This window comes from Chlamydotis macqueenii, chromosome 1 (genome assembly GCF_036417535.1).
Source record: "Chlamydotis macqueenii isolate bChlMac1 chromosome 1, bChlMac1.mat, whole genome shotgun sequence".
In the NCBI taxonomy this organism is placed as follows: Eukaryota; Metazoa; Chordata; class Aves; order Otidiformes; family Otididae; genus Chlamydotis; species Chlamydotis macqueenii.
The window spans coordinates 64,757,233-64,901,411 of record NC_141556.1 but is presented as its reverse complement, the minus strand read 5'-3'; the positions used below and the strand labels follow the sequence as shown (position 1 = coordinate 64,901,411).

Below are 144,179 nucleotides of genomic sequence, written 5' to 3'. Positions count from 1 at the left end.
CATTTCTGTACCCAAAACTGCTCCTGGTTCCAGCCTTGCAGGAGCAAATAAGAAAAGCATCCTCACAGCCCCTTGTGCTGCAAAGCTGGCGTGATGCAGCTGAGGGGGCAGAAAGACTGCTGCTGCTGCTGCTATTTGCTTTCCCTCTCTCCCCTTACAATAACTCCTATAGATCTTCATTTTTTGACAAACCAAGTTGCTTCTTGCGAGAAGCCAAATTCTTAGGAAGGAAAAAGATAACAAGAAAACAAACTCTGGTCCTCTGGGTGGGGGATATTTGCTGACAGGTAGTGGGTTTGGCATCTATTAGTCTTTGATATTTCTAAAGATCTCCTCCTAGATGGCTCTGTACTCTCAGCTGACAACAGTGCAAGTGGTAGAAATTGAGACGCTAAAAAGAAGCAAGCTTTTTTGGCAAGCTTTTTTCACCCCTGGGTCTACAGATGTTTTATATAACATGTCTAGAGACACTTGCTAGGGACGTGATTTCTATACAGTATCGCTTTTATTGTTCCCGTATATTATGAAAAGCTCTGGACTTCTAAGAAATCTTAGGGTTTTTTTTTTTAATTTATAGAAAATGTTTCTCTGAAGGAAGCTGATAGATGGTCTTTAATTTGCTGTGGCTTCTTTTTTAGTTTCTCTCCCTGTCTTTCCTCTTTTATCACTGCCTTCAAGAAAAGCTTTCCTCCTTCCTCATTTTAAGAAGTATCTGTTGCTATTACCTTTGTTTCAGCTACAGGTGTACAGTTTCTCTTGCTTTTTAGGCACTGTAAATGCTGCTGTTCAAAGTCTTTAATCCCACAAAAAAAAAAATACTGACTTTCCTTATATGCACATCCCTCCACTGAAGTCCAGACTACTGTGTGGAGGGAGAAGTTCTGTAAATCCTCTCTGCGTGGGTTTTAAATTGGAAGTAAAAAAAAAACCTCATGGGAAACAAAGCCAAATCAATTCTCTTCTTCCTCAGTTTTGTCATCTCCATATTAGAAACAATGGTGGATAATGACAAAGGGTGAATGTTCTTGTAGTGGAATATCACGCAGCAACATGCATGGATTAAATTTATGCTCTGTGCAATGGTAAGGCAGCCATCTCTTCCCTTGAAACCCCTTTTATTCCTGTGCTCACTAGCAGAGTATTCACTGATAAACCAAGCCTGAGTGTAATTATAGAGGCTGAGTTGGACCTGAATCATTCATAACAGCCAATGCAATTATTTCTCCTATATTATTACTTCCCTCCCTTTGCTATGGCCTCTTTTACTACATTGTGGAACTAGTGGGTCACACAAGCGTATCAGTTCTCCCAGGCCTCGTATTTCAGGACACTGGGTAGATTTGTTATACGTGCTTCTGGTATTAATCAAATAAAGGGAAACAAATTCTAGTGTCTTTTTCACCCTCCAAAGCTCTCCATAACCTGACAAGTGCAATTAGGTAGCTACTCTTTTTCATCTTTTTATAGTAAGTTTCATTTTTTTTTTTTTTTCTTTACCATATTTGCCAAGAATCTTTGCGATGCCCCAGAGTGCTCTGACTCTCTGGGAGAAGCGGCTGTGGGTGATACACGGATCAGTACGACCACAGTCCGTGTTACAGTGGCCTTTGGAAGGAAGGATTTTGCTGGGTGTTTAACATTCAGACTGTCTCACCTGACAGCACTGAAGAAAGCACAGGGGGACAAGCTTGGCGTGTCTGAACTTGCAAAGGCACAGACAGATCACAGCTGGATTGCTTGTCTGCTCCCCTCAGCTCGTGTAGGCTGGGAAGGGGATTTCTACACCCACTAGAGGCTCTGTCTCTACACCTCTACCCCAAAGATAGCCCTTCTCTGAAGCACATTACGGTAGTAGTGGCAGTAATAATAATAGAAACACTGGTGAGAGTGTCATGGTTGCCAATAGACAGACTTTCTTATATCCTACCCCTTGATTCTGGTGCCACTTTGCAGAGGTGGTTGATAAGTTAGAGACTCACAGTTTGTAAATACCTTTAGATTGTGTGTTTTAACATGCCCAACACCATATCTTAACTGTGTAAAAAAAAAAAAAACATTATGTGTAATACTATCCAGATAAGGTTATAATGTAAATATATCTACAATGAATGTCCAATTACTCTTCAAGCTCTATGTTCAAGGAAGAACCTGATCTCTTCTTGAGACTTTTTTTAACTTAAGGATATGGAAAACCTGTTATTCATTTACATAAAAAAAAAAACAACTGCAATCTTTTCTTCAAAAGAAAATACTACTGTAAGGAAAAAGGGAATGCATTACATGTACGTGATATCCAAAATCATATGGTAAGACTGGGAACTGAGGATCTTACGAGTCAGGTCCTGGTCAAATTCTTGATGCTGTACGTTTGATCTCATATAAATAAGATAAGCACAAGTTTATGGTTAGCTGTGTAAAGCTGACCCACTTAATTATATATACATTATAGATATATATTTATATATGCTGTATAGGTATATACATACTATACACAACATTCACACAGGGAAAGCAAAGTTTGATAAAGTCGTATTAACTGGGAAATTGAATGTAATGTTGTGCTCCATTTGGAAGAAAAACATGTGTGTTATTTGGCAACATTCAAATATGTTATGTAGGATGAAGGAAGAAGGTGCTTCACCAAAGCAACTCATGAAGGACTGAGATGATGAGATTTTGAAATATCTTGAAGACACAACTAAAATTACATGCAATATATGTGTATGTACTGCTGAGATGTATTCCTAGTTAAAGCATTGCATTAAACAGCAAATTATAACAATAATAAAAATGTTTTTGTATGTGGTATCTCTGTTTATTTTCTCTTTTTATGGAGTGAACTACCCTGTGAAATGTGAAACTGGGATAATAACTGGAGAATAATAGTTTCCCTACAGTAGCCACGGCACTATGGGACTGTCTGTAGCAATTAAGAGAAAAATTCTGACTTTCTTTTCCCTAGCCTTCTTAGCAACTGTGAAGTTCAAGAGAGATCTGGAGTGCCACTTTACTCATCTTTGTCTGGTCCGTGTCTCTGTTCCTCCCCCAGTTCACCTCCTCCAGTGACTCTGCTTCCTTCAGAAGATTTAGCTTTTAACTGCAAGGTCCCTTCAGCAATCTGACAAGGGCCTGCAATAAGACATTCCTCCATACATTTCTTTCATCTAAGTCTTAAAATGGAATAGGTAAGACTATACTCTAGCCATCCTGCTATATCAAAGCAAAATAAATTTCTAGTTAATTATGGGGGGAAATGGCACCACTAACAACCAAATGGATTTTGAGCTCCCTTTGCCTTATGAATGCAAACCTAGCTGCTTGGCATACCTAGAAAGCATCTGGGAGTAGGAACAAAGAACACAGGTTGCATATGTTCAGATCCTCAGTGTCTCAGGATACTATCTCACCCCGACTTCAGGAGCAGACACGGCTCTGATGCAGCAGAGGAAGCCAGTAGAAGTGACTGGGGACCATCCCTGCCCAGGTAAATCTGGCTTTTGGTGCACAGTCTGTCTAGCAGCCTGACAAGTGATTGAGGAGTGGGTCTCTTGGGCATAGTGGGTGCATCAGGTCTGTCAGGATCAGGATACTTGTGCCCAGCTGCTCCAGAACGGAAAGAAGTAATTTTAATAAGGTGCTCTGTATTGACTTCTTTCTAAATTTTTCCTTCATTAATATTTGAGGATTTTCACTGATTCCACCTTTTTAGGACTTTACACCTATCTTCGTCCTCTCTGTCTAAGAGTTCCCACCACTGCCATTTGCTCTATTGTTTCTTCAGTCCAAGCTCACCTTCAGGCATTTCACTACCCTGCTGGCTATAAGCTTTCCACAATGAAAGCCAGAAAAGTCACTTTTTCATCTGCCTTTTTCTCAAAACAATCAGATAAATTTATATGTTTAAATAGATTCCTTTGCTTGCCCTGTATTTAAGTTCCTTGCACTCTGGAAAGCATATACTTTACTGACAGGCTGTAAGGTGGGAAAATACTGTTACATTTCTTTTACAGATAGATCCTGACAGTCAAAAGACACTTGTAAAGATCACAATAGAGACACAAATAAGTACCTGGACTCTGTTTTCCTGAGCCACAGTCTAATTATTTCTGATTCATCTCTTCCCTTCAAAGAAAACATTACCAGTTTCAGACCCTGCCATGCTAACCATCACATCATAGACCATATGCATAACTACAATTGTCGATATCCCACTACAGCCCAAATAGTGCTCTCATATGCACACTATAATTGCCAACATATGGCTTCAGGGGGGCCTCAAGATGCCAGTGGAAGAGGTTTTTGCAAATGTAAGGTTTGACTTCCAAGTAGGTGGAGTTGCCAGTCCTATTTGAAACACAGCACAGCAGGCCAAGACTTAATCCTCTGCTCTGTATGCTTTGGAAAGCAGAGTCAAAAAAAACCCCCTTTTTCCAGCATGAACATTTTTTTATTTGTACATGTATTTAAGTTCACTTAACATTATAGAAAACCTATAACTAAGGGTACCTGTAAATTCAGAGCACTGAAGCTAAACTTTGCTTGTCTTCCTAGAGGAGGTTTAGGCACATTTCACTGACCACAGACATTTTGAAAACTTTGTTGCCAGAGTTGATCGCACGCAGGTAAAAAGGCACATGGCTGGTGCCAAACTACTCATCTCTCTGCCTAAACCAGTTGCTTGGATTCATAGTTTCACCACTGGATTATGAACAAGGTTACTATTTTTCTTTAAAAGAGTGGAATCACATTCAAGCACAATAAAAATTGCCACCTCAAGCTCCACATACAGCCAGTAGTATTTACAGTTAATGTAATATCTAATAATATTAATCCTCTCCTCTCTAGAGAGACATCTTTAGACAATGTTCCCCAGATGAGAAGTGTCTTTATTAAGTGCTTCCCTCTGAGGGCTTTTATTAGCAGAAAAAAATTGTAAAGTGTAACTACCTGCTTCTCCCTGAGTTCTGGAAACACCCTAAGAAAATCAATACAGAGGAATGCTGCTATTTTGTAAAGCCATTAGCTCTGTTTCTGGCTTTTTCCCAACCATTGTATGCACCGTCTAGACACAGGAACCTACTTGGCAGCACTATGAAATTGACTTTGCCCCCTTCTTCTCAACAGAGCTTGCCAACTTCATTTCTACCAACACACAGAACCAGGGAGAATAATAAAACCAGCAAGAATGAAATAAAAGGAAAGGAGAGACAAAAAAATACCCCTTTTCTTCTGCCTTCAATTATTCCTGTCTTTCCTTCCCTCCCTTGCTCCTTCCTCCCTCCTCATGTCCCTTTCATCCTCTCCTGTCTCTGAAGTGTCTCAGATAGCTCTCCAGGTTTCACTCTCCCATTAACAGCTTGCTAAAGGTGCTGAACAAATCACTACGAAAGCAAAGCCTTTGGCTTAAAAATGTGAAGCAATGTAGGAGGGAAGGAGGCAAGGAGGAATGCCTCAAAAAGCTCTTGAGTTAATTCATTTAAGTTCAGAGACCAAAGGCTTTCCTTGACTCCCACCCTAATCACTACTATGATTTTGCCTGCAGTTGAAAAATGTTCAGGAGCAGAGCTGAGCAGGGGTGATTGGATCCATATGGCACAGGAGAAACATTCCCAAATGGAAGCGTTACTGGTGAAAGCTGCACCAAATCATTTTCTGGGAGTATAGGCACAATGGATCTGTGGCATTGTAAAATTCTTCCTGCTAAAGATCCAGCCTAAAAAAAGAATAGGGAGCAAGGTCAAAGCAGTTAAATCCCTCCAGCAGAGAAGATACAGCTCAGCTCCCCTTACAGATGGGAAGACTAACAAGTCCCGGTAGCTCAAAGGAGCAAGAGCTTCCCTCTGTAAAATTCACACTCTTTGGCACAAATTAAGATATTCCTGGGTCATCTGGCCAGGCTATCATTTTGGGTAACAAGGGCTAAGCTACTGCCAACGATTGCATGTGTTACAACAGGAGGGTTAGACTTTAACTTACCTGCCAGGAGCAACAGATAAGGATGAGGGCAGAATTCAGTGTATACAGTATACAACTATTACAATAGAGGATCTTCTATAGAAAATATAAATTAGACAGTTCAAATACGGACATCAAATCCCAGCTTTTTTTATGCTGTCTTCCTAAAATGAGAACTAAAGAAATCAAAAGTTTTCAATGGTTTTAATTGGTATATTTTCCATTGCATGTATGGAAAAAAAAAAAACCATAATTTTAAACAAGGGAGGGGAAATATCTTCTGTTTGGTGACAGACAATTACAAAATAATGGAGTTGGTTTGGAACTTTCCAGTGAAACTTTTTTCCACTATTAAATGCTGTTTTGTTAACTTCTTTTATCTTTTTCTTTTTCTTGTTTTTTTGGTGGTTTTTTTTTTTTTGGTGGTAAGTGGTCAATTTCAATGGATTGCCTGATTTTGAAATGTTCTAGGAAAAAATCGAACTTGTCTTAAGAGACTATCGTAACACTTTTTTTAAAAAGTTCATTTTTTGGTTCAAATGCCTTTCATTCAAAAAGCTTAAATACCAAAAAATTCAATATGAAAAATGAAAAGACTTTTTAAAAACTGTATGTTTATCCAGTCTTACCTGGGTGGAAGGAAAGAGGGCATAAAACCCTTTAGAGACTGACTGTCCATCAAGATTTTGGAGAGGAACAAGAAAAGTTATCTCTCATTCGACTGCCCATTACCAGTTTCATTTGTGCAATTGGCACAAGAGCACTGATCTGCAATCACGGGGTGTACAACAGTGCCTGTACACAGCAGTCTGGGAGCCATTTGCTAGTGAAAATACCTCGCAGACACGTGCATGCAACAGATCTGCCTCCACGTTCTCCAAACCTTGTTTTCCCACCTTGCTAGCTTGTCTGAGGGGATGTTTTGGGTGGCCAATCAGAGGGTGTCAGGGAGGGCTACGTGTCAGGCCAGTGCTCTAGAATCGATCCTATTTAGGCAGCCCCTTGAGAAACCGCATATAACAGAGCTACAAATAGATTTTGGTGGTAAAGCCAGCTGAGTGCTGCTACTCAGAACATTATAAATTTGCAGGGAGAGACTGTATGACCTATGCACAGCCTTGTGCAGAGGATATCAAAGAGATGCACCACACTAAAACAAGCATAAGTAGATTTGCATAGCACTTTACAGAGGATGGAAATGACCATGGTTTTTTTTGTTCTGAGCATGCTTGTGTCATACTCTAAAGCAGACAATCAGCATGATTAGGTTTTTCTGAACGTTTAAATAAGTGCTTCTCTGATACTTTGGATCCTGCAAATGGGAGCTGTTCATAACAGGGAGGAATATATATTTTAAAAGATAAATAGTAAAATATGTGTTAATCCCTGGGCAGACACAGTTCAGAGTGGAAAGGGTTGAGAAATGAAAGTCAATGGTGTTTGCAAAGAACTATGAAGCCCTAGCAAGAAATGAAGATGAGGCATGTCACGCTTCATCTGTCAAAAGTAGAACACCCTCCTAGGGGCAATACAGAAACATAATTTTCTCTAGAACAAGATCCTTATTGAAATGGGTTGAAGGCCTCTTTGGATACAGTTGTTTCTGCCTCTTCTGACAGGGAGAGCCAGGGGGACTAGCTCAGAAGACCTTCTTTTGAACAGCTTCAGGTAAATGAGATTCTTCACAGCCCAGGTGCACACAGCCCCAGGGTTTCAGTCCTCGTTAGATTTTATAGATGCAGCTGTAACAATAATTATAGTAACTGGAATTGTGCTGGGAAAAAAATTACTGCTTAATGATTAATTAGCTGGTTGTGCTCACAGTCAGAGTCACAATCAGTTGTAGTCCTGACATGGGTTGTGCAAGAGATCAGGTAAAAGGTAGAGACGGGAGTAAAGGAGAGAAATCCATTATGCAAAGTTGCAAACTGCATGGAGGAAGAAAACAAAATTAATTGGTTCTTATGCCTTCGCTCTGCATCCAGGAGCATCTTTAGTCTACATCCCTCTGGGAGAACATTTGGTTCTTACAACAGCTACTGCTGATGCTGTGATGTCCAGTTCTGCATGTCCTTGAATGCAGCAAAGCTACCTTTGAGTCTAGTTGTCAAAGGGCACAGGAGAACAGTCTTCTTTCCCTGCTCTGATTGCAGTGGTCATGGCTGGCATGTAGCTGCCCTCCTCATCCTGCACAAAGGCTCTTCATGTGAACTGAACAAAGAAATATGCTCTTATCCTTGGTGTTCTGGCTTGGTGCAACGCAATCTGGAAAGGGCAGGGCAGCATTGCTCTGCTAACACTGTCTGACTTCCCCATCATGTTAGCTCCTCTCCATCGCTCCCTATTAGCATGCATCTTACCGAATGTGCTAGGAAAGTCACTTTGCAATAACATTAACACATATGAATACTAACCTGAAATGAGAGGAGCCTTACAAAGGAAACTGCTAATCTGATTGCAAAGGCCTGACATGACAAAGTCCCAAAGGGCAAGAAAGAGACAGGCAGTAGTTTCCATGCACTTTTTCCATTTCCATCCTCCTCTCCCTCTCCTACTTTGCATTTTGTGCAGAAGGAACAAAAAAATAACAGATTGGGATTCAGTTCCATACTGTTGCAAATATTATGATAAAAGTTAAAAACTTGATTATGAAATAAAGCGAGCCAGGCCTGATCAAAACTAAATTGTAGAATATAGGAGTGTTAAGAATCAATTGTAGTCATGGGAATCTTAGAGCTGTTACAACATCTCGTTTGTTAGAAGTCAACCTAGCATGTTTGGGGTAATAAGAAGAGTGGCAGAACAATGGTGAGCCCCAAACACCATCTGTAGAAAATAGGCCCTGAGCCATCACTTTGGAGCCAGAGAAAATAAAGGACAATGCAACCTTGTTCTTAAGACCATGTATGGAGATTTTAAGGAGGGGTTTGACCAGCGAATTTGAGGAGGGGGCGCTCTAACGACCCCCAAGACCACCAGAAGGCCCTCGACTCAAAAGACTGAGCATGCGCAAGTGGGCGGGGGAATATTATAATGACTTCTAGGAAAGTTAATGTTTATGTATAATATTTCTCTGAAATCTAGTGAATATGTAAAACAGGTGTGTATTTAACCTGCACTGTTGGATCGAACAGGTGCACACACTAGGTGGAGCGATCCCCCGTGCACCCAACGCTGCTATAAAGGAGTGCCTGCTTCTTAACTTCTCATTGCTGTTAAGGAGTTTTATTCCGGATTTCGGTAACAATACAAGTAACTGCTCTTCCTGTTTTGCTGGACACTAGGTTGTGACTGTGATGGATAAGCAATGAATATACTGAATTTTAAAAGTCCACCCTTTGTTGTTCATTTGCCAGGAGAAGATCTGAGGTTCTGGTTTAAAGTAATTTCAGTTGCACAGCCTATCTCCTGCTGTATTACTTTTTGCCTGTTGTTTAAAGTTACTTCCTCCAAGGGGCTTATTTTCCATTAGGTTATGGGCCTAATCATGAAACAGTAATTCCTCAGGGGCCCAGATAGAGCTGATTATCTTCTAATGAGATAAAGTACCTCTCATCTCTAGGTCACTGCCTTGAAATCATCTCTAGCTCCTCAGTGGCTAAAAGTGATCACAGTCTGTTGATGACAAGATATGTTAATGGTGGTGGCTACTGCTGCCCTAAAGCAAAGCACTTAAAGGAAGAACCTGGATGAAAATGTAGAACTTGGGTAGGGAGTGCCATAATTTTTATCTTTAATTTCTGCTCTTTTTCATCAGGTCAGCAGCTCATCAGAAACAAATTCAAAACTAACCTTCGACTCAGAGCAAATATGAGCCCAGTAACAATTTATGAATACATCTCACCCGTGTATTTGTCAGGAAACTATATTAGAGTGAAACTGATTTTTTTGGCAGTATCATACCTGTAGTGACATAAGCATCAGAAAAGTAATTCAAAACCAGAAATGAAAAAATCAGTAAAAATGAAAATTTCATTTAATACAATTCCATCATTAATTCATTAATTCATTGTTTTTTGTATATATTTCTATATGATGTTATAAAAAATCTGTGTAAGCCATTGTTCTGGTTTTGTCAGTGAGGGGGGGCCTAAGGTGGTAGCTTCTGTAGGAAACTGCTAGAAGTCGCTCCCCTTTGTTTAGTGGACTCAGCCAGGCCTAGTGTGGACCCACTGCTGGCCAAGGCTGAGCCAATTGGTAGCAGAATGTCCCGAGATAACGCCTCTGCGATAACGTCTTTAAGTAGGAGAAAACAGAAAAAAAAAAGGGAGAAGATGTGAAGCAGCTGAGCAGGGGGCAGAGAGGGGGAGGCACGAGCCTCGTGGGCCTTGCAGGCCTCACCCTCTGGCCTCCCGCCGGGCAGCCGACTGGGCCCAACTTGGCCCGGCCTGGCTGCAAGAAGTGGAGAGGAGATGAGAAGTGAATAAGATGTAAAAAGGATCCTGAGAGGTGTCTGCCAGCCTGTTGTGAGGAACAGCTGCAGACGCCAAGGTCAGTGAAGAAGGAGGGGGAGGAGTAATGCGGCTCCTGGCCAAGATTCCTCTGCAACTCGTGGTGAAGACCATGGTGGAGCGGGTTGTCCCCCTGCAGCCCATGGAGGTCCACGGAGGGGCAGAGATCCACCTGCAGCCCGTGGAGGACCCCACGCCGGAGCAGGTGGATGCCTGAAGGAGGCTGTGGCCCGTGGAGGGCCCGCTGGGACAGCTGTTATAGAGGGACTGCACCCCGTGGAAGAGATAACCCACACTGGAGCAGTTTCAGGAAGGACTGTGGCCCGTGGGAGGGACCCCACACTGGAGCAGAGGAGGAATGCGAGGAGTTCTTCCCCCAACGATGATACAGCGGCGTAAAACAACGCGTGATGAACTGACCGCGACCCCCATTCCCTTTTCCCACCCCCGTGCCGCTCGGGAGGGGAAGGTAGTAGAGATAATGTTAAGCCTGGGAAGAGGGAGGGGTGGGGAGAGGTTATCTTGTTCCCTGTCTCATTTTCCTGCTAATTTTAGAAATAAATGAATAGTTTTCCCCAAGTTGAGTCTGTTTTGCCCGTAATGGTAACTTTAAGGATTTCTCCCCGTCCTTATCTCAAACCTTGAGCTGTTTTTCTTATATCGTCTCCCCCTATTCTCTCAGAGGGTGGGGGGAGCGAGAGAGAGACTGCATAGTCTGGTCCCGATCGGGGCTGAACTACGACCGCCATGCACCATATAACATATAATTTTGAAAATAGATTTTTTTTTCAGGATTTCTCTCTTCTTAGGAAGTTGTAGGACTTGTTCCACGTCTAAACAAAATAAAACAAAATAATTTCATAGTTTCCCATGAATTGGAAAGCTATTTTTCCATGTCTCAAATATTTACTTGTCTTCTTGTATGCATATACACAGACATATGTACAAGTGAAAATATTTTTCAGTCTCATTGAAAAAGCCTGAAGGCCAGGGTGTTGACATGCTGGACGTTATACAAAAGCAGGCACAGAAGCTGAAGTATAAATAACTACCATCTCCTCAGTACAAATATTTATTTCAAGATTTATATTATGATTTCTATTGAAAGTAATTGTGCAGTGAGTATGGTCTAAGCAGGCCAAAAAGTAAATTTGCTATTTTAAAGCTTAGGAAAACACTGAAAAGGAGTACTTTTTTTTCTCAGTCTAGAGCACAGGTGTTTGCTGTCCCATTTATGTTCTGTTTCTCAACTGGGAGGAGGTGGCTTAGCACTGACACACAGCCTATCCTTTATGCCTGGTGCAAATGTGCCTCTCCAGACACCTGGGAGCGATGGACCTTTGTAAGAGTTTATGCTAGCTAAGCGAGGGCCCTTGTAAGGCAAGAAGGGAGCTCTTCTCTCCCTGCACAGCCTGGGTGCCAAATCCCCACACCCTTCTCTTTCAGGAGCACAGCTCTATGTATTGATCAGCACAATACAGCTGTCCACCCACATGGTTATTAATGGATAATAAACAGCTCAAGCCCCCACAAACAGCATTTTTCTTACCAAGCACCAGCCGGAATCAATTAAATAACAAGAAGGGCTCTAAGAAGTGCCATCAAATTGCAAAAGTTATTACACTCTCAGGATATTTCACTGAAAACTCCCACACAAAGCAATCAGATGTCAACTGCTGCTGTGTCTTAATCAGGCACGGGCACTCTCTGATGCAGAGTGGCAGTCCTACGCGGAACCATGGGCTCCTCAGGTCCTTCCTTGTTTAGCAACCTGGATTGACTACTGTGTGGTCTTCAAGAGCAAGGGAGAAAACTAGAACAGCCTGAAAGGGGCATGGAGAACAAAGCATGGAAAAAAGATTATCTATAGCTGGCTTCCAGTAAGAAGTGAACCGTGTTTGCTGGTGAAAAAGCCCCAAAACGTTGTGCACTTTCCAAGGGAGGTATAAGGAAACGTGCAGTACCTTGTTCTCACTGCTTCATATAACAGCTTACTGTTGTGTATGTGAAAAAGGCAAGGGTACTGAAACATAGAGCAAATTCACCTGATTTTAAGGCCGATGCGAAAAAGAGCTAGACTGATGTAACTTTTATGTTCAGGAAAAAGTAAGACAAGGTTTCTTTTCCTGGTTGTTTTTCTTAGTAATAAACAAATTATTTTAAGTTGTCCCAGCTATTTTCTGTAGTGTAAAGCAACTTCCATCCTGGCTTTATCACATTTCTCATACTGAGACTGTAATGGGCGAAGCAGAAATGAAAGGTAATTGACTTCAGGTCACTAGTCCACAGCAAGGGGAAAAAGTGAGCAAGCATCTTCAGCAGAAGTCAGCAATACTGAACAGGTCTCATTTCCTGTGTGCCCAAACTTCTGACATAAGAAACAAATAGTCCAAAAGTTTCAGCAAGAATCGTAATACAGGAAGACAACAAAACATACCCAACATACCCATACTTTTTGCTGTGAGGAGAGAGAAACAGCCATACAAAATGACAGAGAAAAATATTCTACTTAAAGGAGCTAAGAAGAGCTTACACAGTAGCTGAGCAAGGACATTGAGTAGGGAACTACTGGGCACTGGCTCCCTGTCTAGTAATAGGACCACAGGTAGTGGACTAAGTAGGGGACTGGTAAAATATCCCTAGTGCCTAAATACTTGCAGCCTCTGCCAGCTGAGTGCTGACCAGGGGGGTTCTCAGTTCAGCCCCGAGCTCTGCTGGGATTCAAAATCTCATCAACAGATATTTGTCTGCCTGTCTGGCCTGAGGCAATACACATCCTCGGAGCAAACCTGCCAGCTGGGCCCCACTGCCCACACTGCCAACAGGACAGTGCGGCCCACCTTTAGCAGTGCTCCCCCATGGCCGTGGCACTTGGGCAGAGCACGCCAGCCTGGGCTCCCGTGCCCCTGAAGTGATGAAGGACGGTGTCTCCCAGCCACACTCCCCATTGGCAGTGAGATCGGGATGTCAGCAGTGTCTCCTTTATATATCCCGGCTGAACTTTTCCTGCTTTTCAAGAAGTATTTACATTAGTCTGGAGCAAAAGGATGACTCCTTATCCCCTGGATACCTGGTGTTAGGATACTCAGCTGGGGCAGCAGATACCTGTGGATACCTCAATATTAGCTGGGGCAACTGCCAGCACTGACTTCTCCCTATTTTTGTCCCTGCTCCAGCCGCAAGATTCGGTGGTCACTCTGTTTAGCCCAATAAGCGGAAGAGTTTTAGCGGGATCGGTTGCTCTTACAGATTCAAATAGAAGATGGATGCTTGAATCTTCTTAGACATAACAAACAGGGATGTGAACCAAGGTTTTCTAGAGCTACGCAAGCATTCCCGGGCCACTAAGTATTGCTTCAAGTATGAGAAACAGGCAGCAAGCTGGGGCAAAGTTGCATCTAGGAATACAAAGTAGAAGAAAGTGTTCAATTTTATTAAGCCCTCTTTTTTCCTCTACTGCCTCCAGTCAACCAAAAAAAAAGCAGCTCCTTCCCAGCAAGCCAGCTTTCAGGCCTCCCTCTCCAGGGCACTCGGCTCCTTACAAAGGGAGCTTTTCAGGGCCCTGTCATTGAAGCAAAGCATACCAAAAGATCTGGCATTGCAGTGCCCAGCTCCTTACGTGGCTCTGAGTTTATTAATGAGGCAGATAGATGTTTTGAAGGTTGGCGTCTGATCCTATCCCATAAGGTCCGTTCCTTATCGGACATATATATCGGACATATATATCCATGACGTATATTGGGAGCAATTAAAACACAACAGAATAACTACAGCAGTAGCCTAGAAAAAAAAAGTTACACTTTCTTTCAATGGTCCAAGAAGGCAGTATATTCGTCATGACATATTCATCATTACAAATGTGTCTACAGCTGAAGATGATTGTTGCCTGCTGCTTAATCAGAGGGAAATGCATTGCAATGATAAATCATTCCCATGGAGGAGTTTCACAGGCAGCTTTCCTAGCTGGAGGCTCCACGCTGCCACCCAGGATGCTCTGCCACCTCTCCAATGCTTCAGGCTCTTCAAATCTTCTCTCTAGCCCTAGAAGAGGGATGTTTCGTATGCAGCTCTGTAACCTGATTTGCTAGCTGACCACAAACACAAAGTAGGCTAATAAGAATTGCACAAGGAAACAGGCCTAGTAGCTGAGATAATGAATCAGCTCAGGTTTCATTGCTCAGCACTATTTTTTGAATTAAAATCAAGCTCTTGATCTCTACCCAATCCTCCCCAGCCCTGCCACCCTTCCTCTTTCCTCTCCTCCCATCCCTCAGCTTGTGCAACTTAGTGGCAACCCTTCAGCTTATGCTGAGGGGCACAGGCTTCTGGAGTCACAGAGATGCCAAGTGGTGATGCTCTCACTGTGCAAGAGGCTGCATTTGAACATGAACTCACTTCCTTGTAGGCAGCAATCTTCCCTGAGAAGATTTCTCTTCAGGAGTTTCAGGAGTTTCAGGAGTGATGAGACCCCTGTTTATCTGAAATGTGATGCCAGAACAAATGGAGGTGGATTCTGAACCCTTTTTCTCTTATGAAGTCATAGCATGCAAATTTTTGAAAATAACAAGATTAGGTGATTACTACAGTCTTCCAGCTGAGATGTTTTTTAGATGGCACTATTTATTTTAGAAATAAAACAACAGTTCAGGCAGAGACTCAGATAATCCAAAGCATATACTGAACCGTCTTTGAAACTTAATCCATTTGCAAGCTTCTCATTTTACACTAAATGAGGGAATGTTCAAAAGAAATGTATTTTTAACAGTCCATTAGATTCACCACACAGCAAGAAAGCGTTAGAGATGCCACTCCAGAAAACCATCTCTGTGTTCTTAGGTACATCACCTCTTCCTATTCCTGGGAGCTTTCCTCATCTATGGCATGCTTAGTAGAAAATGAAGAAGAGGATGTTTTTAAAAAACAAATCATCATACATTTATAGTTAAAATCTTCCTACAACTCTTCTCTTTCATCTCTGGGAAAGCTGCATGAGTACATCTCTGCATATCCTTTGGAACTGTCCTATAAAATCTCAGTAAAAAGACAGTGAAATTGGGCAGAATAATCTATTTCCTGTGCAGAAATCATCACTGATATTGGTGAGATTCAGCATTAGTGTTCTCTTGTAGCCAGCTATAACTTTATTCAGCAGAGAGGTGGTTTGATATTCATTTTCCCCTGTTAGCTATTTATCTGCCTCTATCATGGCAATTTGCTACTCTTTATTAAGCGCAATTAGTGAATATCCATATAAACAAGAATCTAAAAATTTTTATGTATCATCTCTCTAGAACTGAGGTTGTTACATGGCAAATCTTCAAGGAAGAAAGCTGGCATGTAAAGCCAGGGCCTGCATGCCCTTCAGTATAGGAAAAAGTGCCAGAGAGTGAGTTCAGATTCTTTTATCAAAATCCTCTAATTTGAGCTCAGATGACAAGGTACAGACTCTTTAAGTGCTGGAATGAAACATACATATTTGTGTCAAGCAAAGCTATTTGTCTAAACTTCCTAAAAAAAAAATTATCTGATGTTTGTTATTTAGCTGTGAAAGAAGGAAGCCAAAGTTTTAGAATGAATAATTGAAATATTTTCATGAAAATGTCAAAAGAAAGCAATGTTTTTGAAAAATCATCTAAATTACATTTCAGTAAGTGCAAAATTTAAGGAAAGGAATGGAAAAAAAAAAGCTTTGTTTCCTTTAAATAGATTTTGACAAGATGTCTAGTGAGAAATCATTTTGTTTGACCTAGTGTTTTTTATTATTATCATTCACAGCAACTTATGAGCCAGAAAAAGTAATTGCAAAACTTTATCTAGAAAAGGCCAATATGATCTCCTAGTCCGACCTTCTGCGTAAAACAGATCATGAGATACCATCAAGTCATTCCAAAAGCAAGTTCAGAAATTCCTGTTGAATTATAACTTATTTCATAGAAAAACTTTTAGCTGCGTCTTGAGACAGTTTTAAAATAACCCTGCTTTAATGACAGCAGCTGCTGGCAGATATAACCCATTTCTCTAAAAGGTGCTTCAGTGATTGATTATCCTTATCTTAAACATTTGCCATTGATTTCTGTTCTGAATTTGAGTAGCTTCAGCACCCAGCCATGAGAGCCTTTTTGCAGGTTTCTTCTGCCTTCAGAAGGTTAAAATGTTGTCTCCGAGTAAATCTGCTCCTCTTATAGGCACTTATCTACTGCGAACAGGCACCATTTACCTTTAAAGATAAACTAAAAAGACTGAATGTCATGAGTTCTTGTAGTAAAGAAGATTTCTAGGCCTCTAGTATTTCTTGTAGTTCTTTTCTAGACATTTCATTTTGCCAATATGCTTTTTAAAATATGAAATAGAGATTATTGTGAATACTGTTTTATTCGAGATACCTTTTCTCAATAAAAGCCAAAGCTTTCCATGGAAACATATTGATTTACACCAGATTTCTGAACTGCTTCAGAATTACATGAATAATGATAATATTTTCCAAGGTAGTGGCTGACACGTGTTCAAGTCATCCCAGTTCAAAGCAGGGATCTTGAATTTTTGACTCCTGTAATTCAAGGGATTGACCTAGTCACTAAGACGGCAGTGCTCTACATTGATTGTCTCCAGTTGGAGTTATTGCGTTTTTTGTAACTCACTGAAGTTCAGTGGACTCAAACTGAGAAAACAGTAGCTCATAACATGCTGTGAAAGCCCTCTCCTGGCACCACTTCTGGCATGAAAATCTCAGGTTCAAATCCCTGATCCAAACCCAGAAAAGCAGACTCCTGCAAAGCTTGAGCCATGGCCCAGTAGGAAGCACCACCCTCCTGGGTGACCTCCTGAGGGGTTGTCCAAAAGAGCAAACATGGCCAGGCCTTGCTGCAGCACTCACAGTGAATGCGAGCTCTGCAGTGGCAGGGAAAGGAGACAGCTGCAAAAGTCAAGGAGGCTAAAATATACGAGGCTCAAATGTACAAGGTGCCAAGATGAACCCACGCTCCAAGGCACCCCTTGGGTGGGAAACTCAGTCCATCCACTTGAATTTAAGTCCACAATGTCCCAGAGGAGCAATACCACTACTTATCACAGGCTAGCTTGACTTCCTTTGTGCTCTCTAGCTTTCACACAACAAAAGTCAAGCAATTTTGCTTTGCACGGCTAAAAACAATGACTATGCCTTGAAACATCCTGCAAAACAGAATTCTTGCTTTCCAGATAATCTTGGTTTAAATACAAAACTTGTATATAGTCTCAATACATGTGGTGGTAACAGCATCTCTGCTTCTGATTGATCTTTATTTACACAATCAAGGACTGCATAGACTCTTGCCTTGCTACTACATCATCCTTAGAGCTCACATTGCAATGGTTATCCACTGTGATCCTTCAGCCCTTTATCTCAATCACGCTTTTTAAAAGACAGACTTCATCTTATATAAATATGGCCTACAATTTTCATTCCTAGATTAATAACCTTGCATTTAGCTGTATTAAAAAAAAAATGATGTTATTTAGCTGAGCCCTCTGTGCTATCATCAACATACAACTTTGGAAAGTTTCCATACATCTTGTCCTTCCAGCTGGAGACAAGATTTCCACAGCAGATGTGACTGAGCAAAGGGAAAAGGATCAGGACAAAAAGAATGAAAACAGGAAAGCTAGGGAGATTTTCCCTCACTTGCATATAGAAAGGCAACTCTGAAAACTGTGATGAAAAGGTTTCTAGTCCTTAATCACCTACCAGCTATCTCTCCCATCCAGGAAAACCAGGCCTCTGAGAAGTGTGGAGCCATCCCACACCTTCTAGAGTCCCCTCTGACCCTGCAACTTGGCATTAATGATGTTCCCCTGTCCTGCTGCTTCAGTCCCTCATACAGGCAGTCAGTTCTGAAAGCTAGCCATGGTCTTCTCCCACTCTCCATGACAAGAAATAAAAAGCAGTCCAGACGGGAGATTTTGTATGTCTGTGTGGGGGTCTGTCTGTGTTTTCCCAAAATATAGATATAATTACTGGGCCTCAGGCAAAGAGAAAGAGACAAAGAAAGAATGTGTGCCTAAAGGCACACAGCTTCACAACTCAACTAGGTCCTGCACAACTCCTCCAGGTAAAGGTGCTGTTCAACTCTGAATGAGTGAATGCCCAAGAAACAGGTGAGCCAGACTTTTATGTTTCTGAAGCACAGGGTAGCATTTAATGTTTGGTATGGGTTTTTTTTTCATGACAATCCAACTTGTGCTGTGTATTTTAGTACTTGTTCCACCCACAGAGCAACTTCCCCAGAAGAATGGTAGGGACTAGTGAAGCGGTTGTCTCTGTCCCAGGCAAACCGGTTGTGCAGAGGAGTCCTTTCTGTTTGACTTATGCTTTATGAAACTCCCTCTACGGAAAGCTTAGCTTTTCAAAGATGTGCACGAGCACTCTTGCAGGACTATGCCTTATATGTGCGAGTTTGCCTGTGGAGTTTGTCTTTTCAGTATACTCACATATAATAGATTATTTGCAAGTCATCAGCTTGAATGGACTCCTCTCATCAGAGTCTGATTGTCCTATTAATCACAGGATGAACCCCAGCTTTTTTTCCAATACAGCTAACTCCACCGTCTTGAGAGAGCTATCCCTGAAGACTTTAGTGTGCTGTGGAGGCTTCTGAATTACCTCTCCATTTCAGAAGACACTAGCTTTCTATCTTTTTTTTGATTTGTACACACCCAAAAAGTTTTTCTGGGAAATGCAGACTCCTGCAAAGCTCATTTTTGCCAACTAGCAATAAGCTTTCTTTTTTGCTCTACCTTTCATTCATCTCCCTAAAGCCAATAGACTTCCAGGGCCCACAGAGCACAGCCTGAAGGAACAGGGTATATCCCTGCTTAGTGTGAGTAAACAGGACAACGTGCTCACTATATACAAGTGTTGTGACTCCAGGTTAATCCAGGCTCTCCCAGTCTCTTCGGGTAAAACAATTCCACTTCTAACTGAAATGATGTCCCTAGAAATAATGTCCCTAGTTAGTTATATAGTCCAAATGTCAAAGTGACAATCATTTGGAAAACTTTTTAAAATCATACAGTTAAAAACTTCCTATCCAAAACTGCCCAACACTCTCACCCTTTAACGATAATGAAAGGCCAATCTGTTGGATTTTAAAGTTTCTGAATACAAGCCAATTCCCAGGGAAAACACACAGCTTTTATGAAAGTAATGTTCAAGGGAGAGAGCTAACATATCCATAAAATTGTATTTCAACAGGAAAATTATCATTAATGTAATTCCGTGTTGTAAAAGGTATAATATGTTCTTGATCTCACAAACCACTGCTTGTGCAAAAAGAAAACACAGAGACTGTACCTTCCCTGAGACGGTGGTCAAAGGGAGGGGATTTAATACAATGCCTGTAAAAGACACTTGGACAGCACGTGTGAAACAGGAGTAGTTCTCTATCATCCATTTCCCCAACCTGTCTCTGGGTTTCCAAGCCCAGCAGTGAGGTGGCACAGGATGCGGCTGCTGTCGCAGAGCTACCCAGGCACAACAGCATTTCTCACTAGAAAAACAATCAGTGTCATTGCAGATTAACATAAACCCCTTTTCTTTTCCAGAGTGGGGAATTTCTTGATGACCATAAGCTGCAACCTCATTAAAATATCACAAGGAAAAACATATTTCTGACATTTCCAGTGTTTTTGTTTTTTTTTTTTTAATTCACTCATCCTCACCAGGAGCAGTTATTAAGAGTCTGGGAGGACAACTCCTGTTAACCAGAAGGAGCCTTCAAGGGCAAACAGCTCTGATCCAGGCTCTTGAGGAAGGGGGAGAGACAATCCCCAAACGATGTAAATCTTCAAAGGGTGGCACAAAGACTATTCTGGGTGAAAGCAAAGTGTGTGTCCCCCTGAAGTTTAAGATCCTTTTTTTTTTCCCTCAATTTTTGTCTTCTAAATTCAGTAACAATATAAACCGATTTTTTTTTATTATTATTATTATTTTTTACTGAGGTACTGCTTTCAGACTCCATTGGGCAACATTTTACGAACAAACTCCAAAACTGGTATTGATAATGCTGCAGAAAATGAACACTGTATGAATTAGGGTGAATATAAAATATAAGTAAAATACTGGCAACCCTATGAAAGGTGAGATGGCAGCAGCACAGTGGAAACAGTCATGTAGAGCTGCTAGCTTACCAGTTTGCAGTTGTTGTGATGTCTATGGAGAACTGCACTGAAGAAGCATTTGATTCATCTCCAGCTGAAGTGAACCAAAGAACTCCTGTTTACTTCAGACAGCTTGTTTCAAGCTTTTGCAGAAAACAAGTGGTGGTTCAGGGAGAAATGTGATGGGGTTTTACTAGGAAGACGAGTATAGGTCTCCCTCCATTTAAAGCAACTCTTGGCTGCTGTTTCTAAGCATTGTATAAATTATTGGGCAGACAGAGATAAGGAGGGGGTTGGAATCCAGCCTGGCGGTAGTTCATTTCCTCCAGCAATGCTGTTCTGAATATGTGGGACTTGGTTAATATCAAACAGGAATTGCATTTTGAGAAAATACCTGAAGCTTTACTACTTGTTTTCCTTCTGCATGGGAATAAAGGTCAGACCTCTTTGAGATATTTGGTAAAATCAGAGAGATTGTGCTTGAAGATCAGCGCGGGATGGAGAGCGCCCAAGTTCAGGACCCTGCTGCTCTGGAATTTGCTTTGTCCCAAACACAAGCAAACCACAGCAAGCTGTAATGTCAGTCTCCATGGGGTTATCCACTTGGCAATGCTGCATATTCCGTGCACAAGCAACAAATAAGTTTTGAGTAAAAGAGAACATGAACCAGACAGGTTCTGTCTCTCTCACATGTTGACATTAGCTGAGAATCAAGAGAGTTCAAGTAACCCACCCCAAGCAACTGTAATGGATAAAAAGAATTTTTGTTTGAAACTGCAATGCAATGACTGAATAAGTATACAGTATTTCATACATATCCTGCCACATAGAGATATAAAGGGTATGCAGCCAACAATTACACTGAAAAGTGCATATGATATGAAGGACTACACAAAGCAAATGTAAAGATTATTTCTAAAGTGATTAACTTACTAAGGCAGACATTTTACCCAAGTTACTTAAATTGATGAGCTAAAGCCATAGTTATTTTTAAAGTATCAATAGGTGAGAATCTTTACGCAAGCACAAGCTTAATGGAAGAAGAGGACCTTCTCCGTTATTGTCTCGCTTTTTGTTTAATTATTTGGATAGTTATCTCAGTATATACCTTATAAAAGGTGGTTGAATATTATAATACTGCTTTACCTTAATTTAAGCAAGTTATAAGTTTATCAGCTGCTTTGTGATCAGACCAAGATTTCCTGACCTATGTGTCTAAAGTTTCCCAGTTATCTAACTTCCTAATATACTAACTTAAGTTAAATTGGCATCAGCTGCCTCTATTGTATTCATTTATGCAAAATTACTATTTCTATCTTATTCCATCCCTAATAATTTGTGTGCTATTTTCTACACTGTTTTATGCAAAATCTTACACTTTGACCTACCAAAAGACTTAGGATTGAATGATAGGTCTACTAATGCACGTGTGCACTTTGACCAGAGGTCCATTCAGTCTGATGTGCCGTCTTGGTAAATCTGCATGATCATACTAAAAAAAAAAAAGTTATCTCTGTTAAGGAAAGAATATCTTGAATAACATTTATTCCTAGAAATTTGCAAATGATTAAAATAACATTCTCTATTCTGCTCTAATGAGGCTTTGAATTTTAAAGCAAAATAAAAACACAGAAAGAAATAGCACAGACTTTTAAAAACAAATTACTGATTTAATGAATGCTTCTAATCCGGCAGCTAGGACGTTTCACGTTGAATTAGTTAGCATAAAGTTAGCACATGTCCCCTCTAGGATCCCTTGGGGCTTTTATTGTCCTAAGTACACAATCAAAGAACAAAACCAGGTGGCTCTAAAGTCATCTAAAAATCATTTCAGGGACAACCCGTGATTTTACTCTTCATGCACAGTGCATCACTGCATTAATTGTGAATGGAAATTTATGCATATTTGAATGCCAAATAGCTGACAGGCTTTGGCTGGCTTTTCTTTGGTCCCTTCCATTAAGCAATCATGAAAATTTTAGAAGCTCAGGTTTGCATAAGAAGTCAGCTCCTCATTGATTAATGAACTGATAGTGAATCACCAAGGCAGATATGTTACTCCTCTGAAGAGAACATACCCTTACATCATCATGGGCTAGATGTCCTGCTAATTCAGTGCAAGGGCAGAGAAGAGTCCAACACCCAGTTTCTTCCAGCACACAGAACAAGGACTCATTTTCCTCAAAAAAAGGTGTTGCTCACCTCTTTTTTACACTCAATTTGCATTTAAGCCTATATGAGGTAGATGTAACTACTGCTCTGTATAAACAGGGTCCTTTTTGCATCCCCTTTTGAACTGCCGTAAACAAATGATGCATTAAGTCCAAAGATACAGATATTACTGGCATAGAAGCATGGGACTCTCAATCCCAGGGTTAAAGGTTGTGCCTCATACTGGGAGCCAAAAAGAACTGTTGTGGTTTAACCTCAGTAGGCAGCTCAGCCCCACACAGCTGCTCATGCACACCCACAGTGGGACAGGGGAGAGAATCGGAAGGGTAAAAGTGAGAAAACTCATGGGTTCAACAGATAAGAACAGTTTAATAGGTAAAGTTGTATGTGCAAGCAGAGCAAAACAAGGAATTAATCCAGTACTTCCCATCAGGAGGCAGGTGTTTAGCCATTTCCAGGAAAGCAGGGCTCCATCATGCGTAAGTTATTTGGGAAGACAAACGCCATAACTCTGAACATCATCCCTTCCTCCTTCTTCCCTCAACTTTTTATTGCCGAGCACAACGCCATAGAGTATGGGATATCCCTTTGGTCCATTGGGGTCACCTGCCCCAGCTGTGTCCCCTCCCTACTTCTTGTGCACCCCCAGCCTGCTCACTGGCAGGGCAGTGTGAGAAGCAGAAAAGGCCTTAATGCTGTCCCTATGTTCTCAACACTGTTTTCATCACAAATCCAAAATATAGCACCATACAAGCTATTATGAAGAAAATTAACCATATCTTTTCAAGGCTACTATCTTTATTGGAACACAGAGGAGTAGAAACTTGCATTTAAAAGTTTAATTTCACGCTCTGGATCACAGGCATGATGCCTGATGCTGCCTCACCTTGCATTTTCTCTCTACACTTAGAGAGAGGGAGATTGAGAAATTGAGATTATAGACATGAACTATTTTCCATTGAAAACGCATGCATATCCTAAGAAAGCATTGTGAGCAGATGGCTTTCTGAAGCCAAGCACCATGCAGATGTTAGCTGCTCGAACTACCCTCCACAGTGCCTTCATCCCAGCCCTCCCCATTTTCAGCTGCCCCAATACAAGCCAGAGACCACCGGAGGGGCTGGGCTGGCTGCTTACACTTTGACTCATCTACTCTGTCAGCACTGAGGCTGATGTAATCGGTAATTCCTTTGCAGATTTTAATGAGGAAGATTGAAACCACCACCACCATCTCCTCCCTACCTTGCTTATTTCCTTTACTGATGATATCAGGAAGAAAATGAATATTGTTCTTTACATGCAGAGAGTCACTAATTAAATGCATTCACCTCCCTTTCTGTATGCCCACAGTCTTCTAGCGCTTTTACAAGGTGTCGCACAAAACAAATATTAGCCTTAGGCAACAGAGGAGAGCCAAATAAAATTTAGATAAATAAATGCACTTATACTCATGGGTCTCAAAGAAATGGCCATAGCTTATTATAGGATCCAGCAAAATCTAATGAAGCTTCAAGAGGACTTTAGAAAACAATCACCATGCTGTTACTCTGTGGATAATCTCAAAAGTATGGCCCTAAGAGACAAGGCACTTGAAAAGAAAAAAAGAAGACCTCTTTAAATTAAGTGCACCAAATGTCACAAAGGTAGTAGGCATATTTTATTTGCACCAAATGCAAGAAGGATGGGAAACAGATTTTTCCTGATAAACAACCGTGGTCCTCAAGCAAGAGAGACAATTACAGCTACACTTGTCTTGGGGATGGCACGCGTCACAGGGGAAAAGAAAGAGAGTTGTAAGTCCCAGCTCATTTCCACCTCTCTTCTACATTCCTGGAGATCATAAATTATTTGAACCGACTGGGAAAGGTCTTGCTAAGCCCTTCCTCACTTTCCCTCTCTCTTTAGGGAACTGCCAAGTCCATATAATGCAACAACCCCCTTTTTAATCCTCTGTCAAGGTTAATAAGTTGCCCCCAATACTGACATGATAAATGTATGAGGCTAACACTTGCCTAATTGTTCTTCCCTGTGTGGATATTAGGTTCTGAAGGTGAGAAAGTAATAAGCTTCTGTACATTTATGGTTACAGTGGAACAGAAAAGCTTTTGCTTCATCTTACAGGCACTTGAGGGTATGTGCCAATATATATTGTGTATGTATGCGAATATACGGACACAGGCTGATGCCTCTGTAAGTGTGTGAGTGTGCATCTCTTGTTGTGGCTTACCTTTCCAGCAAAATATCTGCTGGTATCTGATAGTTTATATATGTTTATTTGTTGTGCACTAAAACTTTCAATCATACACAGTCCTTCAAAGGCTCCCATGGCCCTGTCTGGGTTGGTTTTTTTTTTGCCAGTAAACAGTTGCTGCCCATAGGAATGCTGCAAGGGAAAGGGAGAGCTTGTTTCCAGTGTCAGTTTATCTGCAATAAAACCGCTTTCACTGCCTCACCAGAGAAATAAATCTGGAACTTGTAACTACTCTACAGGTTATTCTGAAATAGGTCAGTGACACATTGACAAATGAACTGTATTCATTCTTGCCTACTGCTAGAGCTGCAGGGAACTTCAACTTCCTCGAGAGATGTAGGAAATAATAAGGTGGAATTATTTTAATATTATCAGGTAAAAACATACAATGTGCCCAAAATTCATCCTCACTTTCACAGTATTCTTGCTTCATCTCTGAATTATGCCAATTCCCCATCAATTTAGAGAAGAATTTTCTCAATGCAGAAACTAGATATCAGCAGGTACCACCCTGTCAGGATATGAGGATGACATTTGAGAAGCATCTTTGACTCCTACGATCTTTCACAATCCAGTGTTGCAGTACAGCTGTTTCAGGAAGTAGATTTCCAAAGGCAGAGAGAGACAGAAGTCTTTTAAGATGTTGTGACACATCCTTCAGTAACTCCACTAAGTGCACTTTCAGTGTAATTATATGCCACGGCACCTTGTAAAAGATCACAATCAGTTAGTACAACAATTGTGCCAAGACTAATTAACAGAATTTATGAAATCAGAAATTAGAAGTCAAGGCAGACATTAATTTAAACTAGAAGAAATCTTTAAAAAAGCTAGACTAATATAGATGATGGATAGCTAGTTTTTGCTCTCTTTCTCTCTTATACTCTCTTGCTCTTTCTTTCTCTATCTGTGCCTTGGTTAAAGTCTAGTTCAAATCACTGAAAAAGGTGTTTGTTCAACAGAATCCTCAAAATAAGCTCTTAAAATTTTGGTAATTAAAATTCTTCACCTTTTAAGGGGGAAGGAAAAAGTTGTAGGTGGGTGAGAAATAATTAATATATGTGGCCACTAATTTACTGATGCAGCACATCAGAGTTGGAAATATTCACAGTCAATTTTTGCTTTTCTCCACAATATTGAAAATTTGAAAAAGAAAACCCCACAAACAAAACACAAAACCATCAATAATTTCTAGCAAAAGGAAATTTTCCAGCTCCCTGAGAAAGGCAGTCTGGGGAGGTAAAAATAATGTCATGGGAATATATGTCCTGTTTTCTTTTCACTGAAGGAGACATTACATAAAACAGCATCATCATTGGTTTAGTCATAGCATTTTTCACTTCAAGAATTCAGAACATTGCCAGTATTTATTTTTCCACTGGGCTCATCCTCAAGCTCTTTCTGAATATGCATAAATAAATTCCTGCCATATATATTCAGTTTTAAAAGCAACAGTTTAATTGTCCTGGTCATAAGAGCCTATAAATTAACATTAACAAAGAAGTTATGTTTTCATTCCTCAAACAAAAATACTCCAAGCATTCAGGAGAACTGGACCAGGCAAAACTTTGGGGACAGAACGATTTCATGAAACCATCTGAGCTCTCACTCATGAAAAGCCAAAATTTAGACCGTCCTGGACGCATTGTGCAGCAGCTCAAAAGCAAGAAACTTCTCTGCAGTCTGCACAGGCAGTCATATATCAGCAAAGGGGCTGTTTGCCTCTTTGCTCACAGCCAGAGCAGGGAAAAGCTGGATGCAGGGTAACGGCTCTTCTCAAACTGCGGCAGGTGAGGGAGCAGGACCCACACTATGGATTTTACACCGTTTCAGTTTGTTGCTGGTGTCAGCAAGATAATTTGAAGCTACTTATCCATGCACTTTCCTTCCTAGATGTTGCTCAGCTTGCAGCCTAGTCCTTGCTTCCCTCAACAGTTGCTTTGTCTGGGAAACAGAGAATCGAAACACTTTGTCAACATTGAAACAGAGGGAAAAATATTCCCTCACCCTTTAAATAAGAGGTGTGTGCTGCTGCTGTCTGTACCTGTCATTTTCTCAGATAGGAGCTGCCAAGGCTTCCAGCACGGTGATCATCAAGAGGCACCTATCACCCAATGTACCTAACAGGCTGGGATAGCCCTTGCCTACAGCTTTCTGGTGCTCTCATCCGCTCTTCTGGCTTGCAGCTAAACAGCTGTGTGAGGAAGTGAAGACAAACATCGTCACACTTTTTCCCCACAAATTGGTAATTATGATTTCTTTTAGTGGCCAGTTACTGAGAAAAAAAAAAAAAAAGAATTGAAATAAAGCCAGTAATTAATGAAAATTTGTTGAACGTAAGTGACTGATTCTGCAGTAAGCAGTGTGTCACAGATATATCCATAAACAATCCCAGAGTACCACTGTGACAGTCTAGTCTGGCCAACAGCACAACACAGGTCATGCGACTTTCAGGAGCCAATTATTTCTATTTGGACAAGTGTGTCCTCTATGGAAGAATGACCATTTTAAATGTCACAGTTTTTGAGAAAGGAGAATCCATCACAATTCAGCAGAAACTCTTCCAAGCTTAACTACATCCATAGTTTAAAATATGCTTAACATTTTAAGGAATTGTCTCTCAGAAATGTAATTTTAAATGTTCAGGTTACTAAATGGCTTCAAGTTCAGAAAAAAAAAAAACCCAAATAAGCTTTCTGCAGGACTGAACATATTGCTTGCCTAAAACACTTCGTATTAATTATTTTGGGTTTTAAGTGTTTGAAAAATATAACTCTCAATCTGACACATCTGCCTGACCTTCAGTCTATCTGAGGTGTGTTGCAGGGGCATATAGAGCCTTTGCTTTTCCTTTAGTCTTTGCACCACTTGGAACTGATAACCACATATGTATGCTGACTAACACTCTCCTGAAGGAACTTTGAGTGATGGGAATGTTTAACTCACTGGACAGGCTTCCTGTAAAAGCTTATTCTTCTTGCAATAAGGCACCTACGCTTGTTTGACCCTGCATTTGATGTCAAGATAATATGTTGTTGTGGATGTCACAAGCTCAGCATAATTTTCCTTCACTAGAAGCTCAAATGCAGTCAAAGGAGGAGATGGGTTCAGAGAAGCCGAGATTCAATTTAATTGCAAGTATCTATAAAATTAATGAGAGATAAATTGGTTTATGACTTATGAGCAAAAAAAGAGCTAGGATTTCCTACTGTCTGGCACTGTCTCATTATCCTGCTTTGTTTTTAGTAATAAATGAATAGTTTTCCCCAAGTCGAGTCTGTTTTGCCCGTAATGGTAACTTTAAGGATTTCTCCTTATCTCAAACCTCAAGCCTTTTCCTTATATCATCTCCCCCTATTCTCTCGGAGAGTGGGGGAGAGTGAGAGAGAGACTGCGTAGTCTGGTCCTGATCAGGGCTGAACTACAGCACTTATGCATGTGATAAGTTAATGTAACAACACAACAACAGCCCTATCCATCTGTTTTAGAAGGAACCAGCATATTTATGTATCTTATGTTCACATGTTCTGTAACAAGTATACTAAATTTAATCAATGGCAATACTTCTGTTGAATTTTCTATTCACTGAAAAATGTGAATCAACAACTACTACATCTTTTATGCATTTCAGGTAAAATTCAAAGAGAAAAAAAGACAATTATTATTTTCATATTTTACTTTCAAAACTAAGGAGAAAATAACACATTTTTTCCCTCACAAGTTGTTTTTCTTCCAGTTTAAGGCTTATGCCTTCAAAAGTCCCCTTAATGGGAAAATTTGGCATGTTTATTCACCAACTACAAAAAATCAATTTTGTTTTCAACATGAAAAAATGTGGAAAATAAAGGTTTTGTAAATATTTTACATACAAAAGAAATAGCTTCAGCGTGGCAATGTTAAATAGCTTTAGATTTTGCAAGACAATTTCACTAAATAGACTTATCTTTCCCAACAGTGTCTAATACTAAAAAAAAATTACCTATGCCAGTGATCCAAAACCCAGGGTATTGACATCATGTAACTTCAAAGAGATAACAGAAACTCACTGGTTGATACTGAGTTATGGTTTAGCAGAGAATCCTGTGAGAAAGTGTATCCAACTCAAGTGTGACTGAGTGCTGAAATTTTTGCCTGGGGAGGGCAGGTGGTCAGTGTCACACAGAATCCAGAGCAATTAACTTCCTTTAAGCAAAATGGCAATTGGTGCTTTTCTAAAACTTTGCCCATGTCAGCACAAGGCATGGAGTCAAGATGCAGCCACTGTGCTCTTCTTTAAAGAAGAGGAAAAACTGTTATCTCCAATGTAAAGTACTAGTAATTGTTTGGAAATCCTTCAGAAAAGAGATAGAAAATTTTTGCAAGTAGAGCGAATTCAGTGTAAATCAAAATGATGCTTTTCCTCTACCACCTCCCAGTATCATTGACTTGTTATTAAAAACAATGAAATCATCCATCACAGATGCTATATTGCTTTAAACTCTCAGAGCTAAAATGCTACACTATGTACTTACATCAATTTTATAGCACAGCACAGGGCATTTCTCCACATGCCCACTCGTCAGACAGGAAGCTTCCAGGTGTATTTGCCCACTGTCATCCTTTATGTCACATGAGTATAAAATGTTAGCAAAAGATAGAATGGTGACTACAAGTTGCTACAAATAACGTTAGATCAGACCAAAACATAGGCAGTAGATGGCTTCACCAGGGATCATGTTAAAGGCATGATTCTAAGAGAAAACACAGCATACTCTCAAGATAGTTTCCAAATGGACCTAGCAACATCTTAAGACGTTAACTGTGCTGTAGCCCAGTGTTGCCCAAATCATGCCTCATTCTCTGAACTGTCTTTTCATACTCCTCTGTAGTCTTTGGGCAAACTGTTGAAGCTCCTTGTACAGTTGAATATCATCAGATTACTCTTACATAAAGGAATCCTCCAAAGGTTAAAATAGCCATAGCAAAATCAAGACTGGACTGAAGTTTTATTTTACCTCCTAAGAGACTGCTTCTTTCATTATTTTTTTTCTCAGTAAATATAACTGGCTCTTTTTCTTCCCTAAATGAGGCATTTGCTTTGCATCATGTCTCTTGCTACTGTGAAAGTTGGTATCTGTCCTTCTTTCCTGCCTGCCTTCATTAATTTCTTCAAACCATAGGCCACCCTCAGTGTTGATTAATTCTAGAGGATTTCAGGACAATACAGAACAAGGATACAACTTAGGAGGCATGAAAAGTTTATCACTATACCCTATGTGCCATAAGATGCTAAAAGGGCACAAAATACCTAAGACTGTGATAGTTTACATGGCACACAAGACAATTCATAATAAATTGTAGTCTGTTTCTAAGTATGAACTCATTTGCCTCAGCTGGTTGTGAGTTTAAAAACAATTAGAAGTAAAAAATAAACTGATATTCCATACAGTCAAAACAGAAAATGAGTAGGGAAAAAAAATAGGACCACATTGCTTACAATTCCAGCAACTTTCTGAATTCCCTTGAGGTTATTTTTTTTCTAATGGACATCAATTCACTTTTTTTTTTCCTTTTGGAAATGAAATTAGCTCTCTTTGACTGAAGTTTCTTGTCTTCCCTCCTTACTTTTCCCTAGTCTTGCAACATCATGGAAATGCATTGCTACTAGACAGACATGCAATAACTGTGCTGAAGAGCATGTGCTGAGAGGCAGATGTGATATTTCACTGTATTGGGAGTGCTGTGCCGGAGCCAGGTATGCAGGAGTCAGCACTGCTGACCTATGAGGTGAATGGGCAGAACTGGGACACACAGACAGTACTTTTGGCAGCATGGAAATGCTGCTGGAAGATCTCTGACTCTCTGGCAAAAAAAAAGTAGATGAGCCTATGGTCCTGCACCTCCAGCTCTGTTTTTCCCATGTCGTATTCTTTTCATTGTAAAGGATTTATCCCTCATTCTAAATAGACTAAATCAAATCCTGAAAGAGAAAAATGATCTTAAAGAAAGAGAATCTTGCTCTGTTCCATAAAAGCAAGACTTAGTAAACCCAACAAGACTCACAAAACTAAATCAAACCACTACAAAAAAAAAATTCTGTAAGATTTTAAATAATATTTACATTGATTTAGCCAAAGTCTACATTAGTAGGTATAAATTGTCAAAAGCAGCTTCATAAATTTTCTGTTGACCTGGTTTTGGCAAGTTTGCCAATCAGTTCTGATGCATTTGCACTTTGGAGGTATAAGCATAAAACATCTGTAATCTATAGGTGAAAGTAACAGGCACCTTTGCTGCACTGATGCTCTAATCAGCCCATGCAAGCCAGGTAGAAGAGCACACAGTTATTATTTGACCAGTGTTAGAGAGCAAAGAACTTCCTAGAATATTCTAGTATGCCAGAGGGTTTTTCAGGGTCGCCACACATCTAGGAATGAAATGCCCAATGACAAATCAAATTACTCAGAGTATGATTTATCAATTCACTTGAATAACAAGATATTTTTATTAAAGCATGGCTGTAATAAAATGGAAACTTTAACAAACATGAAACAACAAAGCAATCTATTGCAATCCTGCTTTGTAAAACATATGCTTCTTCAGAATCTCAGTTAGCTTTCACCTCAGTTTCTCCCATTCTCCTGTCCTAAACTAGAAATATCTCCATCTGTTGAAATGCAGTCTCTCTTGTTTTTGTGGTCTTTGCTGCCTCCTTCTCTCTTGCTCTCAGAAGAAGAGGAGAGCACAGAGCTCCACCTTCATTAGTACCAACTTCACAGTACTCTTGCTACAGTCATTCTTCCTTTTCCTTCTGTAATGATAACAACAAGGCTTACATCAAAAAAAAAGTAACAATGGGAAAGACGACTCAAATCCACAACTTTACTCATAATTTCTGGGTGATAACTCTCCCAGGCATGATCATTTCCTAACATACCATTCTTATATTTTTCCCAAGCTTCAATTAATTGGATTTTCTTATTCTGGTGCACATGTAAAAATAGATCGTGACATCTAAGTAACTCCATCACTGACACTGCTTCCTTTCAGAGTAAGGAACGTATTAGTGTAAGTAGGAGTACTACAGGTGTAATTTATTGCTGGTAAAAGTTGAAAAATATGGATATTTGGATAAGAATTTTTTTGAATTAAGGTGGAGTGACAGAAAGATCACACTGGAAAGACCGGGGAGAGCTTTTTGTGCAAGCAAATTTTGGCTTAAGAAGGATGTACCATTAGAGTACTTCTCCAAATAGCAGAGACACACAAGGAGGGTGAGCTCACAGATTTCCCCTCTGGAGTATCACCTTCCTAATTGTTGTCTTCAGAGATGGCACTCCTCAGGCAAAAGTTCATCTGAAATATTTCCTTGAACCTTCCAATTTGACCCTGCAAAGTCATGTTCAGGTGGGGATTATTTTCCTGTTCTGGCTGGATAAAACACATTCATCAGACCAGCAATTCAGATTTCATAGAATCATAGAATCATAGAATCATAGAATAGTTAGAGTTGGAAGGGACCTTCAACGGTCATCTAGTCCAACCCCCCTGCAAGAAGCAGGGACATCCCTGACTAGATCAGGTTGCTCAGAGCCCCATCCAGCCTGGCCTTGAACGATTCCAGGGATGGGGCATCCACCACCTCTCTGGGCAACCTGTTCCAGTGTTCTACAACTCGCATTGTAAAATTTTTTTCCTAATATCTAATCTGAATCTACCTCCCTCTATTTTAAAACCATTACCCCTCATCCTGTCACAACAGGCCCTACTGAACAGCCTCTCCCCATCTTTTCTGTAGGCCCCCTTGAGGTACTGGAAGGCTGCTATCAGGTCTCCCCAGAGCCTCCTCTTCTCCAGGCTGAACAGCCCCAACTCTCTCAGCCTGTGCTCATAGGAGAGGTGCTCCAGCCCTCTGATCATCTTCATGGTGCTCCTCTGGATCCTCTCCAACTGGTCCATGTCCTTCTTATGTTGGGGGCTCCAGAGTTGGATGCAGTACTCCAGGTGGGGTCTCACGAGAGCAAAGTAGAGGGGCAGAATCACCTCCCTTGACCTTCTGGCCACGCTTCTTTTGATGCAGCTCCTTTTGATTTCAGAGATTTCAGGTCACCGTGAATAAGAAGAACATACAACAAACCTCCTTAAAGTCTTAGAATCTCCTTCTGAAATGCTGATAACTCAGGGATCAAGGAACACATCAGGATATGGCCTCATGGTTTCAAAACAATAGGATTTCCTGTTTGGAACCCCCTGTTTGTCCACACAGTACCTCAATGGATTCCTGCATGTATTTATTCTGCCCCAGCAGTGATGCCAGCCTTTCTGTGTTTGCCAAACCTCTAATGTCAACGATGACTTCCATTATCTATGGAAAGGTTGCTATCACTAATCCTACTAATAACAGCAACTTGCCAGGCATCAGTGGCTTAATGGACTCGCAAAATGCATACAGCTAGTGATTTCCTTCATTCGCTGTCAAAGCTGAGGTCAAAAATAATCTCAAGAGACCCCAAACTTGGCCTTTTCAAAATTTTATGCTTGTCAAATTTTAGTGCAGAAGATGAATTATCAATGCAAGCACTGGGAGAGCAACAGTTTGATGTGCACAATGCCTCAGACTGATGTAGATATATGGACAGTTGTGTGTCAGCAGAATCAGAAACAGGATAATCTGTCAGTGGTGCTCACAATGGACGTGTCTAGCTCCCGTCCAAAATGGACCCATTACCATTAGCATTTTCCTGAATTTATTCTTCACTTTCTATGTGCAAGAGTAATGAGGCAAACAGCAAAGTAATGCCATCCGTATTGCCTCCCACTCCTCTACAATTAGCTTTCCTTTTAAAAGCCTGCTACAGGCTATATTCACTGTAGGAAAGAATTGTGAATTGTGCAGGAAACCTATTTCCCCTCAGGGAAGGAGTGGGCCATAATTTTATTCCTTAACATTATAAATTATTCTTTTCTTTGCTTTAAAGGTTAGAAAATGCAGCGAAGATTAATAACATCACTGTTATTAATTATGACCCACCAAAATACAAGTTTCCACAATAAGGAGGGAGTATTCTCAGTGGGAGGCTATTCTGCTGGTGAAGAGAAATTACTTAGGAAATAGCCATGCCTGAGTCGACTGACAGAAAGCAATTAGAGCTTCTCTCCAGTACTTAGAAAACAGGCAATAGTATAATTAACTCATTGTACTTTTTAAAATAAACCAGTCAGACAATGCACAGAAAACATAACCATGATACCTTGTGTCAAGCTGGAATTGCAAATCCTGCAGAACAAAATTATATTGAAGAAATATAGCAAGACTGAGGGCAGTAAGAAGACCCTGACATCAGGATCAAGTGAGACAGCTAGATTGGCAGACCACTTGTAAATAATGATGCAAGTCTACTTAACATAGCATATGAAAATATTTCATTTATGAACCTACCCTCAGGTGTTACATATTCTTTTTACCCTGTGCATGTACATGCCTGAGGGAAGAAACAAAGATAATTTATGAACAGGGTGCACACACAGTCCATGTGATACAAGCAACACACTTGCAGTTGGAATATAATTTCCAAAAAGAGTTAGATGCTGGATCTAAAAAGAAGCTTAGGTCCTAGAGCACTGAGCATCGTAGATACCTACAGGGAGAAGCTGTCAGGTGCTGAGGATCTTTGTACAGTTTACAGACAGTCTGGAACACACAAGACATATTTTGAGTTTACATTCATAGAGCTAGCCAAATAGGGAATGCAAATGAAGGGATTATGTCATCAGGTTTTGTTGGCAGGCCAGTGGCATCTGCCCTGGAAAGTCAGAAGGTGAGTAAAGGCTTGAATCTGGAAAAGGTGATGGTAAAACCAGAATCTCTTTCCTTACAACCACTTTCTTCCCATGCTCAACCAGAAAGAAGTGGTTTACAGCCACTGTAGTATCATCTCAGTGTATCCTTTGTGGTTTGTGGTATTTAATTATGTTTCTAGGGTTTTTTTAATAATAAAACAATGAAATTAAATTTTATAGTTCTACCAGGTGATCTGTGCTTCTTGTATTTCAGGTTTCCTGCAAAATTTTGGGGTCAAAAGAAAAATGCATTTTTTGTCACCAGTTGAAATAAGTGACATTAAATACTATCTGGAACTTGACACCAGTGATTTTCAATTAACATTATATAGGAAACTGTTTAATATCAATTGTTATTAATGGTCACATCAGCATTAAATTAATACTAAATAGCATAGATGAACTTTTCCATTAAGCAAGCCAATATTAAGTGTATTCAATCTTTTACAGTATGCACTCTTCAATCGCAGGTTTCTTCAGCTGAGAGATGCTTCTTGATAAATGACCATTTACCTCATTTGTGCCCCTTTAGCTACCAGCTCCATCTGATCTCCATTATAAATATTCTCTGGATAAGACATTATTTTAAACTTTTCTGTACATTAATTCTATGGCTCCTGCCAACTAATTGTCCTTTTCTTTGAACCTTTTCTTTGAGCTTCAACTCACACATACCACTAACTATGTTTTGCTGTTCCACTGTTTCCATAGTGTTTGATGCTTCTCCAATTTAAATGAGGACCAACAGCTGATATCAATAAAACAGTACTGCAAAGGGAAGAAAAAAAAATGCAGAAAAGCCTTGATATTTGTAAAAAGACAACTGGTCCTGTAACATGCTCCTCACTTATAGGAGCTGGCAGGTTCTAAGATTCAGGAATAATTTTTTAAAAATGAGCACCGTGTGAATCAAAAATTGGTCATATTAGGATATTAGTTCACTGGAAAACTTTTCTACTAATTGAGTGATAAATACATGTTGAGTTTCATAGGGAGGAAGGGTACATACCATGAGTTTTACTCAAATAGAAAAACGTAAGAAAACTGTATATGTTGGACCAGATCTGAAACCTACATAGAGTCATAGAATCATAGAACAGTTTGGGTTGGAAGGCACCTTCAAAGGTCATCTAGTCCAACCCATTGCAAGGAGCAGGGACATCTTCAACCAGATCAGGTTGCTCAGAGCCCCATCCAACCTGGTCTTGAATGGTTCCAGGGATGGGGCATCTACCATCTCTCTGGGCAACCTGTTCTGATAGTCTTGATGAGAGACTAACAGACTCCTCTGTACCTCTGAGATTCTGAGGCTCCTCTGAAACCTTATTTGTTGATTATGTTAGGATACAACTTCAAATCTGAATTATTCATAATCAAAGAACCCTTGATTTTTTTAGTCACCAGATGAGTCTTAAGCCATAGAGTGGACAAGATCTCTTGGATGTCTGAGTCCCATCTCCTGTTCTTGCAGATATTCTGTTCTTAAAGTCCTTGAAAAAAATTATCCAACTAATTCAAAGTTAGCATGGGAGTCTCTCAAAAGAGGCAGCTATGTCTGGCATCTTGAGCTTGGAATTGATGTATCTTTTCAGAAGGGAATCAAAGACATAGGTAGTGTATTAATGAAATAACAGCATAAATATATTTTAAAGGAGCTTTTCATTTTTCTTATCTAAAGATGGGCAGTTCAATAGCCTAAAATGTATTTTTCAGTGAGTTTGTGAAAGCCTCAGCCTGCACATTCTCGTATAGATGAGCTGTTTTAGTCGGAATAAGAAGCGATTCTTGCAGTCTGGAAACATTTATTCTTACTGAATTGTCTTCAGAGAGAAAACAAAATATCATTATACAGGAATTTTGTGCAAAACAGCTTGTCCTGTGCTTGTGAAGCGGCAGCATGTTAGAAAACTAGTGCTAGTTTGATAGGTTTCCATGGAAACTGGTAGACTTGAATGCATGGGTGCACAAGCAAGCTTGCCAGGTGCCTGTTATTGGTTTGGAGGAAGGAAAAATTACATTTCCATAACAGCTATAGATTAGCTGAGCAAGTCTCTTTCCAAAGTGATGTACTTGCTAAAATAGATAAGCTCCAACCAGACTAAAATTTGTTTGCACTTTCTACAGCAAGCTGCGTAATTTGAGCTCCCCTTGAAAATGTCAGGATTGCAGTTTTGACCCATTGACTCTTTCACTCAAGATACTATAGTCTTCTGCTGCAAGGTAATCTTCTGGAAAAAAAAATCTTAACAAGGCAGGTAGGATGAAGAAATCCAAACTGAAATGGAAGAGTTATTCCCTCAAAGAGAACCACACAAGCATTCTGGACACCAGAGAGATATGTAACAGAATGAACCATAAATAGGGCTTATTTGATAATCCTTTACATTCCCTACACTTGTCGATTGGGCTATTTTTAAAAATCCAAACATAACCAGGCCCCCAGCTAGTGTAAATTGCCATTGCTTTGATGAAATCAGTCTAATACTGAAAGCTCCTCTAAACTGGAGATTTAACACAATATTCTTCAATGGGCAGATATAAATTAAGAAGGAGGCTGAATTGTACCTAGTACCTCATGTATGCTTTCTCAGTGTGAGTTTGTCATCTTCTTCACCAACTCTTTGAGTACAACTGACATTTGAATAAGCAAATACCAGAATGTCATTGTCACATCAAGCCAGAAATGGAGTGAACAGTTCAGGAGGCAATGACAAGGAGGTTTATACCTCTGACAAACTGTATCGGAATATCATTAGGGTAACTGCTCCTGATTGCAGACTGATTTACTTTGGGATCCAACAGATAAAAAGTCTTTTCAGATGCCACTTTAAAAATGTTAGGGGTATGTGAACAAAATCTCACAGAAGTCAGTTCACCAGTTTCAGCTGACAAGGAATTTTGTTTTATATGCTGGGGAATATTCAGGGAGGTGAAAAATGGGCTGTGTAGAACACATGCATAGGAGAAATTATAGAGATCTTGAAGCACCTGGCCTAAGTCCAAAGAACACAGTGAAAGGGTAGAAACTCAGATGTTTAGTTGTTTTGTCCAGGAATCTCTTGCGCAGTTGGAAGTGAAAAGTTTGTCAATATGTAAGAATCTTCTAATACTAAGAGTTTCTGGGAAAATCAGCTTTTAAACAGACTGCCTACAGGTATTGTTCCCTGCAAAACAGCAAACTGGTGAACCTTCTGTGTCCACATCTGTGTAGGAGGTAATTGCATCCCAGGAGCTTGCGTCTCTGAAGGGAGTCTTCCTCCAGGGCATTTACAAGAGACATCAAAGAAGAGAACATTGTAACTTACCCAGACCAAAGAAACCTTGTAAGTACTTAGACTTTTTCCTATACAAGTTAGAACAGTCTAGTAAGTCACCAAATATGATAGGTCCACTAAGGAGTCACTGAACAAAAGCTGAGGACTTTCACGCGTGGACCTTCTGAGCTCTGTCATTGCCCAGAAGGGCTGCTCCTGCACAACTGTTAGCCCAGATGGTGAGCTCAGATTTTGGGTCACTATAATTATTAATTAAATTCTCACCTGCAACAAGTCCAACAATACAGAAACAATTCTTTAATGGATCTTTTGGTATATGTTTAAAATGGCTTTGTACCCTCCCTCAGCTTCAGTGAAGACTATTCACTATTATTCATTCCACTCAAATTCAGAAGTCTAGAGGACTACTGTATGTACTGACCTGTGATCTGGATGTCTGAACTTCTGACATAGTCCCTGGAGATCTAGGGCTTATTTATATCTCTGTGTACAGGCCCATAGTGCTGCCTCAGTTATCCTGTGGTGTTCTTCCCAACTTTCACTTCTGTGCAGAAAAGCACAGGATTCCCTTGTGTCCTATGTCATATTTGCCAGTGCAAAGATGATACTTCATGTACCTTAAAGGAATTTCTGTTGGTTAGATATTTACAAAAAAGACGGCTACATAAAACACTGATTCTCCTCTGATTAGAATGGGTACTTATGCACCCAACTTGCATGGAGAGATCTCTTTCTGATTCCTAATGTAAATGTCTGCAATCTGGAGCTGAATATCCTCACTTCCAGCCAGTCTTTGTAAACCAGTGATACTTGCGAATGGGTCTTTATGCTTAGCCACACACCAAATGGCATCTCTAGCATCAGGTATTCATGTCAATAATAAGTGATTGTTTAAAAAAAACTGAATTTCACATAGCAGTCTCCTAATAACATATGATTCATATTAATTCAATGATGCCCTTTTAAATAGACCAGTAGCTCCACAGAGTTTAACAGGAATACTCAATGGAAGCCTAGGCCCAAACATTTTTTTAAAATACTTACTTGCTGTTTCACAAATTATTCCTTTTGAAAACACATTTTGTGCCTCTCTTAGATAAGTGGGTTACTGCATGTACTTTAAATGTTGACCTAAGCTTTTCTGACAGGGCCAGACATGAGTCCTTCTGAGGGGCAGATACCAAAACACACAACTGTTGTAGATGTTATTTCTTTTCATACTACTTCTGTCACAGATGGGCCACTTGTGTTGTAGCAGTAGAGGAGGCGGGAATAAGCATTATCACTGCACAGAGGGCAGCTGGCAGAGGTACAAAACAGTCTCCAAGCCCCATATATTGTCCAGTGGGCTGAAAACAGGACAATGCAACAGCTTTAGAAAAGGGACAAATGAGTGTTTTGTACACACGTCCATTATAACATGTGGTACTTTTCCATTCTTTCATTTGACAAAATCATAGCTTCAGGATAAAATGATGAGACAAAAAGAACCTTGTACAAATGTATTTAGTATAATGGCTGAATGAGCTGACTCTGGAGAATCTTGCACGTTCGAGCAATTTTTTCTTTCTGGTTTTTCTTGACACTAATTCTGTCTCTGGCTTCCTATAATACATAATTGATATGGAAATTAAAACATGAGTGAAGATCAAACAAAAAGTCACAGTACTTGAACTTTGTTATTCTTCCTTTCCTGGACGAAGTAATTCATATTACAGTAACACAAACTCAGTTACACTAAGCAAATATCAATGTCTGAAGCCAAAGACACAATACTGGACAACAAGATGCTGGCTGAAGGATTTGCAGGAGATTTTGGGGGTAATAAAACATATAACTTTACCTATTTCTAAAGCCAAAGTTCAAATCAGGAAGACTTTTAACCTCAAAGTACTATATTTTTGAAAGGAGACAAAAGACAAGCTGTTAGCAGGACCCCATAACTTCCCTTTATGTTACATGTATGTAATGTTAATTACAGTTCTTATCTCTCTACTGCTAAGAAGCCTTTATTAAATGGGAGATTAACTAACTTACCTGCTCTTAGCTGCAAAGGACATCTTGCAACTCTTTCAAGCCTATCAGAAAGCATTGGTCCCATAATGGGGCTTGAATATAGAAAAAGGCTTGTTCTACACTAGATATAACCACTGTCTCCATGGAATAAGAGTATCTGACAAGTACACCAAAAAAAAAAATCATGAAAACAAGAAGAGAAACACAAAGCAATTCTCAAAAATACTTGGAACTTCCCAGTGAGCATTTGAATTTTAAGAGGTTTAAACTCACATAGCCATACAGTCTTACAGATACGCATATTATCCAAATGCTGCAATCAAATGAGAATCTCTCAACACATAATGCCCTCCCCTTGAGCTTTGTACAGGGTTACTAAAAAAAAAAAGACCCTTAGCAAAGGTTTCCACAGGCCTGGAAAACACTTTGAGTTCAGGATCTACTGTTTTCACTCATACTGATATGAGATACTGTGAGAAAGTATCTTTTGCTGTGTGACAGCGAATGAATCAGTTCTATGAATAATGAGTCAGCCAGAATGATAACATTCTTGTCTTTAGTGCAACAAGGCAAGAATCTGATGAAGCACTCAAGTGTCATGGACTTCTTGCAAATTCTACTTCACTTTTAAAAATGCCCCTCAGCTGTTTTGGGTGGATTTTGCAAGGGACAGGAAACACTCTTGCTGAAATAGTTATTGCTTCTGCAGATGTTGAGGGGGTTTGCTTCTGGGAAGGACTGCACTCATGAGGACAGAGGAGCAGCTTGTGTTTTCATGGAAGTTTCACTTGGATGATAGATATGCTATTTTGTAAACTGGTAACCTGAATATGGGACACAGATGTGCACAATGTAAAATGTACATTCAGTTTGTCTGACTTAATTCTTCAGAGTTAGCTACAGCTGAGGTACCTCAGGAACAGAACAACCACCAGAAGCCAGCTAAGGACTTGTGAATAGTTTGATTCATCAAAGAACTATGCATATACTTTCAGACTTTAACCAAAGGACAAATAGATGCAAAGGCTTAAAACAAAGTCCATACTTAAACGTCAGCGTGTACTACAGGTCTTCCAAAACCGGAGCACAAGCTGGTAAGAAAAGTTGCATTATGTTAAACTTATCCGAGAGTCATGCACTCAGAATAGTTTCCCCATTGCACGTGAAGATACAGTTTACTTCAGTTAGCCTTTGTAACTATAGGCTGTTCAACTGAATTTTCACTGCAACAGGATTCTTACAGTTTGACTTACTGCATCCCTCAAATTCATACAATCATTGAAGTGCTGGCTGGAAGGGATCTCTGGGTGCTTCTGGTCCTGCCTCCAATAAGAAGCAGGGCTGTTGCCAACACTGGATCAGATCAGCTATTGCTTTGCGTAGCTGAGTCCTGAGAACTTCCAAGGACAGAGGGTCCCTGACTTCTCTGGGTAACCTGTTCCAGTGCTGCACCACCCTCCCAGTGAAGAAGTTTTTCCTGATATCTAACCTGAACCTCCAAAGCTGCAACATCTGACTGTGGCTCCCTGTTATACCATCTGCCACTGTTGAGAATAGTTTGTCTCAGGCTTCTCTGTAGCTCCCGATCAAGTAGCTGCATGCTGTTTTGACCAATAATCTCTTCATAAGGCAAGGCTAGCCCAGCTCCCTGACCTCTCCTTGTAGGTCTGTGCTCCCATCCTATTAGTACTCTACTCGACCCTCTCTAGTCTCTCACCTTCCCTCTTGGGCTGCAAAGTCCTCAAACTTAAAACTATTTGACTACAGCTTCACCAGTGTCAAATTATCACCTCTCTCCGGACTTCTGACCACACTGGCCCTGACATTGCCCGCTATGCAGTTTGTGTTGATTGGAATGAGGGTGCACTGCTAACTCACAGCTTGACACCCACTGTAACTCCCAGGCCCTTTCCAGTCGGTCTGTTCCCAGTCTGTGCTGATGCCTGCTGATATTCCTCCCTAGGCGCAGAGCTTTGCATTCCTATTCCTGCACTTTATGAAGTTCCTGTTGGCCCCATACTCAAGTTTCTTTGGATCATAACTCTGCTGTTCAGCCTGTTAAGCATTCCCCCAATTTAGCATCATCTGCAAATTTGCTAAGGGTATGTTCTGTCCCCAAAGTTGAGTAATTAATGTTAATACAAGCTACAGGAATTAGTAGTGATTAGCTGTTATTCTGTGGTGCTCCCAAAGCTCGTGTGAGAAAAATGAAACATCCCAGTCAGGATTTCTAGTTGTCAAGAAACAACCAAGTATGGAATGCCAGAGTCCGCAAAGCAGAAACATCTGCTGAACAGTTCTTGCTTGTTGCAGCACTGCGTACTTAGGATGAGCGCAAAATGAAGAGAGAAAAAGACATGCTCAAAAAGAATTAATGAGACCAGAACAGATAAACTTGCTAATAAAAAGTGGATGAGAACTGGCAGGGTGGAGAGTATTTGCCATTTTTATTTTGTGTATAGCATTTGTACTTTAGCTGAGTTCTTCACTGTGAGTTTATCCTCCCCAATGAACAACATACTTTTGAGGTACCTCAGGAGTAGGAACTGAAAACAAAACTTTGCAGTCTCTACTGTTTTAGCCATAGGTGCCTCCATACTTGCAAGGAATATTTTTTCTCTACTAGGAGAATATTTCCCCAGGTGAGTGAGAACTGATGATACCATATGGGAGAAAGTGTATTTTCCTAAAAGCCAGGCTCAATCTGCACATAGAAGAAAAGGAAAGTTAACCATTAAGCATTGCCTAATGTCTTAGAGCAGCTTTCCTGATTCACTCTTCTTTTTTTCTTCAGAAAAGTTATCAAACAGGCTATTTCCACTTAGCACAAGGCATTGCATTTTCTTAGGTTAGAAGAGATCTCTGTTTTCCTTGACCTTTCACATATCATCTTTCCTCAGGATAATAAAGTTTTGGCATTCAGTTCCACATCATATCTTTGTTGCAGATTAGTCATGGCAAGGGAAAGGAATATTTGAGACCCACAGGAGGGCAGGGAACATTTGAGACCCTTAGAAGGGCAATTTCTTTTGATGGAATTGAGAATTTATATGTTTCCAAAAACATATTTATGCAATTTTTTCTCCTGAAAGAGGGAAGAAAAACCTATGAAACAGGTCCCTCGAGACTGATCCTGACTCCATTTTAGACACAGAAAGCCTATTCTGTGCCAGAGTAACTCCATCAGAAGATACATTTACACGGTTTTACCACCAAGAGGCTCCCATGCATCCCTTAACAAATCCTGAGACTTGAAAATCAGTGTGCTTCACACTACATGTTAGCCCTTCTCTCTGAAGGGCATCTGAGGAAGGACTGTCTGTTCCTCTGGTGACACCACACTGCACCTTTTCCAACGTTTGACTGTTTGCATAGGACCATCAACATCCATTCTGCATTTGCATGCGCAAAGCAGAGGCATAGTCAGCCCTCCTTGCACTAATAAACAGTTAATCCACAAAAGTGGAACAGCTACAGCCAGTTTTCTTGAGACTGTTTCTCTATTTAAATGATCTGATGGATGCAGAAAAACAGTTCAGTCTCTGCTCTCAATCAAGCTGATTTAGGCTCACACATAGTAGTGTTATAAATCACCTGCCAATGATTTGCGGGAAAGAGCACTTTTTTTCCTTAGAACTGTCTTTGGTTGATTACTGGAGACAAACCTGAGACACATTTTGTGAAGTATCTCCGCTCAGACTGTATTATAAGGCCCAGTGAGCACCTGGAGAGACAAGAAGCATGAAACGATCAAGACTGCTTTTAATTTGAAGCTTAATGTAGACGGAGGCATGACTGTAGCTTAGGCTTTTATGTGAAAATTCAGCCTTCAATACAAAGCATTGACTAGCCTAAAGCCTTACACATCCTCCATCAGACACAGAACTGCAAAAGCATTTTACCACGAAGAGCAACCCCAGCAAGAAGTAGCTCTCCTCAAGATGCCATTTTGCCCTGAAATGCTGAGTCAAGGAGAATCTGAGAAACTCTCCTTTGGAATACAGGCAGGAATACACTGCCTTTTGCTTTCCCCACATACTGTATCTGCCCTCATTTTCCTTTGTCTCCTCCCTCAACCTGGTGCTTTACTGTTCAATCCTTCCATGTAGTGAAGAACATTTACTCAGGTGGGAATCACACGTGCGAGGGAGAACTCATTACCAAGAGCAGCTGTTGCAAAGGGTTGGCCTATGTTTTGGATCCAGGCTCAGCTGGGAGAACAGGGCACCTTGTGGACTCTGACTCAAGTGCGTGGGGAAGTCACCTACCTCCTCTAGGCCTATCCCTCACTAGCTGCTGTCATAGCAGGTTTCTTTCCTTTGACTTGGCTTTTATCATCAATTTGTACAAATTATTCCTGGAGTAAGTCTATACAATACACTAACTCACAAGTTCATTTCCTTGCAGGTGTGTGCTCAGCAGAGGTCGGTCTATAAAAGCTGCCATCAGCTATTGTCAAATCAGAAATGAGAAATGTTATTACCGAGAATCGTGATTCTTTTTTCCACTAGCTATGAATCAGTGCTCTACTGCTTGTTTATTGAGTTACAGAATATTGGCAAAATGATGCCATTATGCCCAAGGAACATTCTTTCAAATTTTTTATAGTGACACTGCACGCACTGTAATTGTGTAACTGCGCTTCCTCTGGACTGAAACAACCTGCACTGTGGGACTTCTCACAATGTAAGAGCTAAAGTGATAGTGTCCCAATCGAAGACAATGGCCAGGCAGAAGCAAGCAAGAAGACATAAACTGCCTAGAGCTATTTGATCTAGTATGCTTGTCCTTGGTGTTCCCATCCTCACAGTACTGTATGTCTGGCCCCAAATGCTTCCTCAAAGCACCAGCTGCTCTCCCTGCCCCTGCAGGTGCTCCTGGCAGGTTCCTTTTAGCCACTGTTCCCACCGAGCCCTGGCCCTTTCCCTGAAAAGCAGCAGCCCCAGTCAGCCAGGCTCAGCTGCCCCCATCTCCCAGGCAGGTACCGGGAGCAGGGAGACGCTTTTCTGCAGCTCAGCATGAGGCAGCAGTTAGGGTAATCTTCCCCAAACATAGGCGTACATTTCCCCAGACCTATGAGGTTAACACAGAAGGTTATGATTATGATTTTGAATAAAGATTAATGAGGACAGCATGAAATGCAAGACTAGCGCCGAAGAATATACTACAGACATAATATATTCAATCCCTTGAAAGACAAACTGGTGTCTAGACCAGAAGAGAGACTGCCTTTCTCTCACCTAATTGCAACTGTCTACAACACAGACATCTGGAGGTGAGCTAGGTACGTCAGGTTCACTCTGCAGCCGATGGAGAAAGCACAGGCACCTCCAGAGTAGCAGTCCTCTGAACATTTCAGTGCCTCCTTTGGACGAGGTGCCAGGTACTCAGAGCCTCTCACTGCTCCTCACAATCTGCAGAGGGCTCCCAGGATGAAGGTGCTGCAGATAACTACACAACAAGTTGTTCTTTCACCTCAGAGCTCTGTTGTTCAAAGCGGAATGGTTCAAATGGAAAGAAAGGAAAGGCTTTCTGAAGAGCCTGAAGCTGGGACCTTTCTGTCATATTCAGCTTGCAGGAGCTGAATGGCTGCCAGGAGAAATGTCCCTTGCTCTGGGAAGCTTATGGAAGAAGTGTTTTGCTCACAAGTCCTGTCCCTGCCACCAGCAGCTTCAGAAGCTCTGAGCTCCTGGCAAACGAAAACCAGAACTCAGGACCTGGAGACAAGCATACTGAATGTAAAAGAAAGGGAAGGTGGTGCCCAACTGGGAAGCCAAACCTGGAGGAGAAGAAACTGCAGCTGATGAAGAATTGTAATCAATGTCCCTGATGGCTGCTCATCCAGCGACATAAAGATTGGGTACTTGTTTGTCAGAAAACTGCAAACGATCTCTGGACCAAGATGGTTCCTGAGTGAATCCCTGCCTCCTGAAAGACAGTGAGTCTGATATAACTTAGGAGAAAGAGGAGCTCATACAGCAGCTTCTGATTGAGAAACAGGACTTGACAACTACTGAAGACAAACTTGGCTCCTATCTGCCATCTGGAAAGGTAACAACTGAGAAAAAAGACAAAGGAGAGAGATGTTTTTTTCAGCTGTAAACTCAATTGCTGTTCCAGATGGTGGCAGAAGAAAGTCACAATATAATCACAGAGTATTTGCATGCCTGTGTATTCTGATGATTAAATGCTACTTACAACGTACTTTCTTCTGGAAAAAATGAAAAGTGTCATGATCAAAGAGGCAAATAAGCTGAAACTTTGCTGTTACAAAAGCAGATTGCTTTCTGCAGATCTCACTTTTCATCTTATCTCTGCTCCCCACCCTGCTCATGTAACCCATTAAATATTATCTTTCTTCCTAAATATGCCAACAGTTACAATTGCACCTAGCAGGGAACTAGAGACCTGCACAAGAAAGAAACAAATCAAGAATGCCTTTCCAAATCTCCTCACTAAGAATTGTCTAAATTATATGAAAGGATAAAATAAGAAGAAGGCACTGTCCTGGCCTGGTGCCGTCACTATGAAGTAAATGCCAGAATGACACCACTAGTGTAAAGAGGTCCAGATCTGCTGCTGAACACTGATCTACCAAACTTTCAAACTACCAGGGTTTTGCATATTGCACATAGCGGAAGGGAGAAGCTTCCTTCACTTCACTAACTCTGCAGTGCGAGTTTTTAGACTCAAAACAATATTTTTGTCTTAGGAACAGAGCAGTCCCTTCCACTGCCTGTTTACCAGGCAGATCCCGGCAGACGATGCAGAGGAGCAGGCCAACTGGAGCTGTGGTATTAATAGCTGTGAAGAAAAGAACATTATCATGTCTAATACAGTTATGGACAGATGGCCTGCTTGTAGCACAGTAATCCTTCAATCCAGTTTCAGTCTGTAAAATAAGTTCTCTGCCTCGAAATAAAACATACAAAACAATGACGCAGGACCCTCTGCTTCCTTTCCAGGGGTAAGTCTCATTACAGAAATACGTTTCCACTTTTCCTGGCTGTTTAAATCAGCAGCTTTTCTTACGTTGAAACAGATTTGTCATCATATTTTTCTATTCCTACATTCATTGCTTTCCTGTTGAATGCAACTCCCCCTGCTTTGTTTTAGTTGCCTGCCCTCCTTCAGTCACAAGGTGCCTGTGAGAGCCCCTGCAGAATGCAGTAGCTTGCAGCAAAGCCCTTACAGGAACAATTCCCCTGTTCCCTCCCACCACCATTACCCCAGCGTCTGTGAAATCTCAGCAGTTATGACTTGTCAGGCTGCACTAGAGCTTTGCATAGCTCAGTTTGAAAGAAGCCAGACAAGGTGAAAAGGAGTGGAATTTTTTCCAGCTCCTCTTTTTTTTTTTGACAGGTTGATGGTTTTATATGGGAAAAGATGAGAACATGATGATTTAAAAAAATAAAGAAGTAACAATTAGAAAGAATGAATGAGAGGGAGGTTAATCACGTGGTAGCTGAGAGGCAGTGAATCACTGCTGGCATGTGTCATGACAGCATCTTTGGACTGTGCTAAAATGCCCTGTGCATTCCGCCCCACCCACCCCTCCACCCACCCCCACCCACCCCACCCCGCCCCGTCTCGCCCCAAGTTGCTTGGTTATATGCTGGTCATACTGGCCATTCTGAGGAAGGGATGAGGACAGCTCGAATATTTTCAGACTGCCTTTAAATCTGCCAGCAAGTGCATGCATCCACTAGAGTTTTAAATATGACCTTGGAAGGGCAAAGTGCGAGGCACACTGTGGCAGGGTGCCCTCTCAGACTGTCACAGCTCCAAGTTCCTCTATGCACTTAAACCTAGCAGGCCTGACCCCAAATTCCCTGTCTTCCCTGCTCCATCTCTACGATGATTAATAATAGCAGAAGCTTCTGTGCTGTCTTCTCTCTTCCTACTCCTACAGACTTGTATTTGGATTGTTGCTAATAGCTGTGGCTGCTATTTCTCCATCATCTTGGAAATCTTTGCAGTATCCAAAACTCACATTGTCCTTTCTATTCCTACTACCAAATTCCTTTGTTACTTTTTTTGTTGGCTGATGCTGCACTGTGATTCAATCATCTGTTGTTTAGTACACATCCACATTGGTGTGGACTATAACATATCACAGATGACCTCTAAACCACCTATCCCAGGCACTGGCAGCAGTCTAGCTATTATAAACTGAGACACACGGTAAACTAATCCATGCAGTAGAGTAGCTGAAGAACTGCGTATTCTATGGCCAGTCCATGAGATACCATGGTTAAATTGCCTCAGATATCCATATGATATTTGTAAAGTTCAAAGTGAATATAAACATGCTTTGGTGAGGAGCACCACACACACACACATTCTCAGTCCTTTTAATGCACCTTACTTTGAAATAAAACAAAAATTTAGTATTATATTAGAGCTGAAGAGCTGAAAGTGTTAAATCAGCAACAGAAGATACTCATCCCTCAGCAAGTTGTGTTCGTCTATTAAGTAAAATATAGATTTCGTGTCATGAAAAATATATGGGACTAAACTCTGTGCTGAAGTGACTCTCATTTTCCTCTTCGCACCATTTCCTGCCATGTCTTGAATTTGTGTCTGACTTCACACTGGTGTGGGAATTGTAATTTCAATCATTACATTTTGTGTAAATTTTCTGTAAACTTCCGCTCATTTAAATCCTCATCCGTGAAGTTGCACACAACTTCACTACGAAAAGGTCGTCAAGTTGAAAACTCAGTCCTTGCATGCTGCCACTCACAGCAGCCAAAGAGCAGAATGACAGCAGCTTGAATAAAAAGCAATAGCAAAACAGTACTGATCAGCCTGGCCTTGTCAAACTGCCATGCTCAGCCAGGCTGCTGTTAACAGGGCTCAGAAAGGGCTCGCTGGAGCTGTGACTAGAAGGCAGTTCTGCCTCCTGATAAAGCGAGCAGACATTCTGCATTTCCTTGTAATCTGCGATGCTGGATTTCCCATCTTTCACGATTCAATCAGTTTTCTGTTGTACAGAATAGGGGGTGGAGAAGAGGGGGGAAGAGCCTGGATAAAAACCTCTTTTCATTCTTCCCTTCTTTGGACAGCCTGGTTTGGTTTATTTTATCTTGATTGTAGGAAAGAATAAAATAGCCTGCCTTAGAACTTGTGTAAACATTATTAGCAGAAAAGGCTTTGTTTACTCTTCCCTTCATGATCGAAAGCTACAAGCTATTAACGTCAGCTGTCATTTTTGAAAAAGCAGAGTATCAACTAATCTCTTGACTGTGCATTTAGATACAGCTGTACCTAACAGTTGTCACTGTTCAAAAAGCCAGGCACCAACATCAGCCTGGCAAAAGTGTATAAGAGTAACGCTAAGCAGTAAATAAATACTGTTATGGTAACATCACCCACGCCGCCCTCTTTCTTCCCTTCTCTCCATCTGTGGAATTCCTAGCATTGCTGTCAATTGTTTTATTACTTTTCAAGTATTTTCAAAATTGACTTCTTAATGACACACAGTTTTATAATAGAAAAGTCCTGCAGTACTTGCTGACCCAAATATGCTGAGCTCCTGCAAGCCTACTTGGCTCTCTTGACTCATGAAGCGATGCCAGCATAAACCACCACAAAACTGTCCCATGTGGCAGCTTTCCACAGCTCTGCTGTCCTTCTCGCCCTTAACACGGCTCAGCAAGCCAGCTCGGACAGCGTCGGAGCTGCACGCTATGCTGGTCCTGCACAGGGAGCTCCTCTCCAAACCAAGTTCCTTCACGTGCCTGGGGCACTTTGCGGCCTTCAGAGCCTGTCTGCTGTGATGGGAGCCACCACCCTTTCTGCTCTGTTTGTCCCAGTTGGACCCAGGCTCATTTCTGTTCTCTCCCTGGTAGCACTGAGTATCCTTTCCTCTCTAACAGATTCCCGATTTCTCTCCCTGCTGGGACCTCTGAGCTTCACTTTTACTTGTCACTATGTGCTCTTTTCCAGCAAGTGGGACACAGATCTGCTTGATGGCACTCATAATTGTTTGGTTATGAATGCAGCAAGTTCTGTTTCCCCATATAAAAAAATACATGAACAAAGCTGGAAACAAAGATACAGCATTAGAAATATTCCAGAATAATTCCACTGATAGAGCATTTCTGGAGCATCACTTTGATCCCAGAGTATTTACTGTTTGACCAAAGCGGATTTTTCTGGAGTCGGTTTGTGCAGATGTAAATCTCTCCTCTATTCTGGAATAATTATTGCACAAATGGTTTTTTTGGTCAATAGCTATTCTTTCAATCACCCCATGCTACCATGAGACAGAAGAAAGAGAAGAAATTCACAGCATGAGAGAACTGTGGTCAAACCATTCCTAAGGGAAGCTGGATTAATGAAGAGGGCCTGCTCAAGTTTATTTTTCTTTTGCTACCCTTCAGAGAAAACTTCCAAATCAGGAAGTGTTTGCTGGATGGCTTTCATGGCCTTGCTGCCAGGCTAGTAACTGACTCTACCACCTCATTAGCTAATCCACTCCGAAATTAAATATGGACTGGATTCAACGGGCACATACGCAGGAAGGGGTAAAGTAGACGAGTGTAATGGAAGTGTAATTGGTTTTAATGTGATGTAATGTCAGTAAATGCTCTGCATTAATTAGTGTTCCAAGGCAATCTGTCTGGTCTCCTACCTAACTGCCCATAGAGGATGTTAGTTTATGGAGAAATATATCCAGAGAAAGCTTTTTGATTATTCCCCTGGTATAAATGTCAGAACCAAATGACATTAGGTTGGGAAACTGGACGCCGAATAAAACAAAATGCCTAGAATGGTAGTGTGCTTTTTTTTACTTAGATCATAAGGTAGATTTGCCCTCACTTACCCAAGATTTTATAAGCACAATACAATGACTTGCAGTCCTGTTTTTCCCTCAGCACTATCTCAATCCTCACTTGATTTTCCAGTAAAGATGGCAAGGGATAAGACCAAGCCAGATGCAAAAATGGGGTGGCAGAGACCACATTATCTGATGGCAACAGGGAATTCCTGGAGGTGGCCAAGCAGTGAGAGCTTGGCCAAAAGTGCTGCTGAATCAGGGAGGACCAGAAGGAACAAAAGCAAGCATGGAGGTGTCCCAGCCAGAGATTGCCCTGAGCTGTGACCCTGAAAAGCATGGCATCATGTGCCAGAGCCCCTTTGGAAAATAAAAATAGAGGTCTTGTGCCTGCACAACAGGCACAGCTTGGCTGGCACCCAAACATCATCTCTAGCCCATCTAGAAAATTATGTGTTTCTAGTCTATTCCTTGTGGGGAGGAGATTATGATTTTGCTGGGAGAGTCTGTCAGCTCTTGGCCTCCCTGCTGGAAGCCTGGGAAATCAGAGTAGGCTGACTTGGTGTCAGTGTGTTTGCAGAAGGAGGCCATCTCAAACGGCAGAGATGGCTAAATGCTGAAAATGTGTTTTCACGGCTATGATAATGAGAGGGAATAAATTAATGGAGTGCACTCCATCTTGAAAATTACATGACAATATAAAGAATGGTAGTAATGAAAAAAAAATCAGTAATGATGTATTCAAGGTAGAAATAGGTGGACACCAAATCATTTCACTGTAAGCTAACAATGTGTCTTTTGATCATATTCACTTGCATGATAGGCTAGCTGTATTTTGTTAGCAATGACTGAGAAGATAAATGCTTCAAGTTATTATTAGTCCCACTGAACCAACTGGATTTTTCCACTTTCTCGGAAAGCTCATGTTCTCTTCAGCAATACATGGACACAGTAGTAAAATTTCATTGTTTGTTTACGGGGTCACAGTACATGCCAAGCCCCTGTCAGCAATGGCTGCTTTGCATTCAGAGTATATGCCGTTGCCATATAAAACCAGCACAAGTTCAAACTGTAATTACACTACAGGAAAAAAAAAATAGATAAGCACACTCCCTAGGCAGAAACACAACTTTCTAGTTTATATTTCAGAGGAGGCAAATAATTAACTCTACAGAGGTGTTCACCTGTTACTGAAGCTCCCCAGCTTACTAGAACTCAAATAAAGTGTTTCATAACTGATGAAAATGAGGGCATGATGGTTCAATTCTTCTGATTGTCAGGCTCCCATGTAGCTCAGTGGAAATTTAGCCAAAAGCAAAAAGTCAGGGAGCCTCAGATAAAACCAAAAACTCTCAGTAAATCAAGTGTAAAATATCTTCCACTAATACAAATTCACATTATAAATGGGTTCACTCTGAATGCACAGATGCCCTTTTTCTGTTTGCTTTCTGGAAAGAATCCAGCAGTGTGGTTTGCTGGCAAAAATGTCAGAATAAATAGCTCATTTATGTCAATTTTTGAATCTGAAAATGTTGTAATTCCTGCCAGTGAGGCAATTCTAACAGTTTCACAGTCTCACTTCTTAGGGATAGAAACAGAGCCTATACCATATATGCTTTACTGTGTGTGCCCAGCTCAAAAACAACTAACGCAGCACAAGATTTCACATAGCAAATCCCAACTGGAAGATGCTTGCAATTAATTTCCAGTAGTGCATCCTTCCTTTATAGAATGGCATGTAGGACCTGTTCAGCAAAAACAGACTGAAGACTGGAACTAGAAGAAAAAATTGAGTGAGAATTATTTGCTCATTTGGATGTGGGATAAATATGACAGCTTAAAAACACTAACATAGGGCTGATACATGACATCTCAGGCTTTACCCGAGCTTGTGGCAAGGCTCCCCATCATGCCCAGAGGAGAGGAGGACAGAAGACAGGTGAGAGGGTGGGAGAAGCCCTCACCTTCGTGCTCTGCAGCAGCAGGACATGGTGCCAGGGTCCCTGGGCTTGTCTTTGGGCACTGGTCCCTCCGGGCTGTCTGTTCTCTTTGCTCTCCTTGAGCTCTGTTTCACTGTGCTCGCTGACACCAGTTGCTCTTGCAGGGAAACAGAAGGAAATCTTGTTTAACAAAAGTTGCAGTGAGGGACTCAATGGCTTACAGTGAGCTCTGTGTGCTGCCTCCACATGGCCAAAATATTTTGTGGTCTCTTTCCTTGCTCTTTTTTTTCTGGTTATTGTCCTTCAACACCTTTGGTTTATCTGTTATTTTTTGCCCTTTTTTCCTGGTGGGGAAGTAGTTTTAGAGGTCAAGCATCAGCCCAGCCGTAAGAGCTGTCAATACAGACAGTGACCAGTGGCACCAGGGGAAAGAAGGGCAAGTAAGACAATCTCTCAGCTCCTAATTCATGTCTACTGCCCACACAACAGCTGCCTCTTGGAGACTTCCCAAATTACAGGTGGTGACTTTGCATTTAACAGTCTTGAATGTTTTTTTTTTTCCTATAAATTTATCCAATCACAATTTGCCTATTTAAATTTTTAGATATCATAATAGCCCACCAGAAACAGTTCCACAACTTAAGCACACAGTAAGTTTTCAAAAGAGAACCCACAAAATGCACATATAGCGTATGTAAAAATATTTTTAGATATACGCTGTATATTGAAATCTGTATATGTATACATGTCAATGATATATACATCTTTATATGTTTATACATATACATACATAACCAAGTTCATCTTAGATAATTTCAGTATGTCTCACACAGTGCAAGTCTTAGCATGAAGGCTTCAGAGAGACCTTATTGCAGCCTTCCAGTACCTAAAAGGGGCTTATAGGAAAGATGGGGGAAAGCTCTTCAGCAGGGCCTGTTGTGAAAGGACAAGGGGTAATGGTTTTACACTAGAAGGAGGTAGATTCAGACTAGATATAAGGAAGAAATTTTTTACAATGAGGGTGAGGGAACACTGGAACAGGTTGCCCAGAGAGGTGGTAGATGACCTGGAAACATTCAAGGCCAGGTTGGATGGGGCTCTGAGCAACCTGATCTAGTCAAAGATGTCCCTGCTCCTTGCAGGGAGGTTGGACTAGATGGCCTTTAAAGGTCCCTTCCAATCCAAACCATTCATGATTCTATGATTCTGTGTTGGGCAACTTGTAGGACAGAAGACCCAGCTACCCTATGACTTTCTTACTACTCAGACATTAACCTCTGTCCTGGATAAATCCACTTCTTGCTGTTCCCCATGTCACCTAGACTTCTGTCTCCTGCTTCTATGTATACAAAAGCAGTGCTAATGACTCATGTTACACTCCATGTTTTAGGTTTTTTTCCCTAAGTGTACAAGGCAGCTTTGCTGGCTGGAGCTACTGGGGTAAGTTTCCAGCTGGTCTCCTGGTCTAGGTGGCAGTTACATGTACTCAGTATTTTGGAAACTAATAGCAGCATTCTACATTCTGTACATTATGAAAAAAAATGTGGCCTGCATAAACATTACATAAAGCAGTTGTCTCCAGTGCATTCTCCACCTGTGCCAGATAGCAAATGGACTCTGCAGGACATCATTAACAAAAACAGTTGATAAAGAAATAAAGTAGGCTGAAAACATCAGCTGTATTTCTCATCACCATGTCACTTTGTTTCTTTATAGCTCACTCTTGGAGAGAAATGGAAAAAAAAGCTGTGCCAAATGGTGTGTGTAAACACAATGCCTCTTGCAGAGCATCCTGCCTCTGGGATGCTGCAGTTGGGTAAACGAACATCCAGGATTAGGTCAAACCCAGGCACTCCCCAAAGGGTCAAGAGTTGTTATGGGGGAAGCTGTGTGAAGCAGGGCTCAGGGTTCTTCCAGACCAGCTTTTTGGAAATGCAACTAGTATTAGCTCTTCATCCCAAGCATAAACACAGGCTGAGCAAGAATGGATTAAGAGCAGCCCTGAGGAGAAGGACTTGGGAGTGCTGCTGGACAACAAGCTCAACATGAGCCGTCAACTTGCACTTGCAGCCCAGAAAGCCAACCACATCCTACATCAAAAGAAGCATGGCCAGCTGGTCAAGGGAGGTGATTCTGCCCCTCTGTTCCACTCTCACGAGACCCCACCTGGAGTACTGTGTCCAGCTCTGGAGTCCTCAGCATAAGAAGGACATGGACCTGTTGGAGTGAGTCCAGAGGAGCATCACGAAGATGATCAGAGGGCTGGAGCACCTCTCCTATGAGGACAGGCAGAGAGAATTGAGGCTGTTCAGCCTGGAGATAGAAGGCTCTGGAGAGGCCTCACAGCAGCCTTCCAGTACCTAAAGGGGGCCTACAAGAAAGAAGGGGAGAAACTTGTGATAGGACAAGGTGTAACGGTTTTAAACTAAAAGAGGGTAGATTTAGACTAGATAAAAGGAAAAAAATTTTTACGAGGGTGGTGGAACAGGTTGCCCAGGGACATGGTAGATGCCCCATCCCTGGAAACATTCAAGACCAGGCTGGATGGGACTCTGAGCAACCTGATCTGGTTGAAGATGTCCCTGCTCTTTGCAGGGGGGTTGGACTAGATGACCTTTAAAGGTCCCTTCCAACCCAAACGATTCTATGATTCTATGATTCATTCAGGGGTTATGTTTTTCAGTTGCATGGAAAAAAGTCCAAATTTTCTTCTAAAATTTTTCAACATGCAAGCAGGTAAAAAGGAATATAGAAGATTTTGATTTAAAGAAGTCACACAAAGAAAGCCAGTGAGTAGAGAAAAGCCTTTCATCCCATGACTGTTGAATATGTTTCATGAACAGTCTCTTCTGACAAGGTGAAGACTAGAAAGCAAGTAGCTTGAAGAGGCATAATGTGCTATAACAGAGAGCAAAGTATCTGAGCAGAGACATCTCACCAAAGAATGTCGAGTTAAACTCTCTAAGCTCTTCGTATGCTATGAGCTTGGCATGCTTAAGTCTTGTTGGATACTTACACGGATAAATGATGCTAGGGAACCAGAGTTTATTTCAGCTTTTCATTCCAAACCAAAAGACACCTGCAATCTGTTCACCTCCCCATTAAAATTTTGTGATGCAGAGCTGTTAACTGTTTTGAGTAGAAGTCTGGCTAATTTTATGAGTGCTGTTTTGCAAGTCTACCTGGCAGCCTATGAAAACAAATTTCTTAGGAAAAGATGCTTTCTCTGGCAGGAGGCCAGGGTGTGCACTACAAACACTAGATCCATGTAGGAAGAAAACATATCCTGTCATCTCTACAAGTTGCCAGGCAAAACCTCCTCAAAACCACAGACCAAACTTGAAAGTTTAATTTTCTTTTGGCTCATTTTCTTTGTGCGCTTCACCGTGAATCTGTCACCTTTCTCATCCAGTGTGTATTAAAAATTTCTCATTTTGTCCTTTCCTCACATAATTCAAGCTGACTTTCTAGTGTAGATAGTGGTTACCGTTTTTGTCGATGGGGTGGAATGACTGCAAATGACCAACCACATCTACAAATTCTCCAACTCTGTTACCACAATGTGCCTGAGGTTCAATGTCTTTTTTGCAAATAGAAAGCTGTGACTTCTAGGAATGTCAGTTTAATACTTCCAAAATTACATGCTGGTTGGCAATATAAAAATTCAGATGCTTACACACACAATTGTTTCTTTTACCATGGATATGGATAAAGTGTCTCTTCAGGTCTATAGACACCTCTGTCTTCTGCTGTACACATTTCTGGTGGGAATTTCTATGTGTTTTCTTTTTCCTATCCCTTTTTCCATCTCCCGTCTTCCTGAAAATCTGGATTGTCTAGTCCTGTCAAGAGACCTGCAGGACTTGTTGATTTCACAGGTCAGAGAACAGGCCAGTTTTGCACAGCCGAGAAGAAGGAGGCTCAAATTCAGATATCTGACAGGAATGTAAGCGAAAGCCAAAATGGATTACATTTTTCTTGCACTGTGTGCAAAAATATTAGCACCAAGACAAGTGTGGCAGGAATACAAGAGATTGCAGTAATGTTATATAGGGTATAAAGTATAGGAAGCTTGCTAACAGCCTTGATTTGTTGTTGTTACTTTGCAGATTAAGTCCCTCGCTGGGGGAGGGTTACCTTATAGAGGTACCTTTATTTAGTGTGCTAGTCATCAGGCATGTGACCTCTCAGGAAAGTAGCTCTGAAAGCCAGTGACCATGTTACTATGGTGCTCCAGGTGCATTCTCTACAGTTCAGATTGTGATGACAAAATTGCTTGAATAAATCTGTGTATATAATTTGGTTTCCACTTTCCTGCTCACATGTGCACAAAGTAATCACTATGCCTACCACTTCTGCTACTGTCTTTAAGGATGCAGCCTGTTCCTTTTCTTTTCCTCAGTTCTCTCCCATCACAGTTTGGAGGCCTCAGCTATGCTTACTAACAAATTTCTCCCATCACTGACTGAAACAGATCGACTTACATATGCTGAAAATCGATTGGTTTTTCCAAAACACGTTGCTGTGATGGAAGATATGTTTGCTTTATGATTTCTCATTTCCTTTTGGCTTAACCTCTCCATCTCACCTCTCATGTTTTATATTTCAATGAGGCATTTGCTTGCAGAATCTCCATTTCACAGTTTCTGGAAGGTGTCATCTGATTTCACTCAGAAAATCTCTCCACAGGTGAAGGTGGTGTATTAGAAAAGCAAAAGCTGCACCAGCAGATATTATAGGAGTGCATGAGAATTAGTGATAGCAGGACTAGTAATTCACACCGGAGAACAGAAACATTCCAAAGTGAGATGCCTTTAAAGGCATGAGGGGAAAAAAATGAAGGATATGCTATCAGAAGATCTGCGAAATGCACAGACCTCCTCACTTCTCCCAACAGATCACATGCTTTAGATACTACTGGTTTAGGTGGCCTGCTCTTGTCCCAGTCAGCCCTGATTGCCACATCCAATACCGCATCATGCTCAATCAACTGACTAGAGAGCTTTAAACTTGTCTGTTGGAAAGGTGTTCAGCTTCTTAACTACCACATCTCAGAATTTCAAGCACTTTTTGCACTAGTTGGCAATGATCCTGGCAGACAAACTGCCCGATTCTCTCTAGCTCAGTTCACAAATATCTGCAAATAAAAAGGTTGGAGAAGTTCATGATGGAAATGGGCAGTTTGGTATCTTCAGTTGCACCTGATCTATAAAAAACACGTCTGTTCTGATTTCCAGGTTTTGGCTTAGATCGTCAAAGGTATTTTAGATAATTCAGAAAAAAATAAATACAGTGACTATAACCCTCACATCATCAGCAGAAGAAGTTAGATCTAGGAAACAGTAAACCCAGAAGTTTTAAGTTCGTGGCTACTCAGGACTCTATATTAAGGGTCCAGTTCACCTGGAGTAGTTCCTTCTTAAGGTCCCAGACTGCATATTTCCTCTTGGTTTGCTCTGTGTCTCCAGAAGAGTCCAGCCAGCAGGCAACACCATTCTTGGGGACACAGGGAGAGTTAAGGCTCTTTGGACATAGTCCTGGGTGATTTAACACACCTGGGCCTGGGTCCCTTAATTCAGTACATGCTTTAGCTCCAATAGCTGTATGCTCAGTCCTGGGAAGCAGTACTTTTCACCATCCAGCCTACTGTATCCGCTACAGAAAAGAAGATTGGGGGTTTTTTTTATTAGCCTATATTGCTAAAACCATACTCAAAAACTTAAATTTAAAAGCAAGTTCAGGTTTTCTTTTCAAAGATTACATGGTTGGGCTTCAAGGTGAAACCAGCACCGTGTCAGGAACTACATTGCAAATTCAGCACCCCAACCCATCAGCTCTAACTCATGTGCTTAATTCTGTTTCTCTGAGGCTCCCTGACAGGGGCTGGCCCCCAGGATCAACAGCACAGCCTGCCAGCCACAGCCTCAGGCCTCCTTTCTTTGACGTTCACACCTCCCACCTGGCACTGAAAGCACAGATCTAAATATGTGATTTTTTTTTTTTTTTTTGTCCTGGCAGAGGCTCCTGCGTGCCAGGTATTTGGCTTAGAGCTCTTGTCACTGCAGCTGCTGATACGGATGCAGGGGTAAGAGCATCAGGCTGGCAAGAGCTCGCCTGTGCCAAAGAGAAAGCAAGTGAGGAACTGGGATGTGAATAAGAGGGTCCTATGGGTACTATGATAATTTTTTTTAAGTTTCTGTAGCTCTTTTCAAGTGAAGAATTTGGAGAGATTTTTTTGGCCAGATCAGCTTTTCACAGAGAAAAGTAGTTAAGATACCAGTTTTAGGTCTCTCAGGAGATGCTGAACGCCTTGTGGGATGAAGCCCTAAATCTGTCAATGGGCAGTGCTAGATAAGGAGTGGTCCTGCAGAGCTATTCCCAAAACATCCCCATTCTCGCTCTGTGGCCCCTTCCTGCGCTCGCTTGTTTCCAGGAATTACTGGCCTGCTGTTGAGAAATGCGGCTTCGCTCTGGTTCCCAGCGCGGCCATGAAAGAAGCCAGGGCATCCGCATCCACATGGGCATTCATCCGGGGAGAGGAGCTTCCCCTCGCACCTGCTGCGTGGCACAAAGGATCTGGAGCCTAGCGGGGGGCACAGCCCCTCGCCCGGCCTCCCTCCCTCCTTCCCTCAGCTGAGACAAACAAGCGAACAAAAGTGAGGAGTTTCCCCTCTGCCTCAATACCGGTGTCAGGGCCAAGGAGGAGGCAGCAAGCTCTTCTCTTTCACCCCTCTCCTGCTCTCCCGTCCTGCTCGGGACCATGTTATTTGGGCAAGCCTCCCTCCCCTCTGACAAGAAAGATTTGCGCTGGGACTTCAGATCCAATCACTCGCTGCCACAACCCATGGCCTTAGCTCACTTGCCTTTTACTTTTTTTGGCCTCTGTCACCGCAGCTGTTAAGACCCCTTACTTTTAAAATACCTAAATACCTTTGAAGTGCTGGCCTTCAGTGTTGCAGCTTGGTATCTTAATGGGAGGGCAAACTACGAGGCAAAACTCAGGTCAACCTAATACACTTCATTTCCCTAAGCTCCTTCCACAGCTAGCGAGGAGAGAGGCCCTTCGTGACACCTTTCAGATTTGCTAAATTAGCCCTCTACTCTGAATCGCCTTCTGAATAGACTTGTCATGCTCCATTGACTACAGAGGGATCCTAAGGACAACCTCTGAGATTAACCTTCCACCTCACACACGGGGATGTGTGTACTTAGTATTGACAAACTGAATAAAAGTTTTTTAATCAAAGTTGTTAACTAAGAGTTTATTACTAAACTACAGTCACAATAATGGCTGTTAAATTGTAGTTGTCTTTGCTACTAATGGCAACAGCAAATAAAGTATATTTCCGAGTTTAGAGTGTTTTTCATCTCCCTTGACAAAATCCATCTAGTGCACAGACCCGTAGCATAAACGCTGCAAAGCAGGAAGGTGGCTGCCTTTTCTATTCTTTTTTTCTTCCTCTAAGAATTTGTCGTTCTGCCTTTATCATGCCACTTTATTGTGACCCTTACCTTAAGGTAAGCACTTATGCTTTTTAGTACACCCTGCACTGAAAGAAAATTTACTGGTCTTTTTCTTCCCATGCTAGTAGATAGAGCAGTGGCTTATTTAGGGAACTTTCCTGATAAGACAGCAAGTAGCAGTGATGATACACAGGCCCAGTTCAAATCCAACTACTTACAAAATGGTCTTTATCACAGGGAGCGTATGTTTTGTTTTTGTGACACTCAGTTGTGCAGGCGGTTTGATGGACCCCTGTCACCAAAGGAAGACAACAGCAAAGAGAACAAACGTTGTACTTCACTCCCAGCTAAGGATAAATGGAGAACTGGTCATGCTACTCTTTGCATTGGGAAGTGTCCTGCTGAATCAGTAGGACCATGTGCAGCACATAAAGCACAGCATTCGTGTAAGTTGTTACAGGACTGAGATATTATATATTTTAGGATCTTTATACATTACATTATGAGTTTCAAGACATTTCTTCAGGCTGAAAATGGGCCACTTCACATTCAGAATATATCCAAAATCAGGTCCTGAAATCAACAAATATATTTTTTAGTATATCTTGGTAGAAGACAAGAGAAGAAATCTCTGGCTTTTCTTGCCGCCAATTCCATCAAGTGCCTAGGTAATCCTATTTTTGGGACCGGACTCCTCAGCACCTCAGTCTGGGCCCTTTTCTATATCTTCCTCTGACACATGTATCTAGTTTTTTATGTTGATCTTTACATTAGGGATCCTATTCCCACCTTCCAAAATCACCTCTCCTCCTCAACATTTCTTCACAAAACTCCAAGGCCCACAGAAGTTTGGAGACTATTTACAGAAGGTTTTCCATGCAATTGCAGACATCTCAGACACAAGTAATCACTTACTCCCCAGGTTCTGGGTCAGCAGAAAATGGCCTAAGCCCAAAAAAAGAGTGGAAGAAAGGAAGAAAGTAAGCAAGCAAGGAAGAAAGAAAAAGAGAGGGAGAAAGTCGAATAGGGATAATATTGCCCTCTGTTACATCTCTTTGGCCACTACCACCACCATAAATGCTTTGAGAAGAAAGTGGAAGTCAGTCGATTCTTTCAGCTGGAGATTCACTTTGTATCAAGCACATCCCTGGACAGCCACATCATCATGACTGAGGCCCACTGTGCACCCTGGAGCAACACCAACTGCACTTGACCTAGGCTGAGTATCTAGGCCCCATGACCATCTGTACTGCTATATAATGAAAAATAGAAATACAAAAATTAATGCAATAAAAAAGCTACAGTTTTTCAGACAAAGGAAGAAAGAATATAATTATTTGGGTGCAGAACTCTTATTACGAGCACTAAGTTTTTGAAGTTGTATAGCAGGGTAGAAAAAAAACCTAAGAGCCTGTATTTCAAAATGCAATAGCATGCAAGTTAATTATCATTGTTATGAAAAACTATTTTCCTTTCCTCCAACCCCAGCATACTACATTTTTCTATTACCCTGCCTCCAGTACCTCCAGTAACAAACACTTAGCAACTGCTAAATAGCTATAAAATAACTGGAAAATGTATCATTTTATATATATATATATAAAATTTATTATTATTATGGTTTGGTTTTGGTTTTTTTTTTTAAAGGACTCTTTCTTGTGTTCTGGTCTTGAAAGGCTTTATCTACCAATCAGGACAAAAAATTGTTACTGACCTTTTCAGATCCAAGCTCTCATCTTTTGCTCCTGAAGTAGAAATGGAGGGAAGTAGCAAATTAAAAGGACTACAGTGTAAACGAGAAAGCAGAGACTGAATAAATACAAATAAAAAATATTCTTTACTAATGGAGACAAAAAAGACATTCTGTATGTGTGTGTGTGTGCACACGCGTGACTGCTTCATCTCGAACATGAAGAGTTGATTGTGCAAATTCTCTGTGTGTGTGGATTTGTTACTATCATACATTTCAGTATTAATTACAATTCTACCCTGTGTAAGGCCAGAGGGATGATGAAGTACAAACAGGTTTTTAATTGCAGCTGTATAAGTGCACAGGTTGCACTTGGGTCTTACAGTTGTCAAAGTGGCCTCCACACTGCTAGTGGTTACTTTTGTGCGGACATCTTGTCCCACTCACCCATGACTGGCGCTCCTCCTTGCATCCATAGACCCACTTAATGAAACTCCACTCCCAGAAGTCTGGAGTGGTAGCAGAACTTGGGTCTCTTCTGCATGACGTCCTCTCCATTCATACACTCCATATATAAGAGAAAGGGGGCTATGTAAAGGCAGAGATGGCCTTCTCATACCCTATTCCATGAAAACAACCCACCAGAAAAGAGCTGATCTAAAAGCTCTTTGCCAGGCTTGTTTATAGCTTAGTCAGCATTTGGGGACAGATGTGAGAAGGACGGGAGAAATCAGCAACCTGTGTTCCCTGCATGATGGAGCTCTGGGAAGCTAAACATAACTAGCAACAATCCCCAAGCAGCTCAGGCTTACTGACAAGATCAAATATCTCCCATGGAAGACCAAGGGCATCTTAAAACTCTCTCATTTCTCAGTAACCTAAAAATGTACTAACTGCTAAGTGGCATAGTAAAAAGGAATTATTTTTTTTCTTTTGTAATTAAACAACAGCCAGTACTTGGTCTCCTTTCCAATGATAGGATTTAGGTTGCTGAGTTCATTAGTGGTCTAAAGAAGGCCCTGTCGGTTTTCATGCCTTATAATACTTCACTTTTTTCCAAACAATTTCAGAAGCCTGTACAAATCCCCTAGTCTTGTAAACAGTGTGAAGCATCTCCCTCTTTCGGCAGTGAGTGATGGAATGGCTTGTACGGAGTAATTAATTATCCTAACATTTTAACTAATAGTTGGACAAAGAAGCAAAATCAGGAAAAGTATTGCAAAAGAAAAAAGTCAATGAAAGAACCAAAAGAAAGGAGAAGAAATTAACATACAATGAGTATTACCTGAATTTCTCCATAATTCTGTTTAGTCCATTAATGTAATTTAACTTCTTTGCTCTACTCTTGAGGCTTAATCATCTCTCACCGAACACACACACTTATTAAAGTCTCTGTTAAAGTAAAACAGCTGAACGTGACAGGACTGGGAATAAGGCTTTCCCACTGCTTAGCTGATACAGTAATTTTTAAAAAAAATAATCAAACTCTTCATCTATAACACATTATTGTGTCAATATTATAGAGGTTGAAATAACTGTATACTGAAACAAGCTGCTTTACAGAAATGGTAAGTGTCAGGAATTTGGGCCAGACAGACTTCAGTATGCACAAACCTGTTTCTGCTGTTTTCTGCTAGAATCATTTTCTGGCAGATTTCTTTCTACAGAAGAAAACTTTTTCTGAATTTACAAAGAAATGTTTTTCTGTGACAAGCAACACCTATAGCTGATGGGAAATTAGCATAATAAAGAAAAAGCATTAAGAATACTTTGAGTTAATTTAAGAAACTTAAGAAGCCCCCTACAGTTTCCACAACCAAATGAGAACACCACACTTCTGTGTATTAGTTTATTTAATTCTTTATCGCCACTAAGAGCAAGTAAATTATGTTGATACAATTGGTAAACATATACATTTGCTAGAGCCTCCCACAATCCCACAGAGCTAAGGGAAACATTAAGGGATGTTACAGGATTAATGCTTTCATTCTACAATATGGATATATGGCTTTCATACAAGTTTAAAAAAATCAAAATGGTAACACACTGCTAGCTTACAAAATCAATATACAAACTGAAAAATAAAAGGAAAAGGAACAGGAAAAAGAGAGTAACCCATGAAAAGATACCATATAGCACTGGTTTAATAGATATATACAGAATTAGAAATCCACTGAACACAATATTCAGGCTTTATTTTGTTATTTCAACTTTCATTCCTTCTTTCTGTTTAACACCCAAACTGCAAGTACTAAGATTATTTCTGTTTTGCTTTGTTTTTTCCATATTTTTTTCCCATTTTCCTTACTTTTTATTGGCAGAGAAAAAGCCTTTTTCTGCCTGGGTTTCTATGTTCACACCTAACTGAAGCAGTTCGTTCACTTTGAAGCTTTGAACCAAGGCCTTCCATGTACTTGGTGTGACAGAAGAGAACATCACTCTGATACTAAGTTCCATTGGCCGTTTCACTGGCATGTGTTTTGCATCTTCCTTGGACACAGCTATCCTTAAACTGATATGCTGGTGAGTGGGAAGACACCTAGCTCTTCATCCTATATCCTACTTTTGTATTCTCGTGTAAGTAACAACACAGGACAAAAAGCTCTTTCACTTCTACTTTAGCTTGAAAACATGGCAGCACTAGTTGTGAGACATGTTTTGACTTGTGGATGCACTTTTTACTAGAGCTTTGCTTCCCTATATATGGATATATATATGCAGTATGTATGCAAGTATATTTAGAAAGCTGCTGTGTCTGATGTTGACATCCTCAGGAGGTGGTTTCTAGCTCCAAGCTGCAGCAGTATTGGCCTGCCTCTGCTTCAGGTCCCCTCAGCAACTACAACACACTCTGGATTATCAGAGCCATTTCCTTCAGCTGTAAAAATCTCGATGAACTACATAATTATAATACAGGAAGTGTAATGAATGACCTAATGAGAAAAGTTAAATGATGTCTTGTTGCCAGGTAGATTAGGGTGAGGGAATTCAAACAGTGTAATTAATTGAATGAAATTGTCTATGGGTAAGACAGTCCTACAGAGACTATCCGTTTTCCTAGCTTTACATCACAGAATTCAGGGCTAAAGTTTTTGTACAGTCTTTAACTTTGAATGACCTTCTGAAATGGGAATACTTGGAAGCCTCTGTTTTATCTCAACAGCAAATCCACACATTGGACACATGCTTTCAGTTTTGTTGTGGGATATGTTTGTTATTGTGGTTGTTTTTAAGAAAGGAATAAGAAATGTAGGTACCGCTTTTTCATAGGCAGCCCACTGAAAGCTGAGATATTTAAAGGCTGGGAGATACCTACTGATTTTTTAGCCATCTGGGACCCCGAGACACTACACATTTAGATGGTACCTGCAGAAAGGGCAAAAGGATCGCACAGCCCCACCAATGAGATAATGATAGTTGACTATAGTTGAATTCCCATGTTTTTCTGGAAATATCTAATTTCTTCTCAGGTCAGAGTGATGAGGCCCCAAGGTAGAGTGCCATTTTTTAAGAGCAGTAGAAAGGGAACATTAGGAAAATGATTAGACTTCAGCATTGTTTAGTTTTGGTCCAAAAGCACACAGTTTTCTGCTGCTGTGAACAAGACTACCTAGACCTTTTCCAAATACAAACACTTACGGGGTGGAAGAGGCTCTGTCCATGCTCTGCTTTGCTCAAGCAAGTCTTCCACTATCCCGGAAGTTCTATGTGCCGTGTCTCTTCCCTTTAATTTGACGGTCAAAGAGGACACATGGGGAAAGGACGCAGCTTCTTGCCACTGTTTATCTAGCTAAGGTGTTCTTCTGTTTGAGGGCAGACAAACTTTCATCATTGTCTTTTATTTTTGATCAAATGTGCTACATTTCCATCCCTGAGGAAGCCTCGCTCAGGTTGAGCTATAACAAAGGTTTCACCAGCAAGCCACCCTCCCAATAAATCCAGGTAATCTCTTTGCTCATTCTCATATTTCCTTGTTCATTGTCATCTTCTGATTAACATGTTGCTACTGTATCTTTTAGTCTTAGAAGGACATAATGAGAGGTATCTGATGGAAGGGGCTTGCTGGGTCTGTTTTGCAACAATACAGCAAGAAATGGAGACTATAGCCTCAAGCACAAGGAAGGATCAACAATATCCACAGAAGTTTGACAGAGAGGTAGAGTACCTTAGCAGAATTGACAGAAAACCTACAAATACTATCAAAATGAGGGATGAGTGAGGGAAGGCAGACAACGGATATAATCTGTCCCCACAAAGGAGAGAACACAGTCAGAAGTCAACTGAAAATGCTGTCTTAGAGTTTTAAAGGACTGAATATGAGATACTTACCCCCAGTGATGTACTGCTTCCCTTTCCTGTAAGAATTTGGGAGACGTGAAAGACTACTGTGTCATGTTAAAATAGTGTACCTTACCAATATTTTGCTTTAGAATAGTGGCAGGTTTACACTGTTGTTGCAGTTCCTAGACTAAGGGAAAGTCAGGTTGGCTTTTGTCCCATCCTCATCATTGACATTAGACTAAGGAAACTCAGATAAAGTTTATGTTAAGGGATTTCATTAAACAAATGGGAATGCTACCCAATGTTTATCTTCAGACATTCCCTGCTAGCAGTATGGTTAGTTTCAGGGGTTTTATAGGCCTGTTTCCATAAACAGTCTCGATATGTATTCACTTCCCCTTAGTAATGCTCCGTTGTTTTACTTGAATTGTCCATTGCTACATGCCAAGTGGTGAATGATACACACCAAAGTTAAAGAAATACGTTGTTTTCCCATATCAACATCATCATAACTTGCACAAGAAAAGACAGATATACCTTTTGACATTGTCTCCTATTGGACACATTCTTTTGAGGTTGGAGTGGGACTTTACATCTCTGTAACCTTCTACATTTGATTAGTTTTCATTAAGGCACAAATCAAGTGAAATACATAACAAATGTGTCAGCCAGTAATCCTGCCTTTCCTACTCAAGGAGCATGCAAAAGAAGTTTATTTAAAATGCCCCTAACTTCATATCTATCTCTTCTTGACAAAGTCTCCAACAATGTCTGTTGATATGTTTGATAATTATTATTCTTTCATTTCTTCTATTTTTTCTCCTTTGAAAAACAGTACAGTCCAGAATGTCATTATGGAATTAGAAGATGAGAATCAGTAAGTTACAACTTATTATCTACCTGCACATACAACACGTTTTCCCTTCCGGGATCCTTGACCTATAGTTTTGCTCCACTTAATAGTCTGTTAAATACACCAGGCTGACAAAAAATGATTCTCTTTCAATATGGGCACTTCTGTCAGGAGACATGTCAAAGTCAGAAGAAGCCCCTGTCCTCAAACGTTGTTTTGAATCAAGATATAGACAGGCCAAATTGCTTAGAAGCGGGACTCAGACTACTTAGAAGAAGGGAAAGGACTTATACCCAGATTCCCCTAAGTTTAAACTCACTAGAATCCAGAGCCTGGATGCAGATTGATTCATCCTTAGCTGATGTTCAGCAACTTACCTCTTTCTATTCTAAGAGATCTGAGTGCTCAGAAAAAGGCTGTAATTCAGGGGATTTCCATCATCTCCCCATGCCATATTATAGCTGTAGCAAATGAAGATAGAAATCACTTCTCGAGAGGAACATTCATGAAACAAGCTTCAGTCAGTTAAACTAGCTAAGCAACACATCTATGCTAAGTCATTTTCCATTGTAACAGGATAGCACCAAGAGGGTAAAACATATTTCATCTGAAGTAGCCACCCCCACAGCACTGTCAGACAACCTTGCCCTCCCAAAGGAAGGAGGGTAGAGAATTAGAAAGTAAATAAGGAGAAATTTCAGAATGACTCAAGTGGAAACTGAGCAAGATAAGGTAGAAAGAGGTTTTGGTCAGATACTTGCCTCTTGCTTTCTGGATAATGTCACTAGTGAAGCTGCTTCTGTTAGGTACCAGGTACCTCCTTTCAGAGCTGACCTGACTGACCTATTCTGTTCAGTCTTCCTCTGTGTTCTGCCATGAATTACTTTTATCTTCTCCTTCATAGCTAGAATTTCCACAGAATGTTTTCTGATGGCTTCTTGGAAATTTTCATCATTGTTCAGAAACTATGACAGATAGAACTCCAATTACTGCCAACAATAAGATGGCAACATAGATGCAGACATATGTGACTCAGTAGTACAGAGGAATCGTTCTTCTATTTCACACCCTTTGCTATCAGGACTGCTGCACTTTCTTCTGGTCCTAACATGGTATTTGCTTGTTTGTTTGTTTTCTGTAAACTCTCTCCATGGAGGCCCTACACCACCATAGGAACCTGACTGGCCTCCTTCAAAATCTATTAGGAATGTTCCTTTAACAAGCCAGCTGGGCAGTTAATCATAAGGGCCAGAAGGTGTCAAGAGGAAACACAGGGGAATTTATGATCTTGTTACTCACAGAGGTGGAAATCAGAAGTCACATCTAAGGTTTGCTAAAAATAGTCAAACTGTTTGTTTCGGCATCATTCCCAACTCCACCAGCTCCCTATGAAACATGGACTAGATTAACCAGTATAAGACAATGGTGCAACAGTGTTTGCACTCAAAGCTGAACCACTTTAAGTGAACTGATGCAGCATTTAGACAGACAAACCTTTGGTGAGTGAAAAAGCTTCTTTCTCCCTTTCCTTTCAATCAGACCTACCAATCCATTAGTTTAAATCTGAGGCACAAGCACAGGTAGACCTGATTAGACCATGAACAAACCAAATAGCACCCAGAGCCACCCAAATAAGAGCCTTTATGATTTTGGATTTGGTCATTGCACATCCACCATATGTTGGGGACATTTTTAATGATACCACTGGCTCAAGTATGTCTAACAGCGTAGCCAAAATAACAAGGACATCAACACAGACTGCAAAATACCCCCAAGGAGTCTAGGAAATAATCGTGTGGCTAGTCTACCTTGAGCTATGTGCAGCCTTGGCTAGCTGGCTTCAGAAGGGTTTGGGAATGTCTACAGAAGGTCTTGCCTCACTGTGAGTTCAGATCAGGCATACCCTCCATGTGAGGAAAGAGGGCAAGCCCTGCAATTGTTATAAATTTTTTGCATAGAAAAGGGGAGTGATGTTAGCCTGGAAAAAGACTCTCTGCTTGTCTACAGGTTAATCCCAAGAGAGCAACGTGATTTACTTAGATGAACATACCCTGCTGCGGCTTTGCTGAAGTCAGTGGGTACCTGCGGCAGTACAAGGGAGACCAGTCCTCCTGACCAGCAGGCAAGCCTGCAGCCTACATAAAGGGCAAAGTTTATTTCTTGCTTTCGAATTTTAAGATTTAGAATTTAAAAGCAATGATTTTGAAATTAATTCAGGCACGGAAATCCCTTATGTTTCCTCTAAAAAGTCTGGTCTGATGGTTGTTTAGTTTGTTAAACAAGCCTTTACCTGGGGACAGACTAGCCCTTTGTCAGATCTTTTTTCTACTTTGTGACTTTTCTCAGGAATTACTATCATTTAAAATAGGTAAAACTGAGCAAACTGAAAATCAGCTGATTATAATTTTGCTTCCCCCTCCCCACCCCCCCCCCGTAGATCACTTTAAAAAAAAATTTAAAATCGCAGAACCACTTTTATTTTGACTGACCTTTTTCAAGGTCTTTTTGCTTATATAAAAATGGAAGAAAGCAGAAGCTACTGGTTTTATATTTCCCTTTTCCTTTACTAACAGATAAACAAAAATTAATTTTATTCCTATTGGTTTCAAGTCACACAAATTGTCCCTTTTTTTTGGTAAAAATATGAACTATCTCAGGCAGTTTCCAAACAGATTTCTTCTGTTACTTCCCACCAGACATATTATTTTTCAACCAGTTGTAACTAAAACCAACAGGAAGATTCCCCTGATACAAAAGGGAGCTTGGCCAGACAGAATCACAAGAATTTCAACTAGATTTTTGTCAAAATTATATTCTCCCTTCTGGCAAAATAAACAAAGAAAAGAAAGCATTTTTCAGCTTTTATAGATAAAACAGAGGATATTAGCATCCATCAGTGCTGATATGCTAAAAAATTGAAAGTTTTGCTATTATTCCACTTGGAAAAATCATTGCTAGAAAATCATTAAAAATTAGGACTCTTCAATTGTTGAAAGATTCCAGAATTTTTACTGCCAACATCCAAAATATGGCCAAGGATAGGAGTGCTACTGGTTTTTACCTGGAGATGGTGGCATTTTGGAATGAACATTCACCACACATCCAAAAAAATTCTATGCCTGTAAATATTCAACAAAATGCCCCCATCCTTTCTTTAAACAAATAATTTCATACAGGTATCCAGATGTAATAAGAACTTAAGAAACAAGTCCGGGTTTTTTCACATATAAGGTCCCAATCTTAAATATAATTGCAACCAGTAAGAGTCCTATGTTCACACAGGGCACCACTGTCTTCAGCGGAGCTCCACACAGGTTCAGGTTCTGCTTGCATGGAGTAATTACCAGATTGAGGCCTATGGCAAGACTTAAGAAAAAAAAATATTTTTAAAACCTCTACATTGTTCAATATACAATAGACATAATTTTCTAAATGAGTTTGGAGTCCTTTATTACAGGCCTCTAAAAATTGTTGTTAGGGTTATACATTGAAAATACTAAAGTAATAAAAAAAGGAATTTTTTTTCTGTGTTTGTTTGTTTCCTTCTATGGTACCATTAAGCTATAAATAATTTTAGGATAAAATGCCTAGGTATAAATGAAACTGTTAACTGATCGTGTTTCCTGATGTCCCTTTCTCAGATTGCCGAAGTTGGCTCCATTAATCCAGCATCTTCTCTTGTTTCTTGCCTTCCTTTTTCTTCTTCTTGGATTCTGTCAAGATAAGAATAACCACAAAAAATTAACATCAAGCAGTCACTGCAATAAATTTCATCCAGTACCGGTGAAAGTTCTTCTTGTTTTCTCTATGCACGTAAGAACTAATTTTGTTTCCTCCTTCTGAACAAGGAAAGGGAAAACAGAAGGACAAGAAGAAAAAAAAAAAAAAGGAGGGGTCAAGGCGCTAGAGAAGATGAAAAGGGGGCTGCATGCCCGGTTCAGAACCCTTCCTATCTGAGCGGCTGACCCTGTTTGGCATGCAAAGCTTTGTCTCAGGAACTTGCCTCAAAAATAAGAAAACAGCAGGCAGCTCCTGGAGAAATCGGGTCATGGCTCAGCGGAGAGCTGGACGAAAGCTTTGCACACACTACCCACACACATACCCTCCCTTACTTCCTTTCTGTTTCATTGTTAGTCTTTGGTTTTCTCTGAATATGAGAGCAACTCCAGAGTGTGGTGAGAAAGCTCACTTGTTTCTTTAGCTTCTCCACTGCCAACCCTTCCCCCTTTGTTCGGGACAAACACCTACGTACACTAGAGAGGCAACTGAAGTTTGGCCTGGAGTCATTAGAGCACGGTCTGTCCAGCCAGCTGGTACCGATAGGGTAGGGAAGGGGCTAGGGAACATCTGCTGCTCTGACTGATTTGGGGTAAATAAGGGAACAATGTGAAGGTACAAGTGAAAGTTTATATTTTATACTACCATCTCTGTTCACTTCCACTGTGCTATAGGGTACTGTGGCGTTCTGCAAGTAGATAAAATTCACAGAAGAGCCTAAAAAATGAGTATGAATTAAGGGGATTAGGTACTCTTGTATCACATGTCACCTTGTAATGGGGAAAATAACAGCTTTCACTGGGAATGTGAATAAATCCTTGTGGATACCACCAAAAAACACAGCACAACAGATACTACAGAGAGATGGAAATTGAGTTTCTGTGAAGCATCTTTCCCGGAACCAAAACAGTAAGCAAGTAGACCCATGTTTACCTTAACCCAGATTTCACTTTCCTCCTTTGAATCCTGCCTTTGTTTCTTCCTTCTCAAAAAACATCCCCCTCCCAAAAAAGAAAACCAAACAAAAAAATGCTTACCATCTGGGTAAGACAGACAGTCAAGCAATCATCAGCTCTGCTAAAACCAGCTCACTTGCATTAAAGCCAAGGGAGCTACACTGACATCTTTCAGCTATGGACAGGGACAGAGTTGCTCCAGCAGAAGGCAGACTTAGATTGTTGTTTTTCCTGTTTGTTAGTGTTTCAAAACATTTTATCTTCATCTTTTTCAACACAACAAAAATTGTTTCCAATAACCCTTTAGTCAAAGCAAAATAAAACACCTATTTCATGTTTAGTCACATAATCTGCTCTAAAATCTCTTTCCCGTAAAAATTTTAATTAACATTTAAAGGGATAATAATTTAAAACAAGAAGTAATTTAATTTAGTCTGAAAATGTGAACATGATTTTTTTTTTAAATTATTATTTTACTTTCATTTCTCCACCCTTGTATGCATGTCTGTGTTTATGTGCACACATGTGTGTATGCATGCCTGTGGCCCAGAGCCACTCACAGAATCTGGCACTATTTTCCAAATTGTCATTCTGAAATGTCATTTTTTCATTAAGTTAATAGCAAATTTGCTTTCAGTTAAAGCTTTTTTTTCCCCTATAAATTTGCTGTCTCCCCTCCTGTCCTCTTACTCACATCCCCCTCTTCCTCTAATTTCCCCTCTGTATCACTGACCCTCCTGGATTCCATATGGATTGCGATCCCTCTCACACTCTCTCTTCCCTGCCAATATTGCTTTCTCTGAAAGAAACAGCGACATTTTAACAATCAGACCAGCACTGGCATCTGTAAAATCTATTTAGACCCAGCACAAGCAGAAAGGTGCACTGCAGACTTCAACTAAATTTACTAGAAGTGAAAGAGTCGTATGAATATGGGCAGACCACTAACAAGACTCTACTGAAGAGTATGTGCAGCTCGCGATAGGGCTGAGGTCACCAGCAGGAGAAGGCTTTTTTTCTGGAGTCGTGTGATCATAGCAGGTCCCCATCCTCACTTTACTTGAGATACTAGACATTCCACTGTTTATTCGTTTGCACTTGTCCCCTGTGGGTGTACACCTGCTCCTGTTAGCAAAAGCTCCATCCTCTCTTGTGATAATCTGCGTATCACCCAAACTGCCAAACCCCTCTACCTACAAAGACAGGCCATCCTGCTTCGTGCCTCAGCAGGGTAAAACCTTCACGTGTGGGACGTAAGTCCTCTCACATTAAAGGTACTCACACCACCACAGCTTAATCTTTCAGACAGGCAAGCTGTATTGATGCAAAGCACATTTGCTCCATGAAATGACAGGCACTCCCAGAGTTGTGGCAATATAAAAAAAAAATAAAATAAAAAAAAAAAAAAGGAAAATTGCTCAAATGTTCCCCACTCCTTAGGCTCTTTTACAAATCCTACTACAGACACCAATACCCAGGTACTGACTCATGAAAATGTTGTTCATACTCTCCTGTACAAGTCTCTTCACAGTTACCCTCCACCTGTTTTGACTGTGATCAGGCTACAGGCTACAGTATATCCATGGCTAACAAAGTATAAAGTTGCTTTAAGATGTATTTTTTTCATGTTTCCTTACTACTCCTAAGTACTCCTTACTGAATGTCATTCAGGCTTTCATTGTCCTCATCTCTGTTCGCCCTGCCTACCATTTCGACTTTTATAACATGCTATGTCGTCAGCTCACACAGACACATCGGGATCCATGTCACCCTGATCACCTTGTCTGCCAACACTTCCCATCCCATGGCTGCCAGGCTTGACTGAAAGCGTCAGCATGACATGGCATCATGCTCGAAAGCCCTGACCAGTACAGGGCCAGTTACCTGAAAACGCAGCAGCCCCATGCCCCAGCACCAGCAGTAGGCATCTACCAGTTGAGAGAGGGAAACATCCCCTAGATGCACTGTCTCAAATAATCCCGTTCAGATTCCTATTCCATATAGGAAGATTATAGAAATTCAATTCAGCTTCACATAGATTGGATGCAAGACCTTTGGTTCAGCCATTTCCTCCCAGGCCTCTTAATGTAGTCCCAGCTTGCCATCAGAAATTATAGTAACCTGTCAAGCACTGAAACAGCTTTTATGATGGGGAAGCCACTATGCCGCTCTCCACGTCTCACCGGCGCTGCCAAGCAGCTTGATCTCAGCAATGCATCTCAGTATAAAGCTTTATGCAAGGTATGTAAATATGTCTGATATTTACAGTTAAACACATCAATTTAAATACATTAAATGCCTTATCAAAGGTATTTCTCTGACGGATGCCAATAGCAGGGTCAGCACTGGGTGGGCGTGTGTGCTATTGCTTGCTGTCTCTCAGCACTTGAGGCAAGCGGGCTGTGCCTGGACCAGGGTGGCTGTTCACCTGTTGCTCCAAGTGCACTGTGTGTGTTAGTGACCCAGCCAAACTGTCCCCCCTCCAGCATGGTTCAGCGCACAGCCAAGCTGAGGAAAGCAGTGGCAGGAGCTGTGCTTTTTCCACTCTGGATGGGGCTTCCTTCACCTCAAGGAAATACTCAGTTTTGCCATTCCTGTGCATCCTTGCAGCAACACAAAAGTACCAGCAGAGTGAGCTACGTATGCTCCAGAACATTAATGAGGATGACAAAACAGTCCTCAATTTTTGTGTCTGTCTCTTACAGCATACACTTTCTTCCTTCCCTCTTATCCCACAGTGAGAGGCTGCCTAGTAGTGTTCTTGCTCAGATGGAGGCCAGGATACTGGACCAGGGCACACACATCGAGCAAATTCAGAATACCTGGCAGTCCCTGCAGCGCGCAGCAACCAAGCACTGCACAGTCATCCCGCTCCCAGAGCGCTTCCAGTGAGATAAAAACACCCACATAGCGTTGTACAAACAGCCCTGCAAGAGCGAATTGTGTCGATGTGCACACATTGGATGATCTGATCATTCATCACCTGAATAACTGTAAATATTTATATGCCTAAGAATTATTCAGAGGATTAAAAGCCATGTGGTCATGGATTAGCACTGGACCCACTTCTGTGGGTCCATGATGACCGGTAACAAAAATTCCAGTGAGTATTTTACTGAGTAAATAAATCAATTTGATAAACAGAACTTTTCTCTATGCAATTTGGAACGGCAGCAGCCCTCTTTAAATAGTCATCTTTATTCTGGAGCCTTGTTCTTACTATGCAAGCGGCAAAGGAAAGTAATTATGTCGAACAGGAGCCACATACCATTTGAAGCCACTCTTAATGTATAAGGTACAAAAGGGAGGTAATTACATTTTAATGGCAGCCAAGCTTTGTAAGACAAGATTTGCAGGTATTTGTTTTCATTTGTTGAGAAGAAGGTAACAATTCACTCATGGCACTGCTGAACTGCTATATATGAAAGTCAAGCAGTGTTCCCAAAAGCAATATAAATCACTCAAAATAGCAAAAGCAAAGAATTTCAACACCAGGTGTTCAGGACACAATTTTCCCAGGAACTAGCACTGAGTACAGAGGAAGGTACGTTTTCTAGAGGGCTCTTTACCTCTCACTGGGGAAAATTTTACAAAGCATCTGGTTGCTATGGTGATACGGGGCAATGATGCCATTGGGTGCAGGGCACTTCTGAACTTTGGGGATGAAATGCCAACCCATGTGGAAGGGAGCAGTCTTGACTTTGACAAAGCCAAGGATTTTATCCCTTGGTGAAATGAAATGTCTCCCTAAAGAGCTTCGCCCTAGGAACAGAAACTGTACTATCTTGTGATTTCCATGACTGTAGAAACAAATCCCTTGATTTCTGAAATACCCTTTAAATATGGTATTTCTTCTGCTTCTACAGAAAGGGAACCTTTCATGGCCATCTAATTCATTTTCCTCCCATTCTTCTGCCTTATATAAAGTATTTATGTATTCCAAATGAGTTTAAGAAAGAAAAACTGTATTACGGTTGCAATTTTGTTCCAAAATGAATTATTCTGAAAAAGCCTCTTTAAGCAACAGGCAGTTCTACTGGATGGAAAAAAAGCAGCACTCCACTAGCTAAACAGCAGTAGAAGGCAACTCTCCAATGAATCAATGACCTTGATGTGACTTTTACTTCATTAATGTATTACAATTGATTATATCCCCTATACTTTAGCTCTGTGCTGTTTAATTACTTTCTGTAGTTGTCTGTAAGTGTTTCTCAATGTCTCCACTCATCCAGTCACTCCTCTCCAGCAGGTTTTGTTCTGCTTCTCACTTTGTTAAATTTCCATTTTGGATAGACTTGGATTTGTTCCCAGTTGAACACAAGATGGATCTAGTTCAAACCTAAAGGGTGGAGCTGCACTGTATAAGCCAGGAAGGCACACTGCAATGTGTGCTATGAATGGTGAACAGCTAGATTTATACCTGTAACAAACACTAACATACCTGACAAAGAAATGGACCAAAGAGCCACTCACGGGAAAAGTTTCACTCATTTACTTTCTCATTGGAATTGCAAGAAGAAACCGTCCACAGAGCTCTGAAACGATCTTAGAGAGTCAGAAGCCATTGCTTGAATTAGATGTTTGGATGTGAGACATAAAAAATGTTCACTTTAACATCCATACATAAAAGTCATCAGGAATTACAGGAAGGATTTTTTAAAGTGGTAATTTGTTAAAAGCAAGGATTTTCATCAGAAAGGTTTAATTCTGGTGATTTCCTTCATTCAAAAATTTGGGAGCAAAAGTTTCAAAATTGCCTACACAGACACACCACACGCATTTTCTGATTTCGCTAGATGGCCTATTTGTCCAAATAAAAAGATTAGGAAAGTTTCACCTCATTTTCTTTAAGTCTGGGTCACATGTAGATGTTAGAGCCTTAAAAGTAAGTATTCGGAAGATTGCAATGGGCAAACTTTTCAAGAGAAACCTGTTTTGCAATTGAAGACTGCCTAAGGGGTCTGGCTAACTGGAAAGTGATTTTCAGAAGTAACTCACTTTGCTCTTCTGTTTACTGCCCACTTCCCATCTGCCTCTGGTACATTTGTACTTCTGCTTCTGTAGGTTATGGACTTTCTGACTGTTCTTTGTCATGTTCTGTGCTCAGCACAAGAGGGACCCAGTCCCAGCTGGCTCTTCACCCCTCTGTCTGTGCTGTACACAAGATCCCTCTTAATGCCAGCGAGACAGGTGCAGGCACAGACTGACACGTTCAGAGTCCACTCTCTGTGTTCACATGTCTGCAGGAGACAGCTGAAAACAAAAAGTATTAACAATCCATTTGGAGGTTGGCATTTACCTGTATCCATGCAGAAGCAAAAAGATCACGCATCGAGGCAGTTTATATGTCAAACTGAGACCAGTAAACAGCTATTTGGCAGAAGGTTATTTGTGATTTGCTGTGAATGGAGATCCCATTTTATTCAGTTGATTTTGGAAAGCCAGGTACATGCATTTCTCTGTTGTGCTTTCTGCATCTGCCCTAGACATGATCTACACTCAGGGCAAAGGACACAGGCTTTGCTTTGATCCGTGCTCCACATTCTGAAAAGTTGCCTGCAAAACTTTCATAGTAAGCACAGACAGAAGAAAAGATAGAGAGATAGTGACATGGAAAATGAGATGGAGGGATAAAGAAGGGGGAAAAACGCTGAAAAGAAAGGAAGTGAAAAAGTAGAAAAGGAAAGGACAGAAAGGAAGGAACACAGCTTTCTCTCTGTTTCACTGCTGGGAACAGTAATGAGTGTAAACATTTGCTGATGGCATATCTTTTATCACAGCAAGTCCCACAGCTTCAGGCATTTTCATGGCTCAAGGGCACTTACTAATGCCAAGGAGGCTGGACTGCTCTTGCAAGCCAGGAAAGTGAGACAATGAGCATGTAACAGAACTGGCACGCAGAAGGCTATTTAAACTTTCACCCACAAAGGTCTGATTAAACCCTAAAAGAAACTTCTGCAGGCACAAGAGGGTTAAACAAGAACATTTGTCACATCCAGTTTTTCCTCTTTCGGGGCAGCACAGAAAAAAAAAATCTGAAATACAAACCAGGAGGTGAGAAAACATGGAGGTCTATGTTTCCCATGAGAATTCCCAACCTTTTATTTTCAAAAGCACCTGTAAAAGCTGCAGAACAATTGAAAAGTACTTCTTTTTTTTTTTAAAAAGCGCTTCTCTTTCTCCCTCTCCTAGAAGCATTTCCTGCACCCTGGAATCAGGGCTGTGTCGATCAGATTGATATTATGTTATGATCTGACGATGCATTCAAACTATTTATCCAAACAGCATAATTTTTCAAAGGCACAAAAGCAGTCTCCAGGAAGAATACAGTACAAAGCCTCCAAGAAACATAAGGAAATGGAAGCAGAAAAAAAAACACCTTTAAAAGACAACACACAAACTTTATTAGTTATAGGCTGCACTGACAGCTTACTAGCAGCTTGAGGCTGGTCCACCCTGTAACGATCATTGTGTTTATTTTTCTTATATGGCTTACTCTTGTTCCCACTTAAATTGAGAACAGTCTTATTTCCTCATGTTATAGCAGCAGGAGTCAAATCACAGAGAGGTGTCTCAGAGCCTAAAGTTTCCAGTGAGTTTTACTTCATCTTGAAATAAGAAGCCTTGTCCTCAGACTAGCAAAGGGCACAGGGAAACACAACCAAACGTTTAGTACCCATTTGCACCCCTCTGGACCACTGTTTTTTCCCTTGATTTTCACATTTCCCAGCTCCATAAGGCATAAATTATTCATGGCAAAACTGCCTCTCACAATGTTTATGCAGTGCTTAGTACAATGGCACCCTTTTTCAGCTGGAGCCTCTGGGCACTAATGCAATACAAATAATCATGATGATAGCAACAACAATAACAGCCAGCTATGCTGTTCCCACTGGGCATCCACTGCCAGTGTCTGCCCCGCAGAGCTCAGATCACTGTATTTCACTGCAGGCTCTCAGTTAATGCCAGAGGCTATTCTCAAATAAACCTACCTCACTCTTCAGAGCAAGAGAAAAACCTCCCAGTTTTGCCTTTCAGGTTTTTGTTTAACTATCACAGCTGTTTCCTAATATGAGAAAAGCCCTCATTTTTATATCTAATTAGTCTGGGCAGATCCTATTATTCTGCCTCCTGTAATACTAATTATTACGCTAGCTGCATGCCTGCATGACTAATGAGTTACATTAAAGATGGGGAATTCTGAAACCTACAGAGGAAGATACAGCACGACTGTGATGTCAAAACAGCAGACACCAGCATCTTTCTGACAAAACAAAATCACAGTCCTAACAAGTAATTTCTTTTTCCCCTGTGTCCCTTCCAGCTACTCTTTAGAAGCAGATGTTTTGTTGCTGCACAAAGGCAAAGTTGAGGGTGGGCACCCCAGAAAAAGTAGACTGTCCAACATGCAAAATCGAGTGGGCCACAGGTCATCCTTTTCGTCAGAGCAGCACAAAGTCTGCCTGAGCAAGGAATAGCTGCTTATCAGGTGAGCAACTCATTCAGACATCACTGTCAGCTCCTTGCAAACAGCCCATAGCCAAGTCACCCTGCCAAAGCACTGTCAGTCTGTCCTGGCAGAGCACTGCAAGGAAGATGTCCTCTCTACAGGTAAAAATCAAAGCTGCCACTGCAGTGCTTGAAAACCACGTTGTTTTCTGCTCCTGGAACCAAAGGAAGGACGGGGATATACCTGCTCATTAATAAAAGTCCAGCTCTATGTTTTGACATCAAGCTCCCTAAGAAGGCACGAGGTAAATAAGTGTCAAACTCTGTCTTAAGTCCACTAAGATTACTAATGTCAAAACCAAAGACCCTAGTTAAAGACTGCAGTTCATACACTCACCTTGAAGTAAATCATCACATTCTGATAATTGTAATCGCAGAGCAGGAAAAAGGGGAGCAGCAGCAATGAGTTAGAGCACAGAGCCAAGAAGTGACAACTCCTAGCGGAGTGCCTAAACCTGCCACTCGTACTGTGTCAACCTGGAAAGTCATTTAGCCTTTCCAGTTTTGAATTATTACTTTTCTTTAAATTGTGCTTTCTCAGCTCCAAGGAGTGATAGAAGGATTAGCTAATTGCTACCTGGGAAGATTAGTAGATAAAAGAAACAATGTAGTGCAGATTATTTATATTGCACTAAACTCTCAAGTAAAGCTCTTCAAACTATATGAAATTATTACAAACACACAGAGCATAGTCTTTCTTCCACTGCAGTAGCATGCACATCGTGGCAAACACAAGGAACTGCACTGACGCCTTGCTAGACCCTCAAATGCTACACTTGATCTGCAAAACAGGAAAGAGATTATACCCGTTAACAACTCAGGCAGATCTTGCCTTCATGTGAGAAAACTTTCCAAACACAGCATATTGGAGGATGTCATCTTTGGATGCCACCTTAATTATTAAAGACAACAGTGGTGTAAGCAGTATTAATGTTTGCCATCCTTAGCTGGAATTGTGGCAAGGACTGAGATGAGCAAAGATAAAGTAACTCATAGATCAGATATGTAAATTGATAAAAAGTTGGGAAGGGAGATTTATTGAAAAGAACTAAACACAGAATGAAGAAGTTATCAGAAAGCAGCACAATTCAAAAAGTGAAGGGTACATTGCAGAAACAGTAGGCAGACTGCTTATTCTATTTAATTTTATCTTAATTAGAAGAGTAAACAGCTAAAAGTACAAGAGTTATGGGGTGAGAGAAAGGAAGAATGAGAGTGATAGAAAAAGTGAAAAAAAGAGATAAAGCCTATCAGGCAACCCAGCTCAATATAAATAAATTTCTCCTCTTTCAGCAGTTAAAGCAAAATATTTTCTGAATCTTGACAATAGCCCATTCTTTTACTTTCTCGATGGCTGGAACCCGAACAACCATCAATCAAGTTGAGGTGGCTGTGAAGTAGGCCAGATGGAGTATGTCGGAAGCGTTTTCTGCTCTTCAGTGCAAGTTGGCCCGTTAGAGCAGCCACTCGACAGAAGTGCCTGAGTCTTTCACATCTGTCAAGACAGTTTAGGGAGACCTTGAACACCCCCGGCCTTGCAGACACTGATTAGAATACGCAATTGTGCATGCTAGAGGAGAGGTGGCTGCCTCTGCTGGGATTTTGTGATAAAAATTATCCTTTCATCCTTTCCTGCTTTTGTGACAGGCTTTCTCATGACCTCATTTGTGTACTAAATACACAACCCATGGTGTCTGGGATATCATTGTCATGTTGCTGACAATCTCTCTGTCCAAATGCACTATATTCAAGAATGGATGACAGTTTTCATCCTGTGTTAACTACACTTCAGCACAGCAGTCCAGGACCAAGCTATTGTCTCCCAATCTGAGAACACCTCAGCAAAGCTACAGAGAAAAGAGCTCATCAGAAATCCAGATAAAATTCAAATTCCTGATTCATCATCTGCTCTCCCCATTAAATCTGATATACAGAACAGTTCCTCTAGTAATTCTCTTGCAAGCAGTGAGCTCCAAAATGTCCAGGTGCAGCAGACTACAATCCATACTTAGAGTCAGATGCTCAGAAGAAAAAATATTAAAACAGAGCAGTTGCTCTTTTTTTCTTTTTAGTTTCCAAAATAATGAAAGCACTTCAAAAAGATTGCAAGGCTTTTCCACGAATGCTGACTAATGATAAAACAAATCCATAAGAACACTTAGATCACCAGTTTATGAGACAGGCACTGATTCCCAAGGTTAATGAGTATCTCGTGGCTTAATTAGCAAAAGTTTTGCCACAGCTCATAGAAGTTCCTGGAAAACCAAATATACTTCTATGAGGAAATCTGCAAAATTATAACCCTTGGGATTTTTCTGCAGGTATAATTTTCTTTTCTGTTAAGCATAGATCAAACTCCTATGAAACAGCAGTCATCCTTGAAAAAGTGAAGTGACAGGAGAAGGACACAAGATTCACTCTACCAGCAAAGTTGCTGCATGTTCAAGAGCTGGAAAGGTGGATAAGCAACAGGAGAGCAACAGTTAACATCAATTTATTTGCATTTTTCTCAAAGAAAAGAGAAGGTGAGGTGGAACTTCAGACACCAAAGCACACTGAGGAAATGTGTCAGGTGAAATCTGATACGCAATACTTCACAGGGCAAGCTTGACATAATAATCTGCCTTACTCACACACCATGTTGAGTTCTCAACTAACTGCATTAAATAAGTTTTTTTAAAAATACAAGAGTTAGGGAGAATTGTGAAGGTCTCAGATAAAGATATCTACTCTACATGCAAGCAGCAATCAGAAGAAAAACATATTTAAGTTATTTGATGGGTATAATGAACAATAAAGGAAGTATTACAATGTGATTTTCTTTTTCAACACAAATCTGTAGAGGACATGATTGGAACACTGTGTACAGTCCAGTCTCTTCATCTCAAAAATGATTTTGCAATAATAGAAGGAATTTAGGTAAGTCCAGTAGGGAGTATTCTTATAGTGGATAAATTGTTATACAACAAAATACTTAAGTCAGAGGTTTTAGCTTTAAAACATGGCAAGTGACAAAAAGTAATAGAAGATATATAAAACTATGATTGGAGAAGCTAAATAGGGGCTTTTACTCACTCCATTTACAATATGAAGTCAAAAGGAAAAGTGATGTAATGGAGAGGTTACAAACATGACCTAATAGAAAGAAAATTTCAGGGCACAGGAAAGGGGGTTAGTCAGGAAAACCATGGAAAGAACCCTTTTTCTGAATATACTGGTATTTTTCAGTGCAATACTCTCAGTCAGTTCACATCAGCTTTTGGTACTCCCAACCTATTGCTGTCAGAGATGTATTCAGTGATGCAGCTCTGGAAGCATACACCAGTCAGAAAGGCAACAGTTTAGCGGTAGAACAGAGTCCTGTAATCAATAAACCCCTCACTTACTATTCTGCTGCCAGAGCTCCTAAATGTCAGAGAGTCACTGCCCTGCTACTCCAGGCAATCACAGTAGGAACATAAGGCACTTGATCAGCATTTACAGATCTAGCTGCATATCAATATAGACCTTACATAACACTGCCTCAGAAAAAAAATTGCTGCTCCCAAATAATATATCATATGCCTTCTCTCTTGTAGTCTTGAGCCACTGATGTGAAGTCTTGGGTGAGAAGGGAGGCTAATATCTACCTGCAGTCCACTCCAAGTGCTCACAGAAATCATCTAGATCTTACTTCTCATCTCCAAATAATTAAATTGGGTCCTATTCTAACTACATATTGAATACAATTTAATTTTTCTTTTATCTAGACGTGGGTGGGGACTTCGAATCATAGGATAGTTTGAGTTGGAAGGGACCTTCAAAGGTCATCTAGTCCAATCCCCCTGCAAGGCGCAGGGACATCTTCAACCAAATCAGGTGCTCAGAGCCCCATCCAACATGGCCTTGAATGTTTCCAGGGATCAGGCATCTACCACCTCTCTGGACATCCTATTACAGTGTTCCACCACCCTCACTGTAAAAAAATTTCTTCCTTATATCCAGTCTAAATCTACCTCATCTAGTTTAAAATCATTACCCCTTGTCCTAACACAACAGACCCAGTTAAAAAGTTTTTCCCCTTCTTTCTTACAAGCTCTCTTTAAGTATTGAAGGGCTGCAATAAGATCTCCCCGGAGCCTTCTCTTCTCCAGGCTGAACAGCCCCAACTCTCTCAGCCTGTCCTCATAGGAGAGTTGCTCCAGCCCTCTGATCATCTTTGTGGCCCTCCTCTGGACTTGCTCCAGAGGAGCTCTGGACGTAATCCAATTTGTAATTTCCTTCATCTCACAAAGAAAACAGAAATATTCTCATTCCAGCTAACATGTCAGCACTCAGATTTTAAACTCAGAAATAAAGTTCAGTAGGGCACAACATTTCACACAATATTAATCTGCTTGACCTAATTTCTTACTCTAGTTCTTCCTACTGCTGCCAACACACTGTCCGGTGTATCTCCTATGTAGTTATACCCACAGATCTGCAATTTCTTCTCTTTAGCTCAGGACCCAAGCAGGCTGCAAGTGGCAACTTCCATGCATGCTGCTCCTAACAATGCCAACAGCAGATGAACGAGCAGGTGGCATGCAGGAAGACATCATGAGACTTGTAACACAAATCCGTAGAGCAGAATTTCTGCCCACAGTTATTATGATCACAAACCTACGTTTGTACCTATTTCTTCTTTTGCTTTCCTTCAAATTAAATGAAGTCAGGTTTCCTAATTAAGTCAGACCACATACCTACATTTGCTGCAGTCAGTCCTGATCTGAGTTTCAGTCTCAGCTATAATTCACTCATATCTAGAATAGTTAAGTCCAATCCAGCAATTTCACAAGTTTAAAAACCACAACTTGAAAATGCCCCTGTAACACTCAACAGCACTCCTCTCATAAAACAATGCTGCATCAAAGCTCTGCTTTGTCTCCCTCTCCCCTTTCCTAACAGGCACTGATAGAAGATACTGGCTCAGCAGGAGCAGAACAAGGCAGAGGGCTACTAGTGACTAGAGCGGCAGAGGTCTTCTGGCAGCACAATAGGAAGCTTCATTCAATAAACTCCCAAATGCCACTTAGGCATGGAAACTTACTAAAAAAAAAAAAAAAACCTCAAAACCCAAAAAATGTCCTTCCCCCCTCAAACTGATAAACAATAAAATCACACAACTCAAAGCCCTTCTTGGATTCCCACTCAGTCACTTCCAGCCCCAAATGAAGATGTTTATTGCTGCCGACTCAACCAAGTCAGCTGGTATCTCAAAATCTGATGGCATCCTTTCTACCTCACAGCTTGTCATGATCTACACAGGTTCTAGGCTTAGTGCTTATCTGGTAACTTCACGGATGGTGTGTGAGGAAGACCAGTTACAACTGTACTGACTGCAAAGCAGATGGATGCATTCACACACAGACAAAGCGTCTGCAACCCCATCAAATGTGTCTCTAGTTGCACGAGCAGAGCAGGCCACCTGCAGGTACCCCTCAGACCAGTGGTGCACCACCATCCACCATTTGAAAACTGCTCATCCCAGTTGCACCTGTCACTCCTAATCACATTTATTTTTATAATTATCCAAGTATTCAGAGCCTGGAATGTGTTAAACCTAGCTGGTGTTAAGCAAACAAATGCCAGAGTAGCATAGCTTGCATAATCCACTTAAAAACACATTACTTCTGTATCTCAAACAAAATCTCACAGTTTTAGCTCCCACTATAAATCACCCTACACACATAACACCTGCTACTCCAACAAAAGAGTACATTTAGAGGCTTTAATGATTAGAAAGAAAATAAGTTTGTCTAAGGGACACCTGGAAGACAAACACAGGGCATATGTCTTTCTGTGTACTAGGAATTACACTGTCACTTGTGTTTAAAAAAGACATATACATTCCATACTCTCCTTTCTGCTCTCTCTCAGTAAAGAATATACAACTCCAAGGGTGCAGAACATCTACATATTCTCTTTTCAGCATGCAGTGAGCATAATATCCCTTCAATACTACCTGTCCAGAAGGAAAGCAGTCCCTTTTCCAACTAGTCATTATTTGACACCAAACAAAACCTATATATAAGGTGTCTTTATCAAGGGACATTTTTGCAAGCTATTATTGGTCTGTTCCCATCAACAGGTGAGTTATGAAAAGCATCTGTACCCTGGAGGTCTAGTGAGCATCAGGAAACTGGTAGCAGTACAGGTGGTCTAAGGTTAGAATTGGAGCTCTAATCTTCAGCTCACCTCTTCTGCGTGAGACTGCCTCGACTACACAACTCTGGAATATTGTCTGCCTGACCGCTGAGAGAGAGGAGCAGTGCAGAACTGAGGAAAGGCCATGAGAGTGCAATCTCCTGTACTACTGAGTTCCTACTGAAGCCGGCGGGGCATCACAAATCCAGCGATTGAAATGAACTAGTGTGCAGCTTTCAGTAAATGGAATTTACCTTGAGGTTTGGGTTTGGTAAGCTTCCCACAGGGCTTTGAGATTGTGACAGTCTTCTGGCAATCAGCATTATGAAGGGCCCTCTTTAAGTTTCCGGTTCGAGTCTTCAAGGCAGTATTCAAGTCACATTCTCCCCAGGCCTGGAACTGGTATTTGCACTCCGCTGCAATGAGTAAATAAATGGCAATTTTTAAAACAGAATGACTCAGTGTGAAAATAAAAATGTTATGGTTCTAATAGGATATCACAGTCAGTGCTTGTAGACAAAAGGATCATGCAATTGAAGAAAGGAATCCCAAGAAATCTTTAAAGATGATTTGCAGTGATAATTGCAGACTCCTCCCCAAAATAGTTCAAATCCTCTTGCTTTTGCATGGATATTGCATTATGGTCATATAAAGGAAAATACATTCAACTACTAAGAGACACAATAAACAAAGAAGGAAACAGCAGTGGGAAATTTCATTCACATCATATATAGGTGTTCCTCCGTTTGTGTGATGCCAAATGTCACCAAATAAGGCTTGAATAGTTCCAAAAACATATGTACAACCATGAACTTGTCAAGTCTGAAACTGCTGCACTGATTGCCTTGCTAGAAAAAAAAAAAAAGCCACATTTACTAGGAAAAAAAGCCACATTTGCAAGAGTAATCAAATCTGAGTTCTGGACAGACATCTTGTCCAGGACAGATCTGACATATCTTTCTGAACTGTTAAATATGAACCTTCTGAACTAAATAACATAGATTAAATATGCTGGTCTTCATTCACTCCTTCAACTGTGCACACTGGTAGCCACCCACACTCCATGCTGCAAATCACACATCACAAGGTCACGTAAAGCCTGTGGTAACCATCACAGAGATTCACAGCTGTGAGTGAAGACACAACACTTCGCTGCTGCCTTAAACAGGGTTGTACACCACAGGAGAGCAGATTTCAGCACACTGCTGGAAGACTGCATTTACAATACGTGGGTTATATGGACCCTCTTCAGAGGAGCTGCTTTGCCCTGAAGAAGCTGCCTTTTGGTGCTTTACATGTTCTAGATCCAATGAATTCAAAATACAGGAGGAGCCCCTTCATCAAGACATTTGCAGAGCTAAGCAGAAAATACAGGCTTCCTGCTCCATACTTAAGTAGAAAGTAAAGCACACCAAACCTTGAAAGAGTGATGATTACCTCCAAATTGCTTCTTCCAGTTGCAGGGAATCTTACACTTCTGAGTCTTGGTGGTTTGTTTGCACTCAGCTCCAGTGCGCGTGCCCTCACGTGTCCCCAGGCCACAGTCACCACTGGTGGGCACACAGACACTCCACTGCCATTCTCCACAGTCAGACTTCTTCGCCTTTTTCTCTGGATGAAGACAAGGAACCAAACCCAAACAAGACAAGTAGTCAGTACCCAGAGCCTGCAGAGGTGTTCCCTAAACTTCACTAACAGTCACAGCACCTGAAAGGGTGAATAAGGAAGACATTCACAAAACAATTGCTTCAAAAGCAAAAGGTCTGGCATCTTTGTCACAGTTCTGCAGAGAGAAGTCAGCATCTTTGACTCCAAAAGAGTCCAAAGGCGAAAAAAAAAGCTACATGAGGAAGTGTACTCAAAATGCTGATAATACAGGTGTGTTTGTTGCTCAAGGACAAAAGTAAGGATCATGATTTAATTTAAATCCTTAAACTCAAGTCTGATGACAAAAACCAGCAATGTTATCAAACCCAAGGGTTCACAAAAATAATTAGCTAGGCCTCCAAAACATCACAAGTAACTTTAAGTAACCTCACATACAATTATTTTCCTTCTAGTTCTCGTATATTTATGTTCACATTTCCTCATATTTCCATACAGCTACGATGGTTAGAGACACCTTTTTTTTAATGGAAATATGACTTCTGGTAGACTCACAGGTCATATTAACTGCTGTGTAAGTAGCCTGCAAATAATAAGACCTTAAGAAAAATACCAAAAATATATTCCTTTAAAAAAGTCAACATTGGGTTTGATAGATATGAATTTTCCACCCGAGGCCTGTCTCTCCTATAATGAGGTCTGAGTTCATCACTGACAGAAAGCAATTACTGCTAGATGTCTGGCTGTCTATCTGCAGCAGCGAGTTAGTTCAGTTCTTTGTCAGAGGATTTCCACATCACACAGCATTGGCGTAGTATTGTCACATACAACACTGAATGTGCGACATGATAACTGCTCTTTCTTTCATCACTCCTGTTTGATTTTCCCTAAGCCAAGCATGAACCTATTCCCAGGGCAAATTTTAAGCTGCCTTGCAATACCCACTCTGTGATAAACTAAGGACTCCAGTCTCTGGGGCTGTCAAGCTGCCAGCTTTCATGGAAACTACTTTCTGTTTTCCCATTTAACACAGAAAAACGTGTCACAGCCACAAATCCCTACCCTGTATGTCGAAAGGTTAACGAATGACCTGAATTTCATAACAAAACGAGAAGCATTTGACATTCTCCCACACATGCAATCTATCTCAGGGATTAACTCTAAATTACATTGAACCTCACCTGGCTTCTCTTTTTTGCCAGCCTCAGTGGTACTCACAGCTGCCAGAATGAAAACAAGTGCCAGGAGGGCAGCTGTGAACATGCGACGTTGCTGTTGTTGGTGTTGCATTCTGAGGATTAACAAGAGAGAGGAAAAACAAGTTGGTCAGACTGTAAAAAGTGGGACCCCACATAAAGTGTTGCTACAGCATTTTTGGGAAGCTCTGCTTCAGGGCCACAAGACACAAGCAGGTCAAACATAATTAGCCACTGACAGAATGGGCAATTATCTTAATTCCAGAGAGAATACAAAGATTTTAACAATTATTTTCCAGCCTCTGTACCAAATCCCTGACCTATATCGCTGATATTACGGATCAGTTTTGCCATGGGAAGTTCAGTAATTACTGCTCACCTCCTAGAAACCTGTCAGAGAATCAAGGCTCCTGATAGGCCTGGAATTTCTCTCTTCTTTCCTGATTTCTGGCTGTGATTTATTGTGTAAAACTAAACATAACATACACTTTGGGTTTCTGCTTGCCTATTGATATGAAGTAGGGAATACTACTCTGTCCTGTCCACCTTGCAAGTGTTCCAATTCTTATTAGGCTTACTTGACATCTGAAAAGAGCTTCTTTCATGAAAACTTACATAGGGAATATGTGATGTATTATCTTAATTGTCATTGGCATGTTGCTACCTAACTCTTCCTTCCCCTCCAATTAGTGTCTCTTCCTAATATAAAGTAAGATAATTGCCTGAAATGCAAAATGGTCACAGAGATAGGACATGCACACACAGCTAGATGCTATCCATAGCATGCTAATCAACTCAAAATCTGGATTTGGGAAGCAAATATTCAAATACAAAAAGGTAATAAAAACATTGGCTTGGTGGTGAGGCATCAGTTATTAGCCAATCACCAAAAGTCAGTCAGAGCTGGCTGACTTCAATGACTTATACACATACTCCCCTTCCACTTTGCTATAATTTGCATTGTCTCTTTTTGGCATTGTTTATCAGAAAGAAGGGACATAACAAATACATATGTTAAAAGTAAGCAGCCTCCCCATTTCCCAGAGACACATCTCTAGTAGGTGCCCATGTACCAAGACAGTGGACTAGAGATTGCTCAGATGGAAGGTTTCTCCAGCCCTTTTTTTTTTTTCTTTCCCAAACCAGGGCCCAAGACATTCATGCTGTACCAGCCCTCCAAGGAGGTATCAACAGTGCTAGCCACCGAGCTGGCCTTAAAAACTCAACTACACTGATGTTACAGAGAGTTTTGATGCAACTTGATCTCATTTTGCTGAGCACAGCAACCTTAGGTAAGAAATAATTCTCACCAGGAACAAAGAACAAAATGTATTTGAAATTTAATTTGGCACTCCTCAGTATTCCCTGCTGGCAACCTCTTGCTCAAAAGCAACATAATTGTAATTGACATGGAAAACAGGAGAGGAATCCCAAACACAGAGATTTTTAAGTATCCAGCTAGAAGCCAGAAGAGAAAAATTAATGGTCTTGTTGAAATAAAGTTCATGTGAAGACTACAAGAGACCTGACATTCAAAAGTCTGCAAGAGCTGTCATTAGCATCAGTTTGGTTTACTTCAAAAGAAAGCACCATTTCCCGTCATGAAAAAAAAGGACCACCAGTGCTTCCAGTGAACTCAAACAGATCCCAGAGCTAGAACACACGGGAGTTCTGCATGAGCTTCGGTTTGTTTTTTCCTTTCTTCTGCTACATGTTTCCACTTAGAGCTTCTCATGTTTTACAGGAAAACAAATAAATAAATAAATAGAACAAGCAATTAAAAAAAATTAATATGCAACCTTCCCTTTTATTCAGCCGACTTCAAACTAGTTCTTCATAATGACAGTTGCAATACTGTTAAGACACCAAACTTTCCCCCTCAGTCTCCTTTCCCTCGGAGAAACTTCACCACCAGTAGCACTGCACCTCACCTCAGGTCCCATTTTCTTATCCCAATTTACCTTCTCACTTTCTTTCTTCCAAACAACTCACCTGAATTCCTTGTTGAAGGAGGGAGTTAAGTTCTTGTGTGAAACACATATGGAAAGAGAGACAAATACTTTCATAACCTCAAGACACCATGCCAGCCTGCTGTCTGTGGGTGTCAGAAGCTGAAGCAGGGCAGCACTTGTGGGTTCACTGCGCAGGATATAACCACAAGCAAGAGACACCAGCAATGGGCTTAAGGGTCCCTCCTGCATCCCTGCTGCCCACCCCATGGACCTAAGTTGTGGTCACACGTACTCCATGGGCTGCTGGCAGTCACTGGGAGCCATGGATAACTGTCTGTAGGGAAGCTGCCTTATATTTAGTTGACAGAGACTCAAATTCAAATCTGATCAACATTATTTTCAGCAAAACAGGCAGGGAAAATAGTTGGGTTTTGGAGTCTGAAATGTTCCAGAAGCCCTATAAACAAAACCCCAGAGCCTTAATATAGCATGTTTTCCTAAGACTCCAAGTCTCCCTACAGCCAAAACACTTGCCAAGTTGTCTAAGGCAAACACAAAACTGCAGATATATATATTTCTCCCTCTGGCAGAGAGAGCCAGGCTGCTTCCTGAAGTGCCTTTGCTATTAATTACCAACAAGTGAAAAGCCATGCTGTACAGATGGAGGCCTTGCCTCACACCACACCAACACCTTGAACTTGATGTAACCAGTATGACTACAGAAAATTGCATAACTGTTTTGCAAATGATAGATTAGCAAGGGCAGTTGCTCCCACAAAATTACAAATGGCCTATATTATATATGGCCTATACACCCATTAAATATTAGATACTTTTTCAAAAGGCCAGAAAATCCCGCCTATTAGTAATCATTTCAGTTCAATCTTCAGTTTTCCTTTCAAATATCTCAGCTGGCCATCAAAAATATGGAAGAAGAGAAAAACTTGTCAAATGGGATTTGTTTTTTAAAACCATATATTCCCCTGAAAATAACTTTGTCTTTTATGGTTGATTTTTTCAAAATTTGAAGGTAACAATTTTTCCTTTTCATTAGATTCTGTGATAACATGTCCAGTTCAACCTTTGATTTAAAGAACTGCCAAAACTGCTAATAGCAATGAAAAAACAAGTGTTCCGTGATATGCAAAATGGACTACTCCTCAACATTTTGATTTTTGCAAGCAGTCTTCTATCTACACCAATGGTAATGAGCAAATCATGTGTCATGAAGGGAAAGTATTTCTAAAATCCTGCATGACAGCCTCTAAACAGAGAGAGATAGCAACATTTAAACAAAAGGTAGTGGCATTTACAACCAACAGGGAGAGACAAAAATAAAAGTGAAGGCAAGAAAATAGACATTTAGGGCATGGAGGAGCTTCAGGAAACTTTAGAAGATATAAAAGTTAAAGAGAGAGAAAGAACATTTAGAACAGTTTAAATGGTAAGCTGAACAAGATCAGAAAAAGAGAGTGAGTAGTCATGAAAAGAGCACCAAAACAGGAATGAGAGAATAGAGAAGTAGTTAATGACGGTTAAACACTAAAACAGAGAGTGTTAGGAAAACGTGAAGTGTTTAATGAAGTGAGAAGTGAAGCCCAGCTGAGAGGCACCATAGCAAGTGGCTTCTCCCAGGAAAAATGAGGCACAGGAATTACTTCAGTCTTACAGTTGATTTTGCAGTCAATCTCTGCTTTGGAGTAAAACATGAAAAGAAAATTTTAAACTGGCAGGCAGTCAGAAAATTAATGAGTTCATCAACCATCCATCCATGGGTTCAATTGCATGTTGAGCACCAGAAGGAGAGTCAGGCAGAAGTCACACTACCTCTGCAGTTTAAAGGACCTTCAGAGATGAGCTTGAGCATCTCACTCCAAATCTCCCACTGCCCCAAACCTGATTTTACAGTCACACATCTCTCCTGAACCTGCCTCATTAAACCATTAGTTTGCTGTAATGAGTACAGTCCACATGACTAACAGTACTAACTTCTTTAGGAAATACCTATCCTATGAACTGCAGCACACAAATCCCAGCTCTACCAGAGACCCAAACCAGTATCTACAAAGTGTGGCACAGTGGCATGCAGACACTTCCATTTGGGTCCAGAAATGCTACAGATACTTTCATGCAGTGCCAGGCTTTGTCTAACAGCCCAAGAGAAAGTTTACTCCACCCAACCCAAGACCCTGCAAAGGTAGCCTACTTCCTTCGTACCCCAGTTGACAGCCCAAGGTGGCCCAGGTGTTTTCATGCTGGGCTCCTTAGACCTTTGGATCTCAGTGCAAGTCAAGCTTGCTGGAACAACTCTATCTGCACCCATGCAATTAACTCATATACACAAGTGTCCAGAACAAACCAGACAATTTCAGATGAAGCTCCATTGGTGAGCAAGTGTTTATTTTTCCTAGCCTTACTGAAGCTAGCATATGCAGCACATCCTAGGATCACATATGCCTTTTGCAGGTGGCTTTTTTTCTGTTAATAACTATTACTCACAAGCCCTCCCCTTCATCTGTTCTTTCCAAAGCAACTGGCAAGGTCTCAGATTATAGAAACAAGTATTTTATTATTAGTCCATATGACTGTTATCTCCCACTCTGAACTATCAGGTTTTCTCACATGATTTAACCCGTCCATATCCTCCAGTTCTTCCAGTATAACATGTAAAACATCAGCTGTTACCCTGCACGTATTGCAATACTGTACATACTGCCATCGCTAATGACAGCCCATGGGATTTGTAGCAAGTTTGCAAGGCCTCAGGACTGAGGCTTGTCAAGGTTTGCTCTTGTCTGAGCTTTCCTTGGCTTGTCTGCAGCTTTGTCACATTTAGTTTAGCCATAACAGCCATTTTTCTAATTGACCACCTAGCTATAGCTTTTCCTTGCCATTATATGGAGCCACCCAGGTCTTACGACTCCCTTATAATAACATACTACAGAGAAATACAGGACTGGTATCTTAGCGAAGGCCTTGAGAAGTGGAGACATGGGATGCAGTGTAGAGTAGTACAGGTATGGAAGATAAAAGATGAGGCACAGGCTTTGCAGTGGAGATCTCCCAGCTATAAAAAACTCATGCATGGTCAGATAAAGAAATCCAGACCAGGAGCTGGATAGAACTAGATATAGGAGTATCAAAGAGAACACAGAAATAGTTGCCAACATACCTAAAAGGCGCCATATATAGCAAGTTTGGATATAACATGGAACTGCAGACCAATGAAGAAAGAGAAAAGCATAAAAGCATGTTAATAAAAATAAAAAAATCAACCCCAAGCTGATCCTAAAGTGAGGAAGAAGAAATCATCAACACAAACACCCTTCTGGCCAAGGACCCCAGATGATGACAAGTCACCAAAACCATCTCCACCACCACCATCACAATGAAACCACCAACCTTAGCCCCAAGATGACCTGGGGAAGGGTTAGCATAGCATTAGGAAAAGCAGTTGAATCTAAGTGTATGCATAACATTTTTAAATGTGGCAGTGGTAGTATTATTATTATTACAACATCTGCATAGATATTCTTTTTCTGTAATAATTACATCTACACTAATAATGATTCTTGGATTAGACTGTTAAGATTTCAATGACACTAACAATACATTTTTGACTTTATATAAATAAACATAAAAGACGTGGTTCTTCTTTGCCCATAAACAATATTTTGAGCATAACTATAACTTTATCTTTTAGTACACTATCATTTTCAATCTATGATCATGAATAAATAAAATGCATCCCAAAAGCAAATCTAAGAAATTCCAGCAGCCCATTATTTCTCTTCACAACACGGTTCATTTTGAGTTTTCTTTAAGCTCTTTAGTCATGTTAGGACTACCTTTTGCATTAATCCTTTTGTTCCTGCTTGAATGAATAATTTCTCACCAAGTCTCACAACAAATACTTCAATAAATAACAGTTCTATTAGTCCCAGATTACTCACATCTACAAAAGCAGTTTTTAAATGGTCTAGTTTGTGAGCTCAGTCTCCTTTCAGTAAACACATGCTGTGTTTAATGAAACTTAACATTTACCTCCACTTCTTAAATTATTCTCTTATTAAAAATGTGTTCTATTTTGCCATCTACTGAGGGCAGATGAACATATCTGCGGTTACTTGGATCTGTTTCTTTCGCCCTTCTTAAATATAAATGTTATATTTGCTATGCTCCAGTTATACAACAGCAGGAAGTATTTGATGCATGTTTTAACAGTCTTAATGAATCTGAAATGTCAAGTGCCATTTTTACAGTACTCTGAGATGGAAACATACAGTTTTCTCTGTACAAGAGAAGTTAAGAGTGTTCAACTCTTTGGAGTTTGGCCTCTGTAACAGTTGCAGAAACTTCTGCTTCTCCAAGTCTCTTTCTCATTCACTATCTGGTGCATGCCCCTATGTCCTACCCACACTGAAAACTGAGGCAAATGCTCACGTGCTTTTGGAGCCAGACCTTTGTGAACTATAATCTTCCAACTGTAAAATGTTCTCTCTTCCCTCGCACACATACACATTTCATCTGTTGTCTATTTGCAGGACTAAGGAAAAAAAAAGTCTAGATTTGCTTTTCATTTCCTTTGCAAGATTTAAGTCAGCGTAGTTTTTGGTGAGTCTCAACAATCCACCACTTCTGGACTTCCAAGACACTACTTTCTTGGATAATCAGTACCGTTTTCTTAAATTCCTCCTGACAGCACTTTAGTGGGCTGATCCCCAGTCAGATTTAGAATTCCTCTCTACAGGCTTTTTTCCCTCCTCTTTTTTTTCTTGAGGAAATAATTTTGGTTTTTTCTTTGATACAAAGAGACTTGAAACAATCCTTTATTAAAAACCTTGCATTGGTCCAAGACATATCACCAGTTTACTTAATTTCTTAAAAATCAATTTTTAAAACTTAAAACCTTAATTAGATTTATGTTCATGATCCTATGTAATATAAACTGAATCAGCCTGTTAACACTTGACAGAAGTGGTCATTTTTAAGGATGAGCTGTAAGGTCATACTGAATTAAATTCTAAAATAGCATCAAGTTCTTATAGTGCTATGGTAGGTAATGAAGAAATCACATCCACAAATAATTAGCCTCTATTATTATTAGCACCATTTAGATTCTAATTTAAATTTGGAAAGATAAACCCTTCCACAATGAGAGATCTCTTTATTACGTTTCTTCATGCATAACAGCACAAGGACTTCTAAATTCACATTCAACTTTGAGTTGACACAAAACCAGGAGATATTTTTCCATACTTGTCCAAAGTAGTTTTGAGTCATATGAATCCTATCTTATGCATACCAGTAGCTCTTATTTATTCACAGTATATCATTAATTTCAATTACAGCTATATTAATTTTACTGTGGTTTCTCTCTTTTCTGCACCTTCAAATCCTGTCCTGATTACCATTACAGAGTGTCTGGGCTAACTCAATAATATCCATTTGCAGGTACTACACCTCTTTCCAGCTTCTCCAATTCCAGCTTCTCAGGTACCACATGCACCTGATATTTCTCTCTGATCTCACTCAAATGTCTTTCAGGTACCAACTTTTCATTAACTGCTTTCCACTCTGACTACTGCAGTTTTCAACAGCAGTAATTTATTTCTTTTTCTTGGCTGCCCTGCCACTGTTGGTTTCTTTATCTAAAGAATGTTGTTTCTTTATCTAAAGCTAAATCTTTATTCACCTTATTTTTCCTTCTTGAGTACTAAAACTAGACATAGACATCACATACATTTCTCTGTAGCCATCCTTATGGGTAAAGATCCCCAAACTCTTCTCACAGCACAAAGCCATGAGCCAACTTGCTGATCTTCATAATTTAGTTGCACCTTCGTGGACCAAAGAAATGCTGTGTTCATTTCAAACAAAACTACTACCATAGCCTTAGTAGTCTAAGCCTAAAAGTAAGCCAAGGTTTAAGGACAGAAAGAACCTTTTAATTATAACAATTGATTGCTCAACTAAATGATACTATCTCTGGCTGAAAAACCATGCCTTGATCTCATTTCCAAAAATGGTTATGTTTCAGAATGATTTTATTAAAGAAAATCTACTAGAATAATGATGAAACACCAAGTTTTCTTCTTCGGTCAAATTAAGTAGCGAAATTTTATTTTACTTTTGGAGAGGGTAGAGGGTGGGAGGGTTGGTCAGTTTACAAAAAAAAATCAAATAACATATTAATTCAGAGACCAGCAGCTACTGCAATCATAGAATCATAGAATCATAGAATGGTTAGGGTTGGAAGGGACCTTCAAAGGTCATCTAGTCCAACCCCCCTGCAAGGAGCAGGGACATCCCCAACTAGATCAGGTTGCTCAGAGCTTCATCCAGCCTGGCCTTGAACGTTTCCAGGGATGGGGCTTCCACCACCTTTCTGGGCAACCTGTTCCAGTGTTCTACAACTCGCATTGTAAAAAATTTTTTCCTAATTTCCTGTCCAAAGAAAAGTCTGTGTGTTCATTTCCCTTATTCCTTTGACTTCCCTGTGAGGGACTGGCATTCTCCTGTGATACAGTAATGAAATTTTGGGTGCTGTGTCAGCAACACCAAGCAGTGAATGCTAATGGTCTAAGTCTGTGTGCTAACAAGTTAGTTCAAAGTGATGCAGGAAACCCCAAGCCCTTCTGAAAAAAAGCTCTCTGCATCTCAGCTGCAGGAGGACAGCCGTGCAGTGGGGCCAGCATCTCAGCACCAGCCTCCAGGTCTTTGTGCCAATACACACGGCACAGTGCAGCCAGTAGGTTTCTCTGCCTGGCAAAATGATAGGGAATCAGGGAGTTTCAACTAACAGGTGCTTCTTCAGTTTTTCTTTTTTCCATTCTCTTCTTTGCTTCTACACCTAGAGGGAGAGAGGGGCCAACCCACATGGGAAGCAGCTCCAGCGATGGCTTCCTTCCACATAGGAGATAGGAAGCTGGCAAGCAGCAGCTGGTGGGGAGGAGGCAATTGCTTCCAAGGTGAGCCAGTACTGGAAGGAGTTGGGTAAGCAGCAATTTATTCAGCAGCAGAGTGGTAAATTAAAAATTAAAAAAAAAAATTGCGTATAACTATCTGTTTGTTGCTGCAGATCAGTCAGTGAGAAGTGAGAAAACTCTAGAAGGCTGAAATTATATTTGGCAAACTTTCTTTTTTTTTTTTTTAAACCAGCATTTATGCTGTGCTTCAGCACAGGGTACCCATAATAACAAGCCAGAATCAAACAGTTCGCTATAAAGGAAAAAAACCACAGCATGAACCTTCTGATAAGCCCAAGTCAAACACTTCACCCCAAAAATTGCAGTGTGCAGCCTGGGGACTACATTTTTCAATATGTAAGCAACTTCATGTTCTCTTGTGAACATGGACATCAGTAAGGGCCAGAAAAATGAGCAGCGAGGCCACAGAGTTACGCCAATGCCATAAAAATAAGCAGGGAACCAAGAGTAGCATGACTGAAGAAAATTATTAGAATGTAAACAACAAAAAGTCAAAAACAATGATCAGTGAACATGCCCCATCTAGCTTTGTTCACATAAATAAGCTAAAGTAATTAGTTAAGTTGTGGATAACAGTTCCCCTCGCCTTTGATATTTGCATAGTTGATTGCATGTTTGTCTCCCACATCAGGCTAAGGCAAACACACACTGTGGATATTTTATATTTCTAGCTCCCCAGACACAAATTAGATAACCCTGGGTACATGAATTCTGCCTTTTAGTGCTGAACATAATTTATACTGACTTGAGACTCAAGAGCTGGTCCAAACAAATATAGATAGAACATTTCTTCCATTTTTCCAAAATGTTTTGCCAAACTTAAAATGTTTAATGGGAGAACATCAGTTCAACAAGATGGCAAGTTTTTGAAAGCATTTTTTTATGAATTAAAATAATTTTCTTTTTATTATTTTTCACTAGTACTAAACTGTATTCCCTTCCATTAAAAATATCATTTTACACAAGCTGTTTCTCATAGGCAGAATCTCCAGATACTTCTGCAACATAACATCAGACCTAGAAATCTGAACATCCATTTTAACTTACTAGCCAGCTCTGTCTCTCAGGGAGCACCAAAAGCTGTGCAATTCCTTTATTTCAAGTTTTAAGCAAAATTTTGCCAACCCAGGATACTATAAGCCTTTATCTGATCAGAGAAGAAGGAACCAATTATAAAAGGTGTCATTTTTTTTGAGTGAAAGTTTAGTGTTTAGAAAGTAGTTTTGTGAATAAAAATATAACAGCAACAAATAGAAAATGAGAGGAAATAGAGAGGAAAAGCAAGGTAAGTGGAAATGCAATGCTAAAGAAACACAACAGGCAGTACAGATGGTTAAAAGGCCAGGGAACTAAAAATTTAATAGAGATGGTCAAAATCCTCCAAAGGGGATTAAAAATTTTATGCTCCTCTCTTTCCAAATTTCCAACACAAGATTTTACAAAAATTATTTTATTTTCAGAAAGCCTAGAGAACACACCTAATCTTTTTAGAGTCATAATTGCAAAAAAAAAACCAAACTCCACATTTTCAATATCATAAACTGATGTTAAGAAATTAACCATGCCAATAAAAGGGTAAAAAAATATGCTGTCTTTTCCAGAGAAGCATTACATTTATTAAATGTAAAAGGAGTGGTTGATATTTTCTCTGTTGGTCCCTAGCCAGTGTATAAAGATCATTTTCTTAGCTCTGGCCTTCAAAATTTCTCTGAGGAACTACATCATTGAAATTAACATCACTGTTGAAATCAGTTTTCTCTCCTTGTTCCCTGAGTTCTTATTTCACTCTCATCCATAATGCACACATTTTCTTCCTCTTTTTCACTCGTGGTGGGTCTGAGCGACTCAGGGCTCTCAAGTGATAACCAATACTGACTTCTGCAACTGCCTCTTCTATTAACCCTCCCTTCCCACTGCTCTAGCAGAGATGCTGAAGAAAATAAAACAAAAAAAAAAATCAAGGCTGATATTTCAGTTAATTCTGCTGTATTTCCAGATTCTAACTGAAAAAGACATTTTAAGCCACCTCTGTTACTGTCATTTTTTTCCCTCTTTGCTCTTCCCACAATGATCACAGCTGCTGCATCACTGTCTACAAAGTCACACTGGGGTTCTTTACACTTCCATTTCTCCAAGACTGAAGATGAGATTAAACAGTCCTGGATTTGACCAGCCAACAATCCACCAGGAAGACCACAGGAGACTCACAGGAGAATCCAGGTCATGAGTTTCCCCAGCCACAACTACCAGTACATCCTCCCTTTCCCTCTCTCTCTTCCCACCTCCCCCCGCCCCGCCCCCCCCCCCACTTTGGACTCCATCTTCACCAGTCCCCCAATGTGAAAAAGATGTAATTACTTGATAATGGCAGAGGGACAAAGCATGCCTCCCTGGGGGAAAACAAGCCCTTACTACAGTTATTGTTTCTGCCTCCTCTCTCACTCCAAACTGGCTAGTGTCATTACTCTACCTAATATTCTTCTGGTTGCCTGAGATTATCATGACATAAAGTATTTTTTTCATGGTTTTGCAATGCCTCTGAGAAGTGTCCAGGTCCCTACTACTCAGACACTATGACACTACGACCAGAAAAGGGCAAATAAACACTGTAATACAGAGTGTTCTGGTGTAAGGAGTACAGCTGGCATGTATTTGGCTTGCTAATGTGTTTTCATCTACCAGAGATGAATCTGGGTACCTTCTGAAAGTGTTACACTAAGGAGTGGCATATTCCCATACACTTGCTAAACAGAGGGCAGAAAAGAGTCTCTCATTGTCCCTGTCTGGACAAGAGAAAGTTTTCTTCACTACCATAAAATCATTTCTTGAAACAGAATAAATTTATGAAGCCTCATTTTCTTGACTGCAGCAGTTGTAACAATGTCCCATGGGTATCATAGTCAGAAAATAACAGGAGCCATCAATGAATATCATTAATTTTGTAATTAAGTCCACAGCCAAAGATTATACTACTACGAGGAAAAGAACTGTGTGTGGGTATACACTGATGTCATCATAGCCCCAGTGGTCATACTGTTATTGTGAACGCATCGTGATTTCAGAGCTGTTTAAGCTGTGACGTGATTTTCATAATGAACAGCTGTACCGTACAAGCCAGGCAGATGACTCCACTGTGTTCTCATTTTCTTCTTCTTCTTTCTCTGCCCCAATGAGGACATTTTCAGCTCAATGGCAATAGGCAAATCACAGCATCTGTCACTGTCCTCACTTCTCCATCTACAAAGCAGGGATAATAGCACTTGCTCCCTTCCAAAAAATACTGAGAAACCCATAACAAAAACAATTACGTGAAGGGGGGATGATTTTATTATCCAGCATCACCTCACAGCTTGCTCTGCTTTCTTGGATCTCATGCCTCCATGGTTCCAGGCTTTGAGCAGGGCGGCTAGACTCCTCCAAGCAGAGGAGACACTGTGCAGCTTCCAATGCCTCAGCACATCGTCGAGGGAAAGTTGCAAGGCACAGCAGAACCCCTTTATCCTTGATAACTACCTTTCCTTGAAAGTAATCAAATTCTATCAAATACTTAAGTTTTGATTTGCCTGAGCTGACTGTCAGGTTGGAGACTTTTTTTTTCTCCCTCCAATCAGACCCTGGGAAATACTCTATAATGCTAAAGAAAATGGCCCATTTTATTCCGTTTACTCATTATGACTGTCTCCTTTGCTGTCTGTCTATTCAGATGGCATTCCAAAATATGCAATGCAGTCAGAAACCTATTTAAGTTGAAAGCACATGGCCTCTCACCTATGCCCTCTATTAGTTTTTTTGAGGGACTACTTTTTTTTGTTTTGTCTCAGGGCATTGGGACATCTGTGCAAAAATGACTGAGGAAAAAATTAATTCAACCAAAACAAATGTGACATGCAAGTTAAATTTCTGTTTCAGCCATACTGTAACATAGGGCTAGAATGTGTTTTTAAATCATTCTCCTCCAAAAGCAGTTAGTGAGCAGAGGACAGCAGTTGCATGGCATGTTATCTTTTCTTTGCCAGTCAGAAAGCAAATGCCATCTCTGAGGCATATGTGTCCTCCAGTATGATACCAGTCAGCAAAGAAAGAGAAGAGCCCAGACCTCATCTTCTGCAATTGATATTCATAGAATTATAGAATCACTTAGGTTGGAAAAGACCTTTAAGATTATCGAGCCCAACCATAAACCTAACACTGCCAAGTCCACCACTAAACCATGCCCCTAAGCACCACATCTACACATCTTTTAAAAACCTCCAGGGATGGTGACTCAGTCTGGGCAGCCTGTTCCAATGTTTGGCAATCCGTCTGGTGAAGAAATTTTTCCTAATATCCAATCTAAAACTTCCCATTTCCTCTCATCCTATCACTTGTTCCTCAGGAAAAAAAAAGCGACACTCACCTCACTACAACCTCCTTTCAGGTACTTCACAGCCCTTCCTACTTAGCTAGGGCTTTAAGAACTGCCTCTCTTATTCCAGAGCTATTTAACAACCACTCAGGATGGGCTCTATCTTAAATTCACAAAAGGACATTCACCGTGGCATCTAATGGCAGCAAAAAAATGAGTTGGGATGCAGTGCTCCTCCCTTTTCAGATATGGGAGCCTGGCCAATGTTCACTATGACCGTATTAGTGCTCTTAACCAGCAACACCTTTCAACAGCTGTGGTGAAGCACTTGTCAGACACTGATGGTGTGACAGCACCTCAAAGTGGTGTCTCCATCCATAGCAGTAAGTCCTAGAAACAAACAAGATGGGAAGAAAGTGCAATGACCCTTCATTTGGCAGAACAGGAGCTGAGATACAGAGACAGGAAACAATTTGCTTGTAATTATAAAAAAAAAAAAAGTGTGATGGAGACAACGTTCTTCAGAGAAAAGTCTTGCACCTTAACAAGAAAAACCATCCTACACAGAAAATCCCACTTTCAAATACGGCCAGGAAGACCAAGTTGCCCCTGGTCTGGTTACTTACCTTATCTGCAATAAGTTTCATATTTCTATCTAAGGTAAAAAATGTCAAAGGATATTGTAGCTATATCATTTGATGCAGACAGCAGAGGATGAAGTTGTACAGTACATAAGAGGTAAGACTTCAGAGCAGTCTTTTTGGTTCTTAGACTGTTGAGTTATTTTCCCATATTCCATAAAATCTTTCCATCTTGGAAGATAATACAGAGCTGCATACTTGCAGCAAAATTTTGGTAGCTGCAGAATAAGCCTGCATGCCACTGTAGGAGTACTACTCAAAGGACACCGTGCTACAGCTACCTTCCAGCCATGCAACAGGTCAAAATACATTCAATTTTTAAACACCGGTTTTAATCTACCCAAGGAGGGTGGGAATGACTGATTAGCCTTCTCTGTTATCATCCTCATCTGCTGGAAGGTATCAGAAAAAGTGAAGAAACTCCATTCAAATTTAAAATTCTTGTTACCTGACATCCCAGCTGTAATTTGATGGTCACCACTTCATCCTGTTCTTTGAATTACCCCTCCAAGTCTCATCTTCTCTAATCCCAGATGATGTCTCCCATCCACTTTGTTCCTTTATTCTTGTACACATGTTTTTAAAGAGAATCTCCTTAAGAGTAATTCTGCACTTTATGGCTGCTTCAAGTCACAAAGTTCTCTTAAGACCATTAAAATAACTCTTTTTAAACAAAAAATAAACGAAGTCCTCTCTCCAAACTGGAAGACAGCATTCACCAAACCACTGGAAGGTGAAAGTTCCTAAGGGAAGCCACATCCTACCAAAACCAGACACATATCCTATTCCATCTATGTTTCTGTAACAAAGAATAATTTCTAGCATTTGGAGAACATTAAGCAAGAACACAAGGAAAAAAAAAATTAAAGGAGGAGTTATTTATAATATTAAATATTTAACAGACTCACTGCATGAGAGAACTGAAAATTAATTGAGTAACAGTAATACAAAATTTGCAATGCAAAATTGAAACTCTTGCTAAAATGTGGACAGGAAAACACATTTTTCACACTGTTCTCGTAGCCTTCATTTTCTATCTGCCAACGATCTCTATATCACTGTGCAAGCAGGAGACAGAAATTCTCAGGGAGATAACTGGAGACTTTGTCAGCTAACTGAGGGAAAACTGGACCCATGGTTATCCTGGGGGTCCAAACAGGACAACTGGACACTCAAAGAGAAAAAAAAAAAAGTGTTAAACATGTTGGAATTTAATGTCATTGTCTTTGGTGTAGAGAGTTAATCACCAGGTGAGAATAATAAAATGATCCAAGGACTATTTTTCAGTTTACTCAAGATTCAGGTAAATAAAAATGCAACAGGTCACACATGAAAAACTTTCCTCAGAGCTGCCTTTCCAAACCACAATGGCCAAAGAGCTTTTTTTTTTTAACTTTTTTTTTTTTTTTTTAAATAAAGTTCAGATTCTGAACAGACTTGTGTGACAAGAGACATACTTATGACATATTGTATCATCACAGTATCACCGAATAAGCCAGTAGATGCCACAAAAATAAGACTGCATTTAGGAAGAAAGAAGTTGTCATTTTTAACCTCCAAAGGGAGGCTACAGCCCTGGAGGAGGCTGAACTACTGCTGGAAGGCAGGCTGTATTCAAACTGACTTCTTATTAACATATAAATAAGGTAATTTTTAAAAGCTATATCTATGCCACATATCTAAATGTAATAATAACTAGAAGTAAAAAGAAAACAAATCAAGCTGAGAACAGCTGATTTGTTGTTGATCTACTAGTTGATTGTTTCCAGACAATATCTTTTCCCACTTCTCTCCAAACTAGAGTGGTTTTCAGTTTTGGACCTTATATCACATAACCAGACTCTTGCTGAAGCTCTTTGAGAACCAGCCCTTTGGGACTTTGAACAATCAATTAGTCACACAAACTTAGTGCTAATTGACCATCAGAAATTAAAAGAAAAAGAAAAATATTTTATGGTTATGGGGCTTTTTTTTTGGTTGAATTTTATATTGATTTCAAAACAAAGATTTAAAGCTTAGAAGATCTGTCTTCAGATCCAGGCTGTGATTGATAGCTGAGGTTTTGATTGCTGCTCCCTAGTCTTCAAGACAGCTCTAGCTACATGTCAAAGATTTATCAGGTGGGTATCTCAATCACCCATATAGAGAATTTGTCTCATACTGAAGATATTTCTAATGGTATCAAAGGCATTTTCCTGCTAGGTAAGACTATTATGCCCTAGTGAATATTTAAGTATTTTACACCACATGATTAGCTTTCACAGGAGATGTGGATAGACTATCACTATTAAGTGCCTTGCAGGACAGTATTACAGCACTCAGATATCCGAGGCTTCCAATCCAACAGGGAGCGGATGTGAATCACAACTCTCTCACTAAATACCCTACTCAAAAGGCTACTAGAAAAAGGCAAGGCAGTACAATATAAAGTAGCCTCACTGCTCTCTTCTCCCTTGCATGGGCAGCAGCTTCTCCGTAAACTTTTTAACTCAACCTACAGTTATGTATAGCTACATCTCATAACTGCATTTCTCAGTGAATAAAATATTTGCCAAGTGTGATTCAACAGAATTTTCTTGAGAACATGTCTCTCAGCAGAGTTGCAACACAGTCCTCTTTTTTCATGTGTGGAAGAAACTGCTCGTAAGCACTTCAACCATCATAAAGGCAGGATTTTTAGAAAAAAGTTCCAAATTTTTCTCTTCCCTGCATGCTGCACTCAGGGATACTTAGAGATTCAAGTGAGAGAACTCCACAGCCAAAACCATGTTTTTCAGACCATATTCCTAAAGCTGAAACCCAGGTGGACTCTTTAGAGCCTGCTGATGAGTGGAGCTCCTAGGGATCACATTGTTTACACCAGTTGGGATGTACATTTCTTTCGCCACTTCTCCACCTCCCATTCTCCTGCACTCCTGTTACGTGCAGAAATTCAGTACTGTATTTCCCCATATGAAGGAACTGGCAAGGAAAGACGGAGTGCTCTTGGCAGAAGTTTATCCTGGGATTACGCCAATAAACAATCATTTTCTGGTTGCCACAAGCATTCCATTACTTCTGTTTGGCCATTCAGTCTGCTCAAGTTCAGCTCTGTTAGTGCTTCATTAATAAACCCTTATTATCAGGGGCTTAGGCCTCAGTCATTTGAATTCATGCTCAGCTGGGACTTGGTATTCAGTGACCCGCTCCAAACGTCCTTAAAATAAAATATACAGTTAAAACACTTACTTTGCCACAGAGCAGAAACAATGGAATTTCATTGGCCGCAAGTTATATTTGCACTCTTAAAGACTTTAAAAAAGCTGGATTTTGAGACTTGTTTTATAAACAACGCTTGGAGGCTTTGGTTCTTGCTAGAGGAGAAATGTGACAGCAATCTTTTGCCTTCTTCATGCTTTTTTGCATATACATGCCTTTTGCTTACAGCACAGACAGATTTCTTTTTCTCATCCATTTTTAATCACCTACTTTTGGGGCTAGATTTTGGGGGGAAAAACCCAAAAGCACCTTGAAGCTCCCACTTGGGTAGGTACGGAGTGGTGACAGCACCTGAGACAGCTCCTCCTCCCCTGGCACAAATCACGGCTGCTCCACTTCCTTGGTGCCTACTGAGGAGGCAGCTCAAGCCTCTTATCTGTACAGCATGGGCTTTACAGCTTTCACCCAGGCACCTCAGTTCTCCTAGAAAGCAGCAAGTGGTCTCCACCACTAAGGGCATCACATGCATGCACTGAATTAGCAAGGTGACTGGCTCCAGACTTTGAATTTTAAGCAACCAAAGTCAACTTCACTGCTGCACAGAAAATTAAGAAAAACAGTTTGCCCCAAGATTAATTCTAAATCCCAGACTGTTGGGTTTGCCACTGAAAAAGCTCACAGCCACCTCCCCCATGTACCCCACTGTCATAAACGCCTTAAATATTTAACTTATTCTTGATCTTCTGTTCTTTACAATAAAGGTGTGTGAGCCATTAATCACAACAATTTACTGTTCCTAGGCTGGATGCCTTTATGCGGTTCCTGTGCAGGGCAGGTGTAGCGGCATGTACACCTCAGACACAGCAAGGAGTGCATCTGCCTGCTCTTCTGCAGCAAGTTCTCTTTGTACAAGTCAGCTTCTACTGTAGTTACAGTGGCTGTCTCTAGAAACGAACATTTAAATGCAAAAAAGGTGTATCACCCATGGATCAAATTAGTAAGCCTTTATACTATATTTAGGTTCCTTCCCTTCCAATATATCATCCATCAATATCATACCATCATTATTGTCCTAGAGACAAGCAGCAGTGAAGCACATTCTCATCCACTTCACCCTCTCCTCTCCTTTGCTCTCTTTAATTATAATCAGCTATGCAAACCACAGAAAACAGAATCTCTGCCCTGCATCCTAATAAAGGTAGCTGGTCCTCTAGAACAAACTGGCTTGCAAGATGTGGAAGTCACTGCTGACTTATTTTGGAAGTAGGAACAAGAGAAAACAAAAAAAAAAAAGTGTGATAAAAACACATCTGTATTTTGGACTTCTAAAATTTGCTACTGCTAGTCACTCTGCAGGTTGCTACAGAGAGTAGTCCAACCTGGGAGGACAGGGAAAGTACAGAAAGTTTCTCAAGGAGGTGCTTCTACTCCAGACAGAATCCCTTGGGAACATTTTTTGTCCCTGTTCCCATAAACCCAACTGAAATCCTTTACTGTTATTGCTGGTTGAGGAACTTGGAAACCAGCATGGTAAAACCAGCTTTCCAGGAACTGCACTACTACTGTGAGCTGCCACAGCAGTAACAAAGGGGAGATGGTGTGTGGCTGAAAGACTAGTTTCACGGGCTCCTCTCTGGGCCCAGGGGCCCTTGTCAGAGTGAAGAGCTCCTGAAGGCTCTGGATTCTTCAGTTACACCTGAATTACACACAGATGAGTCCTGAGACAATAAGAATGCAATCAACCTCAAATGAAATCAGAGCCATATAAATTTGTGAGATTGCTGCTGTCTAAAAATCAAACTAGAGCACCAGACCTTGTAAGATCTCCACTGCTTTTCATACTCTTCACGAGGGAGTAGAGAGCTTAATATATTTGTAACTCTAAATGGTACTTCCCATTGGTCATTTGTCTTGAATTTCTTCTCAGATGTTTAATGGACAGAAAAGTATCGTGGTATGCATGGTTATTACAATTTCTGTAAAACAGGAATTCACTTTCAATGAGTCTCCCAAGAACATGGTCAATTTTAACTACTGAGTTTTGTCATTTCTCATTTTGGGGAATTTGCAAGAAACGATGGGGGAAAAAAAAGCCTTAATAAAACTGCAATAGCTGAAGAAGTTAATAGGTAAGTACTGAGGAGGGATATGGGAAGGCAAGAAGGAAAGTCAGGAGATGTTAACTCTTGATAGTTTTGGTGGAAAGTTATGAAAAGTCATGATTGTGTTATTTTTCTGCAGCTCAAATATGCAATGCAATCAGTCCATTCTTGTATCCGTTACACGCCTCCCACCAATAGGAGTGATTTCACCAGAAATACTCCAGAACTTTATTGCAAAACCCCAACCACAAGGTTACGATAATCTATCATTAATTAGATGCATGATTTCTCATTAGGGAAGATAATTCAAAGGTCCTCGAGGCAGGCTCATTTACACTGTCTGTATAGGTGCAATACAGCATTGCCCTCTGCTGGATTTTAAGCTGCCTACTTGTGCAAAAGTTGCCTCTGGCTGAGCTAGAAAGGACTATTTTTAAACAAGCACTGTACTAATTACAATAAGTGAGTATCTTGTCACCAAATAAGGAATGAAATAGTGGATTGATGCTTATTCCTAAGCCTTTCATTTTTCACAGGACTAGCACTGCTTCAGACAGGGCCAGTGTCGACTTATTCTGCCCTTGCCTGGTCCAGCAGTAGTCACAGACTGTTATACATTCCCCAGAGTCCAAACACTGAACAGAATCAGTGCACAGTCAGATCCACAACATCTAATTAGGTAGAGACTGAATTTTAGGGGAATTCTGGCTAAGCCCATGCCATGGTTCTGGTACCTAGAAGAGTGGTCCATCTTACGTGACCATCACATCCAACTGGGTGTTTCCCAGCACGTAGCATCCCTGCCAGACAGAAGCCTGCTGCCACCGACTCTTTTCTGGGTATCTTCTGATGAAAAGCCAAGTGCTATTTCCAATCTCTTCACAGGTATGAATATGGAGACTGCCTCAGTGTGGACTGATGTAAGATGAGTATGACAAGAATGAGGAAGGGCAAACTGAATGCAGCAGTACAATATAAGGCAAATCTTTTTGTCTGTTCTTGCTGTTCAGCATCTATTATTTGCTGACTCTTCTCTGGCTTATTGAAATTTGGTATAACCAAACAAATGCACACATATACAGGTATATAGGTATACCTATATGTGTAAACACATATTTGAACACAGCAGCCTGTGATGGGTTAATTATAACCATATGATCTAGATAAAGACAACAAATTCCATTTCTGTACTTCTTCAGCTATTATTCTTGCTGATCATGTAAAAGACACAGCAGGGCATTTTGCATCCTATAGCTTGATGCTGTGCAAAATGGGACCACATCCAGAGAATCAGGACATCTGCTAATTCAGATTAATATATGGGAAACAGAGTTAGCAAAATACTCTTCCATCAAAAAATACATGCCATGCTGTACATTTTTTTTTCAGAACAGCTTGTCTACAAAAGCAGCTGCTTATATCCCTAGTTTTCTTAGGACTCCAGCTCTGTTACGTATCTGTTCTGCACTAGTTGCTGTGGGAGCAACTCGCTCTTCTCCATGGGTGGTGGTGTTAATAATAATGACAACAACAATAATAATAAACAACTCGGTTTCTAAAGATACTCTCTTGCTTGATGAGAACATCTGTACTCTAAAAAGCTCTCTCTAGTCTGCTTCTCCCTGCAAGGTATTCTGCAGCTCTCTGTGGGAGGCTTCTTCCTAAAAATAAATGTCATGATTTGTTTTCTCTTATGGTAGAGCTAATTAAATTTTGCCACCATAACATTTCACTGTTTCATTATACTGCATTTCCAAAGTATCAAACAGCACTTTGTCCTCTTCCTGCTTCTTTTTTCTCCCTGTACTGTCAAGCCAAGAGCAATGGCTGGGATTTAATATGAAAATTATCAACCCCAGCCACGTGCAGTGAAAATAAAAAACAAACCCCACATTGTCTGATCTCTTGAAAGAAGTTAGCGTCAGGAGTCAAGAAGATGGGATAATCTAGCAACTTTAGCTTGCAAACTGTGGAAAATAGGAAACTTAAATGCAATAAAAGGTCTGTGTCACTACATATGAAAGCATTCAGACATGAAAATATCAAGAATGTACTAAAAGACTAACAGCTAGAAGATAAGAATTATACACTTAGTAAAAAAAAAATGGTGATAAGGTTTGTATTATCAAGAACTCAATTCTTAAATACAAAGTTTACCTAGATGTCAAAATAGAGTTTTATGGACCATGCAGGCATTAAAGAACACATTTTACAGCATCAGTTCAACTTTTCACTGCCTTGTGCTTTATTTGATTATGTATACTTCTGAAAATGAGTGGGCTAAATGATCCATTAACATTTTATACTCACCTTGAACCAGTGACTGAACAACATGCAAAGCCATAAAATGGACCTTGTAATGATGGCAGAAACCTAAACATGCAGTAATTCCAAAATAGCACCAATTATCAATTGGTTTGGAATAATTAGCAGTCACTATGGCCAGTGAAACAGATGATCTCTCTGGTTTCAGTCTCTACGAGAGAAAATACCTATGAGGACTGAGTTCAAGTTTCAACTGCAATAAGGCATAAGTAAGGTAATACAGTCCACGCTCAAACAGTAAAACTGTCTGACTGACTTACTTCCGCTCAGATCTCTTGGCACCGTTGACTCTTGAGGAAATTTGAGAAATGGAAGGGCAGTGCTCATAAAAGGGCAAGAAGCAATCTTCCACTGTTGAAACTTTCTGAAAATTATGCTATTTGTTATTGCTTGTTACATGCCAAGAGAAAGCAGAGCTGAAAGGTGCTCTATTTACAAAAAAAAAAGCCTAAAGTACTCAACAGTTTCACGCATACATATTGTCTTCCCACCTCAACTTCTGCAAAAATGTTAAGTAATAATAATTTTTTTTAAAGATTAATCCAAAACAAAACAAACTCCAAAAGACTCAATGGACCCAGTATCTTCTTTCCCACATACAAATACAGGTTCACATATTCATTTCAGTAAGGCCACATGCTTTAGAAAGTAAAAACCCACATTAAGTCAACTTGCTGCCTTTAATGAATGAGACTGGATAGCCCACAAACTTCATGACTGTTTCTGGTAACTTGCTGTGCTGATAGGGTTTTAACCAGGTAAGTACTTGGACATTCAGTCCCAAGGGACTTAGGACCTTACTGGCTTGTGAGATACCTAGATTCACAAAATGTGGATCTTTTGTACCTCTGCTCAGTGCCCAGCTAGCGCTGATAATGCCTCAGATGGCAGTGCAGTTTAAATATAGCTAAATATAAATGTAGCTCAGTTTTATCCTGAATAGCTAGAATATTAGAAATTGCTGGCTTCGTAGGGTTCATTATAAACTATCTTACCTCATTACATTTTTGTACTGCTGTAGCCAGACAATCCTCAGCACCCAAGCTACCACTCAGTCAGCAGGCCTTTATGGATTTCAGTCATACACTCTTAATTCTCCCTATACATCAATCTTAACGATTCTTGATTCTACTCCTAAACAATTAGCTCAACAAGGCTGAATGTACCTTCCACGACATGTGCTGGCACAGCAGACAAGGGATCAAACCCCAAGCCCAGCCTAGCCATGTTAGTTTTTTCCTGATGGACAGTTTGTGATACAAAGGATATACTGAAATTTGTTGGCTCTTTTCTACTATTACTTTTTGCTAAGAAAAGAGAAGCTCAGCTTTTGGGTAACATTTCCCCCTCCAATGAAGAGCGGTTGGCACGTGTGCATGCAGGAAGGCAGGGTTAAATTCAGACTTACTTGAAGTTCCAAACTATTTAAATTAATTTCCTTCTCTACCATCCCCCCTCCTTAGGTCATTGCATCACATTTACTTACAAAGAAAAAAACACACTCTGTATCTGTTTGCCAGTTACTTTCACTCTTTTCTTCACCAACAGTAAAAAGTGCTGGCACAGAGCATACCCATCTGCATAATGGGTGTATGTGTATGGGATTGCTTCTGAGAATATTTCTGCCATTCTTTGTTTTAGCAACAGGAGAAACAAAACCACACAAAGTAGAACACAGAAAGAAGAAAAGTTGAGGCAAAAGGATATTTGATCCTGAAGCATTCCTCTGTCTCCATTTCATTAATACTTGCATCTTCTCCTATGACGGAAAGGAGGAAGAACAGCTTATCTTGCCAAGGATGATAACACCAGCTTTCTCATGTGTGAATTCAGGGAGGCAAGAGGGAGCATTCAGCAGGTAATTAGCCTTGACTGCTAATCACATCAGCCAAAAATGATGAGCAAATTAGAGCTTCAGTAGAGCAGCTAGTTTGATGCTCCTCCTAGATCCCTAGAGCAGCATTGCTGGTTACTGCGACACTCCAATGCACAGAGACCTGCAATACATCCTCACTACCATACCAGGGCTGGCCTTCACAGCAGTCTGCCCTTGGAATGGATAGGAATAAAGACAGTGTGTCTTCCATCAGCATCTCATTCCACCCCAAGGACCATGTTTCCTTACAGGTCAGAGCAGATATTCGACTTCTGATTCACTCCGTTCATCTGCCCTCATGCTGCAACAGTACAAACCAAAGAAGAGCAGAAATTACTTGCTTGATCTTCTCAGAGTCAGCATTTGCCTGGTTTGTAGTTTTCCAGAAAAAGACACAAGTCATGATCCACTCACAACAAACACAGTGAGAAGTGGACAGGGACTTGAATTCAAACTGGTCTCTATCCCTTGTCTACTACTAATCCTTTTAATATTTAAAAAAAAAAAAAAAAAACACATATGCTATAGCACTGCACTTCTAAATGACATGTCACTTGAGGTCTTATTCATTCCTGAAGACACAAGGCAAAGTCTCGTGTGCAAAGAAAAAGGCACTGCTATTCGAAAGTTAAATAGGCAAAAAAAAAACATGCATGTAGACTGCATGGCACAGTTTACACCTACACCATCTATACCTGGGACCTGAAAGAAGTGAATGTGCAAGCAGCCCCAGCAGCCTGTTTCTAGAGACCTCTCCCAAGCATCACACATGAAGCATGAGATCCAAGAGCTGCTTCCCTCCAAACGCCCTCTCAGAGTCAGGGCTGGATCTCACATAGTCAGCTGTGACACCTTGTAACCCTCCTCCCGCTCTCCCGCTCCTTGAGCCCCCAGGCCCAGACCCATTTCCCAGTGAATGCTGCCTCGCTGACCGACTGCACCAGGGCACGAAGAAAGGCTCAGTTCAGCTGGGCATCAGGCCAGCCCTTCTCTTACAGGGACACAATTCCAAGATGCAGCCTAGTGCCATGTCCCTTTCTTCATCTTATGCCCTGTATTTGCATCACTGCAAGCATTTGCAGCAGAGGAAGAGTAACAGGGCCCCTGATTCAGCGGCACGCAGGGTCTATGCTACAGCCACACCAAGGGACTAAGCCAAAATGGTGTGGAGAATGCACAGCGGTGATTCTTCACTACAGTGGAGAGGTTCCCAAGCGGAAAAAATATTAAAAAAATAAGTCTCTGCTTTTACAGATGTTGCATATACATGTTATGAAAAAGTCTACAAAAGCTGACAGGGATGGGACAAAAGATGTAAATTAGATATACTGAACAGAGAAACAATCGGTCCCAACTCTGTCACTCAAGAAAAGAGACCCTGAAACTTTTCAGGGTAGAGGACTGTGTCACAGATGGCAAAGGCCTAAAACAGATGGGATGAAAAACGACTTGGAAGAAGACGATGATCAGGAATGGAACAGGAAAGGGGACACAGGAACAAGCGGGCTGTGCATTGAGAAGGAAGGCTGATAGAGAAAGTATCCGAATATGAAGCCCAGCCCAGCCAACTGTGCTGAAGACACCAGGGCTGAGGCAGTTGCTCAAACAGTCTGAGAGCTGGTGATCAGTTTGTGTCCAGACATTTTTAGAAACTCAGGAAATGAAATGGAGAAAGATAAATCCTTCTGAAGATTCTCTTCTCAACTCAAAATGACAATAGCTTAATTACACTGGAACTTTTTAAGGGCTAGACTTTAAAGAAAAGCACCCTGGAAGATTTCAAAGGACGGAAACATAGAATTTAATAGATATTACTCTAAACCCTACATAATTTAACTGAAAACATTCACAGATAGATGTCAGATTTCCAGCTGCTAGAAGATCAGAGTAATTTGATTCCCCCTTGTATAAACATTTACATAAGTCAGAGGCTGCCAAGGGATTTAAAGATGGGAGTTCTACGTCAGAAGAGTAGGATTTCCAGCACCTATTTCAAGATCTGTGATCGAGGATACCCCACCCCATTTCCTTCCCCCGCTCTCTCCCTGTCACAGCATAGGCTTGTTGTAAGCAGCTTTCTGCCAGAAGAAAGTTGGATGATTAAGCTAACTATCTCACAAGGCTCATGGATTATACCTCCCTCTTTACCGATCCAGAAATAACCTTAGAAAGAAAAAGCAGAGCTCTTAGTGACAAAGGCTGGAGACTGGGGGCAGGAAGGAGCGAATCCATCCACAGAGTTCAAGTCATTCCAGTGCCCAGCTGACAGCAGCCCGTTCCCAGGACACTCCTACCAATTTTTCTAGCAGCAATTCATCCGCATGGGTTTCAGGAAAGCCATATTTAAACACTTAATGGGATCAGGACCTCAGCACACCACCTAAACTGCACAAAACAACTGAACACGCCTCTGCATATATTGGAGGTTTGGCCTTTCCTCCAAAGCAAATACATTGCTGATTTAGACAGTTTCTCACCAAAGCTAGCCCCTGGCTACTTCAGCTTCCCTGCTCTGTGGTCAAAGAAGACAAGAAGGATGCTTAGAAAGAGTTCCAGTCTTATGTGCTACATCAGCATAAACCACACTACAGGACTAATTTTCCTGCAGCTCCAGACTATCTTACACTGCAGTAAAGTCTCTTTGAAGGAGTGAGAACATTGTCCCTTCAGACATGACTCATTATGGGGACATCAGTCTGTGCACATGGCCGGAACAGTAGCTGAAATGGCAATGTTTCTACTAGTAGCTCCTCCAAGTAAAAAGCTAGTTTAGTATCATTTGTCCCCTTCTCTTTTAACACAACACACAGTGCAGGCCCTTCTCCGCACCTCTACTAGCATACACTGCTATTCTGTAGCATACAAATTGACCAACAGAAGGACAGAGATGGAGTACAAGCCTGAATGAGACAATTGCTCAAGAGTTACAGAATTAGCCAGTACAGGAATCACAGAACGGCTGAGGTTGGAAGGGACCTCTGGAGGTCACCTTGCCCAGCCTCCCCTGCTCAAGCAAGGCCACCTAGAGACAGCTGCCCAGGTACATGTCCAGATAGCTTTTGAATATCTCTGAGGGAGACTCCACAACCTCTCTGCCAACACTCGGTCAGGAAGAGCCCCACAGTCTCACCTATGCCTGATGCTACAAGCAAACCTAGTTTCGTACAAAGCTGGAGACTCACAGACCTGATCAAATTCATTTAGTGTGGTGTGGGGTTTTGCTTCTCCCAACCCTGAAGCATCCACATCCCTGCATAGCATCCACACTAAAGCGTGCAAGTTTTACAGACAAGACCCTACTAGCTAGGGAGGCAAAAGTCCTGTGATTTAATATTTCGTCATGCCTGTTCTTCAGTAAGATACGCCTTTAAATGGAAGGCATAATTTTTACAAGTTATGCAGCACTGTATTTCTGCATTTTAATTCTCAAAATGGCTTGACCAAAGAAGGGGAACTGCTTGTGCTCTACCCAATCTATCCTACTACTACCTCTGCAAGGCAGAGTACTCCCACTCCTCAGGTAAAACACAGATTAACAACAAAGTCAGCTTTTAATTACTCCTGATACTGGCTTTTTAAAGCAGAGTCAACATTAACAGGTGGGTTTTGCTACACAGTGGGGAAGAAAGTATTAAAAGCAGTTATGAAAATACAACGAAATGTAGGAAGAGAAAGCAAGGCAACACCCCCGAGGGTAAAACTACAGGAGGACTGTCTCGTGAAGGAAAGTCTGTCAAAAAGTGGGATCAAACACAGCAGAACAGGTAAATCAAGTCTCCTCACTAAATCAAATTTCTCTGCTTCCTCCCCATTGTCTTCATTTCTTGTTTATTCCATATCAGGCGAAAGGAATAGAGGACTAACAGAACTGAAAGTCCTGCTGGAGCAGATTTGTGTCAAACAAGCATCTCACCAGCAAAAGCAGATTAAAAAAGGAGCCAAATCTCTTAAGGCTGAAAAGAGAATGGCCCTAGTCCACTGGCCAGTACACTTGGTACAAGTGCTGCTCTTGGGGCGGTTCCCAGCACACTTGCATTAAGAATATGCTGCAATGAACATCAGCATCCTGCAGATACAGAAAGAGTGCCAATCAAATGCCATAACTACAAATATGACAGTGGCTCCCTCCTATTCGGGTGCCAACAGACTGAGAGTCTGAGTCTACTAAAGTAGGCCAGCATCTTCCTTATTAACAAAGAAACTCTCCAGCCTCAGTTCCTGCACTGCTTCCTTCTACCTCACATGTAAAAAGACCTATGATGCTTTTATTCTCCACGCATTTTGCCTCTGCCCTATTTCGGAGGTCCCTTCGGCCCGAGTTTGCATACCTCTGAACCAGTGGCTGCTGTTACAGTTTTGATCCTTTCCCTGGCTGGTTTAGTTGCCTTTATTAGCTGCAGCACGTCTCCGAAGTTAGGGCTGTTTCTCTCAGCAGTCTCTCCTTTAACATGGAATAATACATACTGCAGCTGATTCTCTCCCTAATTAAAGGAGTCTCAACCTCTCTAGAGTTATATATGACTGATAGAGCTCTCATTCATTCAGTAATGTAAGCATATTCCTCCTTTGCTTCTCAGTTTAGGGTATTTCTGGCACCTCAAACTATTCCTTCCCTATCTTCTCTACCCCCAAAAAACAAAACCAACAGACACATGTGCATGAATGTCAAACTATTCTAATAACTTTCCTAATTCCTCATTTTTATCTCCTGTAGTCACTATATACAGCCCCAGTTCTTACTTTTACTGCATCACAATGATGCAGATTTTGTGCAGACTGGTCTGAAAAATTCAGGGTTCCTTTTGCTTTGAGTGTCTCCTTGTTGCTTTTTAAACAAGTAAGAAATGCCAAAGAGAAAAAAAAATAACACACTATCTTACTAGACCAATTACTGGCTACTACTGTCTTATATACCACATATGAGGGGAAAAACACCATGAAAATATGGACTTGGAAAACAAAAAAGAGTCTTTAAGATTGCAACTTTACAAGATTCTGGAAATATTTTTAATATGAAAGAATTAATAATAATAAACAAAACAGCAAAACACAGGCAAGAGTCCGTCACAGTTTACTTTCAGCAAAGAACCTTAACAGCCTCCAGAAATAAAAGCTGCAATTTTCTAGCCAAAGAAAAAACTCGGCATCCTCCTTCACCTTGAATATGTTAAGCCATTTGTTACAGTGCCACAAAGCTCAGGGATGCTAGTGAATGGTAAAACAGGCAGAAGAACCATAATGATGAGAAAGACCTTGCTAAGAAATGTCAAGTACCCTGAGAGGAAAGGAACTGAGCCTTTCCAGATATCCCAACTTGACCTGGACACTGAAGGCTTCATATCAAGTGTGATCAAAGGACAGAGAGACTTTTACAACTCTTCATTGCTGAGGGCACAGCACAGTTTTTGATAGTGGCATACTCTGGACTGGCAGGAACAGTGTTGTCCAGTTTAGGATCTAGATTTAGCAAGCTGAGAATTCTGGGGGGAGGTTTCAAAGTGAGTTCCACAAGGAGTTTAGCATCAAACTTTTGCATTTTCATTTAATACAGAAAACATATGAGAGCAAGGATGAAAAATTTTATATACTATAAAATTAGCAGGCTTTCCTGCTAGTACACATTAGGATCAAGTAATCATAAAAGAAGAACTGGATCCTTGGGGATAGAGGGATAACAAGTTCTGAAACTCAATAGTACCAGAAGCAAGATCAAGCAGTTGGGAGCTATCAGAAAAATCTGCTTTGAACCACTGGCTCCTCAGGTGGCATGAGGGAGAAAGGAGAGTTGTAACACAGACACTGATTACCACCATAATGAGGTGGGATGTGAATTCAGAATAGATCATGCACACAGGGCATGAGGTCATGGTACCTCCCTCCAACTCCTCTTTCCTGTAATCAACCTTTATAGAAGAAACATCTGCAAATGACAAAATTCATCAGGTTTTCTTTTGGTTTTGTTTTTTAATATAAGGTTTGGCAAGTTTAAAAATGTGATGTTTTTAAAACACATAAATTTTGGATGTTTGGACACAGCTTGATACACTTTGCCCTAATTCACATGCTGTCTTCTGGGACATAGACTTTCTTTCAGTGACTATTTGTATGATGCCAAGAAAACATCCCTGATCTTTGTTGGCCGAGCCCTCCAGGCATATCTGAGAAAGAAATGAAAAAATAATCTAATGAAATCTCAAAGTGGCCAGGATACCTATCTATGCTCAATTCCCTCCTCTCATTTCTTGGAGAGGAAGGGTTGTTTACTTAATCAGAAGATTACATTTGTTGATCAAAGGATGAGTGGAATCCTCTCTACCTCACACGCCCCATCCACATGCAGATTTCGGAGCACGGCCTCACTGAAGCACAGTGTATGGCAACACAAATGAACTACCCCTATATTAAGTCACCAGATGTAATCCTGACAGCGACTCCAAGCTCTTCGGTTCCTCCTCCTCTGATCTCTCTCTTTCTCCTGCCTCCTTCTCCCTTTGCTTTGATGACTTTGACAGCCAAGTTGTTGGAGAGTTACTCCAGGTTACAACGTGTCACCTTTAATGGAATTCAAAGCTTTAATTCAGAAAGTGGCCACTCTTGACCTCTGGCCCCACTGCCACCCACTCTGCTGCCCCCCTCCTTTCTCCATCACCATGGAAATGAATAGCTGAGCGAAAAAATGGGAGCAGGCAAAGTCTAAAGCTTTTCACAGAGCCCCCAAAAGAAAGATGAATGAAACTCATTCATCACCGAGCAAGGGACCCAGAGAGCAATGCTGACTGAAAGGCAAGCCAGAGGGAGAGCAAGCAAGGGGGAGAGACAGATCAAGATAGAAAAGGTTACCTCATGCAGGAAGTTATGTGATTTGAAAAAGAAAAGCACAGGAGGTGTGAGGGAACATAGTCCACTTGCAAAAACTGCAGATGCTGCCAAGAAAGATGCTGTTATTTGGGGAGGAGGGGTTATTTCCTCAGCCCCTTCCCCAGACAGAATTTCTTGTCAGATTACCAGGAAAGGATGGAAATTGCCTGAAAAGAAAATGCAATGAATACCTAAAGGATGGGCAACTCATTGCAAGGAAAAAATATAATTAGAAACAAAGCTGTATTTATAGTGTTGAAATTCCCTTCATCCAGTCTCCTACTTTAGAGGTATTTTGCCCCCAATGCATACGCTTGCCTTTTCTCCCCCATCATCTCTGCTTCACATAGCTTGATTTGTCTTGATACGCAATATCAAGGCAATTTTTAGCACTAGGGAGCAAATGCACTTAAGAGGCAATAGCTTATTCACTCAGACATAGCACCGGTTTTCTGGTGCGTTCCTCTGATTTCCCCATTTCTCACAACCTCACTACAAGCGCACTGGCAAAGAGCTCCTCATTTCAGAGCACAGTAAAAGGAAAAAAAAAAGTTAAATGACACCTTGAATCCCAACGTCAGATGAAGGAAAATGTGCTACTGCATGCTGTCCTACTGAGCTGAGGGAGCTTGCTAGTGCAAGTGACAGAAAGGAAGGGAGAGGGAGGGAAAGGAAAGTCTGAGATGCAGCAGTTGCAAAGAGTTTATATGCCTGCACCGCTTGAAAAAGAGATAAACAGGACAGAAGGGAGGCAAGAACCAGCAGCAAGTGACTTCCCAAACCCAGAATATTTTGCAAAGGTATTAGATAAGAGTTTCTTAGATTATACTGGGATATTTAGATCATTGATGACTTCCCAGAATAACCAGCCAAAATTCGTCTCAAGCATACCAAAAATTAAGCAGAAGCCAGCAGGACACTTTGGGACAGTTATGAGACAAAAGCCATAAAGGGCAAATGTCAGTAGGAGGCAAATTCTTACCTAAGATTGCCTTCCTGCCTTATACTGACAGAGGAATGATAATGCAGTTCTTTTCACTGAAGACCAGTCCAAAGCTTACCCGTTATATACGACTCAGAAGAGAGCCTACCTAGAGATTAAGTGATAGCTCCAGGAGATAGTTGCCCCTTGCAGAGCGATTACCATTCTGAACCATGAGATTCTTTTTCCTCCTTCCAAAAGCTAATCAGGCATGATTCTCTTTCATTCCTCCAATCCCTTTGCCACAATTTAATTCCTTTTTTTAGGGTTCCAGTGAAAAGGTATCATCCAAGAGGCAGGAATCGTTAAACTTTATTCCTTGTTAATTCAGCAAACAAGATGCCGTGCCAAGCTTCCTGGGAGAGGCATTAGCACCTCTGCTGGCCAGTGAGCTCAGATGCAGAGCTAACACTTAAACGTCAGCTTTTTGGTAATCTGTATTACCCTCCATGGTGACTCATACTCTAGCTCTAGCCTGAGCTAACCTGCGGATTCTCCAGGGAGGGGAGTTCAGGCATACAAGAAGAAATGCTCACTTCAGTATATACAATATAAATAGTATATATGGCCTGTGAGTCACAGTGAGAGGGACTGAGTTTTTAGGAAAAAAAAAAGAAAAATAGAAGTGAGAACGTGTGTACAAATGAACTGAAACTGAAGCTGGCATTCTCCATTGCTCCCAAGCCTCTCTTCCACACCTGTCAGAACATGTCTACCAAAAATGGAAGCAAGCACAGATAACGCTCTTTCTCACCTGCTGAATGCCTGCTATTGAGGTGGGGTTACCACCTTGTTGCTCATTACGCATTATTAGGGAATTGTTCCCTCCAAATACCCAAAAGCTCGCTAAGACCACAGGTATCACCTGTTAAAGCTAGTGAAGCATATTTCACTACAGAAGGATGCCACCACTGATGGCACGATGCAGAATCACTGCTACCTGTCTACACCTTGTCCTTTGTGAGAAGCAGCTCTGCAGCTGTAGAAGAGCCAAAAGTAATGCTACAAGCTCACAGATTGAGGACAGAAAGGAGAGCACTGCAACACAGCAGAGGGGGAGTGGAAAGAGCCTAAGGAACCTTACAATGCTGCTCCTCGCACCTTGCCTCATCCTTCCTGCTCCTCTGGCCTGCACATCTCATCCTCTTTCCTTACCACCATGGACCTGTAGCTTTGCCTCTTCAAAAGCTGGCTTGCAAACAGAAAAGAGATCATTTAGGAAAGGTTTTGCTACTATAAAAATCCACTATTTATTCAGGGCATGGTAGAAGTTAATAGGATGATGCTGTTCCACACAGGCAGAGCAACCACACAGCTCCAGTATAAAACAATTTGTGTTAGTGTTAAGAGCAGGTAACAGTAATATCTTAGTGAGGAATTACCCTCTAAGTTGTTCTTCTCTGGTGGCCTCAGGCTAGGGCTTTGAATTGTCTTGAATGAAGACATCTCTGGTTGATCCACGCTTAATTCCCACTGTAGGGAAGTTGAGGTCAGCTCTGTGGTGCACATCTGTTTATGTTAAACAGACAGCACTAAATTATGCCACAAACAGCTCCACAGAGGTGGGAAGTCTCATTTGGTCTTCAAAGTAACCAACTTCCTAGAGTAAATTTAAAAACTTCAGTGCTCCAAACCATGAAGGACACCTGCATGTTATTAAGTACTTAATGCTGAGCATACAGCTTTCTGGGTCACCATCTGTTCAGCAAAAGCACCAGCTCCTGGCCACTGTTCCCCAATTCAGTGTGCCCCAGGGTTTGAACTCACAGCCTTGGCAGTTCACAATTACCCAGAAGGTAGCATGGATGTATCTTATGTGTCAGCAACGTAAATTGAAAACCAGTGTCCCAAGAGAGAACAATTCAACCAGGCAGAGTTCAGCATAGTCTGCTTAAGGATTAGGAGCTAATTAGAATAGCTCATAATGTCTGTGCCTCTGTTTGTTGTATCTACCGCTGCCCTTCTAATCTCATCAGGATGCCTGCTTACCTGCAGTTATCTGGCTCTGGTAATACTTACTGTCTCTGTTGTTTAAACAAAGTTCTCTCTTGTGCTACGAGGTTTGCTATCTAGACAACTACTCACAACAGAAAGTTCAAAATTAACATGCCCTCACCTAAACAACAAAACATGTTGAAAACACTTTTTGTAACAATAGGAGGAGCAACCTGCATAAAGCTAGAGACGAAATACCTCATCAGCCCTAGAAATCCAAAATGACCTTCCCTCTGCTCCACAGGAGCCAGACTAGCCCAATGTTGGCAGTTCTATCCAAAGTTTTCAGCCTTTTGAAGTCAAATCACCAGATGATTCCACTACGTCAATATCATCATTAAATTAGGCAGCATTAATCACAGATATAAAATAAAAGGTAATGAGTCCTAATGGTCATGGGGGAAGCATGACCTTTGCATAAAACAAAGCAGGAGAAAGAGAGAACAGAGGCTGCTCTAAGATCTGGGGAATTGATGTAGGCTATAACCACTTCCCACACCACAGGCTTACAGCTTCTGCTTTTTGCCCCCTGTCCTCCCCACCCAAGTTTTATTACACATTGAAAACTCAATTTAAGGAAAGGTACTTTGTGGAACAGTCCCATATTCTCAGAGAGAGGAACAAACAAGTTTTCCCCATTTGGGAAAATCCTATTTGGGATTTGATCTTTCAGAATCTTCTTAAATAAAACCAGCAATTTATTATAACTAAAGCCAGTGCTCAAATTGAACTACAGTTCAAAGCTGCTAAGCTCCTTCATTCTTCTCAACAAGACGTAAATCAGCAGTTCTCTTGATTCTGGAGACAGAACTGTCTTATCCACATGACTAGAAAAGCATAAATAAAGATCCCTCAATCCCACAAGCAAAGGAAGCCAGTAAAGCTGACACCCTCCTCCTCTCTAATGCCTCTGCTTCCTCAGTCTTGCAAAAGTCAGGCCACCTCCTTATCCCTGCACAGCTTGCACATTCCCCAACTAAAAGTGGGCAAAAAATAGCACACAATGGTGTGGATATTCTTCTTTGAACTGGAAACACCTTAGTTTGATTCCGTTTATTTCACTCTACAGAGATTTGCTTACATTTAAAAATTGACACAATGCACTCATCTCACAAATGCACATTTTTTCTTCATTCAGATTCACTTTTCTAAGAGGCTTTATACAGCCAAGACTTAAAGACAGTAAGACAATGTTTCAGGAATAAGGGCTTTGGCCTGCTTGTCTGCTATCAAGAAAACCATTCTTGACTGGAAAGGAAAACACAGACTTAGCTACCATTCTGCTAAGGCAAGGTAATCAGCAAAACAAACAAACAAACAAACAAAAACAAAAACAAAAAAAAAAAACAGAAATAACCAAAACCCCACACACTTAGGAAGCAGTAAGCAACTCTATACTTTGATGGTAAATGCCCTCCCAGCACAGCCCTTTTAGTTTCTGTAATGCACTTTTCCCTGTTCACTCTGTTCTTCTCATGATGTTTGGCTCTATTCTAGTAGGTTTACAGCTGCTGAGTTACAGTTTGACATGATAAAGGGCAACACAAGAGGTGTGACTTGTAACATGTTACAGTCTTTGTAGGAAGCAATTTGGCACCTAACTTACAGTATTTGTGTATTACAGTTAAAAAGAGAACTCCATTACTTGGTAAAGCAGGACACATTTGCTATCTTTTAAAACATAGACTTCTGCTTTGTTGACCTGCCCATGTTTCACCTCTGAGCAGCTAAGAAAAACTCTTCAGTCTAGATAAAATGGATGTCCTTATGCAAGAGCCCCAAGTTAGTTCCTTGCACCAATCTTCTGGAATCTGTAACTCCACATTTGCCATTTACGCTTTGTAAGATGAGGGATCCACTGCCTTCTATGAAAGCTTTTGTGAAGTTATCATCCTGCCTCCCACCATCAACACTGTAAAATAGTAAATTAGTTTGTAATTGAATTTTTCTTATCATGGCTTTCCCCAGTAAGTTATAGAGGCCTTCAGCACTTGTTATTTTTCTTCCTTAAAAGATATTTATAATGTGGTTATCTGTTCTTCCTGAGTCTGTCAGGCAGACTAAGCTTTTTAAGCCACAGAGCAAACTTTCTCCAGCCTTAAGGTTGTTGGAGAATTTTTCCTTTCCTTTCTTTTTTGCACATTTTGAAAATGACACCAACACAGAATGTCTTATCCTCGTATCTCTCCCATCAGAACCATCGCCCTAGTCTGGCCCTCTCATGTATATGCCTAAGAATGGGTTTTAGACATTTCTCCACAACACTACATTCAGAGCTCGCGTGTCAATGCCTACTTCCTATGACCCATAAAATCCTTTTCAGTCACTGCTTTCCAGATACTTCCCACTACATAAGTTTCATTCATATATATGGAGCTAGAAAGGACTAAAAGGTGCTAAGACACTTGCACCTTTATATTCAGACTAGACATAAGGAAGAAATTCTTTACTATGAGGGTGATGGAACACTGGAACAGGTTGCCCAGAGAGGTGGTGGATGCCCCATCCCTGGAAACGTTCAAGGCCAGGTTGGATGGGGCTCTGAGCAACCTGATCTAGTTGCAGATGTCCCTGCTCCTTGCAGGGGGGTTGGACTGATGACTTTTGAAGGTCCCTTCCAATCCAAACCATTCTATGATTCTATGATTTTCAGCCCTGAAAACACGATGGGTAAAATGTCATCCATCCCTGAGACATAGACATAAACACGGGAAGAAACAGGTGGAAAGAGGCTCCTTGCCTTTTCCTGGTACCTTTCCCCATTTCCAAAAAGGTAGAAAGAGGTCCTCAGTAGCCTCAGGTTGTTAATAATTGCTGATCCTCAGTTAGTAAGCTTCTAATATTTTCCTTAAAGCTTAACGTCTAATTCTTCATTAATTTTTAAAAGAAAAAATAAAAATATATTTTCAGTCTTCAGTTTTAAGGGAAATACTTGAAAGTGTGACCAATGGGTTACATTAAAATAATAAAACCCTATGTAGACAGCCAGAACAAAGAATCCCATCATTGTTTTGGATTTTCTTCATCTAGTGATTTTTAGGCCAATATCCTGACAGGAAAGGGGGAGGAGTGGGGCTGTCAGTACTGTATTCAATGAGTATAATTACACTGAATTAGCGCTAAGGGGTTTAGAGAGAGGGAAAAAAATACTATTCCACAGAGTTAATATAAAGTGGGCTTTCATGTACATACAAACCCACAAGGAGCAAGCTACTGCCTGCTGAGACCTATTCGAGAGCCAAGGGATTGATCGGACTCGGCCAGCCCTTGCTTAAGAAAAAAGCTGCAGTTGTGAATTACTGTAAAGCAGTATTCACATGATTGATGGGTTTACCCCCACCACCACATTTGTTTCAAAGATCCATTTTGTCTTCTGTGGTGATGGTGTGAATTAAGCCCTCTCACAACGTCTGGCTTGATTTTGCAAGACCAGTCCAAGGTCTAGGAGCTCGATGAAGCTTTTATCTTTTGCAGCCGTGTGACTGGGAAAATGGGAAAGAGATGCTATTTAACACAAGGCTTCTGAGGAGCACTGTAACACCAAATTCCTCAAATAGTCTGCAAACTTTCTGCCATCAGATCAGCTAGCTCCTCACCTGCCTGGAAAATCATCTTTGAAGGAACTCTGCCTCTGATCTCCCTTGCAGTATGATACTCCACCTACTTGTCCTTACATCCCAGGGAGCATAAGGTATATTTTTTTAATATCTTGCCTTTTTTAACCCAATTTGCTTTCAGCAATAGATTTTTTTTTCCTTCTCTTTCCCCATGGAGAGCAAGAGAAGGCCTAAACTCTGTATGCAGTAAAGAATCCAGAGACTCCAAGTAGATTTGTGATGGGATTTCTCCTCAACCTTCAGGTGCTGTAAATTAAAAGAAGTCATTAGAATAGCCAAGGGAATGGGGGAGAACAACCAGAAATGGGCCTAAATCATGACCAGCTTTTAAAAAGCTCCTGAACTCTTTTGAATTGACAGTAAGACACAGAAAGCCAGATTTCCACGGAAGCCAAATCACACACCTGCTTATAAACAGGCCCACAGCATGTCAGGAACAGCTTATTCAGCCAGGAATAAATCTGTTTGTGTCAACTGCAAAGTGCCCTTTGCTCTTCCTAGTTCCCAGGAAGGTACATACCTGAAGAATATTTCTTTTTTCTTTATGAGGTAAATACATTGCTTAAAAAGGGGGGAAACCACAAACAAACAACAGAGCATCAAATGCTATTAGCTGCACCAAACTGGCTGCAGGCAAGTCAAATGTAGCCTTCCCACGCACAACTCTGCAAATGCATTTCACACTGTATCTGCACCATCTCATTTCTTCTACCCTGGACTTCCATAAAACCATGTGTCTTATCCTACACTATCTCCTCTGTATTCACAGTCCTGTTCTAGCAACAAGAAGAAAAAATAAAATTATTGCCACCCCAGTTATCTGTGTCACTGTACTCTCCACCACCACACTGCCAGCATTTCTTAATCACCACCTGCAGCATCCACTGCCCTCGCAATGTGAAAGCCCTTCATCCCAGCTGCTCCACCTGCCATCCTACGTCTGGCCCTAGGAAAGGGTTGTAAGACCACAGTAGCTTCACTGCTTTTACAATGAATGTTAGGGAGGGGAACTTCTTGGTGCATCCTGCCTTGGTTTGCCATGGCCCATTGTAAAAGTTCTCCATCCTCAGGTTTAGGGCACCTTGTAATGCTCCTTTCTTGGACATCACCTTCATCTGTCTGGATAGTTATGGCAGATGTTGCAGGAATCACAAATGCCAAACCCAAACACTGTGAGAGATCTTCGCCTAAAAAACCCAGCCTCCAAAGAGGCAGATGCTGAAGTAGCATCAAATGTGGTCAAACACATTCCAGCCACTACACTTGATTCTCACTTGGAGATACAAATTCTCAGCCCAAAATATGTCATGACTGAAAGCACCAGTCCCTGTGCGTCAAAGTTATCAGCAACTCGCTCAAACCACAACTAGAGCTCAGCTGTCCTGGAGTGACTGGGTAAACAGATGAACACTCAGCATCCTTGGCAGCGTACAGAAATTGTTGTCAGACCTTCTCCTGCTATCCTACACCCATGTTTCCAAATTTTATGTGTGCGCATTTTATTAACCCCAAAGTACAGTATGTTTCATTTCTCTGTGAAAAACTTTCTCAGTTGCAGAGAAATTGTCCAGCTTTTCAGGATCATTTTGACTTTTACTGTGCTTGTGACTTCTGTTGCTGTGATTTGCAAGTTCTACACGTGTGCTTCCTGCTCCACAATGCAAACAGGGAAGAAGTAGAACAGGATCAACAGCAGGCTATGCTGAGACCTCACAGAGGTTTGCAGCCTGTGGACCACATGTACGGAAAAGCACACCATAAGACAATGCCATGAATCTTGCATGAGCTGGGAAGGGAGAACACTAGAACAGCAGAGTACATTATCGATGGGCTAATATGACACTGCTGTGTTAACAGAGCCGTCAAATCCCGTAGACCCACCATCCAAAGCTGAAGGCTCACTCCAGTCCCAGGAGGCTGGTGGTCTTTGTTTCTACCTGTCACAGGACAAAAACGTTTCCATCAAGCTGTGATCAGTATGCTAACTGTGTGGTTCAGTCCAGCTGGATACGAAATTCAGATGTGCTATTAAGAAAGGTCAAGTTATTTCATTTCCAAAGCCCATGCACAGAGGAGTACCCTTAAAAACACACACATTTTTCTTCTCATTCCACCTAAAATTACTTTAAACAAAAGCTACTTGTTGCCACTCCTTCATTTGCCACACTCAGAGGCGTCGTAGGCAAGTGATCTAAAAGCTCCATCATTAGAAGCAGGAGGTTAATGGCAACCTCAGCTGGCTCCTGTGGCTGCTGGTGCTGCGTGTGTCACAGCAAAAGCTCTAACGCATTTAGCCACTCACATGATGACAAGGAGCACTAAGCCCTTGTGCCCATTCACAGTACCCTACATAAAAGCCACTTGAGCTCATCAAGAATAGGAACGAGCTCTTTCTTAAGTCCAGCCCAATCCAGTTAACAGGCTTATGTGGAAATGCTGAGAGACGGGGCTTACAAGTGGCGATGCACCTAAGTTACACACACTAGTTTGCTAAAAATCAAGGCAGAACAATTGCACGCACTGCCTAGGTGACGTTCACAAATGCCTCTTTCCTCTCCAGATGCTTTTCTCTAAAGATATGAATTTAAGAAAGGGCTCAACTCACCTTTGTGACTAGCTAAAAAAAAAAATAAGTAAAATCATGTTAAATACAGAAGTCCATTTCTTCCTGATCTTCCTGATCAATTCCGTCCCTTCCTGCTCTTGGCATATGTTTGCTTCTGCTAAAAAGTTGATTTGCCTTTGCTAAAGAGATGCCAGCTTGCATCAAAATACAAAAAAAAAAAACAAACCCAAAACGATGCACAGAGGCTTTGAGATTGTTTGTTGTGACATCAGTTGGTGATAATACACTACTGTCCCCTGTCTCTCTCACTCCATCTGTGCACAGAAATGTAACCTGGGGAAGGGGCTGCTCCTGACCTTCTGCTGAGGAGCAAACTCATCAGTGGGTGCTCAGAACCTGTCCTTCCCACCACCACTGAGCATGCAGGATAGCTCTGAAATGAAGGATGCAACAAAAGATTCCTCCCATTCAAAAACCCAAAGATTTGCTTTGGGATTAATTACTTAAAGGTAATTACCTTAAAGTACCTATAACCTCAACTTGCTATGTCTTTAATCTTGATTTTCCATAATAGAAATCTGGGGGAGAGGGAAGCATCAATTTTGGCCAGAATATGAATAATTCTCAGAGTTAAATTAAAGACATTTTAGAAGTATAGGTGTTACTACAAGAAGTTAATATTAAAAACATTCTCTGTGAGATGCAGGGAAACTAAGTCTGAACACAGTCAGATTTAAGGCAAAAAAGGGTAGTTTTCACAAGGTTTTCCAACTCTGACAAGATACTTGTTTTCAAAGAGTTGTCCATTCACCACAGCTGGAAAGCACCAGGGACTCAAATTAGATATACAGGAGTGCAATCAGCTCGCGTATCTGATATCACAAACAGCTTCCTGGAGCACAGCTTGCTCAAGTGTTAATCGAAAAATAAAAAATAAACGGTAGTAACAAAATAAATGTTAATGACAAATTATACAGTCAATCTAAATCACAATGAGCCTACATACATACATTTATTCTTAAACACATATTTAGTTACTTCGGTGGACTTTAGATCAGGCCTTCAGCTAAAATGCTTAGAAGGGATTCCTCTAAAAGGAGAAAATGTACAAACTTGAGCTATTTGCATATATACTAAGTAAGAAAGAGGAAGAAGCCAGAAGTACAAATCTGACTTTTCGGGAGGTACATTAGGGGAGTGTTTCCAACTACAAATCCTGAACTACAGTCCTGAGGATGATAGAATACAAGCCTCCAATTCAGATCAGAGATGATAGATGTAAAACATTTGGTGATCAAATGATGACATTACCATTTTCTAGAAATGTGAAAGTGCAAAAATTTTTATAAATTATTTATTGTTGGTGTAGCCAATTCATATGATGGCAGATAGGTTGAAACTTGAAGAAGGAAAGGCTACAATGAGTTAGTCCCAAAAAATAGAAAATAATTGATTTAGGAATTAGACAGGGCTATGTTTCTAGACCAAAGGGAGAATTGCCACAGTTAGGAAACATGTCCATAGGATGTAAACACAGAATTCTCTCACAATCTTTTGAAATCTTCACCCCAGCATTACTACATGATTATAGTGGATGCTATGACAGGAAGGTTGTTAGCAGTCCCAAGAGAACAAGGCTTCAAGAAGTACAGTATTTGAGAGTCACTTCTTTCTGTTCCCTGCAAGTCTTCCTTTAATAAAGCATGCAAGGAATGAGCACAGATATTCTGAAAGGATGCCAAAGTGCAATCACTGATGATACTATGATACTCCTGGCCACTCAGGAAAAAAAAAAAAAAAAAAAAAAAAGACTTAGTTTAAGAATTTATTAATTCACAGAATATACTTAAAAGAAAGAAAATGGAAATCCAGCCCAAGTGAAACTAATAGAAGAGAACAGCTTTGGCAGGTGAGATGTGAAATGGAGATTAGGAGGTCCAAGAGCAAGGCTGAGGAACAAGGAGGCAAATACATAGTGACAAGTAATAAAACATTCCTTAATCACATGGGAAACTGGAACTCCAGAAGAGCCAGTGGGTCCTGCAGACTGTGTCGAAGACTACCCTGATGCAAAGAAGTCAATGAGGGCAGAGAAAGAGATTGCATAGAAGTTAAATGGCTCTGCTTCAGTTTTCACTTTCAAGTAGGGAAGAAAAATGCATGCCCTAGGGTTATACAAGTGGAGAACTTGAGGCAGAATTGCCACACAGATTTACGGGAAATAAAATAAAGTAAATAAATTAAAAAAAAAAAATGAAACCACTTGAGAAATTTGATTGCACTAAACTGCATTTCCAGAGCTGAGAAAAAATCAGTTAAAGGCAAGTGTAAACCAGCTAGCCTGAAACAGAACCCCCACAAAATAGAAAAGTCTAAGAAAAGCACATTTTTCACAATGATAAATCATGTCTTCCTAATCTATGTGAAGCCTTTAAAAACATCCTGGTTGTTTTTCACTAGATGTAAATTGTTTGAATTTTCAGACACTTTGAAAAAAAGCTATTAGGAGAGCTTGGTAATTTTAGAATAAGAGGTAAGGTCCTGTCACTCTTTAAATATTAGTCAAGGAACAGAGAATCCCTGGGTAAGACCAATAATGAGGTCTTTGTATGGAAGTGGGGGCTGTAGCACCCAAAGTTCAGCCTAGGATCAGTGTTGTTGAGTGCATTTATGAAGTATCTGAAAGAAAGAATGAAAAACAAGGTAACAAAGTGTGCTGCCCATATGAAATGGTATTAGTCAACCGTATGGAGGTCCTCATCCTTGCAACTACCCAGGCAACTGGACAACACAAATATCAGACAAAGTTCACCACAGACACATTGAAGTCTAATGGAACAAATATATATATGCTTACATACCATTATATAACAATGTTTACTGAATTAGGGGAGACCTTATAGCTGTCTTCCAGTACCTCAACGGGGCCTACAAGAAAGACGGGGAGAGACTGTTCAGTAGGGCCTGTTGTGATAGGATGAGGGGTAATGGTTTCAAAATAGAGGGAGGTAGATTTAGATTAGGTATTAGGAAAAAAATTTTTACAATGAGAGTGGTGGTACACTGTAACAGGTTGCCCGGAGAGGTGGTGGATGCCCCATCCCTGGAAACATTCACGGCCAGGTTGGATGGGGCTCTGAGCAACCTGATCTAGTTGAAGATGTCCCTGCTCCTTGCAGGGGGGTTGGACTAGATGACCCTTCAGGGTGCCTTCCAACCCCAACCATTCTATGATTCTATGAATTAACTTCTAGACATCAAAAAAGTTCTGGAGACAAAAGATGTCATATCCCTGTGCTTAGCAGAAGATTCATTCCAGACTAGACAAAACTTTAGAATAGTTCTTCTAAAAGTTTAAACTGTAACATGAAAAAAAGTTTCACTATGGAAATTATAATGCAACTATAGAACTCCAGGTTACATTTCAATTAAAAGTGCTCACTAAATTAAGGGCATGAATTGTAAGCACACTTAGAAACAAACAAGCTGAAACATTTTGCTGATTTAGAACCAGGCATGGGGCTGTAAAAGACCACTGAAAACGAGAAACATGAGTGAATGTGTAATATTTTTGAAGGGTGACCTACTACACTATTTGAAAAGAGGAGAGGTTAAAGCAAAGAGAAGTTGAGATTACGAAAATAAGGACATTAGACATATAGGAATTCAGAATTGAGATTAAGGAAACCTCAGCTATTCAGAGCTATGGAAATACATCTTCAACACCAAAATAGTTTGGCTGTGGTTGATCTGTTCAGGGAAAAATCCATTCCAGATTCATGCACATTTAAAGCTAAGGAAGATGAACACTACTTGCAAAGAGTTTTAGGCAGTCCACAAAACCCTGATTTTGTAGAACCTGACCTATGCTCTCCCATCTGCTTTCATAACTTGTACAACTGGATTGCTACTCACAGGGCGTGATCCATGTCTTAGAAAAATTCAGACCTATTTCACAGCCTGATGCAGCTTCTGCTATAGAAGCAGAAGCAGCCTTCAGTGGTTTAACTTTGCAAGGCAGCAAAACTGGGACCAGACTGGAATCTGAGGAAGGAAACTAGAGAAGGAGGCGAGGCTGCTCTAAGTGGGCAGCTCACCTGGGATCAGCTGCCACAGCTTGTAAATTCTGCTACTCTAAAAAGTTTTTAAGCCTAGAGTAATTTTTTTAGACCTGAGGGAAAAGAAGAGATTCTTTTAAAAATACATCCCTTTCATTTCATACAAATCACACACTGCATCAAGCAGTGAAAACAATCCTTATTCTAGGCTAAGGGTCTACTTAAGGCTGAACAAAGGCCAAAATTCATTTTGCAACAGAAGTTATGATATGGAGGACAAAAAAAGAAAAAAATCCCAAACACAATGTCCTGTGGAGCAATTGAAAAGAACATGCAAAAGTCTTTGGGAAAAAAAATTGAATAAAAATCCCATTTTTATTCAATTCTAGAATTATAATAGTAATCATTGTAAATTACAAGTATAAATCATTACAATTGTTTACTATTATTTTGTAAAGAAATAATTTTGTAATACAAATAATTTTCTAGTCATTCACAATGACTACAATTGTTTACAAATGTTTACAATTATTACATGTACAATTAAAATTGTACATATGAATTATATTGTAATTATGAAAGATATACTTTGAAAAAAATTTTAACTGATCAGGAAAGGATAAATTTGAGAAAATGCTCTCCATTCCCCATTGCTGTATACTATACCACTCTTTTTTTGTGAGACATCGTGGTCATAAAAATGCCATTATGAACAGCATCAGCTAGATATCACAGGGCACTATGAAGACCTTACTGCGATCAATGTATCCACCTCATATGTAGGATCAAGTTCTTGTTTCCGTTCCCTCAATACTCACTAAGTGCTGCAAGTGTTCAGGTACACACCAGAATTTCACTGACATGGAACAGAAAACTTGGATTGAGTAACTCAAAAATTTCCATTTTCATAAACCTTATGTGAAATATTTCAACCTCAATTTTTCTTGACTTAGATAATTTACACTTCACAGACTTCTCTTGCTATAGGTTTTGTTTGTTTCAGAATTTCCTATTTATACAAGACAAGAAATTCCCACAATTACTTGAGAAATCTCAGTTGGTAAAATCCCAACTAGAATTAGAGCCTTATTGCACATACTGAAAGTGTCAATACAGAAAGATGTGAACTTGTCATTTACAGTACATGTTGCGCAACTGCAAAGTCTCAAGTTCGATAACAGATTTTTGCTACATATCACTACAGTTTGGAAAGTTTCTCCAAACAGAGACTCGCTTTTGACACGTGTATGTAAAGCACAACGTTGGGGCAAAGTATCTACACATCTCCTTCTTCTCCTGTATAAAAACACACAGTCTCCATATCCACTCAACCTGCAGTTGTGGTTAGCACATGAAAGAGGTGTTCTTATTTAAGGGACTATTTCCTTGTAGATATGGTTATAAATAACTCAAACTAAACTACAGTACATGGCAACTAAATGAACAAAGCACATGCTGTAACATACCACCTTTGTTTTTCAGTCCTTTCGTTGTATGGCAGTATTCAATCTCCAGCCATTCTCAAGAGCTCTCACCTTTTGTGAAAATGAGCACAGAGATGCTGTACTCGGGCACAGAGAAGCAGCCAAAGAAAGGCCAGGACCATGTAGCACATTACGCTATTGAGTAAGAAGAAGCGCTCATAAATATTATCTTAGTTGCAAAATACCAAAAGATCTAGAAATGTTTCTGAAAGTAGCCACAAACTAACTTTTCTAGATCAAAATTATGAGTAAAAGCAGGGAGTTCACCTGCTTTTCCTCCCATTCCCATCTCTTTTTGAAGCTCAGATTTTTTCAACATGAAAACACAACCAATTTTGCAGGTAGTTAGGGACAGGGAGAGAAAATGTTCCCCACTTTCCTACATTTCTGATTCCAGAAAGCTTTACAAAACCATTTCAGATGTTAAGGACAGAAGTTTTCTCCCTTCAGAGATAAAACTGAGGGCTGATCCCAGCAGGAAAATGGCAGCCTCCACCTCTCATTGGGATAAAGTCAGAACTTTCACAGCACCAGATGGTCACACAGGGACAAGTTTTGGCAAGGGGTTATGCCCAGCCCACACCATGCCTTGGAAAGGTACAGTTATTAACATGACAGAGAGAAGAAGAAGTTTAGATCGGAAAGTGGATGAGAAAACCAGCTCACCAATAGTTTGAATTTTACAAAAAAAAATACAAGAGCAGCTTATGCTTAAACAGATGTCCAGAAAAATATCCAATGAAGCTGCCAAAGACCCTACAGTAAATGTATTGCTATAAAACTTATCACAAGAGATGTCATCCCCATCCACTCATAAAGGACATGCACCTGAATGCCTTTTGTATCATCAGAGATTATTATTTCCACTAGCTGTGTTCATCTTATCAATCAAGATCAAGCAAAAGTTTCACGTGCACTTTTACATTTACATTGTTGAAGTAAATCCCACTGTTCTTGGCGAGGTAACTCACAGCCCATAAAGCTGTTCCAAAGCACAAGGCATGCAAAGACTATAGCTCAAATTACAAGCGATGGAGAGAAGAGACTCACATCTCTTAAAATACATACACCTATAATCCCAGTGGCCACTCAATATTAATGAGTCCAAAATACAAACTAAACTCCGTGTCCCATTTAAGGACAGGCCCTTGAGCTAACAAACACAAAGGGAGTGGAGCTTGCCTTTTCTTCTTTATCACCCCATAGTTCCCAGTATTTTGCAAGCACAGGGAAATTCTCAAAAACTAGTTGCAATGTAGATACCTCTATTTAAGCAGCCCATAATCCATGCAGCTCTTTATAAATCCTCTGCTGGTGGATAATCTATGTATAATTAGTAAGAGAAGGCAAATGAGAGCAGCCTTCAGGTTCCTCTGAATTCTACAGGTCTTTAGTCAAACTGGCCATAGGATCACCATACGGTAACCAGCTCCGCTATGGCTTTCTGTTGTGGGTTTTGTGGGGTTTTTTGCCCCTCTGCTGCATAAGTAAGCCCAGAAGAGGAGGAGGCCCACAGCACAGAGCAAGTATGCTAATGCCATATCATACTAACTGCCATGCCAACGGCAATCACACAGACGCCCGCTCACGCGCTTCTGCCAAATAATCACTTAAGCAAACATCAACTACAGAGATTAGCAAAAGCATCTGACAACATGCAAATCAGACAAGAAACATGGGCTGAAGGGACAGCTTAGGAAAGTGAGGATTTAATAAGTGAAATGACATGAAGTTCCTGAATAAAAGCTTGCAGCGTTTTTGGAAGATTGCTGAAAATCCTATCTGCTGGCCTTAGAGGGAAAGCTAGTAGATTTTTTCCATCCCTCAGTCCCTACTGCATATCAGCTGCACCCAGGCAGGCTTCTAATAAAAGCAAGTGACTCTTGCGCAAACAAAAACATCTTTGTGACCTCTGGGGAGGCAGCAATCCAAGCAAACAACCAGGCAGTCAGGTGGCACAAGCTAGCAGGAAGCAATCAGAGCATCTCAGGGGCCTTTTGTCAGCACCAGGAGGAAAGCTAAGCCGCTGCCATAGAAGACCGGGTTTCCAGGAGAAAACTATCCCAGGTAGAACAAGAAGTTCAAACTATTTCTGTTTAATATGGATGGGGTGGGGAGGCTACTTTAGAACATGTAATTTTTTATTGTTGAAACTAAAGGAACATAGTGTTTTCCTACTAGAATTAAGGCAGAGTATCAGAACAATCTCTTGATTTATCCTTAATTTAATAAAAGGTGCTTCACTCCAAAGGCACTTTCAATGAAAGTAATGAGATTCTGCTGCAAGAAGTGCAAGAAGAGTCACAACCATTTACCAGCATTGTAACTCATTTGTGTCTTATTTTGAAGAATTTGTCACCAAAACAAAGGGATGGGCAGCCTTTCTATATCTTAGCCTGAATTCAGCCCTTAAACTGATGAAGCTCTTGCTGAAGTATCAGCTTTGCCTGAATAATGGTTGGAGGTTGTGTGCCTGGTTTAGTATTAATCTCTGCTTGACAGGAAGAATATGATTCTTAGTGAGCTGAAAAAGACCTCAGTATGGAGATGGAAGAAGTTCAGTTGTCCAGAAGTAAACTGTCACCTTGTAGTGCCATAACACTGCAGAGACAGCACCGTATTAGAGGTGCTATCTTTCTGCCAAGGCTATTTCGAAGTCCCTTCCTGTATAACTTCCAAAGACCACAGACCTTTCATAAGAGATCCATCCATTACCATCTAACAAAATGGCTAGAAGAGCATCACAGAAATGTTAAAATGGGCATTTTGAGCCAATGCCACTCTTCCTACTGCTGCTTGCATGCTCTAAACCTGTTTAAAAAAAAAAAAAAAAGACAAACACCTGTAAAATAGTTATTTTTAATGCAAAGTTTTTTATATGAGAACTACCTACACACAGAATTAAGCTTTTGGATGCTCCTGTCACGGAGGCAAAGATTGTCCAGACTGTAAGCCTTCTGTGCAGGCTACAGATGGGTGCATAAATTTTCATTGCACTACTAAGGCTCTTTTGCACTTTGAGATACATGATGTGTGAGAAGTATAGCTAAAAAAAAAATAAATAAATACATAAATAAATCTGTTGTACTAGTGATCCAGTCGAAACAAGGAAGCCTTAAATGCAATAGTCAGATCATCTTTAGTTGGTTATGAAACTAATGCCACTGTTCACATAGCTCTGAGAAACAAAACACAAGAACAGAACAGATTTTGTGTCAGATTTCTAATGGAACTGAATTTGAGAAGCCAGTTCTGTCATTTTTGTTTCTTGCAATCAGACAGGGACACTCTGACTTCCCTAGATATCCATATATTTACTGCTTTTGTCAATACACAGGGAATTCCACCTGTCCTACATGCCCATAGAGTAAAATTATCTGGTTTTTACCTTTCTAATCCCTAGGGACAGCCTAAGGCAACAGGCTGATGCACGTAGCAAAGTCAGATGGTGAAGACAACAGCAGAGTGGTCTGTCTTTCTCAAAGAGTTCAGAAGATCAAGGCAAACTTTGCACTCAAGCTTGAGAAATAGACTACCTCAACCTCGCTGCCAGCATCCCTAGTGCTGTGCCTGTCTCCATTGCCAGCTGGACCCGCCCCACCAAGGCAACAGCATCAGCCCAAGTGTGCAGAGAGAGGCTTGCTGAAGGAAAGAAGAGCCCATCCAGCCTCCTTTTCTCTCTCAGTTGTTCTGTCTGGTTCTACTCCAAGAAGGAGAACTTGTACAGATAGTGAATTGCTCCAAAAATATTGTTTGAAGATGGTAAAAATTCTGTTTCATTTACCTTGTTAGCTAGCTAGCTGTGGACCAGTGTCAAAACAAGCATTTGGACTGAGGTATTACAGAATTTCTCCTCTTTCTCTTCCCTCCCCACAGGCACTTAACAGGCACTTCAGTTGTATCATCTACAACTAAACAGGGGATGTTCCAGCCACACTGGAACTCTGTGGAAACTAATAAGGAAGGAAGATTTTTACAAATCTCTCGTGAAACATTTAGTGAGCTCTGAAATAGTGCTGGCAGGCCTCAGAGAAGAAAGGTCCAGTTTAGAATTGAACTTTGTAGGTTACTAAACGGCAGTGGACTGGAGCCACAAGCACTATTTATTTTCAGAGACTATTTTTATCAGAAAATCCCCAACTCCTGTAATGCTCTTCTGCTCTAAAAGTCTCTCCCCTCTGTTGCAACTGCCGTGCAATCAATGGCACTTGCCAAGCAACGTGCTCCTAGGGCCCAAATTAACATATTAATACATTTTTCTTAATATAACGAAACTGGATTTTGCCTCAGATGTAGTCAGCTCGACTCCTCACCTCCAGAGGTTATCCACATTGAAACAAACCAGAATCTGTTATTCTGGGAAGGCAAGGAAGGGCAGAGGCTTTTCGGAGCAGAGGAACAGAGGGGGTGGAAATCACCTGCCTGCATCAGTAATATATCTAGCTCTTTATCATATTCACATTCCCCCTTCTCATCTCCCATGAAACTGCCTACAGCTGTGTTCTCTCAACCTTCGGTCTGAAAGACCTTAAAAAGTAAACTGCAAGACGATTACAGTGTTTAAAAAGTCACTCCCACATATGTAAGCAAGCAAGGAAATGAGAAAAGTTAAAAAAAAAAAGAAATCATCATGGTGCCACTGCAGGAGGTAAAGCCAGATATTTTAAATGGTTCAGTGATTCTATTCCTTGGAATAAAATAAGGTGAGACATATTGGCCATGACAGTGTCTAGTTTTCTAAAGACCTACTGACTCTTTCTACCATGATAAGGTAAAGCCACTCCTGAGAGCTTAACAAACTGAACTACTTTAATACCACTACGTCAAACACTGCCTGCAACAGGGCCTTTTAAGTCTTAAAGGTCCTTACTTTTCACTAGTGAAAAGACTGTAGCAGCCTGAAGAGGAGCTGAAGAAGGGCTGAAAAGTATTAATGAACTTGGCATCACAAAATCAGTTCTTCTGGCAACTCAGAGCAAACACAATTTTAAGCAGCGAATTCCATACTGACTGCCAACTCTTATTTCATGGGCTGGATCAAGCTCATGTTAAAGGTAGTGGGATTAAAGAGTTTCTCCAGCTGATGACTGCTTCTCTTCGATACAAGATCAAAGGTTTGTAAAGTGTATTCAAATAAGTAAATAAACAAAAACCTACTGGTCTTTATTTAGTGTCTATTACTGCTCACACAAATAACAGGTATCAGTCCCTTGGAAGTTTAGTGACACACAGGAGACACGCCTTTTCTCATCTGGTTTAGCTGCTGCTGTGTCAATCTACAGAGACACCACCACACCATTTCTTATGCCACAACCATGCCCTGTGGGTTATCGTAGTGCAACATCAACACCCACATTACAAAAGACATTCCTCGCTCCTTTAATTTCTCCACAGTGCTTCTGCTGAAGAAATTGATGTGAGACAACTGACTCAAATTTCCCCCAACGCTCCTCAAATTCACATTGAACACTTGACAATGCCCACTTTTCTATTTTCCTCTCGGTGGCTCCATTGGAGAGGATCCTCTATGCATTCAGAGCAGCACAATGGAGAATGATTTCCAAAGCATTAACTTGGAGCCATTGAGACTTGGATGTTTTCAAAACAGCTCTATTGTGCTAAAAGGATTCTAGACTACCCCAGCTAGTCTAGAAGAACGTCTTTTTCCCTTTCTCAAAACGTCCATCCCTCGAGCCATCCCTGGAGTGCATTGTTGGGGTTGATTCCTTAGTGCAGCGAGTTCCATCAGTCAAAGCTCAACAGATACAAATAATATCAGGATATGGATATAAATTAGTGCGACAGACCCTAAATAGTTTTGACAGGTTTAGTAAGTATATATAGCGACACAGAATGCTATTCCCGCTGTCAGACATCAATATGTAGACAGAAGATTGGGGGCACCATGGAAACTCAGCGACATAAGAGTGGTATTGATTGGATAGAAAACGAGGCTGCAATTTAAGCTTAAGGCTGCCAGAGATGCCAAGAATGGAGAATGACCTCCAGCAGTGAATTTTCAGCATAAGCTCCCTGTGAACAAGCCAGTCCAAGAAGGATAAATCAGGGACAAGCTCACCAGGGATATTGGTCAACCGAATGCAGGCTACCCTAAGCAGATGAGAATCACTCTGTGTGCGCGCGCGTCACAGTGACCTAGTTCGTTCAAAGACAGAGTTTTGAATGGTTTATTATACAGGCTCGAAACAAAGAGATTTCCTCAATTAAAGTCCTGAAATGAATCCTCTAAATGAAAATGCTTTTGATACACTGATCAGCAAGAGGTTGTAAATATCGAAGCAAAGGGTACATTGTTAAAGACCAGTTCCCAAAGAAAAACACCGCGGTTGGGAGTGTAAGTAATGAGGGGGCCTCAACAGAGTAGGAGGTTTCGTGAGCAATGCCAGCTCCTTCCCTAATGCCCTGGTGTTACGCTAAAACACTTGTTAGACTGTAACACTTGATAAATCATATCTTCCCTGTCCCGAAACCACACTAAAATAAAACAAAGTATGAGTTAAATGAGTGAGTCTTCAGAGCTCCTCTAAAAAGATTATTTTTAATTGTTATCTGAGGACTCGGGAACAACCGGATCAAGAAAAAACACGTGAAGTGTAAGGGAAGCACCTTGTTGGAGCCGTGACTGCTGGAAGTCCGCTAAGTAATAATATTCACATTAGCGACAGACCAATGAATCTACACAAAACATCCATCAGTACAGCTGTGTCAGGAATAAGACAACCCTCCAATGTGTCCTCGGTGTCAGTATGGGCGTAGAGGTGTACAGGCACACGGCATTGGGACAGCAGCACTATGGTTTGTAATACTGTAGTGAGACCAACCTTCTGCTGGCAAGGATGTGTCAGCCACAGACTGCAACTCAAATAACTGCGACAGACATCTGGATAATTGCAAAAAGTCTGTTTTTCTTAGGCATTTCTACACGATAAACAAAGACTTATCATTTGTAAAAGAAAGATTTGTGGCTGGCTTCTCTTTTTTTCCACCCAGGAGCTTGCTCTGGAGCATGGTAAAGTCAATAAGTTTCTGTCCTTCAATTTCATCCAAAGCTTCATAAGTCACCAAAGTGTTTAGCCTAGCCTAGAGACAGGAGTATATTAAACTCCTGCTTTCCTTCTCTTTAGGAAGAGTCACTAAATTATACAACAGGTTTTTGTTGCTGCTTTTTTTTGTTCGTCCTCTCCACTCACTTCCAAATTTTCTTTACCATAGCAAATTGACAAATTTTGTCACAGATATGCAGGTTCCTTTTTCCCTTTGGACCATTTCTCTTGTTCAAAAGTTCAGACTTTTTTTTTCTTTTTTTTAGTTCTTTTTTTTTTTTTGCAAGGAGGAAACAGAAATATGCAGAAAAAAAAAACCAAACATAAATTATGCTTTGTAAATCAGCTCAAGCACACTGTCCAGAAAATATAAAAGGCAAGTATTTCTTTATAACAATTTTTCCCATATCCTTCTCTTCTCTCTCTTCCTTTCCAAGCCTTCCCTCCTCCTCCCTAATACAGGCGGTTACACACTCAGTCTATTTCTTGCCCAAAGAGTTGAACTTTGCTAAAAGCTCAAAAAAAAACAAGGCTGAAAGGGAAATCAGGGGAAGGGCAGAGAGTTCGAGTTGACAAGCCACAGGTAAAGCATTCTTCCACTGCAAGACAAGTCATTTACAGCAAACAGGATCTAGTTAAAACACCTACCACTAGACATAGCTGCAGGGCTATCTCACAGAGAAAGATTTAATGCGTGTCGCAAACATTTCCACAATGCTCCCTGAGAACCAACAGGTCTCTAGGGCTTACGTCCTAGAATCCAACCTCAGAGTGGATCACTGAGCTCACACACAGGAGACATTCACTGCCAAGGCAAACCACTCGCAGGATGGAAAGCGAGAGGTGCGCGGCAGCCAACTGGAACACGTAAAAGGTGCAGATGAGCTCCCGAAGAACGAAGACTACCTTTCCCCTACAAAAAGCTCTACTTTTGAAAAGGAGCAGATGAAGGAAGGCGAGAAGTTAGAAGCATTGGTGTCAGGGACCATAACACATTTGCAGAATAATGTCTATGTTCAACAGTAGGAAACTGTGTTTTCACAGTCGTTAACCTGATTCTTCTCCCATCCCATCCCTCCGGAGGAAATGGAAGACACAAACTAACAACGGCAGTTTTAAATAGATCTATCAGCACTCCTTAGATTCAATTGTTCCACCAGAAGTAAGCCGGGGTAAGAAGGCAAAGTCCCAAGAAAAAGATCAGTGAAAGTGCTGGGTCCCAGGGCACAATTTAACCTTGTTACCCCGAGTCTCAGCCGGGACATCCCCGCCACCGGGCAACAGGGACCTGCGGTGATTTTGCCCTCCCGGCATCGCTCCGCTGCCCTTTTGTCCCCTCGAAACGGGCCGGCCCGAGGACTCTCGCCGGGTCGCATCCCCCATCCCGCCACTTCTCCCTCTCTCACCCTCCCTTGGCTTTTTAACGCTCCCACGCACCCAGCCACCACCGGCACCCCGAGCGGGCGGCTGGCACCGCTCCCCACCACGGTGAAGCGCGGCGGGGACTGCGCCGCGTCCCCCCAACAACTCTGCTCCTGGGCACCCCCGAGACCCCGCCTGCCCCTCGGGGGCCGCAGGTGCCCCTCCACCACCACCCTCCCGCTGGGTCCGGGAGCCCACAAACTCCACGGCACCCAGACGAGGTGGGATCGGGGCTGCGAAGCCCCGCAGGGGCAAATACCCCAGAGCCAGGGCAGGGCGGAGGGAAGCGCTTCCCACCCTGCCCCTGGGGGAAGCGAGAGTACGGGGGGCACCGTCCCTCGGGCGGACCCCGGGAGCCCCCCGCCGCCCCTTCGGACTTACTTCGGGCGGTGAAAGGCTCTTCTCCCGCAGCTGAGAGGGCCGAGCCTCGGGTGTCCCCAGAGAGGAGCAGGAGGAGGAAGAAGAAGAGAACGAGGAAGAAGAGGAGGAGGAGCAGCGGCTGCCGCCGTGCGTCCCTTCGCTTCCCCACGGGCGGGCTCGCCAGCCACCACCCCACGCCCCGCTCCTCCCGCGCCCGATCCCTCTCTCCCGCCGGAGATCCCTCGCCGGGATTTTTATACGGGAGGCTGGGAACCTGATCCGCGCGTTGAGTCGGCAGAGCCCCGGCTGCGGCGAGGCGGCGAGGGGAGGGCGGCGGGCGGGCGCCGGGGTAGAGGGAGCGGCTGCGCTGCCCCCGTTATGTGATGGGGTGAGGGTGAGTCCACCCTAGTTGGGGGGGAGGAGGTTCACCAGCGGGGCAGCCTCGCCCCCGCTGTCGGGGGGGCTAGGGAGGTGGCGGGGACAGGGGCTCCCCCTGCGCCCGCCGCCGCGGGAGAGCCCGACGGGGCTGGGCCGGCGGCCCGTGTCGGGTTTTTAAGCCCAGGCAACTTCTACCCCTCTTCTTCACGGCACCCCTGGCAGCTGAGGGGGAGGGGGACATCTCACGGTACCCCCCCGGCCGGTGCTGGGGCTCGCCGGGGCTTCAGCTGCCTTTCTAGCCACAAACATCCAGAGCATGGAGGGGCTTTTACTTTAGGCTCGTTGACTTCCAGCTTGACACAAGACCTGCTGGGGATGAGAAAAAAACAAAACAAAACAAAACCAAACAACAACAACAAAAAAGCTTTTAATTCCAACTTGGGCTGAAAGTGCCATGAGAACAACTTTTATCATGGCTTTTCAACACCTGGTTGTGGTGGTTGCTGGAGTTATACCACAATTTTAATTTAGGAGCAGACTTTTCCAACTTGTATGTTCATTACATCCACTGAAGAGTATTCCCCAATCCATAGCTTAATTTAAAACTAAGTGGGCTTGTTCCAAACTCCAGGCAATCTCTGTGTAATTCCTGATCCTCAGAGCAAAGTTTCTCCCTTGGTTTGAAAAACTGAGCCCATTGACTGCTTGGGTCTCAGCTGGGGCCACAGCTTGTGTGTGGCTCCTGCTCCAGGTTTGCACAGAAATCCAGTTCAGATTCTTCTCCTGTTTCCCGAGGAATGAGCTAAAAAAAGTAATTTGTCTGGCCCCGTACACATTGCATCATCTAACACCTACCATCTGTGACAATGAACAGCACTGTGCGGCTGGTCCCAGCGTGGGCAATTGCACCCACCTGGACTCTTTCTTAGTAAAGTAAACTGCTCCCCTTCCATCCACACCTTGGCATCTTCTTTTCATTGCACAGTTATGTGTTTAGTCCTGGCATGGCTGTTCAGGATTTGCACCACCGACAGATTTAATGACAGTGATGTAATTTAAAACAACAACTTTGATTTGCAGCGTGAAGTGGTGGCTTGAGATGGAGAGAATATTCTTTCTAGCAGCTGGACGAATGGAAATGAGCACTCAGTAGTAAACTTCGTCTTCACATTTCAGACTATGCAAAGCTGAACAGAACCTTGGTTGCTAGCTTGAACCTTCCTGAGGGTTTCTTCATTAAATCCTGGCATCACGGTGCAAAGCACCACGGGCATCTAGAGAAAGACACTTTCCAACACTTTAAGCCCTTAGAGTTTCTCCATACAACCACAACAGCTCATTTCAGATGGTCAATCATGTCAATCATGTCTGAGTAACAAAGAGAAAGTAGGAAAAAGGACAAAGGTTGATCTCTAAGTTCACTTTGATGGAAACCAAACCAGATTGCATTAAAGTGGTCAAGAGATTTCTTTCTTTCTTACAGAAGTCTGAATTTTAGCTAAAACACTGAAAACCTGACATTTTCAGCTTTTCAGAAAACAATGGAAACTGTCTGCAGAAAGCAACTGTTTTTCACAAAGATATGCATGACATTAGAAGACTCATTTGTCCACTAAATTTTGGAAGCAATGTCAACAGACAATCTTTGACCAAATTTACTCACAGCTTTTCTCCA

General features: G+C 41.0%; 1 protein-coding gene across 1 annotated transcript; it reads right to left on the bottom strand.

Annotated features, from left to right (window-relative positions):
• Nucleotides 1-63,785: 63,785 nt before the first annotated feature.
• On the bottom strand, nucleotides 63,786-142,445 carry PTN (pleiotrophin). The gene is made up of 5 exons (XM_086754969.1): nucleotides 142,148-142,445; nucleotides 88,278-88,387; nucleotides 86,929-87,102; nucleotides 85,746-85,907; nucleotides 63,786-70,797 (listed from the first exon to the last, which is right to left on the bottom strand). The coding sequence occupies exons 2-5, from the start codon at nucleotides 88,384-88,386 to the stop codon at nucleotides 70,745-70,747; spliced, it is 498 nt and encodes a 165-aa protein (XP_086611095.1). The 5' UTR covers nucleotide 88,387; nucleotides 142,148-142,445; the 3' UTR covers nucleotides 63,786-70,744.
• Between the last annotated feature and the right edge of the window lie 1,734 nt (nucleotides 142,446-144,179).

Excerpts from the sequence above, each read along its gene's own strand:
- PTN (XM_086754969.1), bottom strand. The coding sequence starts at position 88,386 with ATGCAACACCAACAACAGCAACGTCGCATGTTCACAGCTGCCCTCCTG. Across the intron at positions 85,908-86,928 it reads CTGGAAGAAGCAATTTGGAG|CGGAGTGCAAATACCAGTTC; the intron begins GTAATCATCACT and ends TACTCATTGCAG. Across the intron at positions 70,798-85,745 it reads TACCAAACCCAAACCTCAAG|AATCCAAGAAGAAGAAAAAG; the intron begins GTAAATTCCATT and ends TTATCTTGACAG.